We start from the raw sequence: 144,179 nt of genomic DNA on the forward strand, positions 1-144,179 counted from the left end.
GATCACCAGTGACATTATACAGAGGAGCTCTGTATATACTGCATAGTGTACAGGTTATACATTGATCACCAGTGACATTATACACAGGAGCTCTGTATATGGTGTCAGTGTACAGGTAATACAGTCATCACCAGTGACATTATACACAGGAGCTCTGTATATAGTGTCAGTGTACAGGTAATGCAGTCATCACCAGTGACATTATCCACAGGAGCTCTGTACATAGTATACAGTGTATAGTGTCAGTGTACAGGTAACACACTGACTCACCGGTGACGTCGCTACTTTAAGTCAATCATCTTCGCTTTTCTTCTTCATTCAGCGCAGACCACCATCATTTCTTCTAGCCTGGACTCGTCTCTGCAGAAAATAACACACAATTATCTAGAGCACCACTTTTAGCACATTCCTCACTTTTTCCCCAACTTCTACACTAAGCTGCTGAATACAGACGTGCACCCACCATTAATATATAATTATTATGCAATCCACCATTCCAAATATAAATTGCAATCCACCATGGTACCCCCACTAAATATAAATAGCCACTTCCCCCACCCAATAAATATATAAATCAATTAGCACCTGTACTCTTTCCCCCAATTCAATACCAGTCACACTCCTGCTTCCTCAACGCCCCACTCTGTACCTCCTGCTCCCCCGATTCATTATATTTTCATGCCCCCTTCCGTCCCAATTAATTATGTTATGTCCTCTCTCTCTCTCACCCCCACCCTCTATTCATTATCAACTGCTCTCCCCCACCCTCAATTCATCATTTGCTCTCCCCCACACTTGATACATCATTTACTCTCCCCCACCCTCAATTTAGCATTATTGTAACACACGGTGTAGTAAAGACAAAGTGCAACAAGAAGGGATGAGTGGAAGGGAGCCCAGACACTAAGGAAAGAGGGGGTGGAGACCTCCTAGGCTGATCTGATATCTTGCTGTCTTCCCTACCCCCCCTATATTGGTTTCTCACCAATCGTCGATCAGGAACCTATCTCCCTAGAGCTAGGCCCTGGCTAGGTTTGGGGGGGATGAGCATTAGTCAGTCCCCACTAACAACTAAAGACAGCAAGGAGAGACAGACATGGAGGAAGTAACTTAGCTTGAACCAACTTCAGAGAGATTACACACACGGCCTCTTAGCACCAAAGAGGAAGTAAGCAGACTGCAACAGCTCCAAGCCTTCACAAGGAGTCATGTGAATATCACCGGCACCTCCCTATAGCAAACAGTAAGTATTTAAACACCCAGGCCTGGGTGTTCAATTAGCCAGAGGGAGGTAGCTGAGTGGGTCCTAAAGTGAGACAGATCTAAGGTGTCTGTAATGGCAAATGAAAAGATCTCCTGCAACCAACTGCAGGACGACTGTCTGTCACATCTGACACACCCGTAACAATTATTCGCTTTCCCCACCCCCAATTGTTAAAACCCTCCTGTTAGTTTTTGCTATCTTGTGTTTTGCGGTCACGTGACCAGCTGCCTATATATTCCAGCTCCGCCCTTCTGGCTTTGCTGGACTTCAGTGTTTTTTGCCTGTCTCTCTAGCCAGGTGCTTCGGTGCCTTTCTCTGTTAGTTTGCTTGGTCCTCTGGGACTTCTAGTACTTTTTGTCAGTTTGTCTTTTTGCTCTGCAACAACTTCTGTTAGGAGGTGTCCCATTTTTGTCCCAGTCCTTAGTTCTTTTAGGGACCCCTCCCTTTATTCTATAGGTCTCCGTTCAGACTAGCCGAGGACAAAGGCGGGTCTGTTCACAAGGAACAGGCTGCCCGCTACATCGTAGGGATTCAGCTTAGTCTTACTGTAGGGACAGCTTTTCCCTTTCTTTCCTTAGTTTATGTTGCAGATCATAACAGTAAGTCCAGCCCAAAAAAAAAACTAAAAGGAAAGAAATTCGGGGATCAATATGGTTTCCGTCCAGGAGTTGGCTCAACGCCTGCAGGGATTGTCTCTGGAGGTGGCCGAGCTTCAGCAACACGTGAGTAGCTGTCCTGGAGCGCATTTTGTGGAACTGAAGGTAGGACTGCCTGATATTTTTTATGGTAAACAGCAAGATTTTTTTTCCTTTAAAAATGCTTGTTTGTTATATTTTCATTTGAGACCGAGGTCCTCTGGGAATGAATCACAGCGCATTGGTTTTATTATGTCACTTTTGCGCAAAGAACCACAGGGGTGGGCCTTTTCTCTCCAACCTAATGATCTGTGTTTAAGTTCTGTTGAGGAATTTTTTTCTGCTATGGGGCTATTATATGACGATCCTGATCGAATCTCATCTGCTGAATCAGAACTTAGACATTTAAATCAGGGGTCAGATGATGTTGAAATTTAATGCACACACTTCAGGAGATGGGCTTCAGAAGTTAAGTGGAAGGATTCGGCGCTGAAAAGTTTATTTCTTGTTGGTCTGAGTGAAAGGGTTTAGGATTTGCTAATTGCATTCCCTACACCTGAGGCTCTGCTGGAAGCTATGCAGTTAGCTGTTCGTGTGGACAGGAGAATAAGGTCCAGAGTCAATGATGTAAAAACTCCTGTAACTTCAGATCCTAGTTTCCAGAAAATCTGCTCTGACAGCGGAGAACCAATGGAGGTTGGGGCGATGTCACTCCGCTCTCAAGAAAGAGATCGGACATTCGCCGAAGGTTTATGTCTTTATTGTGGTAAAGCTGACCATTTGATTAAGTATTGTGAGCGTCGTTTAAGTAAAGAAAAAAAAAAGGTCAGTTACGCCCGTATAGCTTGTTTATGCTCTGCAGGAGTGCTCCTTTCTGGGTGTACTACTCTGCAGGGAGATTTGATTGAATTTCAGGTATTTGAGGATTGTGGTTCAACACTTAATGTGATTGATAAAGGGTTTTTGGAAAAACTTAAATTGAAATCCAAACCTTTGTCATCTCCTATTTCTGTGGTTGCAACTGATAACACTCCTTTGAAATGTATTACTCACAAAACTGCTGCATTTCCTCTCACTAACAATGGTGTTCACCAAGAAATTTTGGATTTGGTTGTTTTGGATAATTTGCCCTCTCCAGTTGTTCTAGGATTGCCTTGGTTAAAACTGCACAATCCTTTGTTGGACTGGTCTACTAATGTGATTAAGTCTTGGAGTCCGAAGTGCTATGATAAATGTTGTAATGGTCGCATTGAGGCTGTGGAAAAAGGGGAATTACCAGTACCTATTCAAGATTTTTGGAGGGTTTTTTCGGAGGAGGAGTCGCAAGTTTTACCTTCTCATAGGGATTATGATTGCGCCATTGAGTTTGTTCCAGGTGCTACTCTTCCCAAAAGTCGCTTATTTAATCTTACTATCCCTGAAAGAAAGGCCTTGGAGGAGTACATACAGACTAGTCTGGCTGCTGGTCACATTAGACCTTCTAAGTCGCCTGTGGCAGTCGGATTCTTCTTTGTTAAAAAAAAAGGACGGCGGTTTACGTCCATGTCTGGATTTTCGTGAAATTAATAAGATTACCGTACGCAATTCCTACCCATTGCTGTTAATTCCTGACTTGTTTAACCAGTTAGTGGGGGCCAAGTGGTTCTCAAAAATTGATCTCCGAGGGGCATACAATTTGTTACGTGTGAAGGAGGGTGATGAATGGAAAACTGCTTTTAACACTCCGGTAGGTCATTTTGAGAATCTGGTGATGCCCTTCGGTCTTACCAATGCACCTGCATTTTTTCAGAACCTTATTAATAACATCCTGAGACCTTTGTTTGGTAAGAATGTGGTTGTGTATTTGGTTGACATTCTGATTTATTCGCCAGATCTGGAGTCCCATTGGCAGAGTGTACGTGAAGTTTTGCAGTTATTGAGTGATAATTAACTCTTTGCTAAGCTGGAGAAATGTGAGTTCGCTGTGCAGAAAATTAGTTTTTTTGGGCTACATTGTCTCCAGCGAGGGCTTTGAGATGGACCCTGTGAAGGTTCAGGCTGTGCAGGAATGGCCTAGGCTTATTGGTTTGAAATCTATACAGAGATTTTTGGGTTTTGCCAATTATTACAGGAAATTCATTAAGAATTTTTCTGTAATTGTTAAACCTCTAACCGATCTCACCAGGAAAGGTGCGAATACGGCCCAGTGGACTACTGAAGCCATTGAAGCGTTTGAGTATCTCAAAGAGAGGTTCAGTTCTGCCCCTATCCTTATACAGCCTGATGAGCCCAAACCTTTTTTGGTCGAGGTCGATGCTTCATCAGTGGGGGTCGGAACAGTTTTGTCTCAGGAGAACAAGGGTGGAGTACATCCTTGTGCCTTCTTTTCGAAAAAATTTTTCGGAAACCGAACTGAATTATGATGTTGGAAATCGGGAGTTGCTGGCTATTAAACTTGCGTTTGAACACTGGCGTCATTTTTTGGAAGGCGCTAGATTTCCTATTCAGGTTTTCACAGATCATAAGAATTTGATCTATCTGGATGCTGCCAAGCGTTTGAATGCCCGTCAAGCTAGGTGGGCACTTTTTTTTCTCGGTTTCATTTTTCTGTTACCTATATCCCTGGTACTAAGAATGTTAAAGCCGATGCTTTATCTCGCAGCTTCTCTCCTACGGTCGGTGCCGAGGAGGATGAGAGCATTTTGCAGAAAGGAGTTGTGGTGGCGGCATTGGACTCCGATTTGGAGAATGGGATTCTGAATGCTCAAGATGATGCTCCATCTAACACTCCCCATGGGAGGTTGTTCGTGCCTAGAGCCTTTAGGAGAGATTTGTTTGTGGAGTGTCATGAGTCTCGGTTGGCAGGTCATCCAGGAGTTTCGGAGACTAAGAGACTTATCAGTCCCAGTTTTTGGTGGCCTGGATGACAGAAGGAAGTCATCAAGTGGGTGCGCCAGTGTACTGTGTGTGCCAGGTCAAAGGCTTCACATACTCCTGCTGCGGGGTTGCTTTGCCCTCTGGAGGTTCCTAGTGCACCTTGGACGCATCTCTCTATGGATTTTATTACTGATCTTCCTGTGTCTGAGGGTTTTACTGTCATCTGGGTGGTCGTAGACCGTTTTAGTAAGATGTGTCATTTGGTTCCATTCATTAAGTTGCCCTGCGCCAAGACACTCGCTAAGGCGTTTGTTAAGGAGATTGTCAAGCTCCATGGCGTTCCCACGGATATTGTTTCTGATAGAGGACCTTTGTTTGTGGCTCGCTTTTGGCGTGCTTTTTGTGACAGGTTGGGAGTTCATTTGTCATTTTCGTCTGGTTATCATCCTGAGTCTAATGGACAGACTGAAAGAAAGAACCAGGATGTTGAACAGTTTTTGCTTTGTTTTGTGGCGGACAATCAAGAGGTGTGGTCTGAGTTTCTGCCTCTCGCAGAATTTGCTCTTAACAATCATACATCCTCCTCTGCTGGGTGTTCTCCTTTTTTTTGTTGCACTGGGAGACATCCGTCTTTTGGTTCGTTCTCCAAATTGGGGTCGGCGGTGCCGGAGGAGGAGAATTTTTCCGGTGATTTGGAGAGAGTTTGGACTAATGTACATTGTAACCTGCAAGAGGCTAACAAGAAGTCCAAGAAGTATTTTGACAGGAAACATAAAGAGGTTTCGTTTACTGTGGGTGACATGGTTTGGTTGTCCTCGAAGAACTTGCGGTTGAGGATTCCCTCTAAAAAACTGGGTCCTAAGTTTGTGGGTCCATTTAAAGTGCTTCAGGTTGTTAACCCATCTGCTGTCAGGTTGGATGTTCCTACTTCCTGGAAGATTAATTCTGTGTTTCATGTTTCCTTGTGGAAAAAGGCTGACGTTTCTAATAGGGACGCCACTGTCACAGTTCCTCCTGTGGTGGAAGACGGTGAATATGAAATTTCTCGTATTTTGAATTCAAGATGGCATAGAGGGAAAGTACAGTATCTCGTCTCCTGGAAGGGTTTCGGTCCCGAAGACAACTCCTGGGTAAGGACGGATGATGTCTCTGCTCCTAGGCTTGTTAAAGCTTTCCACAGGAGGTTTCCTGATAGGCCTGGGCCTGGAGGATCCGGAGGATCCTCATAGAAGACGGGGTACTGTTTGAACCCTCCTGTTAGTTTTTGCTATCTTGTGTTTTGCGGTCACGTGACCAGCTGCCTATATATTCCAGCTCCGCCCTTCTGGCTTTGCTGGACTTCAGTGTTGTTTGACTGTCTCTCTAGCCAGATGCTTCGGTGCCTATCTCTGTCTAGTTTGCTTGGTCCTCTGGGACCTCTAGTACTTTTTGTCAGTTTGTCTTTTTGCTCTGCAACAACTTCTGTTAGGAGGTGTCCCATTTTTGTCCCAGTCCTTAGTTCTTTTAGGGACCCCTCCCTTTATTCTATAGGTCTCCGTTCAGACTAGCCGAGGACGAAGGCGGGTCTGTTCACAAGGAACAGGCTGCCCGCTACATCGTAGGGATTCAGCTTAGTCTTACTGTAGGGACAGCTTTTCCCTTTCTTTCCTTAGTTTATGTTGCAGATTATAACACCAATTCATCATCATTTACTGTCCCCCATCCCCCAGTGTCAATACATCATCATTTAACCCCCACCCTTAATGCATCATTATTTGCTCTCCCCACTCTGCCACCCTCAAGTCATCATCATTTGCTGTTCCCCAACCCCAGTCTCAATTCATAATCATTTGCTCTCCCCCACATACAGCATATCATCATTTACTCCCCCCCACCCTCAATTCATCATGATTTGCTTTCCCCACCCCCCACCTTCAATTCATCATTTGCTCTCCCCATCCCCACCTTCAATTAATCATTTGCTGTCCCCGTTCCCCACCCTTAATTCATCATTTGCTCTCCCCCACCCTCAATGCAGCATAATTTGCTCCTCCCCACACCCATTTAATTAATTTTATTAAAAAAACAGTTTTTCATACTTACCTCTCATACGATCCCCTGCAGCTCCACTTCTGGTATCCTGGCATACGTACATGCCAATGCCTATGTATCACATAAAAGGCGGAGGGAGCTCCCCTGGAGCTGCATGTCACGGGTGTATCAGAAGTGACAGTCGCCCTGCAGTTGGTTGCAGGAGATCTCTACGTTTGACATTACAGACACCTTCTTAGAGACTGTCTCTCTAAGACCCAGTGCCTACCTTCCTCTGGCTAATTAACACCCTGGCGTGGGTGTATAAATACCTGCTGTCTGCTGGAGGAAGGTGCCGGCGATACTCACATTACCCTTTGTGAAGGCTCGGAGTGCATTACTTCATCCTCTCTGGAGCTATGAGGATGGGTGTTAATCTCTATGAAGTCCACTAAAAGCTAAGTTATCTTCCCTTGTTTGTTACCCCTTGCTGTCTTTAGTAGTCAGTGGAGATTGACTAACGCTCATCCCCCTCCCTTCCCTAGCCAGGGCCCAACACCAGGGAAAGACAGGGCGAGGTTCGCATGCGGTGATTGGTGAAGAGCCAATACAGGGACGCTAGTGGAGACAGGATGATAGTAGATCAGTCTAGGAGGTCTCCACTTCCCCCTTTCCCTAGAGTCTGGGCTCCCTTTCCCTCTTCCCTTTTTGTTGCACTAAGTCATTCCTACACCTTGTGTGACACTGCGCTATCAATCTGTCTTGACGGCTTTGGAGCTCCAGGAAAGCTCCCCTACACCGAGATGTGCGCCGCTGATGGCAGTGCACGATACATTATTATACCATGGGGCCCAGTGAGCAGAAGCAAAAGAGGGGGGCCCTATACACTAGTAAGGGTTGTAATGCCCTGATGGCGGCCCTGCACAGGGTGGTGGTAGCATCTTCTCTTTCAAAATCGAGCAGTACATCTGTGAATCCATAATGCCATGATGCTCTTAAAGAACCATAGCTCACCGACACCAGCAGCACTCATGCAGCCCCAATAAACACAATGGCACCACCAGGTTTCACTATAGGTACCATGCATTTTTCTTTCTACTCCTCACCTTTGCGATGCCATACAGTTTTGTAGCCATGAGTTCCACAAACCTTTATCTTGGCTCAGAGTCCCAGTAGTCTCCATATTTTTTGTAGTATCGACGTCTCTGCCCCCTGACAGGCAGAGACACCATCCCACTCACCGCTGCGCTCCGTGCCCGGCATCCTCCGGAGCTCCTGCCTCTCTTGCTGTTGGCACATGCAGCTCCCCGGGCACTGTGCTTAGGGCGCTCGCGCGCTCCCTCCCTCTTAAAGGGGCCGCGCGCGCCGTCCTAAAAAGTCCCCGGCCAATGGCCGGAGGACTTCCCCTATAAAAGGCACCTCCTCCAATATGGATGTGCCCGTGCAAGGTTGTTGCTCTGTATGCTAAACTCTGCTTCAGCCCACAGGTCCTGCTGCCTGTCTGACTATCAGTCTAGTCCGTCTGACTATCAGTCCAGTCTGCCAGCCTGATTACCAGTCCAGCCCGACAGTCTGATTACAGCCCAGTCTGCTAGTCTGTCTATGGGCTTGGCCAGTCCGCTTATCCGGAGCCTTCACCTGCTACCTGTCTCCGCCTGCCAAGGACACTCTCCAGCCCGACGGTCTGCCTACGGTCAAACCCGCCAGTCTGTCTCTGGGCTAGGCTAGCCTGCCTACTTGGAGAACTTGCCTGTTACCTGGAGGCTCCTGCCTGCACCTGCCGTGTATACCTGACAGCCTACCTAGAGGCTCCTGCCTGTCACTTGCCGTGACCACCTGACAGCCTACCTAGAGGCTCCTGCCTGTCACTTGCCGTGACCACCTGACAGCCTACCTAGAGGCTCCTGCCTGTCACTTGCCGTGACCACCAGACAGCCTACTTAGAGGCTCCTGCTAGTTACCTGCCGTGCCTGCCAGCCCATCTGCCCGGATCTCCCGTCAGCCTGCCTGCCGTGCTCATCTGCTGTACCGGTCAGTCTCTGCCTTCTGACCCGTGGGAGTCACCTGCTCTCATACAAGGTCGGTCCCCAGAGTAGCACCTGGTCCTTCTGCTCGGTCCTTCCCTGGTCACGGAGTCGATTGAGCCACCGTACGGCCTTGGTCGGTCCGAGTTGATACCTAGTTACGCCCCTCTGGTCCCTCCTTGCACCGTAGCACAGAGGTTCCACCACCCGCATCCGTAACAGTTTGCACGGGCCATGGAACCTGGTGGCCCCCAGGCTCCTTTGCTTGCTGACCTGTACCAGGAAGTTTCCCGTCAGAGATCCCAACAGGAAACCATCCTGACCTACCTGCGGTCTGTCAACTCTCTCCTGGACACACTGTCTGTTCCACTGGTGTCCGCCTCAAGTCGAGCGATAACCGCTCCGGCAGCGCCGCTGCCTACCAATACCACGGCATCCAGCCCAGGACCCCGGCTTTCTGCGCCTCCTCGTTTTGAAGGTGACCCCGTCCTATGTCGGGGCTTTCTGAATCAGTGCACACTGCACTTTGAACTGCTGCCACATCAGTTTCCCTCCGACCGGGCCAAAGTGGCGTTCATCATGTCTCACCTCACCGGGGAAGCTTTGGCATGGCTAAACCCTCTATGGGAGAGAGGGGATTCCCTGGTGTCCGATCTTCCGGCTTTCCTCACTGCCTTCCGGAAGGTCTTCGATGAACCCGGAGGAAGGATTTCTACTGCCTCCTCATTGCTCCATCTCCGCCAAGAGAGTCTCACCGTGGGCCAGCATGCCATACAGTTCCGTACCCTCGCTTCTGAGCTTGCCTGGGGCAACGAGGCCCTGGTGTCCACCTTCTGGGAGGGTCTTTCCGGTCGGATTAAGGAAGAGTTAGCCAGCCGGGACATTCCTACCACCCTGGATGACCTGGTGTCACTGGCTACCTGGATTGACATCCGTTTCCTAGAACGTGCCAAGGAGACTACCAGGGAGAGAAGATTTCCCCATCTTGCTCCTGTTTTTCAGAAATCGGCTTCCCAAACAGCTACTCCCCGGGCACGCTCGCCCGAACCCATGCAGATCGACCAGACTAAGATGGTCAAGTCTCGCCAAGAAACACGCCGAGCCAAGCTGTTTCTACTGTGGTAGTAAGGAGCACCTGATCTGTTCCTGTCCGGTGAAGCCGGGAAACTCCAGTGTCTAGGACCGCTCGGAGAGGTCGTCCTAGGCAAGAGCAAATCCTCTCCGTTCTTGACTTTGTCCGTTTCTATCTCCTGTGGAGAGAACCGCTTCTTTGAAACTGCACATCTGGACTCTGGACCTGCTGGGAATCTCATTTCCCATTCCCTTGTATAGAAGTATAAGATTCCTACCAAATCTCTGGCTGAACCATTGGCAGTCGCTTCCGTGGACGGAAGACTCCTTCTGGTGACCATCTTGCTCACAGAGCCTGTAACCCTGCAGGTGGGAATGCTGCACTCAGAGAGGATCTCCTTCCATGTGCTCTCCAGACTCTCTCACCCTCTTTTGCTAGGTCTACCCTGGCTACAGAGACACAAACCCGTTCTGAACTGGCAATCCGGTGAGGTGCTCCGTGGGGGGCAGGATTGCCATAACACCTGCCTGGTCCTGGTTCGCCCGGCTCGACCTCCATCTACTCCGAGTAATTTACCGAGTCTACTGGCACCCTACTGGACCTATGCTGATGTCTTCGACAAAAAAGAGGCAGAGACACTGCCACCTCATAGGCCATTTACTGCCCTATCGACCTGATACCCGGTGCCACTCCACCCCGATGGCGTATCTATCCGTTGTCTTTGGCCGAAACCAGGGCCATGTCGGAGTACATCGAAGAAAATCTGGCTAGGGGATTCATCCGGAAATCATCCGGAAATCTATACCTGACAGCCTACCTAGAGGCTCCTGCCTGCACCTGCCGTGTATACCTGACAGCCTACCTAGAGGCTCCTGCCTGTCACTTGCCATGACCACCTGACAGCCTACCTAGACGCTCCTGCCTGTCACTTGCCGTGACCACCTGACAGCCTACCTAGAGGCTCCTGCCTGTCACTTGCCGTGACCACCTGACAGCCTACGTAGAGGTTCCTGCCTGTCACTTGCCGTGACCACCTGACAGACTACCTAGAGGCTCCTGCCTGTCACTTGCCGTGACCACCAGACAGCCTACCTAGAGGCTCCTGCTAGTTACCTGCCGTGCCTGCCAGCCCATCTGCCCGGATCTCCCGTCAGCCTGCCTGCCATGCTCATCTGCTGTACCGGTCAGTCTCTACCTTCTGACCCGTGGGAGTCACCTGCTCTAATACAAGGTCGGTCCCCAGAGTAGCACCTGGTCCCTCTGCTCGGTCCTTCCCTGGTCACGGAGTCGATTGAGCCGCCGTACGGCCTTGGTCGGTCCGAGTTGATACCTAGTTACGCCCCTCTGGTCCCTCCTTGCACCGCAGCACAGAGGTTCCACCACCCGGATCCGTAACATTTTTCACCATGGGCCCTGGCAAATCGTAGACTAGCTATTTGTACATGGTTTTTAGGAGAGGCTTCCTTCGTGGACACCCATTCTTGCCCTTTCTCTGTCGTGTTTGCCATATTGTCTCATGGTAAACACCAATCCCGGTTTTGCTTTCACTGCAGTGAACATGCATGTCGATTTTACCTTCTCATTAGAAGATGCTCCTGTTTAAGTTTTAACTTCCATGGTCAGCATGGACGTCTCTGTGAGATGGTTGCAGTTTCATCTTTATTACGTTTTTATATCACGCTTGCTACAGTATTCTGACTGATAAGTAAAGCTTTTCTGATCTTCTTGTAGCCTTCACCTTTTTTGTGTAAAGAAATTGTTTTCTTCCTCAGGTCTTGTGACATTTCTCTTCCATGTGGTGCCATTGCTGACAGCATAAAATGGGAAGGGGTTTTCTTTAAGTAAAGCCCTTTTATAGTCAACTGTCTGCTGGACATCTGTTTAATTATTAAATAGACTTCCCTATGGTTGAATTCTTGTTAATTAGAATCTTATAGTTTAAACTTTAGCTTTGCGCCTATGGTCTTGAATTAATTTGTTAGAAAAATTACTTTTTTGTGTGTGCAAAATAACAAATCTTATTTGTAATCAATGGCCCACATTTGTGGGAGTATTTTGTAGTAAGGTATCTCATAGATTCTGAAATGAAACTACAGATTTTCTGATTTCTGATTAATCTCTTAGGGTGTACTTTTTATCCTGAGCACTGTATATTTATTAATTTATGCCCATAAGGCTAATATTTAAATTTTGCACATGTTATGTGCACACCGCTAGGTTTAGATTGGGGAGAGACAGGTTTCATGAATTCTTGGAATCCTGTGGGAACTGTTAGGCTGTGTGCCCACGATGCGTTTTTTAAGCGTTTCCGCAGCGGCAAAAACGCTGCAGAAACGCTTAAAAAACGCATGGTAGAAGGCCTGCCATGTTCCACAATGATAATCCGCATGTGCTATGCACATGCTGCGGAAATTTCCGCTGCGGATTATCATTGCGGAAAAAAACGCAGCACTACCAATTATTTTGTGGAAGTGCTGCGTTTTCGCCTCCATTGACTTGCATTAGAACGCATGGAATCCGCTTCACTAGATAAGCACATGCGGAATACATGCGTTTCAATGTGCGAATGGTACCCAGGTCTAGAGAAGAGGAGATTCTCCTCCAGACCCGGGTACCATAGAAAACTGTAAAAAAAAAAGAATAAAATAAAAAATAAATATATACTTACCTTCTGGTGGCCCCCGATGCGCTCCTCCTCTCTTCGCGATGGACTGGAGGACCTGCGCTGACGTCATAGTCATGTGACGGGTCACGCGACGCTGACGTCGGCAGGTCCTTCAGTGTACCGCGATCTGCCGCCAGCCGGGACCGAGCGAAGCAAGACTCCGGGGGCCATCGGAAGGTAAGCATAGATTTATTTTTTATTTTTTGACATTCTCTCGGTCACACTATATAAATCCATGCTATTTGCATGGATTTATATAGTGTGACCAAGTTGTCAAGCACTTTCCAAGTGATGCTAAAATCGCTTGGAAAGCGCTTGTCAACCCGCATGCGGAAATGCATGTGAAGAACGCTTCACATCCGCATGTCCCTGGCAGGAAAAACGCATGTACAATCCGCATGTACAATCCGCATGCATTTTTTTCTGCCAGGGAGATGCAGAAATGCTCAGGAAAAATCCGGAGCATTTCTGCATCGTGGGCACATAGCCTAACTCAGGGCGACCATACGTTGCAGCTTTCTCAGTCATAAAGGGGTATTGACCCTCCGGCACAGACACACTTGACAAGAGTCCTCATAAACAGTAGAATTTAATGAAACAGCACGGCCAGTACAGATCAAGTCTCTTAAAGCAACAGGCTTCAATAACAGCAACAGTCTCTTTAGCAGCACACTTCTATGCACCCACAATAACAGGCTTTTCCTTCACAAAGGCACAGTAGTACACAGCATTCTTTATCCTGCAGAGAGATGGAGAGGGGGAGGGTTTGATGAGGGAAATGATCTCTGTGACACAATTCCTTCAAGTCCTTATCTTCCTGCCCAATTATAGACTTCTTGAACTAGCAGTGCAGGGTATCTGACCTTATCCCAGCTTGATTAGTTTGATGATAACTAAGAGAGATGGAACTAGTCAGGAGTCCAGTGGACGGCTGCGTCACTAGACGGGGTGCGGCCTCTCTCCATATAAGTGTATGGAGCGAGGCCACGCCCACTAGTCAGTCTCTGGCCGGGAGTATTCAATCATAACACATACGTACCAGACATTTCCGGCTCAGAAACCGGCGAATCCCTGTAGCATACAGTGCATGCTCTGGGAGTATTCATGAGTCTGCAGTCACACAGAGTGATTTCAGACTTTTCATTTTGGACCGGACAACTCCTTTAACAATAAGTATGCATTTACTGTGCTTTGTGAAAAATAATGTGATTGTTGGAATAATCCTTTCAGAAAAGTTGATCCCTCTAAAAATAAAAACCTTTGATAAAACTGCATCCAAATGAAAATAGAAAAGCTGAAAAAGACCAAAGGAGAAATATTTCAATAAAACAATATTTATGACCAGCAGGGGGCATGAAATCTCTTACTAGGCAGGCACACTAAAAACAAGGACAGATATAAAACATATATTGATATACATAAGTTTTATAAATAGGTATTCAAGCATTTCTTGATGTTTCTACTCTGCAAACAAAATATCGTAGTCAAAAATAGCCAGTCTTGCTGCACCTTAGGTTTAATTTACTCACTGGACACGAGCAAATGGGGATTCTCTTTTGGAGAGAAGAATCCATTTTCTAGGCAGTTAGTGAGTCGTCCAGGTCCAGGCGTAGTTCAATTGTTTGCATGCCTAATTACAGGGGAGTAGTAGTCACATCTGGCCCAGGACCTGAGGAGGCCCAAAGGCCACAATGCTGCATAAGCAGATATCAGTATTATACTGTAAATAGCGTTAGTAGGTGACCCTTTGATGTGGAGATCTATTTCTAAAATGCGACTTGCTTATGTTCTTAGATGACACTGCTACTTGTTAGCTTCTGGGCTCCACTTGCCAGTAGCTGCCCTATCCATCTGAGGCTGACAACCTGCTGCCCATATTCTGCAGCATGAGCACAAAGGTTGAACCTCCCTTTCTTGTGGCTGCCGTTCTCCACCACGCTGGGCTATCGGAATTCTTGCTCAGACTAAGCTGTGCACACTATCTCCGCACCCACATACCCTTTCGAGTGCAAATACAGTACAGACCAAAAGTTTGGACACACCTTCTCATTTAAATATTTTTCTGTATTTTCATGACTATGAAAATTGTACATTCACACTGAAGGCATCAAAACTATGAATTAACACATATGGAATTATATACTTAACAAAAAAGTGTGAAACAACTGAAAATATGTCTTATATTCTAGGTTCTTCAAAGTAGCCACCTTTTGCTTTGATGACTGCTTTGCACACTCTTGGCATTCTCTTGATGAGCTTCAAGAGGTAATCACCGGAAATAGTCTTCCAACAATCTTGAAGGAGTTCCCAGAGATGCTTAGCACTTGTTGGCCCTTTTGCCTTCACTCTGCGGTCCAGCTCACCCTAAACCATCTTGATTGGGTTCAGGTCTGGTGACTGTTGAGGCCTGGACATCTGGCGTAGCACCCTATCACTCTCCTTCTTGATCAAATAGCCCTTACACAGCCTGGAGGTGTGTTTGGGGTCATTGTCCTGTTGAAAAATAAATGATGGTCCAACTAAACGCAAACCGGATGGAATAGCATGCCGCTGCAAGATGCTGTGGTAGCCATGCTGGTTCAGAATGCCTTCAATTTTGAATAAATCCCCAACAGTGTCACCAGCAAAGCACCCCCACACCATCACACCTCCTCCTCCATGCTTCACAGTGGGAACCAGGCATGTAGAGTCCATCCATTCACCTTTTCTGCATCGCACAAAGACGCGGTAGTTGGAACCAAAGATCTCAAATTTGGACTCATCAGACCAAAGCACAGATTTCCACTGGTCTAATGTCCATTCCTTGTGTTCTTTAGCCCAAACAAGTCTCTTCTGCTTGTTGCCTGTCCTTAGCAGTGGTTTCCTAGCAGCTATTTTACCACGAAAGCCTGCTGCACAAAGTCTCCTCTTAACAGTTGTTATAGAGATATGTCTTCTGCTAGAACTCTGTGTGGCATTGACCTGGTCTCTAATCTGAGCTGCTGTTAACCTGCGATTTCTGAGGATGGTGACTCGGATAAACTTCTCCTCAGAAGCAGAGGTGACTCTTGGTCTTCCTTTCCTGGGGCGGTCCTCATGTGAGCCAATTTCTTTGTAGAGCTTGATGGTTTTTGCAACTGCACTTGGGGACACATTCAAAGTTTGCCCAATTTTTCAGACTGACTGACCTTCATTTCTTAAAGTAATGATGGCCACTCGTTTTTCTTTACTTAGCTGCTTTTTTCTTGCCATAATACAAATTCTGACAGTCTATTCAGTAGGACTATCAGCTGTGTATCCACCTGACTTCTGCACAACACAACTGATGGTCCCAACCCCATTTATAAGGCAAGTAATCCCACTTATTAAGCTTGACAGGGCACACCTGTGAAGTGAAAAACATTTCCGGTGACTACCTCTTGAAGCTCATCAAGAGAATGCCAAGAGTGTGCAAAGCAGTCATCAAAGCAAAAGGTGGCTACTTTGAAGAACCTAGAATATGACATATTTTCAGTTGTTTCACACTTTTTTGTTAAGTATATAATTCCACATGGGTTAATTCATAGTTTTGATGCCTTCAGTGTGAATGTACAATTTTCAAAGTCATGAAAATACAGAAAAATATTTAAATGAGAAGGTGTGTCCAAACTTTTGGTCTGTACTGTACATATATGCACTTTCTGTGATAGCCATGCTGACTACCTTCTGCTGTGCTATTCAAGTACATGGAAGCTGGGCGATTACATCATTATATATCATGTGTGTATAATACATACTAGGAACGAGGGCCTGATGAGCATTATGCAACCTAGTCACCATGTCCACTGTGCCCTTTCTGCATCACCAATAGAATAAAATGTAAAATGATGACATAAATATAGTCACCTCTTTCTGCAAAATAGGGGAGAGGGGACTCAAATTAATTTGTGGTTCTATGAAGGAGCCAATGGATCCATCTGAGGCTCTCATATTGTGGTATGTTGACCAACCCACCAAAGCAGCAGACCCTGAAGTTGAATTTGGGAAGATGAGGCATTCAGCCTACGTTGACTCCTTCATCCTTCCATATTGGTGATATGAATCTTTGTGGAACTATGCTACTTGAATGCCCCACTTCAGTAATGTAGATAGGGCCGAAACAACTTGAGGGCCAACTGCCCCTTGTCCCATCTATCCTACAAGCATTGCTGAATCCTCCTATTCAAAATGAGGGGTAAGATGATTTTGGTGGTGGACCTGGGGGAGAGGTGGGTGTTCTGAGAGAACATATAAAGTTGAAACTTGTGGCAGAGCACAGAGCCTTTGGGTCTCCACCTCGGCTCTTACTCTGGTAATCCACAAGCTGCATTAGACTAACAACATAGCAGAGAGTGGGGAGGGGGGCAGATATTGGGCTGATTCAGGAGTTCGGCAAGGTACTTGGCCCCAGAATCTTCATCATCAGAAGTAGTCTGGTGAGCAGGGATAGCTAGGGCACAGAGAGAGAATGAGTCCCTGGCTCCAGATAATCAGACAACAGAATCGTGACACTCGCTCAGCGGTTCCGCGTCTTATTTCTTCCACTACTCATGCCCTGGATCTACTGTTCGGGATCTCCCTAGTCCCACAAACTTAGTCCTGTTTAGGCCCATTACCTTTGGCTTTTACAAGCTCTGGGTCTCTCGTGATTTGTCCTATTCAAGGACTGCTCTCTGGAAGTTCTCTTTGTCTCATAGGTCATTTCAGGATCTTGCTACACCTGTCCTCAAGTCTCCTTTCCTTCTGTGGATCACCCCAACAGCAGCACTGCTCTCTTCACTCTCCAAACCCTATCTAGCTATAGGAAGCAGTCTCTTTCCCTAACACTAAGCTTCTTCCAGTATGGGCTAGTAATAAACATTGCCTCTATCTTATCTTACCCTAATGTCACTAATGTAAACTACAGTCAACTGTCTATCCCTATTCTACACACTATGTCCTACACTGTACATTATGCATTATGCACAGTATTTACAAAAGTTGCAAAAGACGCACAACACTATACACATTACACAATACAACACAATGCGACTGATGTCTTCGGGGCAGGAACGTGACAGCACAATCCCCCCATCCTTACATGTGGAGGACTTCAAGTGGTGCAACTTTATCTTGCTGAATGTGCCAGGCAAAGAGCTACAGGATGAAGCAGAACCCCATAACTCATTGTGGGAGCAGAGTTAGGTGACTTTATTTTTTTTTTTAAATTGACATACATGAGGCATGAAACTATAGAGGCACAAAGGGGGCATTACTATCATATCGAGCCAGGCACAAAAGGGATAGTATTAATATAAAGAGTCACAGAAGAGGGCATTATTATCATATAGAGTCAGGCACAAATTGGATGTTATTCATATACAGGGGCACAGAAGTGGGCATTGTTAATATTTGTAGGCTCAAAGAGGAAATTCTTCAAACATAACATAGTAACATAGTAACATAGTTTTTAAGGTTGAAGGAAGACTAAGTCTATCTAGTTCAACCCATAGCCTAACATGAATACAAACACATGGGCCATGCATACGGTGAACAAGTCTGTAGGACAGTGTTCACACCACCAAAAGACTGAAACACACAAGGACACAGTAAAACAAACGTATAAAAATACTCTGTTGTAAAAAAGTAACAGTAAACGGCAAGTGCTAGTAAAAAGGTGATAAAAAAAACAGGGTATTTAGTTGAAATTTTTTTTGCAAAAAATGTATACTAAGCCGCTCTACCAACGTCAAGGTAACCATGTAGCAAACACTAAGCTCCACATTGGGGGAAAAAAAATCCTTCCTGACTCCATACGGCAATCAGACTAGTTCCCTGGATCAACGCCCTATCAAGGAATCTAGTATATATAACCTGTAATATTATACTTTTCAAGAAAGGCATCCATGCCCTTCTTAAATTTTAATAGTGAATCACTCATTACAACATCATGCGGCAGAGAGTTCCATAGTCTCACTGCTCTTACAGTAAAGAATCCACGTCTGTGATTATGATTAAACCTTCTTTCCTCCAGACGTAGAAGATTCCCCCTTGTCCCCGTCTCAGTAGACAGGTCTTTGTACTGTCCCCTCATATACTTGTACATAGTAATAAGATCACCCCTAAGCCTTCGTTTTTCCACAGTAAATAACCCCAAGTGTAATAACCTGTCTTGGTATTGCAGACCCCCCAGTCCTCTAATAACCTTGGTCGCTGTTCTCTGCACCCGCTCTAGTTCAGCTATGTCTTTCTTATACATCGGAGACCAGAACTGTACACATTATTCTAAGTGTGGTTGCACTAATGACTTGTATAGAGGTAAAATGATGTTCTCCCCATGAGCATCTATGCCTCTTTTAATGCATCCCATTATTTTATTTGCCTTTGCAACAGCAGCCTGACACTGGCCACTAAACGTGAGCTTGTCGTCCACCAATACACCCAGGTCTTTTTCAGTGACAGTTTTGCCCAGTGTTTTACAATTAAGCATATAATTATACATTTTATTTCCTCTGCCCAAGTGCATTACCTTACATTTATCCCCATTAAAGCTCATTTGCCATTTATCAACCCAAGCTTCTAGTTTACATAGATCCTCTTGTAATATAAAATTGTCCTCCTCTGTATAGATTACCATGCAGAGTTTAGTGTCATCAGCAAATATTGAAATACTACTCTGTATGCCCCCTATGACTAGCCCAGGGGGATGGGGACGACTCGGTACCCGGGTCTTTGTCTGGCCTTTGGGGATGTCGCGGTGGTCGGCTCCCGGGCCCGTACCCTGGGGTCAGCTTTTAAAAGGGGATTGTTTGTTAATTTTATGAAAGTTCGTGATGCCACCTGTGGTTTCTGGTGAGAATCACCAGCGCTGCGCAGTCCACTGAGGCCGGTGATAAGGCAGCTCGATGGTATAGCTCCCCACAGGTGGAGCTAGGCCTCAGGGCAGCGTACGGAGAGGGGGATGCAGGACAGAGGGGGCCCAGCCGGCTCAGAGCAAGAATAGGAGCACACACGAAAGTCACTTCAGTACCTTTTACTGATGAAAATTCAGGCACGTCCCGGAGCACTGTAGGGTGAGGGGTGCACGTCCGGATTCTCCCCAGTGAGCGGGTGTAGGGCCTCCTGTTTCTTGCCTCTCTGTAGTAAGTTTCTGACCTGTCTGGAGCTAGGCCTAACTTGGTTTCTGTCCTGCACCTGCTGACTTGGTGATAGGGCCTTCTGTTGGAGATCACTCTCCCTATTCTCTGGGGTCTCCGTGATTCCTGACCCTGGTACGTATCAGCTTTTGGTGATCCTGGGACATGTAGTTCGCCAGGGGTTCCGGTTGTTTTCTACTGGTAATGAAGATCCACGTAGACTCTCGGACCTGGTGTCTGGTATATTCTTCGGGGTGAGCTGGTTAAGCTCCTCTGCCCCCTATGTTACTCACTTTCCACTCGCCTTCGGCCCCGCTCGGGCCTTCACTAAGCTACACACACTGCAGCCGGGACGCTGCTCTTCTTCGTCGTTCTCAGAGTGTCGGCACACTCCTAGCTCTCTATCCTGAGCTCTGTGAGTTCTAGTTTGGACTCACTCTACAGACTGTACTGAACTCTTTCTGCAGGAACTGCTAGGCTCTGGCTCGACTGCACTGACTCCTTCTGTGTCTGAGCAGGAACTCCCTAGCTGCTCTGCACTCTAGCAGGCTTTGAACTGAACTGCCTAGCTCCACCTTCCCTATTTATATCCCTAGTGGGCTCCCTCTGGTGGTCTGAGGTGGAAGGTGGAGGTGTGTGTGTGCTGTGGGGGCCTCTTGTGGAGAAATCCTTCTCTGCAACCCTCTAGGATCTGTGGTACCAAGCGCAGCTGGGCGCCACACCTACAAGGTCATTAATAAATATATTAAAAAGAAGTGGGCCCAATACTGACCCCTGTGGTACCCCACTGTTAACTGAGACCCAGTCTGAGTGTGTTCCATTAATAACCACCATTTGTTTCCTATCACTGAGCCAGTTCTTAACCCACATACATATATTTTCCCCTATCTCCATTGTTCTCATTTTATGTATCAACCTTTTGTGTGGAACCGTATCAAAATCTTTTGAAAAGTCCATATAAAAAACATCCACTGCATTTCCTTGGTCCAGTCCGGAACTTGCCTCCTCATAAAAGCTGACCATAGAGGCAAAAAAGGGTGCCCTATTAATATGCGGAGACACAGAAGGGGGTACTATTAATATATGGAGACACAGAAGGGGGCACTATTAATATATGGAGACACAGAAGGGGGCACAATTAATATATGGAGGCACAGAAGGGGGCACTATTAATATATGGAGACACAGAAGGGGGCACTATTAATATATGGAGGCACAGAAGGGGGCACTATTAATATATGGAGGCACAGAAGGGGGCACTATTAATATATGGAGGCACAGAAGTGGCACTATTAATATATGGAGGCACAGAAGGGGGCACTATTAATATATGGAGATGTAGCTCCCTGAGGATTCGGCTGCTACAGGGGTATTGCACCTCAACCCAGAGGTGTGATATTCCACTCCCGGGTAAGGATGGAGTGTGGAACTGAGCTCAGTTAGCTGCATGCACTACACACATCCCATTTCCGAGGAACAGACCGATGGTACTCCCACTAGAGAAATGTGCAGGTACGAGAGTGTCTGTTCCTGGCTGGAGTGGGAGGGGGGTGGAACATCCCAGTAGTGTAGGGGCAGATAGGGGGAGCAGCCTGGGTAAAGCTAGGAGCTCATTGGGTGCTGGTCACCTGAGCTCACACATAGAGGGAGTATATAAGGTGGGAACCATCTTAGATCAGGGTCAGTCTGTCAGAGTTTAGTCAGAGGAGCAGAGCAGAGAAGCTCAGCCAGAAGGGCTGACAGGGAGTTGTGGTTCCGGCTGGGCCCAGCTCCAAGGCCAAGAGAGAGAGAGGAGTCAGAAGGACCCAGAGAAAACAAGCAGGAACCCCAAGACCCCAGAATACAAACAACAGGGTGAAGGGTTGGCACCTAGGGTACCGGATCCCAAGCTGGCAGAGAGAAAAGCACACCTTAGCCAGAGACCGGAGGTCGTGGGCAGGATCTGCCACGACCCTCACCAAATCCACCAGGAAGGCAGACCAAGTATAGGGTCAGGGAACCCAGAGGAGGTGTACCCACCAAGAGACCCGAGGGAGCCGGACATAGGTGGATCCCTGGTGAGAACGGCCAGAAGAGAGGGAAAGTCAGACAGGAGCTCAGGACCACGCTCCAGAACTGCCTGGGGGTTAGCCGAGTCCAGGACCTGGTGGACGCAGCACGGCTCGGGTGGTCGCTTCAGGCCAGAGTGACCATAAGAACACCCGTAAGTAAAAACCCCTGAACTGCACAGCCCGACTCTGAGTCTCCTTGCTGCACCTTCACAACCACCATCCTCCACGGCTGACCCCCTGAGGCTATACCCCTCCCGTTGGGGGTTATACTACCTAAGCTGCACTCACATCATCAGCCTCAGTGGACTCTGCTGCAGCGGCGGCCGTATTGACCGCAAATCAACGGGTGGCGTAGTCGACACAAAAGAACATCTAGTAACATCATAAAGACTGCCACACACTGAGCTTGACACCCTGGGCACGGACCGGGTCACAGCCACTCGGAGACTACAACCCCCATCTGATCCGGCTCCGGGTATCCCCAACAGCACTGGCCCAGGGGGCGCGTCAACTTTGGCGTAGTCGGCAGGATTACGTGCCCGCAACAACCGGGTACTGCGTGCCTGAAGAAAAGTACACCGTTACCTCAAAAAGAAGTCTCCTGCCGGTTCCGGAGGGTCCCCGCCATCGGGCCCCATCACAGGTCGTTTCCCGCCGGTTGTCCGCCATTTGCAGCTTTTTCCCGCCATCCATGGAGTTTCCCGCCACTGGGAGACGATTCCCGCCATTTCCAAAGAATTCCCGCCTTGGAAGAGCGGACGCCATTATGGGCGTGCCAGAGGGTGGCAAAAGGCCACCTCCCATCGTGGGCCAGGTCGAAGAATGGCGCCAAAAGCGGAAACCGCGCCCACCAACAGAGACTGTGATGCTGGAAGTGTCCATCAGCGTGAGGGAACTGCCCCTGGAACTGACAATCACAAAGTTGCCCCGGGACCACCCTCAATGTGGGCGGAGACAGAACAAGAGAACAAAGATGGGTGTCGCCTGGAGCAGTCTGGAGAGAGCGCACCCGGAGACAAGACGTCTGGAAGAGAGTCCAGAGAGAGCCTACCCGGAGATGGAGGGAGAGTCAGGCAGCACCGACCCAGTGGTCAGGAGCCTGTTGCAGGTTGCCACTCCAGAAGGCCTGCTGGAGATCCTAGCACAGCTCCCCCGAGACCGGGAGTGTGCACAGACCGCGTTGGAGGGCCTCGCGCGGAGGATGGCCCGGGTGCAGCGGGAGACGTTGGCGGAGTGGAGCCGAGAGATGGCCCAGCAGACCGAAACCCGTCAGCGGAGCACGCCGCCCGAGACGGGGAGACAGACCGCCTCTGAGGATGGCGCAGGAGGAATGAAGGCAGGAGACGGCGCCGAGAAGGGAGCTGAACGGACGGAGGCAGGTAAAGGGGACGTCTCTACCCCGAGCCGGGAAACCGCGTGCCTGCCCCAGCTCCCCGTCGCAGAGCCCGGAATTCCCCCTGCCGTGCCCGTCGCTGCATCGTCACCGCCGCCGACTAGGCCTCAACCGGAAACCGCGGCCGCGACCCCTGTGACGTCACACGCCTCGACCTCGAGCGCGACCAAACAGGAAATACCATCGGCCTGGTCGCAAGGCCTAGTACCCCCGGGCGCCGCTATTCCAACAGCGCCCCCTACCTCCGTGGAGCCACCAGCCTGGTCGCAGGGCCGAGTAACCACGGGCGCCGCCGTTCTTACGGTGCCCTTTTCCTTTAGCGTGCCCCAAGCCTGGTCGCAAGGCCTGGTCGACCCGGGCGCCGCTACCATCAACGCGCCCTCAACATCTAGAGTGCCGCACCTGGGTGAAGACCTGTTCGCCCAGCATACGTGCCCGGATGGGCAGCCCTTTATATGGCCACCGGAGTTTCACCATCCCCGACTCCGGAAAGAGAGACCCCTAGACGAACCCCTGATTCCGGTTCCGAAGCCCGCAAGGAGGACCTCGCCCCCGCTGGAGGAGGCACAGTTCGAGTGGGACCCCACTGGAGAAGACCTCATGGGGTTCACCCAGGAGACTCGGGCGGCCGCAGCAGAGCGTGCAGAGTGCTGCCGGCAGCAGCTCGAGGTCTTCGAGAGGGAGCGGAGAGAGAGGCGGGTCCGGGAACAGCAAGCGCAGATAAGGAGCGCGGAGCAGAAGAGCCGGACCCGGAGGAACCCCCGTGCAGCCCACGGTCCCCGTGCCACCGGGACTGTAATTAAATTCCAACTGCAGCACGGTTGGGGTTTCATCAGGGATCATCACACCCCCGGCGACGTCTTTGTCACCCGCAGAGACGTAGAAAGCCATCTGCCGGAGGGACACAGAGGTCGTGACCTGTATGTAGGGGACGAGGTCACCTTCACCCGGCACAAGTGTGCCAAAGGACCCTACGCCCTCCATGTGCATCGCCTGACGGAGGAGGAGCTGCGGTGTGAGGAGGAGCAAGAGGGCCCGGACGGGTCTGAAACTGAAACCAACCAACAAGAAAGAGCAGGAGGACGCCGTCGTTGAGTACGGTAGAGAGAGACTGTACATAGTTACCCGTCAGGGTATAAGAACTGTTCTAGTTAAAATATAGTCCCCGTTGGGACCAGCAGATTGAACTGAAACCCGTGTGTCCCTATTCCCACTGACCGAGGACTGAGAGCGGTCATTCCTTTCCTAATACCTGGCCGAGGACTGAGAGCGGCCATATTTCCCTTGTATATAGTTGCGCTTCCTAAAGCGCCCCCTACCGGTTTTATAGGAAACTGTTTTCACCTTACCCGGTCACAAGTTGCACCGTGGCCGGAGGAACAAGAATGTTTCTAATGAGGAGTTTTATATGAAAAGTTTTACGATATATATATATTGTTTTATATGTTTATGATGTTTATGAAAAAAAAAAATTGTATGTTTTGATGTTTTGTTATCTTACAGCCCGAGGATGTGCTGTGGTTTACCAGGGGGGAATGTAGCACCCTGAGGATTCGGCTGCTACAGGGGTATTGCACCTCAACCCAGAGGTGTGATATTCCACTCCCGGGTAAGGATGGAGTGTGGAACTGAGCTCAGTTAGCTGCATGCACTACACACATCCCATTTCCGAGGAACAGACCGATGGTACTCCCACTAGAGAAATGTGCAGGTACGAGAGTGTCTGTTCCTGGCTGGAGTGGGAGGGGGGTGGAACATCCCAGTAGTGTAGGGGCAGATAGGGGGAGCAGCCTGGGTAAAGCTAGGAGCTCATTGGGTGCTGGTCACCTGAGCTCACACATAGAGGGAGTATATAAGGTGGGAACCATCTTAGATCAGGGTCAGTCTGTCAGAGTTTAGTCAGAGGAGCAGAGCAGAGAAGCTCAGCCAGAAGGGCTGACAGGGAGTTGTGGTTCCGGCTGGGCCCAGCTCCAAGGCCAAGAGAGAGAGAGGAGTCAGAAGGACCCAGAGAAAACAAGCAGGAACCCCAAGACCCCAGAATACAAACAACAGGGTGAAGGGTTGGCACCTAGGGTACCGGATCCCAAGCTGGCAGAGAGAAAAGCACACCTTAGCCAGAGACCGGAGGTCGTGGGCAGGATCTGCCACGACCCTCACCAAATCCACCAGGAAGGCAGACCAAGTATAGGGTCAGGGAACCCAGAGGAGGTGTACCCACCAAGAGACCCGAGGGAGCCGGACATAGGTGGATCCCTGGTGAGAACGGCCAGAAGAGAGGGAAAGTCAGACAGGAGCTCAGGACCACGCTCCAGAACTGCCTGGGGGTTAGCCGAGTCCAGGACCTGGTGGACGCAGCACGGCTCGGGTGGTCGCTTCAGGCCAGAGTGACCATAAGAACACCCGTAAGTAAAAACCCCTGAACTGCACAGCCCGACTCTGAGTCTCCTTGCTGCACCTTCACAACCACCATCCTCCACGGCTGACCCCCTGAGGCTATACCCCTCCCGTTGGGGGTTATACTACCTAAGCTGCACTCACATCATCAGCCTCAGTGGACTCTGCTGCAGCGGCGGCCGTATTGACCGCAAATCAACGGGTGGCGTAGTCGACACAAAAGAACATCTAGTAACATCATAAAGACTGCCACACACTGAGCTTGACACCCTGGGCACGGACCGGGTCACAGCCACTCGGAGACTACAACCCCCATCTGATCCGGCTCCGGGTATCCCCAACAGCACTGGCCCAGGGGGCGCGTCAGAGACACAGAAGGGGGCACTATTAATATATGGAAGCACAGAAGGGGGCAGTATTAATATGCGGAGACACAGAAGGGGGCACTATTAATAAATGTAGGTACATAAATGTCAGCATCATTATGGAATCCCATCAATTAGTTGATGGTGGTGGTGGAGAGGTGCTGGTCCAAAATTTGCCCTTGTACCTATAGAACTCTAGTTATGCGTCTAGTGGTGGGAACTAGCACCATGAAGGCAGGAAGACTGATTAATTTTTTTTTTGCAAATATACTTTGCTTATACAATGACAAAAAAACCTACTTAACTACCAAGTATCATGTACTGGTAGATTCTGCCAGGTCCAGATGGTGACATGAACAGACCCCTATGAAGATTACCGGCTCTATGATTACATCACCCCTAGAATTGTGTAATATTCAGTGCACTTGCCAAGAAAACAAACACAGAACAGACCGAATTGTAATGTACTACAGACCTGTAAACTTTACATATAGGACCCATCGCAGGATAAAACTTCTATTTCCAACCCATAAAGTGCTCCTTTGTAAAGCCCACTCTGTAATATTAAAGGCAGTATTAAGGGGGCTGGGGAGAATTTGTAAGGACCACTTTGCAAATTAAGTTTTGTTACCTACAAAGCGAAGGTTGTATACCTGAGTAATGCTAATGCCGAGCACAATACCTTATACAGTATGTGTGCACTTAGGACCCGCTGCCAAAAAGAAGTATTGAGTTGCTTAATTCTCCTTCTGCACTTGTGACTTGCAGGCGCGGAGCTTTTAGAGCCATGTCGCTTAGCAACTCCAAAAGCGGCTTTCAGAGGGAATATAATATCAAATAAGTCACAAAAATCCTCTCTAGACATTAAAACCAAGTACAACAGAAGGGTTAACCCGCAAATATGAGAAGGTGTAAGTCTTGCTCCTAATTACAGCTAATAACTGCTGGCACTTACAAAGCTGAGCAATTAATTGCAGACATGGCCATCCATAAAAACCTGTAGCTTTTCTGCACAACTGGCTGTTATTATAGTTTTCCAACACATCCTGAGACTTCATTATTCTTATATGTGAGCATTAAGAAATTGGAGCTACTCCTACATGCACTTAGTCTTGAGCGACCTGGCATTTATTTATTTTTGCACTTGGCTTTTCCCTCCCCTTCTTTGAAGAGCCATGACTTTTAAACTTTTGCTCCGACATAACCATATTATGGCTCGTTATTTTGTGGATACATACAATGACTCAAACACTTTTTATTGTAGATTTTTAGGGACACGAGATAATTAAAAAATTACATTTCAGTCATTTCAATATTTTTTTTCTTTATGGTATTTACTAGTGATGAACGAGCATGCTCGTTACTCGAGATTTACGAGCATGCTCGGGTGTTTCCCGAGTATCTTCAGCGTGTTCGGGTGTTATGTTTTAGTCACTCCATGCTCATGATTTGAGACTGTTTGACAGCTTTAATACATGTGAGGAATGCCTGTTTCTTAAGCATTCCTCACATGTATTAAAGCTGTCAAACAGTCGCAAATCATGCACACAGCGAGACTCAAACATAACACCCGAGCACGCTGAAGATATTGCCGAGCACCCAAGCATGCTCGCCAACAGGGTTAACAGAACATACTCGCTCATCACTAGTATTTACTGTACACGTTAATTGTGTAATTTCATAAATTGGACATTTATGGATGCAGTGATATTAAATATATTATTTTTTTTTATTTCATTACTTTTCTATTTGGGAAAATAAGGTGATTTGAACTTTCATATTTTTAAAACATTTTTAAAACTTTTTTTAAAGTTTCATTTATTTTTTTAGTCCCCCAAGAAGACTTTAACCTGCTAACATTTGACCATTTTTATAATATACTGCAATATTCTAGCATTGCTTTACATAGTAAAATGACAATCTCCTATGTAGCTCGGGTACAGTACAAAGATGGGGGTGATGGTTGTCTGCAGTAGGCCACAAACTGCCATTGTAACCTATCATCACCCCAACGATCGCAATTTGGCTGACCCAAACTGGAGTGACACAGATCACAACAATATAAATGTCGCCTTCAGAGATTGACAGCAACATCTAAATGAACACACAGCAGTGATCGGAGCTAGAGACAGATTCTGGCTCCTGAGCCTGCTCCATACACCCTCATACACCCACTGATTGTCACGGGTGTGTCAGATGTGACAGACAGTCGCCCTGCAGTTGGTTGCAAGAGATCTCTTTGTTTGGCATTACAGACACCTTCTTAGAATCTGTCTCACTCTAGGACCCAGCGGCCACCTCCCTCCTGCTCTAATTAACACCCTGGCTTGGGTGTTTAAATACTTTCAGTTTGCTTTAGGAAGGTGCTGGTGATATTCACATGTTTCCTGTGAAGGCTTGGTGCTATTGCAGTCTGTTTACTTTCTCCCTGGTGCTGAGATGATGTGTTGTAATCTCTCTGAAGTCGGCTCAACCTAAGTTGCTTTCCCCTGTTTTGTCCCCCTTGCTGTCTTTAGCTGTTTAGTGGGGACTGACTAGTGCTCATCCCCCCTTCCATATCCAGGGCCTAGTTCTAGGGAAATACAGAGTTTTAGGTTCCTGTGTGGCGATTGGTTAGGAACCAATATAGGAACGATAGGGGAGACAGGGTGATATCAGATCAGCCTAGGAGCTCTCCACTCCCCCTTTCCCTAGTGTCTGGGCTCCTTTCCCCTCATCCCTTTGTGTTAGACTTTGTCTTTCCTACACAGTACGTAACACTGATACATCCAATGTGAATAAGAGGTTAATGTAGAGAAATTAAGTTTTTTTTTTCATCTGAGACAATGGAAAGTCCCTAATCGTTAAAGGAGTGTGACAGTAGCAAGAGGTCTAAGATATCAACATAAAACCGTGGTAAATACTGATTCTTAAAGGGAACCTCCCAAAATGATTTTCCTACTGAAACCAGTGCTATGACTGTGTAGGTCCTAGTACAACAATAAAAATGATACCTGTCTTGTAGTATTCTGACGTGCCAGCCCCGAGAAATCAACCTTTAAAATCACATACAAATTTGCCTGCAAGTGCTCTCCGAATATATGGACATGCCTCTCAAAGCACTTCCAGGCTAATTTTCATTTGGCTTCAAAGCTTTATTTCTCGGTGCTGACACTTCTGATTACTACAAGACAGGTATCATTTTTATTGTTATGCTAGAAACTATACAGCCGAACCACTAGTTTCAATAGTAATTTAGTCCTGACACATCCTTTTAAGACAGGGCCATTCGATTCATACAATTATAAATGTCTAAAGAAAGAACATAGTATGTATCTTACAATCAAGCAGAGTTAGAATTAGTAGTGTCTTGCTTTTAAAAAGGAACTGAAACCACTTTGGACTTCTATTGCGGAGCATGTTTTAAAACTTTATAATAGCCTGTTCCTTGGAAATGTATGACTAAATTGACAACTGGGTGTTTTAATTTGGGTGTGTCCCAATACAGACAGAAATAATCTAAACAGTGTTGTATATAGTATCAGGCCACTTTGATAAAGTAATAGTAACAACTAATGGTAGAACATGCAACCCCGACACAGGGTTCAATTTAGAGCACAGTAAAGATGTGAACCAGGCCTAAGTTTATCTCTGGAAGCACAAACTATAGCGAGAACATGGGACCTTTGGATTGGCCAAAATGCTTATCATGGGAACACTCTCTTATCTATTGCAGATAACCTTAAAGGATCCAGTTGGATTAACACGTAAAGTGGGCCGCGCTGCTGGAGTATATCGATTTTTCAGAAATTATGATGAGAATAAAGTTTTTTATTCACAATCCGTTTCAATGCCATATCGGTGTCTTTATCAAGTGAAAAAAAACAAATGTTGTTTGTTTTTTACACTCGATAAAGATGCCGGTACGGCATTGAAACACGTTGTGAATAAAAAACCTTATTCTCATCATAATTTCTGAAAAATCTATTTAATCCAGCAGCGCAGCCCACTTTATGTGTTTATCCAACTTGATCCAATACTTACTCCACCAGGTGAGGGTAACCAGCACTCTCCTACTCTCCCTCCACATATGCGAATCCAGGGTAAGGCAGGCTGGGCATGTGCCCCAGGATTGGCTGACAGGGGGAGCCCGTCGAACCGCCTGATGCGGCTGTCCAAGATGTCTCCCTGGCAGCTGCATTTTGCCGCCCCCTGGACTGGGAGTTGGTTGTTCTCTAAGCTGGCTGCAACTTGATAGCCCGCTCAGAGAAGGTGCAGTGATCAATTGTACTCGCGTCTGAAAAAAGCAAGTACAATTGAAGCCCTGATTACTGGGTCAGGGTGACGTCAGCTGCGTGATCAGGTCATGTGATCACACTGCTGACTTCACTCGCCAGGGCCACAGAGGTGCAAACAACATTGGTGGTAAGTGCTCCACTGGATCTGAAGACACCAAATTGTAACGAGGGTGGGGATGATTTGAGGAAACAGTTTGGGAAGTGAGGAAGGGATGGGTACGGACACAATTGGGGAGCAGGAGAAATTTGAGGACACACTATGGTCAGCAAAGGGTAGATGGGGGCATGTATGAGGAAACAGTATGAGGAGGATGGGTGCAGACACAATATGGTGAGTGGGTGATGGGTGCAGACACAGTATGAGGAGCGAGGTGGGGGAATGTATGCAGACACAGAATGGGGAGGATGGGTGTGAACGCAGTATGGGGTGCAAAGGGGAGGAATATATGTGGACACAGTATGGAGAGCAAGGGAGGAGATGGACACAGTATGGTGAGTGGGGGGTTTGGTGCGGCAGACACAGTATGAGGAGCAAGGGGGGATGTATGCGGACACAGAATGGGGAGAATGGATGCGGACACATTATGGAGAATGAAGGGGGGATCTATGCGGATACAGTATGGGGAGTGAGGGAGGGGATGGGTGCGGACACAGTATGGAGAGCAAGAGTGGGAATGGGTGCAGACACGGTATGGTGAGTGGGGGATGGGTGCGAACACAGTATGAGGAGTGAGGGTAAAAATGTATGCGGGCACGGTATGGGGAGCGAGTGTGATGGGATGCGTATGGACACAGTATGGGGAGTTGGGGGATATGTGAGGAGGCAGTATGGAGAGTGAGGGGGTAAATATGTGAGAAGACAGTATGGTTAGCAGGAGGATGTGAAAAGAGACAGTATGAGGAGGGAGGGGGAAATGTGTGAGGAGACTATTGAGGGAAATAGTGTTAGGAGACAGTATGGAGGGAGAAAAGTGTGAGTGGGCACAGAATAGAGATGTGAGGGTTAGCATAGGGGACAGTGTAAGGGGGACAGTATGCCAAGTAGGGGGAGTGTGATGAGATGGCACAGTATAGAGACTGAAGTATAAAGACAGAAGTTCTTATTTGGCCCCCCAAAAAATAATTAACATTTGGTGGGGTCACAGAAGAGCTTATCTCGCAACTTTGCAACCTTTAAAAAGTAATTTTTCTCCTACTGAAGCCCTAGATTCCCCTTTCATTGCACCCATGAAGTATGATGGCAAAAAAGTGCCATCCATAAACAATATATAATTCCCCCACAGTGAATTCCTCTACAGTACCCTCCACATGAACAGTATGATGACTCTACTTTACCCTACCTTAACTCCCCTGGCAAAGTATGGTGACCCCAACACAGTATTATCCCCCAGCTGTGATCCCCACACAGCCCTCAATGCAGTATAATGTACTCTCACCTCTCCACACTGTATAATTGCCCGCACTATCCCTCCAAAAAGTATAATCATCTCCACAGAGCCCTCAACACAATATGATGGACCCCACACAAACCTTCACACTGTATAACTGCTTGCATACAGTATAATCACCCCACATAGCCCTCCATAAAGTATAAAGACTTCCATATAGCCCTCCAAATATAATAATGGCCCCCACATAGCTTTCATTATAGTATAATGGGCCTCACATAGCCCTCCATATAGTACACTGCGCCCCACATTGCCTTCCATATAGTATGATGCACCCCATAGTCCTCCACACAGTATAATGCACTCCCCATAGTCCCCCATACAGTATACTTCACTCCTCATAGTCCTCAATACAGTATAATGCACAGCCCACAGTCCTCCATACAGTATACTGCATTCTCCATAGTCCTCCATACAGTACACTGCATTCCCCATAGTCCTCCATACAGTATACTGCACTCCCCATTGTCCTCCATACAGTACACTGCACTCCCCATAATCCTCCATACATCACACTGCACTCTCTGTGGCGCCCCTGAGGGTTCGACCGCCACAGGAATGCTGCACTTCTCTGATGGAGTGTAGTGTTCCTCCTCTGAGGTAAACCCGGTGTGATGGTCGTGACCTAACCTTCTGCATCCAACACCACACTTCTCCGCCAGAGGGAGCTAGTATGCACTAGGTGTTGCTCCCCTGGTGACAGGGAGACTGGGGAACAGAAAGTGGTAGGAACCAGTTAGTGGGTGAGGGTGGAGGACTTACAAGTTAGTTACACTTTAAATTTGATATTTAATACAAAGCCATCTTTGATCTTGGTCCTTTTGCTAGTTCTCCCTAGTTAATTAGTTGGTCGTACTGTGCAGTCAAAATACTGTGTTTAATGTGACTTCCCTCCGGGAGCGCAGATCCTGTGTGGGCCTGCACCGGCAAGGGACACAGCCCTCGTACCCTGGCTTTGGGACGAGAGGTAGGTTGTAGACAAGGAATGTCTCAACCCGGCCAAGGACCAGGATCAAGAAGGCCCTGGGAACTTTAGTGTGTGGCTCCCCAGCAAATGGGTCCCGGGGAGGATGCAGACGGAGACGAGTACGCCACCTGTCCTCGCCTACCTGATCTATTCAGAGGGATTCCGGCTGCAAGAGGGGTACCGGCCCCCGACACCCGACCTTGTACTCTATGTCCTGGACGGGAAAGCCCGGTTAGGCCCAGAGGATCCCACCGGGTATCGGACGGAGAGGAATTGCCACCCGTGCCCTAGTTCTGAGAGGAGCTCAGAGGGAGACCCGGCCTATTTGCACACACACAGACAGGAAAGGAATCGGTCTGTAGTTCAGGAACACTCTGGTGTAGGGTCCCGACTGAATGCTGGACTTACTCGGAGGTTGTCGGACCCCCGTCCCTGGTGACCGCAGGACTCCGCAGGGAGCAGGGAGTCGCCTTCCTTCTGCCATCTCTGAAGTGAGTAAAGCCTTGGAAGTTCACCCCTATGGCCTCCGGACTGTTCATTACGCGCCATACCATGCGACGCGGTGCCCGTACTCCCCGCACTGCTACCCCCTCTCTTTCCTGTTTGCCTGCCCTGAGGCCTTGCTCCGCCTGTGGGGAGCAGCGAGAACTTTAGCCGCCATGACACCGGGCCTCAGCGGACTGCAGCGGCGCTGGTGACCCTTCACCAGGCACCACAGGTGGCGTAGTTGTTAAAATAAGCCACTCAACCCGGAAAAGCCCAAACCATCTCTTTCTAATGTGACGGCCCTGAGCACGGTTCGGGCCCAGGCCACGGCTGCATCCCATCTCTCCATCACAGGGCCCGACACCGAGTCCCCCCATCACCCAGGGTAAAACATGGGTTTCTCTGAGTAGAGGCGTCACACTCTCCATAGTCTTCCATACAGTACACTGCACTCCCCATAGTCCTCCACACAGTACACTGTACTCCCCATTGTCCTCCATACAGTATACTGCATTCTCCATAGTCCTCCATACAGTATACTGCCTTCCCCATAGTCCTCCATACAGTATACTGCACTCCCCAAAGTGCTCCATACAGTATACTGCACTCTCCATAGTCCTCCATACAGTACACTGCCCTCCCCATAGTCCTCCATACACTATTATGGCTACCATAATTTGAAAACACAAAAACAAACAAACAATACTCACCTCTCCTTGTTCCCTTGCTGCTCTGGTCTCTGCAGCAAGTGTTCTGAAGTGCCGTAAACCTCAGCGCAGCGAGCGCATCATTGCGACCACTGTGCTGAGACGTCAGACGCCGGGGAAGAATGATGGAGGAGGTAGCATAAATTGACGTACCTTCCTCCATCATTGCTTTCAACTGTATCAGCATCCAGGATGCCGACACAGTTGAACTTGTAATGACGGGTGGGCGGTGGGCCTGGTGCCGGCGCTGGCATTGGGCCCCCCTGACTCACAGACCCCATAGCGGACACGTGGTCTGCCGCCATTGGCACGCTGATACAGTTTTGTATAGCATAGCTACGGGTGTGCTCCTCTGAGTGCGGGTCCCGGGGCGACCCGCACCCTCTGCCCCATGCTACTGGTCCAGATGTCTTTCTGCAGAATTTCAGTTGCATCAAGAAATGTTATATTTAGATCTGTCATTCCTCTTTCTCCATAGTTGCCCAATTGATCATTGTTGGACTTCCCTTTGATGTGTCATGTGTTTCCCTATTTCTTTTTGCATCTGTGTTTTAATGTTCATTACTTACACTCCCATGTGCTCTCATAAATCCCACTTCCTCACAATATCTTTTGATAGTTCCCCAATCCTCACACTTCTGCTGTAATGCTTCATCTCATGGTTAGCACTGCAGCCTTGCAGCGCTGGGGTCCTGGGTTCAAATCCCACCAAGGACAACATCTGCAAGAAGTTTGTATGTTCTCCCCGTGTTTGTGTGAGTTTCCTCCGGGTTCTCCGGTTTCCTCCCACACTCCAAAGACATACTGATAGGGAATCTAGATTGTGAGCCCCAATGGGGACAGTGATGATAATGTATGTAAAGTGCTGTGGAATTAATGGCGCTATATAAGTGAGTAAAATAAATAACTCTTATATGGACTATCTTCTTCCAAGCTATCTCACACTAGAGCACGTCTTGTTTCATTCCCTTTCCATTTATTTCAATTAAATCCAAGGGCTGATACATTTTTAGGTTTTATAAAATGGTTTCACAAACCTTCTCAACTGGGATTATTAGGGCTCATTCAGGCATCAGTGATTTTTCTCGTACATAAAAGATGGTCTGAGTTTCACCAGTGTTTCTTATCAGAATGTCATCAGAGTTCGGTCGGTGTCACTTTTTACCATGAGAATTTGGTCAGAGTTTCAACAGTTTTTCTCGAATGTAAAAAAGTTTCTCCACCTTCTCATATCAAACAGTCCGTGAAAAACAGACAACAGACCGATGGCATCTGAGTGCTGTCTCATTTTTTCACGGACTCCATTGACTTACATTGGCGCGTTTCATTCTTCACTCAGATCAATATCTGACATGTCTATGTGCTTTTGTACAGACCTCTCATTCCGAGGAAAACATTTGAATATGTTAACTATCCCATAGACTATCAGAAATCCAAGTGCTATCTGTGAAAAACACGGATAGCATTCGTCAAGGAAAACTGATGTCTGAATAAGCCGTTTGGAGTATTTGCACATTGCAATATTGTCACTCTCACTGTCTGTACCTTTGGGGATAATTTTGGGGGGCTAAAAATTGTTTTAGCAATTGGGTTTCATTAAAAAATTTGTACAGTTTGGCTTTTACAAGCTCTTTGTTTCCCTGCACATTACTAGCTGCCCAAATGAGTTCACTGAGAATCCATCAGTGAGCTTGTTCTGATGGAGAGTTTGAAACTTTTTTGTGTCTCTTGCTGAGCCCCTTGCAGATGATTCATGACCACATCAAACTTCATCTAAACTTGTGTGAGCTTCTCTACTCCCCTCCTCCATGTAAGAGTAACAGTATTTGAGTAGGGATACTTGCTAGAGAAGAGCAGCGCTTCAAAGCTGCTTCTGAAAGAGCATGAACTAGGCAGATAAAACAGCCCTTTCAGCATGATTTTTTGAGAGAATGAAGGAAGCAAAATAAGGTCAAGGAATTAAGCTACAAAAAATGTGATCACAGATTTTTGGATTTAAAAAAAATCTGATTAATAAAAAGTGGGAATTCACTTTAAAACTACTGGACCATTATGTGTAGCAAAGCCACTAGACCACCAGGCTTTATTATGTAGAATTAAGCTACTACATTTTGTGATCTCTAGAAAATATAATATCCCATTTACTGACATGTACTTGATAATCATCCAACTGCTCACCCAGGGCCAGACATTGCTTCTACTGTATCACATGCGCCAACAGTCCTGATTTTGCCGCGACATTCTCATTAATTGAACTACGGGATGGATATTTTGGCTGATTTCTCTGTGAAAAACAGTTGAGCATCTATAGTAAACTCACTGTTACGCCCACCGGTGGTGAACGTGGATTTGTAAATCCACTGTGCCATGGACAGAACCTACCGTGGAGGGGCGTGACTAAGCAGCTACCTTGGTGTTCACTGGAGCCTCTAGTGGTGAGGTCAGGCTTCTGCAGCAGGTAGCTGCCTGGTACCACTCCACGGTGGTGTTTGGCAGTAGCTGCTGACCCCAGGGGTCAGGTGAGCTGACACTGATTAGGGCTCTGTTCAGACTCAGTAGATACAGTCCAGGATCACTGACACGGAGACTTGGATAGAAGAATGTTCAGCTACTGGCCACTCCGGGACCAGGGGACTTCTGGAGCAGGACTGGCCATACCAGGACCAGGGGACATTATTCAGGCAATGACTGCTCTTGGACCAGGGGACGATGTTTCAGGCACTAGCCACTCCAGGGGGCGAGGGTTCAGACACTGGCAACTCCTGGACCAGGGAACGAGGGTTCAGGCTCTGGTCACTCCGGGACCAGGGAACGAGGGTTCAGGCCCTAGCCGCTCCATGACCAGAGGACAAGGGTTCAGGCACTGGCCGCACCGGGACCAGGGGATGAGGTTAAGACACTGGCACTCTGGGACCAAGAGACAAGGGTACAGGCGCGGACCCTCCAGGACCGGAAGACGAGGTTCAGGCACTGGCCACTCGGGGACGAGGGACAGGACTGGCTACACCAGGACCAGGGGACAATGTTCAGGCAATGGCTACTTCAAGACCAGGGGACGAGGGTTCAGGCACTGGCCGCATCAGGATCAGGGGAATTCGGACACAAGACTGGCCACTCCAGGACCAGGGGACTACGGACTCAGAACTCTGGCCACACCAGGACCAGGGGACCTCACAACTCACTAGCAGTACTCCTTACTAACTAATGATTTAACACGTTGCTTGGCGACTCCCTAGGGGAGAGGGAGTCTTTCATACAAGATGCCTCCCAGCTATTTGCTGGGAGCCATCTTGTGGGTGTACGACTTATGCTAAATGCCTCTCAGCAACTTCCCCTTTAAGAATTGGGAAGCTTGCGCACGCGTGTACTAGATGCTGACGAGAGCTGTGGCGCACAGACAGGACTCAGGAAGCAGGACCGCGCCGAGAGGCGAGGCGGTGAGTAAGCGAGCGTCTTTGCATGGAGGGAGAAGGGGACACCATGGAAGGGCGCCGGCAGTGGCGTTACACTCACTTACCTTGAGTCTCATGGTAAAACTGCCCTGGTTGCCCATCAGCTTTTGCACAACCCTAAATCCAAAAAAGATGCAATGATTTGGAAATCTCTTGTAACCATATTTTATTCACAACAAAACATAGAACACAGATTAGAAGGTGAACGTTGAACATTTTTCCATTTCAGTTGAAAAAATTAACTCATTTAGAAATTGATGCAACACATCTCAGAAAAGTTGTGCCCGGGCTGTGTGTACTATTGTGGGCCATAGGCACAAGTGCAGCCCCATACCACCAGAAGTGTAAGAACTGTGTGCTGATAACAAGCTGGATGGTCCTTCTCCTCTTGAGTCCACAGGACACGGTGTCTGTGGCTTCGATAAGGAATTTGACATTTTGATTCATCTGACCACAGAATAGTTTTCCATTTTGCATCAGTCCATATTCAATGAGCTTTAGCGCTGAGTGGACGGCAGTGTTTCTACATTGTGCTGATATATGGCTTCTTCTTTGCATGATGTAGCTTTAACTTGCATTTGTAGATTGTACGGAGAGCTGAGCTCACAGACAATGATTTCTGGAAGTATTCCCGAGCCCATGCTGTAATTTGTATTACTGAATGGAGCCTGTTTTTAATGCCACCTGAGGGACCAATATTGACGGTCTGTTTTGTCGCTTGGGCACATTAATTTCTCCAGAATCTCTGAATCTTATAATATTATGCACTATAGATGATGGGATATTCGAAATCTTTACAGTTTTATGTTTAGAAACATTTTTCTGAAATTGTTCCACAATTTTGTGACACAGTTGTTCACAGATTGTTGAACCTCTGACCATCTTTGCTTCTGAGTGACTCTGCCTCTCTAACGTGCTCTTTCTATACACAGTCATGTGACTTAGTTGAAAATTGAACTTCCAGTTATCTTTCATCAGTACCACTTACTTTTTCAGCTGTTGTTAACCTTGCCCCAACTCTTTTGAGATGTGTTGCGGCTATGAAGTCAAATTCATTTTTTTCAAGTTAAATGGAAAAATATCTAAGTTTCATCTTCTGATCCGTGTGCTATGTTCTACTGTGAATAGAATATGGCTATAGAAGATTTCCAAATCACTGCATTCTTACTTTCTCTACCTTTTACACAGCGTCGAACCTTTTTTAAAATTGAGGTTGTACATTCGGCCTCCAGCAATGACATGTTGTCACATATGACAACGGAAGCATCAGGGGAGATGAGTATGGTGTTCTTTCCTTTATATAAAAATGTAGGTAAAGTTTTTTTTTTTTTATGTTTTGGACCTGAGTTCAGTGAAGAAGTAAAATTCTGGAAAATATCTATAACCAATCAGCAACAGAAATTGTATTGGAAATCTGCTGCAGAAAATTGACAATTCTGGTGCATCCTATGATTTGTTGAAAGCTAACAACCTAAGGTAATACACTTGAAATCTACATGTGGCAAGAATATCATGTAGTCGTAATTGTAAATTCCACATATACTGTTCCTTAATTTACACATTGCCTCCGTTTTACATTTCCCCTTGACATAGAACCTATAAGTGCAAAAGAGTGTTACCCCATTAACAAACCCCAGCAAATACTCTGTATCGGATATTTTTGTGTTGTTTTCTTGGAAACCTCATGTTTGACTACTCATAAACATTTTTCTCTTTCCACATGGTAATTATTCCTTCCTTAGCACTTCTTGGCTCAGCAGCTCAATAACCATCAACTAGCTAATGTATACAATTAGCTAACAGACACTGTCAGAGATAAAACGATCAGTTGGAATTAACCCACAATGGAACACAAAAAAAGCCCTTAAGAAAAAAAACCCCATAAAGATGTAAGAACTATGTGACTTCTAAATAATTATTATTTAGGACTTAGTAAACATAAAAAATATAACATGTGAAAAGAAACATTTGCTTATGATAAAAAGAACTAAGTAACCTACATAGAAAGAAAGATCCCTACAGCAAAGGTTAAAATGGGCTTCCTTTCTGCTGACTAATTGTGCCATTCACGATAGAAAGGTCTGATGATTGTTTTGCCCTCCAGGCGTGGTTAAGGATTTTGTGAATGAGACTACACACACATAGGGTAGTATAGTTGGGTGATTGAGAAATGGTAAGTATAATAGTGCTCATGTTTTTATGTTGCTTATGATAAAAAGAACTAAGTAATCTACACAGAAAGAAAGATCCCTACAGCAAAGGTTAAAATGGGCTTCCATTATGCTGACTAATTTTGTCACTAACGACAGAAAGGTCTCATGATTGTTTTGCCCTCCAGGCGTGATCAAGGATTTACGGAGGTTGTGAATGAGACAACACGCACATAGGGTAGTATAGTTGGGTGATTGAGAGGTGGGAAGTAATATAGTGCTCATCTTTTATGCTGTAAAGGGTACATCTCCCATAGAGGCACGTAAGACCCTGGTGCCGCGGCTCCGTGTGCAGGGGGATATGCAATCCTATTCAATTGGGTGAAATGGTAATATCCACGGTTAGATTGCTGCGCTCTTGAGTAAAGAGGATTCTTCTCACAAGGGTACAATATAGAATAAAAGTAGTTTATTGTTCTATCTGTTTCAAGGCTGTGCTAGCTTCTTTTTCAAGAAAAACTACATAAGGGAACTGACATACAAGCAGAATTTTATATATATTTGAAATTTGCACCAATGAACCAATGAAACACCCATTTTGAAAAAAATAGAAAATTGAAAAAAAAAAGAAAGGGGAACATTATGCAAGGGTATGTAGAAATAGTTACATACACTATATAAAAAGACACATATGCATGTTTTTCTCAATATCTGACATGGAATCAGAATAAACCTTTTCCATTTTAGGTCAATTAGGATTACCATAATTTTTAATATTTGCCAAATGCCAGAATAATGAGAGAGAGAGAATGTTTTAAGGCATTTTATTACTTACTGCAAAGTCAAAAGTTTACATACACTAAGATTGCTATGCCTTTAAACAATTCTGGACTGCCCATATGATGATGTCATGTGTTTGGAAGCTTCTGATAGGTTTTTTGGCAACATCTGAGTTAATTAGAGACACACCTGTGGATGTATTTTAATGCACACCTGAAACACACTGCTTCTTTGTGTAGCATCATGGGAAAGTCTAAAGAAATCAGCCAAGATATCAGGAAGAGAATTGTGGACTTGCACAAGTCTGGCTCATCCTTGGGTACAATTTCAAGATACCTGAAGGTGCCACGTTCATCTGTACAAACAATTATACGCAAGTACAAACAAGATGGGAATGTCCAGCCATCATACCACTCAGGAAGGAGATGGGTTCTGTGTCCCAGAGATGAACGTGCTTTGGTCCGACATGTGCATATCAACCCAAGGACAAAAGCAAAAGACCTTGTGAAGATGATGGTGGAAGCTGGTAAGATTGTGTCAATATCCACAGTGAAACGAGTACTGTACCAACATGGGCTGAAAAGCCACTCTGCCAGGAAGAAGCCATTACTCCAAAAGAAACATAAAAAAGCCAGATTAATGTTTGCAATTGCACGCAGGAACAAAGAGCTTAATTTTTGGAGACATGTTCTGTGGTCTGATGAAACTAAAATTTAACTTTTTGGGCATAATGACCATCGTTACATTTGGAGGAAAAAGGGAGAAGCTTGGAAGCCTAAGAAGACCATCCCAACTGTGAAACACGGGGGTGTCCGCATCATGTTGTGGGGTTGTTTAGCTGTAGGAGGGACTGGTGCCCTTCACAAAATAGATGGCATCATGAGAAAACAATATTATGTGGCAATACTGAAGCAGCATCTCAAGACATCAGCCAGGAAGTTAAAGCTTGGGCGGAAATGGGTCTTCCAAATGGACAATGACCCGAAGCATACTGCCAAAATGATAACAAAGTGGCTTAAGGATAACAAAGTCCATGTTTTGGAGTGGCCGTCATAAAGCCCTGATCTCAATCCTATTGAAAATTTATGGGCAAAGCTGAAAAGGCTGCGAGCAAGGCGACCTACAAACCTGGATCAGTTATACCAGTTTTGTCAGGAAGAATGGGCACAAATTCCAACCAACTATTGTGAGAAGCTTGTGGAAGGATATCCCAAACGGTTGACCCAAGTCATTCAGTTAAAGGGCAATGGTACCAAATACTAATGAAATGTATGGAAACTTTTGAGTATGAAATTTTTTCTGATTTCAAGTCAGATATTGAGAAAAACATGTATATGTGTCTTTTTATATAGTGTATGTAAACTTCTGGTTTCAACTGTATAAGGGAGTTAAAAACTGACATATAATATATCAAGATTTATGGAAGATTATGAAACAACATCCTTTGCAGGTTTGTGTCCCTCAATAGCAAAATGTATGGAACCTGGCCACGTCTGTCTCTTTCTTATGCCACGGCCCCACTATCAGTATTTGGTGCTTATTCGGTTAGTATCCACGTTTCTTGAGACTTATATTGGGCTGGGATGTAGCAGCGACACCTAGCCACACTAGTCATGCAACCAAAGTCACCATGTAGCCCTATCCTTATAGGATCTTTTCACCATTGACTGATGTGAAATAATACATTTTCTAGTGGCTCATTCATATAACCGTATTTTCGGTCCATGAAAAAGCGGACAGCACTTGGACCAATGTTATTCAACGGGACGGTGCAAATGAGCGATTTTTTTTCACTGACTGAAAACGCGTTTTTAAAAAACTCACAGCCTGCACGATTTTACTCCGGAAATCGGATGGAACTCGCCCATTTCAGTCTATGGGTGTGTAAAAAAAATCAGATGTCATAAGGAGCCACAGTAAAACATCGGATTTTTATGGATACGTTGCAATTCTTTAAAATTAGAAATTGTAAATGGTCTTGTAATTATTAATAGCTGCTGCTGTAAAAAAATTGCATATGGATGAAGAAGTAAGAAAAATATCGTATTCCTGCCAGCAGGAATTAAACATATTCTGGTATCCTATCCGATTTTTGATTGGATAACAGATAGATGATTCAAAAAATTGGGTGAAAATCAGAAAAAAATCACCCGGCCTTAGGCTATGTTCACACATGTTGGGTTTTTCAGCGTCACAAACCTGCAGCAAAACCTAATGTCTGGCAGGAAATCAGCTGCGTCAAAAGTGCAGGTTTTGCTGTGTTTTTTGCTGCATTTTTTTGTGCATTTTTTCAGCGTTTTTTTTCACTGTCCTTCTGTTTCTATTTATGCATGTACATAAAGTTCTGTGGAAAAAAAGAACCCCATTCTATTTTGCCATCAAAAAAGCTGAAAAAACGCTGATGCTAATTTTTCTGCGTTTTTTCTGCGTTTTACGGTGAAAAAAACATGAAAATACGCTGAAAGAAGTGACATGCTCTATTTTCCAAAAACCCAACCAAGGAACAAAATACACAGAAAAAAAAAACAACAAGATGTGTGAACAGAGAATTCTGTTTTCTCATAGACTTTGCTGGTACTGTAAAACGCAGCTGAAAATTTGCATAAAAATCTGCAGCAAAAAACGCTGAAAAACCCAATGCTTTTGAACATAGCCTTAGGCTGTGTGCCCACTATGCGTTTTTCAAGCGTTTTTGATGCGGATTTTCCGCAGCGTAAACGCTTGCAAAACGCTTGGTAATCCGTGCCCCATGATCCCCAATGAAAATCTGCATGTTCTGTGCCCATGCTGCGGAATTTTCCACAGCGGATTTTCCTTGCGGAAAAATCTGCAGCATGTTCATTATTTGTGCGTTTCTGCATGCGGATTTCAGGTCCCAATGCACTTGAAAAATGCAAGTCAAATCCGCATGTAAAAACGCTGCAAAAACGCGTCAATAAGGCGTGTAAAATCCGCAAGCGTTTTTGACTGCCAAGAACATGCAGAAACGCTGCAGAAATTTTCTGCTTCATTTCTGCATTGTGGGCACATAGGCTCAGGCTGGCTGCAGACGAATGTTTAATAAATCGGCCGAGTTTCATCCAGAAAACTCAGCCAAATTTCCTTTTGACTTTCATCCTTGTGTCCGTTTTTTATGTCTGTGTGACGTCCGTGTATGATCCGTTTTCTAATTTTTACATTTAATAATTTACATGATCAAATACCGTGTCCTAGGTTTATAATAGATATGCATCTGTAAAAATTGACATGAGCCCTTAGTCACAGTGGTCATCAAGAGCCATCAGAGTCCATTGGACCTTGTCACATTGGAGTGGTGCGGTATGTCCCTGTGTATATTGTTTATGGATACGGGATTTTCAAGATTGTGATTTATCTTGTGTCTATCTATATATAAATCATTCCTTCTAATCACTTAGCTTTGCTATTTATTATGTAAATTCTATCTCACAGCACTTTATGGGTTCTATCTAGTATTCATTGGTTTCATGATAGTTTCCATGCTCTTCAGTGTTACATTATTTATGTGCACTTTAGTATTTATTTAATATGTTGTCGCTGAACAATTATCATCATAACTTATATTAAATCTTCTTTGGTGTAATTGTGTCTACTGAGCTCTCTGTATATTCATCTTATTGTGGTGGGGCATATAATTGTAACCGTGGTTTGAATTTAAGTCTTAGATATACCCTTCCCCCTTCTGAGCTGTATTTTATATTTTTTAATATGTCCTTGTCTTTTTGTTGTTTTATATGTAATCTATTACTAAATAAAGTGATTATTCAAATTATTTGCTCTTTCCCGCTTTTGACTACTCCTTTTGGGTTTTCTTCTATTGGATCTTGGCCTTTGGTAAGTCTCATTACAGTCTTAGGCCACGGCCCCACTATCAGTCTTTGGTCAGTATTTTTCCTCAGGAGTGGGAGGCAAAACCAGGAGTTGGTGATAAATGCAGAATTGGTGACTTGTTTCTATTATACCTTTTCTCTGATTGTTCCTCACCTGATTTTGGCTCCCACTCCTGAGAAAAAATACTGACCGAATACTGACCGAATACTGATAGTGGGACCGTGGCTTTAGATTTGATGACATCACTTTGATTACTTTATGTGCAAAAATGAAAACTTCTATAACTGGAAACATTATTCCTTCCTTTCGGAACAAATGACATAAGTTGTGACCTTGTAATGATATTTACCGATGCCAAAGAGAGCATGCCTTCTATGATGTTAAAAAAAGAAATGAAAGGAAATAGCCCACTAGATGTGCCCCCCGCGAGCATTTATCAATTCTTAATCATTCTGCCGTGTATGTACAAACAGCTGGCAATTTAGTCTAATTACCAGCAATACCAGTCTCTTCAATTAACGCTCTAAATTTATCTCTGCTGCTGAAATGGGGCCCGTGGTAAATGTCAACAAGTGCGGAATGATTGAATCTCTTCCTCTCCAATCAAGTTTTCATTGTCTGACATCTCCTGAGATATTTTGGTGGTCTTGAGGCGATGTAGCAGCAGAAGGAATCAAGACAAATTTTCTTTTTTCGCTGAATAGTTTTACAATTGTAATCAGTAATAATTTGATAGTCTCTCTCCTTCCGGGTATCAGCCTTATCCTGGATTCTCAGAATTTTTAGATGTCTTCTGATGTCTCATTCTTAACCCAATCCTCTTAGGAAGGACTGAAATTCGTTCTGTTAGGGATAATAATAATATTAATATACTTAAAGGGGTTTTTCCCACGAACGAAAGTTGATTTTAATCAATAGATCTTGGAATAATAATAAGTTCCACAATTGGATGTGTGTAAATAAAATGTTCCTGTGCTGAGATAATCTTATTAATGTGTCCCTGCTGTGTACTGTGTAATGGCTGTGTCTGCCCGTGTACGGAGTATATCAATAGAAGTAATAGAACTTACATAAAACATCACTTTACTGGATGTATTCATGTTTACTAAAGATGATATTTTGGTAATAGTTTTCAATTACATAATGTCAACATATTCTGCAAAGCATTTCAATTAGGGAATTCAAAAAAAAAAATCTACAAAATAATCGAATATAATTCTTCATAGCTAAAATTCAGTGGTGGCCGCACAGGATATCTTAACCTATTGGCTCAAATGCTGGTGGCCAGGGGGTGACAACAAGCCATTTTATCCTGGCTAGGATATGTAGATACGAGAATATTGCAAAGAACTGAAACTTTTACCAATGAGAAGTAAAGTCATCCAGTGACTATGTCTAAGGGCTCATACTCATCTGCGAGAAAAACGAACGTGTGAAATCCAATAAAATGTCGGATTGCACTCTGACCAAAGGTATTCTATGAGTCCCTGCTCATCTGCGATTTTTTTCTCAGCTCGGATCGAGATCGGACTGAGAAAAAAATTGCGGCATGTTGCAATTTGCTTCGTATATCAGACGAAACTCGCCAATGAAAGTCAATGGATGTGAGCAAAAAAATCACAGGGCATTCGGACCATGCGAATGCCGTCCAGTTTTTACACAGTCATCTCCTTGAAAACCCAACAATTCATCAGCCGCATACTGTAAAATCACAGCGGGACCCAACATTATAGAATAGAGAGAAGTTGTGCTCAAACTGTGCTTACATACCCCGGCAGAATTTTTCCTTTCTTGGCCTTGTTTCAGAGAATATGAATGATAAAAAAAACTTTTTCTCCACTCATGGTTATTGGTTGGATGAAGCCATTTATTGTCAAACTACTGTGTTTTCTCTTTTTAAATCTCAATGACAACCAAAAACATCCAAATGACCCTGATCAAAACTTCACATACCCCAGTTCTTAATACCGTGTATTGCCCCCTCTAACATCAATGACAGCTTGAAGTCTTTTGTGGTAGTTGTGGATGAGGTTCTTTATTTTCTCAGATGGTAAAGCTGCCCATTCTTCTTGCAAAAAGCCTCCAGTTCCTGATCTCCCCAGAGTGGCTCAATGATATTGAGGTCAGAAGACTGAGATGACCACTCCAGAACCTTCACTTTGTTCTGCTATAGCCAATGACAGGTCGACTTGGATCGTTTTCATGTTGGAACGTCCAAGTACGTCCCATGCGCAGCTGATGAGTGCAAATTTGCCTCCAGTATTTGCTGATAACGTGCTGCATTCATCTTTCCTTCAACTTTTACCAAGTTTCCTGTGCCTTTGTAGCTCACACATCCCCAAAACATCAGCGATCCACCCCCGTGCTTTACTGTAGGAATGGTGTTCCTTTCATCATAGGCCTTCTTGACCTCTCTACAAATGTTTATGGTTGTGGCCAAAAAGTTACATTTTGGTCTCATCACTCCAAATTACCTTGTTCCAGAAGTTTTGAGGCTTGTCTGTGTGCTGTTTGGCGTATTGTAGGCGAGATACTTTGTGGCATTTGCACAGTAATGGCTTTCTTCTGGCGACTCGACCATGCAGCCCATTTTTCTTCATGTGCCTCCTTATTGTACATCTTGAAACAGCCACACTGCTAGTTTACAGAGTCCTGAATTTCAGCTGATGTTATTTGTGGGTTTTTCTTTGCATCCCGAACAATTTTCCTGGCAGTTGTGGCCGAAATCTTTGTTGGTCTACCGGATCGTGGTTTGGTTTTTACAGAGCCCCTGATTTTCCATTTGTTAATCACAGTTTGAATGCTGCTGACTGCCATTATCAATTCCTTGAATATTTTTTTGTATCCCTTTCCTGTGTTATACAGTTCAACTACCTTTTCCAGTAGATCCGTTGACAATTCTTTTGCTTTCCCCCTGACTCACAATCCACAAACGTCAGTGGCTGGATGAAAGATGCAAGAGTCTGTCTGGATCCCAGGAACTCACTCAGCTTTTATGCACACACACTGGTTACAAGCAAAAAGGTCACAGGTGAGGATGTTACCTTTAGTAGCCATTCAAACCCATTTGTGTCAAATTCTGTGCATGTTATCAGGCCAAAATCACCAGGGTATGTAAACTTTTGATCAGAGTCATTTGGATGTTTTTGGTTGTCATTAAGATTTAAAAAGAGAAAACACAGTAGTTTGACAATAAATGGCTTCACCCAACCAATAACCATGAGTGGAGAAAAAGTTTTTTGGTTATCATTCATATTCTCTGAAACAAGGCCAAGAAAGGAAACATTTTGCCGGGGTATGTAAACTTTTGAGCACAACTGTATACACACATAGACTAGATAGATAGAAAGATGTCAGACATATATAATTAGTGCAGTGACTGAGTACCTTACTGAACATGTATTTTAGCAATAAAATAATACATATCTGAAAAAAATGGCGTGGCGTCCCCCATAATTTTATTAACCAGCTAAGGGAAAACGGACAGCAGAAGATGTTTATAGCCTGGGAAGGGGGTAATACCCATGGAGATTCCCAGGCTATTAATATCAGCTCACAGCTGTATACTCAGCCTTTACGGGTTATTAAAATGGGGGACCCCCCAAAAAAATGACGTGGGGTTTCCCTATTTTAACAACCAGCAAAGGCTAGGTAGACAGTTGGGGACTGATATTAATAGCCTAGGAAGGAGCCATGGATATTGGCCCCCTCCCAGACTACAAACATCAGCTCTCAGCCGCCCTAGAAATGGTGCATCCATAGTCCATCGCTTTGTAATCGGATCTCAATCGCATGACAATTGGATGTAAATCGGATGCTGGGTGTGAAAAATCGCATTGTCTTCGCGTGAAAATCGCATGACACTTGCATGTGACTAGTTCAATTTTTCGGTCCAGATATCGGAACTTTTTTTTTTCCACACATATGGGTATAAGCCGTAAGGCCACTGCCCCACTATCAGTGTTTGGTCAGTATTTTTATCAGGAGTGGGAGACAAAACCAGGAGTGGGTGATAAATGCAGAATTGGTGACTTTTTTCTATTATACCTTTTCTCTGATTGTTCCTCACCTGGTTTTCACTCCCACTCCAGAGAAAAAATACTGACTGAATACTGACCAAATACTGATAATGGGGTTGTGGCCTTAATATTATTATTTTACTTGGGGGAAACAGGGACTTGTCCAAGTAGCAGACAACCCCTTTAAAGATGCTGTTGAGCAGTGCGGGTTTTTTTTTGTGTGTTTTTTCATTATAGGCTTCACCAGAGAGTCTGAAGATATGCAAGTAATAAATACAGCTGTGTTTTTAAGTGCAGCATCCCACAGACAAAAAAAAAAACACATTAAAAAATGATGTGTCAAATCTTCACCAAAAATGTATCCAAAAAGGGGGAAAACGCAGCCAACCCCTCCCCCCCAGGAATAATCAGAGCAGATTGCTGTTGTGTATTTTGGTTCAGACACCGGCAGAAAAAAATACAGAGGAAAAAAAACACACAGCATTTTCACACACTTGGAAACATGGCAGAACACTTATAGGTTTTATGGAGTGGCTGATGGTTGAGACCCTGTTCACACTGGGTCTGTCGTGAGCGGCACCAACTGCTCCCAATAGACGTTGAAAAATCTGATGTAATTAGTGCTGATCTGTACCGTGTCTGGATTGTGAAATGTGCCGCCAGATGCCATATCCCAGGTATCTGCGTAACATGGCGACGTATGGCGGCCAAACATAGTGGGACATAGAGAATGAAAAATCTGTAGGCTCATATTGTGGCAGAAATGCTCTCCTAATTACCAGACTGAGGGCCCAGGGAAGGGCTCCTAATTTAGTTCTGGATGAAACTTCTGTGCTTCTGACATTTGGCCCAGGCCAGGTCCTCCGTCATAAATTTTGTGTGACCCTGGAGCAGCTGTTCCTGCCTGCTGTCTTGCCCTGCATTCTGATCAGCCCCCTTCAAAAAATAGAAACTACTAAAAGGGCAACAACCTGCAAATCCTTAGAAATTAAAATTATTCTTCCTTGGAACAATGAAGGGCTATTGATCAAAGCTTTTACCCCAGAAAAATGTTGTAAAAAGCTTTAAAAAATTGTGCCATTTTTTGTGCAAAAATTGTGTGACTTTTGGCATTTTTACACCCGTTTCAATCAGCTCCGCCACAATAGATGACGCCGGGGAAGAGTCAGGGCTGGATGGAGGAGGGTCCACGCCTGCCCTTTAAATTCACCAAAAGTGACAGCGTTTTTTAACACTTGAAATCTTACGCGCATTCCTGGAGCGGAGAATGGAGGCGCGCGCCACAGAGAGCATGTGCCGAATTCATTACGTAGTGGGTGCCTCTTAATGAGATTGGGCCATCGTACTACAGCGAGTCCTTCATTAAGTGATTCTTCACACATCACTGAGTTTTCTTGTGTCCAAAAAACGATCCAAGTATCATCAACGTTTTTCATCAGACTGTCATCAGAGTTTGGTCAGAGTTTCATCAGTTTTTCTAGGATGAATAAAAAACTGATGGAAGTTTCTCCACCTTCTCCTGTCAAACAGTCCGGGAAAACGGACCGCACATGGAGTGCGAGTGCTGTCACAATCATCAGAGAGTTTGATCCAACCCTCAGATCAATATCGGACATGTCTCTGTGGTTTTGTGAGGACCGCTCGGTCTGAGGGAAAAAATCGCACATGTGATCTACCCCATAGACTATCAGTGCAAACTGTAAAAAACACGAAGAGCACTTGTACGAGAAAAGCTGATGTCTGAATGAGCCTTGATTGGCGCATGTAACCTCAGTTTAAGGACTGTATCCTTTGGATAGGTGATAACTTATTTTCACGGCCGACCCCTTTAAGTAGGCCCGTCACCACATTTCACAGTAGATTATTAAAGCTATCTCTTAGGCCTGATGAGGCTGGTGTGCTTACTTTGAAAATAAAGTCTATGCTTGAGATCCTTTATGATAATTTTCCCTGTTCTGACATTAGAACTGGATAATACAGCCAGTATGACATTGATTTTCAAAGTAAATATAGCAGCCTCATCAGGTGTAAGAGATGTATTTACTATCGGGAAATTCCTGCAAAATATATAACATCCAGTGCAGACAGAAGCAGAACTGGGGCCAAGCGAATGCTGTACACGTTTCCAGGTGGAAGAACAGAGGAACAGCAGCATGCCGAGGTTACATGAGATGCTACGGGATTGTTTATTCGCGGGACATCTCTGGGACACAGATCTGGGAAATGTAATTTAAAAAAAAACTTTTTTTTTAGCAAGTTTTCATAACTTTGCATAAAACAAGAACATCAGTTTCCTTGGGAAAATCTTTTATTTAGTGTCAACTGCCAAGAATAAGTCTTCATCCAGAGTGGGCAGGAAGCCTGCAGCCGCAGGAGCGGCACTCCCCTGTGTACGGCCAGAACATGGGACCAGCATCAAGGAGCACAGCACACAGGACCACGATCCGCTCACTACGATCCCGCACAACATTGTGCCTTACGTCACTCTGCTCGCTGTCATGTTATTGGCCAAGAGAGCACTCATGTCGTTTCCCTATTGGCTCTCCTAACGATCCATCAAAATTAGTAGGCGGGGTTTGTATAGTGTTTGCCCGCCTCGTCTTCGGATTGGTGGAGCCTAGCAGTTACGTCACGGGTGCTGTGTTAGCCCCTCCCACACAGCGTTGTGTGTGGCCAGTGCTGAGGACAGTGATGGAGATTACCGGGGGGAGGTTGCTGACCGGCTGCACCGTTATCCCTCTGTGAGGCGGGAGATCGCGGCCGGGAACGGCAGCTGCCTGCACGGTGCGTGCTGAATGTACTGCATGGGAACATTGACAAAGTGGTCGCCCGGGCGCCCTCCATCCACAGCAAGGTCGCCTGTACGGTACTAATCCCCCGGGGACTCGCAGGGGAGGGGGGTTGGTTGTTATCGCTGCTGTGTTAGGCCTGTGGCCAGTGACCTGTGTGTGCATGCTGTCATCTGCCGGACTGCTGCAGGCACGGGCGACCACCGGCCACTGGGTTCTGGGGTCACTGATCTGTAGCCATTGTTATTATCATGGACGATGTGTACTAGTGGCTCCCGATCGTCAGCAATCAGATGTGTAACGACTATAGCATGGGGGGTGGGGGTGGGAGGTCTGGTCTGTGCAATATGGAGGGGGGGGGTCTGGTCTGTGCAATATGGAGGGGGGGGGTCTGGTCTGTGCAATATGGAGGGGGGGGGTCTGGTCTGTGCAAGATGGAGGGGGGGGGGTCTGGTCTGTGCAAGATGGAGGGGGGGGGGTCTGGTCTGTGCAAGATGGAGGGGGGGGGTCTGGTCTGTGCAATATGGAGGGGGGGGGTCTGGTCTGTGCAAGATGGAGGGGGGGGGTCTGGTCTGTGCAAGATGGAGGGGGGGGGGTCTGGTCTGTGCAATATGGAGGGGGGGGGTCTGGTCTGTGCAATATGGAGGGGGGGGGTCTGGTCTGTGCAATATGGAGGGGGGGGGTCTGGTCTGTGCAAGATGGAGGGGGGGGGTCTGGTCTGTGCAAGATGGAGGGGGGGGGTCTGGTCTGTGCAATATGGAGGGGGGGGGTCTGGTCTGTGCAAGATGGAGGGGGGGGGTCTGGTCTGTGCAAGATGGAGGGGGGGGGTCTGGTCTGTGCAAGATGGAGGGGGGGGGTCTGGTCTGTGCAAGATGGAGGGGGGGGGGTCTGGTCTGTGCAAGATGGAGGGGGGGGGTCTGGTCTGTGCAATATGGAGGGGGGGGGGTCTGGTCTGTGCAATATGGAGGGGGGGGGGTCTGGTCTGTGCAATATGGAGGGGGGGGGGTCTGGTCTGTGCAATATGGGGGGGGGGGGTCTGGTCTGTGCAATATGGGGGGGGGGTCTGGTCTGTGCAATATGGAGGGGGGGTCTGGTCTGTGCAATATGGAGGGGGGGGGGTCTGGTCTGTGCAATATGGAGGGGGGGGGGTCTGGTCTGTGCAATATGGAGGGGGGGGGTCTGGTCTGTGCAATATGGAGGGGGGGGGGTCTGGTCTGTGCAATATGGAGGGGGGGGGTCTGGTCTGTGCAATATGGAGGGGGGGGGGTCTGGTCTGTGCAATATGGAGGGGGGGGGTCTGGTCTGTGCAATATGGAGGGGGGGGGTCTGGTCTGTGCAATATGGAGGGGGGGGGGTCTGGTCTGTGCAATATGGAGGGGGGGGGGTCTGGTCTGTGCAATATGGAGGGGGGGGGTCTGGTCTGTGCAATATGGAGGGGGGGGTCTGGTCTGTGCAATATGGAGGGGGTGGTCTGGTCTGTGCAATATGGAGGGGGGGGTCTGGTCTGTGCAATATGGAGGGGGGGGTCTGGTCTGTGCAATATGGAGGGGGGGGGTCTGGTCTGTGCAATTTGTAACTAATCAAATCAGTATTGATCTGAATTGGGGTGTGAAAGGTCACTAGATCTGACTGAAATCCGTTTCATTTGACAGAAAACTGATCAGCTGATTTTTTTTTTTTTTTGATCACCAGAATTGTAGGGTTTGTGGGACAGATGACTGATTATTGGTTGAGGAACGTTCTCAGTGCAGTGTAGTTGGTCTTTTAGAGAATAAGTTTTTATTTTCGCATGATTAAAAAGAGGAAGAGAAGAAAGTTAATTAAAAAATCTGTGTGATCGATCTGATTGGTCGGGATTCTGTGCCGGCCGCACACATTAGATGGCTGTTGCAGGAATGATGGCTTTGCCACTTCTTGCCTATCTTGCCACACTCCGCCATACACAGGAGCGGACCTGTGGTCTCTGAGAGCTGCTGCCGGACTCACCCAGCGATTTTATCTCAGGTAGAACAAAATGATCAGCAGATCGAAATTGGACATGTCGGCTCGTCATCTCCGACAATCAACCGTTCGCGGCTCCAGTGCACTTAGACTCAGTTGAGCCGATCGTTATCAAAGGCTTCAGTTCACTTTAAACTAATGCAGCATTTAAAGATGGTTTCCAGAAATAAGTCTGAGTCTTTGTGATGTTTGCAGATCTGTACAATCAGAACTATATAAATCAACATTTGTTTGTGTAAACCCTACGTTAAGCACTAGTTGCTTTGATGGCCAACGGTGGCACAGTAATACTCTGATGTGGAGTTTGGAGAGGGTCCACTTAAAAAAAACTCAAGAAAAAGCAGTGTTAATATGCCCTAATGCCGCATGGAAAATGGGTTTCTGTAAAAATCTGATAAGTCATTGTAATAATTCCAGGTGTGTCTTCAGGTTCAGATATTTGACCAGTTTCTGTCCAAAGTGTGTGTGTAAAGCCAGCCATACACATTAGATGACCATTGGCCAAACTATGCTTCTGCTGATCATTTGGCCGACAGCCATCTCGGCCAACTCTCCCATACACAGGATCGCTCGTTCGGCCGAGTGCTCCTGTGATCTCTAGAAATTCCTAGACGTCTGTTGACACGTCGGCCGGCGTCTTTTATCCGGGAGAACAATGTGATCGGCAGTCCGAAATTGAACATGTGCAAATGACGTCTCTCCCGACCATCAGTTATCTGGCGCCCCCATACACATGGGTGAACCTGCCAATGTTGGCCGACATAGGTCTAATGTGTATGGGGGCCTTTAACAGTTAGTTGGTCTGTCTCATTTGCTAGAAAACTGATCTGATGTGTGTAAAAATCTACAAGACAATGAAAATATTTGTCAGGTGCGGCCGACAGTCCAATGTGTATGGTGCTCCGGCCAACTGTGCATGTCCGATTTTCAGTCTGCCGATCAGCGACTCTCTCATAGAGAACACAGAAGCGATCCGCCAAGCGAGCGCTCCTGTGTATGGGAGATTCGACTGAGATGACTATCGGCCAAAGCATCGTCCATCCGACAGCCATCTAATGTGTATGGAGGCCTTTAGACCAATTTATAACCTGTAAGATAGGTCTGATTGGTCGGCGATCTGTGCATGTAAATGCAGCTTAAACAACATCTGAAGGATATCTAATAAATAATAATAATCTAACAGACCGCTTCATTAAAGCAAATGGAAAACCTAACAGATAAGTTAAAACAAATGACAACATTAAAGTGCATTTACACCGCCGATCGATGAATATTTACAGATCGGTGGTTATTACCCGGGATACACAGGCAGACCGCGCTTCAGATATGCACGAGTGACTGTTTAGTGCACATAGGCTGCTAAAGTTCTCAGTCGCGCGCAGCTTTGCTTGTTCATTGGGTGACCGGCCGCCTGTTTACACTGCACGATTATTGGAAGTGAGCGTAACTGCAGTGTAAATGGAGCTTAATTTGGATTAATTCCATTATCTGGAAGATCGGTCCGATTGGTCCAAAATCTGTGTGTTTAAAGTACACCAATTGTTGTGCTGACTGATGTAGCACTTAAAGGGGGTTTCCACATCAAGACCTAATCTGACCTCTGAAATCATTATTGACAAGTCATTCTATCAGTGAGCCGATGCCCAGAATTAGGAAAGCCGGACACCGCTCTCCTTACCCAAACTCAACAGTTCAGGTCAAGAGACCAATGGCCACTCCGCATGTGGACCTTGAGTGTTGGACAAGTCAAACCGACCTGACGCTCAGTTTCTACACCGATTTCTGACCAGTCGGTACCATTTTACAGATGGTGAAATTGATCGGGGATAAGAGACGACTTTCCGATTCCTGGGGGTCAGCCTGTGCCCTCCGGCTGATCTTCTGTGCTCCCATTAGAATGAATGGCTTGGCGGTGTGCATTAGCTGCCTGCTATTTATTTGCACTAATCTGATCTGTAATTTGGTGCCATTTTTTTTGCACATGAACCCAGAGGTCTGTGTGACCTGTAGCCCTTGTGTGCACTGTCACGTAATCGAGCACGGGGTCTGCGTGCTGTATGATCGTACCCTGACTGACAGACTTCAATCAGATCAGCTAGTAGTCTTCACTCGCCAGTTTAGATTGTATTTGGTCTGATTGGAAAGAAACTGGTCAGACAACTGATTTAAATAAAAAGAAAGAGGGGGAAAAAAAGTGAATTTCTCTCTCCAAGATAACGCCAGCTATTGTAAATGTTCAGTCGTATTGATTGTCTTCGTACGTTAGGAGAGGCGGTCGATCTCTGCCTCCATGGCCTCTTCTCTGTTTTTGTGAAGGGCATTTGCTGGGAGCGTGAAAAGCTGGAGCTGAGTGTGAATAGGGAGCAGACAGCACATTGTTCTGCTCATTCATAGTCTGGTGAGGAATGAGCCTTGGTGTGATCTCACGCCTCTGTGCACAATTGAGCAGATCTGGCTGCAGCGCTCCTCTCTCGGTGCTGTTTCCTCTCTCGGTGCTGTGTCCTCCGGAATTCCTGACCATATGTGGAGCCTGCAGTTCTCCATAGTCCTCCAGCTGTCCCATCAGTCTGTGGCCCATAACAAGCTGGGATTTGGAAGGATGAAGTCTGGTCCAGTCCATGTGATTATTTTTTGATGGGAGGGGGGCTAGGACTGTCCAGCAGTCCAAGTGTTAAAGCAGGACCAGGCTTGGTTTGGGATTCTGGGCTCTGCGTCGCCTCGTGCGGAGCAGGCTGCAGTGTTTCCGAGCGGATGTGGCGGAGCAGGTGCACGGATCCCTTGGTGGGGTATCACTGACGCTCCAGCCTCACAGGGCAGGGGCACGGAGAATCGTACACCGCAGATAAATCTGCCAAAATGCAATCTGTCATTGAGCAGAAGTCGGAGGCACGCCATAAATATTTCATTTAAAATCCATTACGTCCCTGTTTCCAGCGAGTAAAGTCAGACTGGTTATGGCTAATGCATCCTAGAGTTTTCTGCCCCGACGTCTCCACTGCTCGTCCTGCAGTTATTGGGCGCGGGCTACACTGAAAAATATTGTAGCAACAGTTTTTCTTTTTAATACAGGTATGCAAACCTGAAAGTTCACATAAAGCCAGTAGAAAAGCAGGGTCTTGTTGCCCTCACCCCCAACTTTAAAATATACAATATATTCAGGAACTGGCCGGATTCTCATCCTCTGTGAATTGCAGTCTATTCTGAGTGGATAGGTCCTCTTCAGCATTCTGCCAGCACTCTAGGTGCTGGGGTTACCTTTACCTCATTTTACAGCATGCATTACACCTACCATTGTCCAATAGCTTGCATGCTCTGAACTGAAATCTCACATTTCTGTTATACCTCTATGCATACTCAACAATAATGAGGCTGGAAAATTCAGGACATTTAAGCCCCTTTTCTATGAACAATCCCCCCAAGATACTCATTCATGGTTTTACAAAGTTTGAGAATTCTCTTCAGTTAACCATGGTTATCTCTAAAGAAACACGTGCAGCCATCATTGCACTGCACAAAAATGGCCTAACAGGGAAGAGTATCGCAGCTACAAAGATTGCACCTCAGTCAACAATCTATCGCATCATCAAGAACTTCAAGGAGAGAGCTTCCATTGTTGTCAAAAAGGCTCCAGGGCGCCCAAGAAAGACCAGCAAGCGCCAGGACCGTATCTTAAAACTGTTTCAGCTGCAGGATCGGACTACCAGCAGTGCCGAGCTTGCTCAGGAATGGCAGCAGGCTGTTGTGAGTGCTTCTGCACGCACTGTGAGGCGGAGACTCTTTGAGCAAGGGCTGGTTTCAAGGAGGGCAGCAAAGAAGCCACTTCTCACCAGAAAAAACATCAGGGACCGACTGATATTCTGCAAAAGGTACAGGGAGTGGACTGCTGAGGACTGGGGCAAAGTCATTTTCTCTGATGAATCCCCTTTTCGATTGTTTGGGACATCTGGAAAACAGCTTATTCGGAGAAGAAGAGGTGAGCGCTACCACCAGTCTTGTCTCATGCCAACTGTAAAGCATCCTGAAACCATTCATGTGTGGGGTTGCTTCTCAGCCAAGGGAATCTGCTCACTCACAGTGTTGCCTAAAAACACAGCCATGAATAAAGAATGGTACCAGAATGTCCTCCAAGAGCAACTTCTCCCAACCGTCCAAGAGCAGTTTGGCGCCCAACAATGCCTTTTCCAGCATGATGGAGCACCTTGCCATAAAGCAAAGGTGATAACTAAATGGCTCATGGAACAAAACATAGAGGTTTTGGGTCCATGGCCTGGAAACTCCCCAGATCTTAATCCCATTGAGAACTTGTGGTCAATCATCAAGAGACGGGTGGACAAACAAAAACCAACAAATTCTGGCAAAATGCAAGCATTGATTATGCAAGAATGGACTGCTATCAGTCAGGATTTGGTCCAAAAGTTGATTGAGAGCATGCCAGGGAGAATTACAGAGGTCTTGAAGAAGAAGGGGCAACACTGCAAATATTGACTTGCTGCATTAACTCATTCTAACTATCAATATAACCTAATGGTACTCATAATATGATTGCAATTATATTTCTGTATGTGATATAAACATCAGACAAACACTAATAAAAACCAGAGGCCAGCAGATCATGTGAAAATATAATTTTGTTGTCATTCTCAAAACTTTTGGCCATGACTGTAGATCCAGAGTGTCATGGGTGTATCAGGTTTGACAGAGAGTTGTTCTGGATCTGGTTGTAGAAGGTTGCTGCGCTTGGCTCTGCAGACACCTTCTTGATCTTTTCATCCTCCTTCTCTCACTAGGACCCAGTGGTGATCTCCACCTTCTGCTGCTAATTAACATACCCTTGCTTGATATTTAAAAACCTTCAGTGTCTCCTGAGAGATGCCGGTGATTAGAAGTATTTTCCTCTGTTCAGGCCTGGAGTTCTAGCAGTTGGCTAGTTTCTTCTTGGAGTTCATTGGTGGATTGTTGTCGTGATTGTTGATCTCTCTGGTGTCTTTTCAAAGCTAAGTGTATCCCCTTGTTTGTCTACCTTGTTGTCTTTAGTTTGTAGTGGGGCCTGACCAGTGCTCACCTCTCCCCCTCCCTATCTAGGGTCTAGCTCTAGGGTCAGTCAGGTTTCCTGCTCGGCGATGGGTGCGGAACCTATTTAGGGACGATAGGGGAGTCAGGGTCTCCACTCTCCATTTCTATAGTGTTTGGGCTTCCCCCATCCTTTTCCCATCGTCATACGCTGGGTACTTCCCATACCTAGCATGACATTGAGCCCCATTCTCAGGGATTCCCAGTGGTCGAACCTCAAGTAATCTAACTTGATTTTAGGAATAACCCTTTAAACAAGCGTTGATAGATGTACATATAGTCAATGGACACTCATTTAATGGACTGTTCATCCAATGTTATGGAGGCAGAAAATAATACAGCGTCTGTGTTGTCGGCAGGACCTTCCCTGTTTAGTCTGTGTGATGTGCTGCCGACACTGGATCGCGTTATGCGGCATAAAAATGGTCAATCAGCCAATGAGCAAACGTTTTGCTTGTTCTCCCACTGATTGGCAACATGTTAAGATAAGAGGGATGGTGCCGGATCATTACCCTACCCCACATTTGCTAAAAATCCGATTCTGTAACTGCGCCTCATTTTTTAATTTTTGTTTTCCTTTTGTAAATCTGTTAATTGCTTTTCAGAATACACAGAATTCATCCATTCATTTATTTTTCTCCCCACAATGACTTTTTGTGGGAACTGCTTTCCCTTTAGTGGAGTAGAGGGGCCTCCGAGGCTCCGCTGGCTGGAGAATTCCTAATTGTAGAGAGGTTATTATGTCCCTGGTGCGATGCCCTGTGAAGTGCGGAGCAGCCATCAATTATTTCTGCCGCTCCGTGTTACATTTATCCTGCCAGTCTGGGAAGATTGCAAATCGTGCTAATCAAATTGTGTCCGGTTCTCATTCTATGGAGAGTACAGGAATGGCCACAGACGTTATATGGCTTGTACGCAGGAAATCCGATTTCTTTCTTTTCCTGTTACAGGAAAAAAAATGTAGTCGTATAATAAAAAAATAGTTTTTTAAGGTTCTTTAAAGTTTTCATGATCTGTCAGCTGCCATTCAATAGCAAAGGGAACGTGTGATCAGAAAGGAACCTATTTACTTTAAATCAGATTTTTGTAAAAAAAATAAATAAATAAATAAATTAAATAAAAAATTTACTTTTTTCCCCCCCATATCAATATCTTAATGAAAAATAAAAGTTAGAAATCTTGCAATTTTCTCACTGACCTCTGAGGCAGTTTTAGATCTCAACTTGTTCTTAAAGGAAATCAAAATGTAAATTAGCAGCAATGAACAGACTCCATCTTCCATCTTCCAAAGCACCTTTGCACATGCACATTAGATGCATTGATGCATCTAATGTGCATGTGCAAAGGTGCTTTGGAAGGGAGGAGGAGGGTGAGCTATGACATCACCCAATGTCATTGGTGGACCCTGAGTTGTCCGTTGTGTATAGAGGTGTTACCTATCAGTGTAATCCTGCCTCTGATGATAATGAGCCTGCTGAAAACTCTTCCTGAAACTGCAGGAATCTAAAATATCTCCAGTGACCCAGTATGGACACTACATTTTTTTTTTTTTTTTTTACTTTTTTATTTAGTAAAAATCATGATATAAAAAAACTTTGCTAACTTTCTTAAAAAAAAAAAACAAAAAAAAGAAATTACATGTAACATAAAAATCAGATTTATACAATAGGTCGTCTTCTAATGACACAATCCCTTTAATCCCATAGGATGTAAATCTTCCGTAGGCTGTGGTCACACGTTGCATTTTTTTAATGCTTTTTTTATGCAAATTTTCTGTTGTGTTTTACAGTAACAGCAAAGTCAATGAGATTTCAGAAACTTCATGCACGCAGCTTGAGTTGTCCTCAGTATTTTGAGCAAAACCTTGCGTTTTTGCCAAATGCAGCATGTCTCTTCTTTCAGCGTCTTATCAGCATTTTTCACCCATTGAAAGTAATGGGTAGTAGAAAAAGCACTGAAAAAACGCAGGTATCAGGTTTTTCTGCATTTTTGGTGGCAAAAGCTGAGGAAGTTGAATTAGGTTATTTTTTTGACACTAAACTTTTAGTATGAACAGTAACAAAACCGCAGCAAAATCTCAGGAAAACCTGCTTTTTTTGAGGCCGTAACTTCACTTCCAAGAGAGTAGGTTTTGCTGCAGAAAAACCCCCCACAACAACATGAACATAGCCTTACGGTTCCCACCCAATGATGGTAAGCAGAGATCATGGAAACTTTGAGAACTTGTTTTCCATATCAATCAAACTTTTTATTATAGAAATGTATTTGCTGAAACTGGGTCATGTCTGACTTTTGTCTTTTTCCATTATATTTATTTTATGTTTTTAATCACTGAAACAAGTTGGGAATGGTTTTCAGGTTTCATACTTTTCATTGAGTTTTCTACTGTAAAAATTAAGATTGAAAATCGGATGGAAGATGATTGCATATTGGATGCAAGGGATTGGCTGTCTGATTGTCTGACAGCTGCAGTCCACTCATCTGCAATCGGCAGTATACAGGCTGATCGGTGGTCGCATACAGAGCTGTATACACCGGCCGACAAACGTTCTGTGTGCACAAAACAATATTAAATATGATTATGACATCGCCTATAGTGATCAGAGGTCCCGGTGTTATCCGCTGTGTATAGGGGTGTTACCTGTCACTGTCGTCCTGCCTCTGATGATAGTGAAGCTTCTGTTATGAACAGGAAATGAGTGTAAAATACCCTAGTGGTCAGTGTAGAAATTACAAGATTTACATTTTTTTATTTTTTAAATTCAGATCACTGTAGAAAAGAAAAGAAAAAAAAAAAATTGCTTTCAACACAAACATGATTTTAACCAGTAGGATATTTTCTGTTAAAACATTCCCTTTAAATATCGTCACACCCGACGAGTGAGTGTTGTGCTTATTCGGCAGTAGTTTGCTGCCTGTTTCGTTGTGCTGATTATTGAGTGTTCTTGTGAATGGTGGTAAGATTGTGGATTAGGTAAAACATGATTGGTTAGGCCTTCTTCACATGTCTGTCTTTAAACACGTATATGTGAAAAAATGGCACCTTTTGGATCAGTGTGTTATCAGTGTAAGGCCCGTGTGTCTGTTTTTACCATCATGGTGTCATCAGTGTTTTTCATGGATGGATAAGCGACAAGGCTCCTCCTATGCTTTGTAATGTTAGTCACTGACTGTACTGATACCATCCATGCGCTCTGTGTGTGTTTATCTCTGACCCATAGACTTGTATTGGCTTTTGTCATCTGTGATACCGGAGAAAATCAGACATGAGTTTTATACTGTCCATGAAAACTGCGGACATGTGAACAGCCCCATAGACTATAACGGGTGTGTATTGTATCCGTAAATAAAAACTGATAGAAGATGTAAATGCAACATTGACGTCTGAATGAGGCCCAAGTAGCTTTGTCCTTTGGAAACATTACAGATGCACAGAGTTCTTTTTTGCACCAATGCTGAGAAAGTCCTTGCACTTTTTTCCTTCAGGTTTCTTGTTCTTTCGAACTTTGTTTGGTCTTAGTTCATGGCTTTCTTCACAAGAATTGCCATCACGTCTTGTACCTTCTGAATGTCTTGGATCTTTTCCTTTAGGGCGGCCAGTGTGCCGGACCTTGGCAGCGGGAATAGCCGACTTCTTACTCTTTGGTGGGTTTTCTGGAGATACCTAGGCTGTCATCCGAAAATGTCATCTGTAATTTTAGTGTCTGCCTACAAGGTCTTCTGCAGTAATCACAGGCTTGGGGACGGATTTCCTATTGGCCGTTCTCCAGCTGTGTTAATGTGGATGCTATAAATGAATGTAATTGATCCCTCTGTCTCCAGTCTATGGCCAATGTCTGCCTGGACTACAACTGAAATGCTACAGGTTTTGTAATCATTAGTTTATTTTTTCATTTACGTTTTTGCAGCTGTCCCATTTAATCCAATGGAACTTGACAAAATCAATGCAGAAACCTCATTCACATGTATGAAACTAAATTTCACAAATACTCTTGCTGTTTGCTCCTCAAAGCAAAAAAGCGCAGCAGATTTTACAGTTAGTGTGCATGAGATTTTAATAAGTTTCTTTCATACGCTGTAAAAAAATATATATCCAGAGCGTGAATTGACAAGTGACGTCGGTGTGAAATGCCAGCATGTCCATATACGCTGTGGTACTAGGGCATTGCAAAGGGGGAAATATGGGCTTATAAAGGGAACCTGACTCTTGCAATAAATGTACTTTTTTGGTGTAAATGTAACTGTTTTCCTAAATCTGCCATTTTTCTTTTTGTTTCTGCACCTTTCCATTCCTGAGAATACGGTGCCTTCTTCACTGTATGTAAAGCTAGTAGTCTTCTTGAGGACCACACCCACTTGGCTTACAAGACTAGGTTTGCATATATAGAAGAGGGGGACGCGTATCGAGAATGGAGAGATGCATGTATATAAAAAATAAGTCCGATACTTGAAAATCCGAGGCCATTTAGAGCCAACTGTGTCACATCATCATTTTTTATTTATTTATTTTTCTGATACATTGCAATTCTGTAACATAGGAAACTGTAATGGTCCTGTAAATGGTTAGTAGCTGCTGAAAAAAGAAACAGATGGTATATGGACTGCACATGGATAATTGAGAAAAAATAGTCCCACTTTCTTGTGTGAACTTACCCCGATACAACCCTCCTGTCCTCACAGTGCTAAGATATGATTGTATGACTGGAGCTGCAGCGCTACATTTGGGCTGAACATTCAACTAGCGGACAGCTATTCTTCATGACTCCCCATTCTGCATGCGTTTTATATGTGAAGACTGGATAAAGCGGCTGCCAGGCGCCTCTTCTCTTCCCTGAGAACAAAAGGATTGGACATGTTAAATTTCAACAGCCCAATCCTTAGCCTTCCCAAACCCTGATATTTACCATAGGTGGAAGTGTTGGGAGGTCCACACACACATTAAATGGTTTGTCAGTCAATCCAAAATCAGAAGTTTCTACCCACATTATTCCATTGCATACAGCTAGCTTAAAGAGTAACCGTTGTTTTTATTTTTTACATAAATCAGTAGTATATATGAAAATAAACTTTTGTAATATATCAGAGAAATCTGCTGCTTTCTCCTTCTGGACTGATCATTCACAAAATTCTCAATTCACAAGTAAAATGTCTTCAGTGAATACAGATTTTCCCATCACTGAGATAAGAGATGACTGTTAGTGCTCATATTGTTCTATGGAGATCTGTAACAGTCGTTTCAGGAGATTTTGCTGTAGGATGTCTGACTTTCTCTGGCTCCTCCCTTTTCTTCCATAGAACCTTAAAAGCACCAAAAGCCATCTTCTATCTCCGTAATGGAAAAACCATGAAGTGAGAATGAATGATCATGGGAGAAGGAAGCAGATTTCTCTGAGATTTATTACACAGTTGCTTATTTTCATGTGTACTATTGCTTTATGAAAAAAAAAAAACCTAAGACTTATACGTTAAGATTTTGCACATTTATAAATTCCATTGCTATTGAACGATTTCAGTTATTAGATAAATGTCGTAAGAAGTAAAGCGCTCGCCTTATACATTTCTAAGACAAGTCCAGATGAATGTACAGAGCCCATAAATAATGCATGCGAAACTTGGAAGCACATGCTGAATAATATATAGATATTGATGGAGTAATAGCCGGCCTCTGGGCATGCTGGGTGATGTAGTTCAATGATGACACGATGAGGGAGGTGACTCTTTCAATCAGACATCGGTGGAGTGTCCATTCTTTATTCAGCTGGAGACTTATGAATGAAACTTTAGTACTTAATTGTGGAGCCCATCATGTTCCCAGAATCTTATTGTAGATTCCTTTTTTTTTTTTTTTTCCCCCATATACAGTAAGTAAAACACAGATGCCACATTGATGGTAAAACTGAACACATGGAACCAAAAATGGTTTCAACTTGAATTCGTTTTATTTTGTATGCAAAAAACACGACCCTCTGAATGGCCTAACTGGGAGAACCGGAATTGGCGAAGTGGTGGGATTCAATCCTGTCCTTGTCGAGAAATACTCTCCTCCATGGAGTGGTAAAATCAATCAAGCTGCAAGTTTTTGCTTCCCTCATCTGAGAAGAGCATAATGTAGGGACAGAGACCCTGATTCCAGTGATGTATCACTTATTTGGCTCCTTGCTGTAGTTTTGATAAAATCACAGTTTTTTTCTGCTGCAGATATAGTAGTTTTTTGACTGCTGAGCTGGGTATTATAGCTCCACCCACATCACTGATTGGCTGCTTTCTGTGTACACTGTGCATAGGCAGAAAGCTGCCGGGGTTACAAAGCTCATGAATATGGAGGACTACCTGGCAGCAGGTTTACTAATCCTCTAGTGATCTGCTGACAACACATGATTTTATCAAAACTACAGCAAGCAGCCCAATAAGATGCATCTCTGGAATCATTTGTTTCTGTCATGCTGCTCCCAGATTAGGTAACAAAAACCTAATGACTGAGCCGATTTTTTTTCTTTTTTAGTGCTCCTTTGCAACTGAAACAAAAACAAACTCTTGTCTTCTAACTTTTATTCTCATGTTTTTTATTGTTTTTTATTTTTTATTTCCAGTCTCTGAAGTGATTGTAAAGTGTTATCGCTCTGTGTTCTGATAGAACAGGTGTGCACCATTGAATCAAGCCCATAATTTGTAGTCCTTTCGTGACGTTATCACCATGGTAACCGGCGGTTATCAGAACATCGTCTATGCACCTGCCTGACCTGCGCTTCCTGTGTGCTCATTGCTGATATACCGAGTTGTGCTGTCACCACTGGCCGGTGTCTGCCGGAGACTTACTATTAAATGTACAATATAATTTTCATGTAAGTGATTTATCCAAAATCCATTGTTTTTCTATTGTTACTTCCTGTGAGGTACTGAAGCACCAGAGGGAAGCCAATGCCAGAACTGATCCCATAGTTTTCTATGGGGTAATGGTTGCCTCTGGTGCCAAAGTATATTGGAAGCACAAAATTTTGCCTCCCATGTAAATGATCACTCTGAAAGTGCCACTTCGTCTTGAAGCGGTGCCGTGAGTGACTGTTTGGAGCTGCTTATGCAGAGCAGCAGGTAACATGGGTTTGTATAGTAAAGTGAAATTTGCCATCTCAGTTGCTGCCCATGCAGAGCGAATCAGCCGATGACGAGCTCATCTTGACTGCTGCACTCTGCATAAGCAGTGACTGAGACGACTGAAGAAGAGCGCTGCTCCACATTATTCAGTAATGTCTTCATTCATTGCTAGAAGAGCTGCTTTTATGTATTTACACTATCTAATCCGAAATAGGGATAGGTTTAGAGTAGACCTAATGTTTAGGGATGGGGTTAGGAATAGGGCTAGAGTTTTTCGTTGCATAAATAATTCACAAATGTAATATATATATATATAATTTTTTAAACTGTAATTTCAGCAAAAAGCGGAAAAAAAACCCCAATTCTTACATTTTTATTCAAGATTGTTTGTTTTTGTTTTAACATACTTACATGATTCTCCAGGTCTGTATGATTATGGCAATACCAATTAGTGAGAAAATTCAGAAATTGGTAAGAAAATAAAAATTTTCTGAGACCTGTAGCATTTTATTTTTCTGACAATGCAACTGTAAGAAGACTTGTTTTTAAGCTGTACTTTGATGACTTTCTATTGCAGTTTTAGGGGAAGTGCAGTGATTAAAAAAAAAATAAAACTTTTGAATCTGTTAATCTGCAGGTTAATGGCATTATTAACCTGCACATAGCTGAGCACTGCGGGGAGAAAATGAGCTTTTTTCCCCCCCAGCAGCGTTCCGTTTTCAGTCACTGGGGCGGCCCCGATGCTGGTTCTGTCACTGCTCTGAGTATACAGTTCGGCGGCTGTAACCGCGCCCCTGGTCGTGACTGACACTGGCTCTGCATTGTGTCCGGCTGTCAGTTAGGGCTGGTTATCAGAGCGATGAATGAACCGGCACAGACACCGCCACCGTGACTGAAATCGGAACAATGCCCGGGGGATTAAAGTTAATTTTCTCCCGGCAGCGTTAGGCTAAGTGCAGGCGCCGGGCAGGTTAGTAACACTATTAACCTGTAGATTGACCCCATATCTGCAAGTTAATAGCGGGTTTTTTTTCTGCCGACAGGTGCAATTTAAACTGAATATCTACAGTGTTGCAATCATAGGGGCCTCCATCAGGCTGATGGGTACCCAAAACAGTGCAACACCAGGATCACCGGCCTTAAAGATTGACCTCCGTGATCGGCAGGGCTGTGGAGTCGGTAAGCCAAACCTCCGACTCCTCAATTTCCATGACACTGACTCCACAACTCCTACTCCCTCATACATGGCTCATGTTTAAGTGATAAATTTACTGCAGCACAGATTCATCTCAGCTAAAAGTCTAGACCCATAGATCAGGGATAGGACAGACATTTATAGGACATTTCATAACTTTCCCAAATTCTTCTGAAAAAATATTCCCCACAAACTGCATTGAATTACTGTACCCAATTTATTATATATTGTTAGTCGGTGCTTCTCATTCCGACTCCACGACTCCAACTCCACAGCCCTGGTGATCAGAAGGGTCCTTGGTAGCCCAGCTGCTTCCTTTAGAAATGTGCACTGCTAAATCCCCTTCCATTCTTCTCCTTGATGCTCAGGTGATGGCCTTTTTCCCAGGCCAGTTGGGGACCCCTGCAGATCACATGTGGCTCCTGTATCTATCGGACATCTATAACACATACAGGTCACTGGGACGCTGCATCATTTTAGAATTCCTGAATTCTAGATTTCTAGAAACCATCTCGAACCCATTTAGTTGACACAACGCCTAGTGAATTCCTCTTTAAGGAAAAGCCTTTGTAGAATTCAGCTTCTGAAGGGCATGGTCTCGTAAGCTTCGCTAAGTACAGTAGTTATTAGCAGTTTTTTTTTTTTTTTCCCCTCTACTATTTGGCGATGACTTGATTGGAATTAGTTGAGCTTTTTTTTTTTAATCCCAATAAAGCCATTTGTGTATAACTACTCGGTATCAAAGACAGCTGGCATAGAAGTGTACCCAGTGAGCGTGTAGCCCCTGTCTTCTGGAGACCCCCTTGTGAACCATCTGGTTCTGTAGAAGTTCACTACAAGTGTCTTCAAGAAAAGGATTAACACGTCAGCGTCTTTTCCTAATACTTTAATCTGGTTGGTGTTCGGCGGAGGAGAATGCGCACGTAACCAGGCATGGGCTCCTTCCAAACCATAAACTACTCTGCTAACCTACAGGAGGAGGGCGTAAATGCTTAATTTCTGGACAAGCGAACAGTACATCCTCCATGATTATAGTGTATTTTATAGGAAAAATCTTTGTGGGATTCACTGGTTTTCACATTACAGGAATTGTTTTGGGGTCCACTTTTTTTTTTTTTTAGAAGTGGGAAAACTCATTTAACAAGGAAAAATGTATTTCAGAAGTAAACGGACAGATGGTACTCATGCTCCCCTCCTCTGTTCCTGTGATGTCACGTTGACAGCTCACAGCACCGCTGCAGCTAATCACTGAGCTCAAAAGCAAAGAAAGTGTAAAGTGTATTTGCACATTCACACAGCGGCCATTAAACAGACAAAACCCAAGATAAAAACAGAATGAGCTAATACGCTTTAGTGAATAAATAGTAATAATACATGTAGATAATGTGGGGGACTTGGTTTAACACTATGTTGATCAAAAGATCATAGAGGCCATCTTAGTATCTAGTATTAAAACCTTGCCTTGTGTCAACAAACCTCAATATCGATGGGGGCAGAGCCACTGAGCTCAATGATTAGCTGCAGCGGTGATGTGAGCTGTTGATGTGACGTCACTACTAAATTCAGACCACTGAGATTGAAGCAGCAGCTAGGAGGGATGGTGACTACGATCTGTCTTTATTTTACATTACAGTAATTGTTTTGGGTCAACTTCTCTAACAGTGTCTGTTGGCACATCCTAGTGATATCCCATTACTTTCGTAGTTTGGAAAAACCCTTTAAAGAAATATTGCACCTATCATGGTTTTTACATGCTCTGTTGGTCTGTGCGGAGACAAGAAGCATTGATGTAACTGTTCCACAAGCTGCTGAACTGCTGCGTCTTGTGATGGGCTGCAGTGGTCAGGTGACTTAAGCAATGTATTATGATGATGCGCTGCTTAGACACCTGACAATCATAGGTCTGGTGTAATCACCGCTTCGTGTCTCTGTGCAGATCAGAGATTGAGATCTAAAGCGTTTCCTAGACATGGACCCAAAATGTCAATGTTTTGTTCACGGAGCCACTTAGTCATCACTTTTGCTTTGTGATATTGTCTCAATCATGCTGGAAAATGTATTGTTAATCACCAAATTGCTCCTTAGGCCCCTTCACACATCCGCTTTAAAAAAAAAAAAGAAGTATACATGAAATGGTCCGATTTTGCTATCCGTATGGTTTTTTGTTGGCCGTCCGTGTGACATGTACCGGAATAGAATGCGGAATAAAAGTTAAAGATGTACAAAGATATAGATAGATATGGGGTAAATAGATGATTAGATAAACAGATATTCATGAGATATATGATTAGTGCCGTGCGCGTGTAACTTACTGTACATGTTTTAATCTAACTAAAAAAATTGATGTGGGTTCCCTACCATTTTTGGTAACCAGCAAAGGTAAAGCAGATAGCTGAGAGCTGATATGCTGGAAAGGCCCAAGGTTATTGGGCCCTTCCCAGCCTAAAAATACCAGCCCGCAGATGCCCCAGATGAGATGCTCCAATTCTGGCGCTTTGCCCTGGTGCATTGGCGAGCGGGAACACAGCTGCCATCAAGCCCTGGGATTAGTTATGGAGAAGGTATCTATCAGACACCCCCATTACTAACCCAGTAATCAAAAAAACCCACAATACTTTATTTAAATAAACTCTCCTACGCTTTCCCTCGTTCACCACTTTATTCTTTGCAAACATCTGCTTCTGGGTCACACTGAGCGAGACCTGGTGATTCTGAAGAGCGGTGTCGTCAGTAACATACTGCTCATCAGAGTCTGCAGCTGACATCATGGATAGTAGGGCGGTCTAATAACCAGTGGGGTTTAGCATTGTGGGAACTGCACTCAATCCACAAGGTAACTTTATTATTAAGCTTATTTTGCTTTTGCATGTGAAGCTTGGGGATATGTTCATTGCCATTCAGGGGCATCTACTACACCAGGACTTCTCAAACTGTAATGAGCTTCAGGACACAAATGAAAGATACATTTTCGATTTTGACTCTGAACCTGTCAGATGATTTATGCGGTCTGTGGTTCGGGCTGAATGAATTATCCCACTGATTTCCATTTAAAGTGAATCGGTCAGCAGACTTTTGATATGTAATCCGAGCACAGCATAATGTAGAGGCACAGTCTAATTCCAGCAATCTATCACTTGCTGAGCTGTGCTGCTGTTTCAATACAATCAGTGTCTTATCAGCAGGAGATTATCATTACAGGACAAGGGGTCTCGTGCTTCCTAGTCAACTGCTCGGTGTAACCCTGCCCACACCACTGATTGTATACAGAAAGCTGCCAATCAGTGATGTGGGTGGGGTTATAGAGAGCTCAGCATTCAGAGAACCGTTGGTTCTGCAGCAGAAAAAAGTGATTGCATCAAAATGATAGCAAGCAGACCAGAAAGTGACACATTGCTGGAATCAGGCTATCTGCCCCTACATCATGCCGATCTCAAATGACATAGCAAAAACCTGGTGCCAGATTCCCTTTTAAAGTAGAATATGACTGTCGATTTTTATAAATTTTCAGAGCGTTTCCTGCTCTTGGTCCAATGCTTCACTGGTATATTGTAGACTCCCTCCATTATTCAGATATATATATATTCGATGAAGCTTGCTGATTCACCAACTGCATGTTCCCCCTCACCCCAGACACGGACTGAAGTAATGATTTCTGTATAGATCCATAAACTACTTCTGAGATTTAGCCAAAATCTATTCTAGCCGTGGAAACACTTTGGTTAGAGGACGGCACTTTCAATTTAACCAGACAATTGCTTCTGTGTTGATCAAGTTCACATTAGTTACTTACAGTACTTTTTTTTTCTCTCCTATAGTTGCTAAGCCATGCCGCTGGTCAAGAGAAACATCGAACCCAGGCACCTCTGCCGGGGAACCGTGCCGGATGGGATCACCAGTGAGCTGGAATGCGTGACCAATAATACACTTGCCGCCATCATCCGACAACTAAGCAGCCTAAGTACGGACCGTACATTGCAATATGTCATAATTATCGCAGTTGATCTAAATAAAGCGGACCTGTCACTAGATTTCATAATACACTGTGTATACATTAACTAGATATTAGTTCTCATGTGCTCACTTTGAAGATGTATGTAAAAATTACTTTAAAATCATAATCATTTGATAGTTTACACAATAGTGTAATGTAATTTCACTGTAATGAGTGAAATGGCTCAGGAGTCCAAATTTATTTAGTATCTTGCCACCCAGCCTGATTGACTGCTCCTCAGTGTCCCTCCTCCCTGCTGAGATCTCACACTGCTCACTATAAGCTGCAGTTGTCAGGCTGGGTTCTTGGAGACTATTTAATTCATTAGTTGGACTCCTAAACTATTATAACAATTATAGCTATTTTGACATGGATTTACATAGCAAAAATCCCAGTCTCATCAGGTCTTAGAGATCTGTTTTAATGTATGCAATTTGTATTGTGAAATCTAGTGACAGATGCACTTTAACTACCGTATATACTCTAGTATAAGCTGAGGTACCTAAATTTACAAAAAAAAAACTGGGAAAACTTATTGATTATATGATTGAGTATAAGCCTAGGGTGGGAAATGCAGCAGCTATTGGTAAATTTCGCCATCCTGGTATGCATGGCCCCCTCATCCGCAATCCTGGTATGTATGGCACCCCTCATCTCCTCAATCCTGGTATGTATGGTACCCCTCATCCCCTCAATCCTGGTATGTATGGTACCCCTCATCCCCCCTCAATCCTGGTATGTATGGTACCCCTCATCCCCCCTCAATCCTGGTATGTATGGTACTCCTCATCCCCCCTTAATCCTGGCATGTATGGTACCCCTCATCCCCCCCTCAATCCTGGCATGTATGGTACCCCTCATCCCCCCCCTCAATCCTGGCATGTATGGTACCCCTCATCCCCCCCTCAATCCTGGCATGTATGGTACCCCTCATCCCCCCCCTCAATCCTGGTATGTATGGTACCCCTCACCCCCCCCCCCCTCAATCCTGGTATGTATGGTACCCCTCACCCCCCCCCCCCCAATCCTGGTATGTATGGCACCTCTCACCCCCCCCTCACCCCCCCCCCAATCCTGGTATGTATGGCACCCCTCACCCCCCCCACCCCCAATCCTGGTATGTATGGCACCTCTCACCCCCCCCAATCCTGGTATGTATGGCACCCCCCCATCTCCCCCCAATCTTCCTGGTATGTATGGCCCCATCACTTCACACATAAAATGAACACTTATACTCACCCTCCATCTGCTCCAGCACTGTGTCCTGTTCCCCTGCAGCAGCTCATGTCAGCATCTGAGCAGCGCATGGCATCATAGCCATGCGTTCTCAGACGCTCATGTAAGTCTCCCCCCCCCCGAGTCGGTAAGCTGTAGGAACACCCCTCTTAAAGGGTGGTCCACTAATTGTGGTTGTGAAATAAAAGAAAGAGGCATGAATATTGTCTGTAAACAGTCTGATCAGGTGTAAATTAATGTTAGGTGAGGGGTAGACCTTCTCGATTAGCAAACAGATCGGATGTAGTATTTGGGGAGGTGTAGACCTCGTCTATGAGCAGTCGGAACGGGTGTAATGTTTGGGGAGGGGCAGACCTGGTCTATGAGCAGCCAGATGGGGTGTAATGTTTGGGGAGGGGCAGACCTGGTCTATGAGCAGTCAGATGGGGTGTACTGTTTGGGGAGGTGTAGACCTCGTCTATGAGCAGCCAGATGGGGTGTAATGTTTGGGGAGGAGTGGACCTCGTCTGAGCAGTCAGATGGGGTGTAATGTTTGGGGAGGGGCAGACCTGGTCTATGAGCAGTCAGATGGGGTGTAATGTTTGGGGAGGGGCAAACCTGGTCTGTGAGCAGTCAGATCGGGTGTACTGTTTGGGGAGGTGTAGACCTCGTCTATGAGCAGTCAGATGGGGTGTACTGTTAGACGAGGTCTACACCTCCCCAAACAGTACACCCCATCTGACTGCTCATAGACCAGGTCTGCCCGTCCCCAAACATTACACCCCATCTGACTGCTCATAGACTAGGTCTACACCTCCCCAATTAGCAGCCAGATGGGGTGTAATGTTTGGGGAGGGGCAGACCTGGTCTATGAGCAGTCAGATGGGGTGTAATGTTTGGGGAGGTGTAGACCTCTTCTATGAGCAGTCAGATGGGGTGTAATGTTTGGGGAGGGGCAGACCTGGTCTATGAGCAGTCAGATGGGGTGTAATGTTTGGGGGGGGGGCAGACCCAGTCTATGAGCAGTCAGATCGGGTGTACTGTTTGGGGAGGTGTAGACCTCTTCTATGAGCAGTCAGATCGGGTGTAATGTTTGGGGAAGAGTGGACCTCGTCTGAGCAGTCAGATCGTCTTTCCTTGCCAGCGCGTGTTGACGTATTTTCTCTCTCTCGGCAGGCAAACATGCAGAAGACATATTTGGCGAGTTGTTTAATGAGGCGAATACTTTCTACATCAGAGCAAATTCTCTTCAAGACAGAATTGATCGGCTCGCTGTCAAAGTCACCCAGCTGGATTCAACAGTGGAAGAGGGTGGGTGACGGCACAGAAGCCGCTCTATTGGAAGTGCATTACACAAATGCTATTAATTACCCGGCAGCAGCTGCCTCCTAGCAGGGGATCGCCGCCGTCTTCCTAGGACGCCCAGCCTGCCGTTCCTATATCAAATGTTAATTGGCTGACAACATATTGTAACTTGCCGTAGCTCTAGAATTGGTATGAAAACTTGATCAGACTAATTCGGAGCAGCCAAGCTTCCTCCCCCCACGCGCTGCACTCTCAGGAACTGCATTTATGGCACTTCCATCTTTCAGTTTGTCTCTCCCACATCGTTGTGGTTCATATAAATGCAGAATGTTGGAAGTTTTGCACATAGACAACACTGTTCCCTTCCAGCCTGGGGCTTGCACATGTTATTTATGATGTAATGATTTGCATTGTGTCTCTTTAAATCCCTGCTGTGCTCTGTTTTAAAGGGCATGTCCACCTCCGAGCAGTTATATTTGTAGAATTTACATAAAGTTCGAATCCAGTTGTAAATGATGCATTACTTTACATAATATTGTACTGATCCCGAGGTACAGCTTAGAAATAATTCACAACTTTACTGCTCGGCATTGGAAACGGTCAGCAATAGGCACATAAATGTTTTATAGCATTGTGTCCAACTCTTGAGACCCCCACTGATCCTGAGAACAGGGGTCCCAGAATGTAACGGAAGCAGCTTGACAACCGCTGTATTCACTTTTATGGTGGATTGCCGTTTTACCAGTCACATAGAAGTGAATGGAGCAGGGATCATGCATGGCAATTACTGCTCCTTTAATAAAAGTCACTTTGGGACCCCCATTTTAAGGACCTCTGGGAGTCCAAAGGGTCGGACGCCTGGTGATTATACTCTTATTTCTTACACTGTGGTAGTTGACATATATGTATTTGGTGGGAAGACCTCTAAGCTCAATAGCAGCAGTAGTTCTCTGCAGCTTCTTCTCTAGTGCCCTCCTAATAAGTACAGTTATGAAAATAACGTAACATTTTATTTTATACTCCATTTACATTTTAAGGGCTTCTCCAGAGCCCCCTGTAATCATTACCATCATGGTTAAAAAGCAAGAGTTATATTATTAGTCTATTTAATTTTTGGGGCTTCTTCTCTATTGCCCCCCCTAATCAGTACAGACATGGAAATAATAAGTTTTTTATAGGTTGACATTTTAGGGGCTACTTGTCTGGGTCCCACTTAATTAGTACAGAGTAATGAATGATTAACACCTTTGGATCTTCGGTTGATGGTTGAGTTCTTTTTTGGTAGCATTGAACATTCTGCCCAAAACAGTGATAAAGTATCTGCCGTGTTGAATGCAATGATGGAGACGAAGGGGGTTTTATTCTTTAATTAGGAAGTGTGGAGCTCGTTGAAAAGTAAATATTAATGGAGAGAACCAGGGCTGAGCCTGTGAGAAGGTAGAACAATATGTATGGTCTGTGCGTTGTTGTACCCTGCGGGTGATCCTGGAAGGTATTGGCTGTGAAATCTGTGTCCGATAGAAGCAATTCATGAGTGCGGATCATAGATTAGCAGCGGGGTAGACTAGCATCTGCGGAAAGGAAGGTGAGTACGATTTCTGGAGAGGCTTCAAGCTGTGAAATGGAATTAGTAGGTGAAAGAAGCCCCACTGGCAAGTCTGCCTCACTCACTATATACAAAGGCCAGACGGATGTTACTGATAGGAAGCGGAGAAGGAAACAATCGCATATAGAATGAGTAAGGTGGCGACGGTACAAGACCATGTGCAGTCATTGGCGTTGCACTCCGAGGGTTTGAAAGGCTGCGACACCATGGATTTGAATATTGCCTAATCCCCAGAATAGGACTGAATCAAATTTTATGAGAGACTGGTAATTATTTATTATACTTGTATAGCGTCATCATATTCCGCAGTGCCTACAGTCATCATAACTGTCCCCATCGGAGCTCACAATCTAGATTCCCTATCAGGATGTCTTTGGAGTGTGGGAGGAAACCGGAGAACCCGGAGGAAACTCACACAAACACTGGGAGAACATACAAACTCCTTGCAGATGTTGTCCTTGGTGGGATTTGAACACAGGACCCCAGTGCCTCACAGCAACAGTGCTAACCACTGAGCCACTGTATTCAGATATTTTGCTTCTATTTTAAATGCAGTCGTTTTAGGCGACACATGATTGGATGAAGGTTTTCTACCCATGTATCAATGCTACTTCCTGTAGCTATATGATTCTTTTGTCGGAAGGTGTGGATACAATTAACCACGTCCCACCTTGCACCTTTGTAGTGGGAACTATGTAACTACCATAAGTCACCATACTTAAACTGTGTAGTAATGACGCAGGTTCTGGAGCCGTGCTCACACCAGCTGTATTATACCGCTGCAGTGGTCAGGATTAGAGACTGCTCTGATCCCAGCTGGTTAACCCTTAGATTGCACTCTTGATTATGTCATATAAGTGGTTAAATAGAGGGAGGTATTTTTGCCAATCGCCCCACTTGTATCTAAACAGATTTACAGTAACGGATATGGTACACTGCAGTATTAAAGTATTGCAGTGTATTAAATGTGCGAGGATGGAATTTAAAAAGACCTGTTTTTTTTTTTTGTTAAATTAACTATACTTGGTATTGACCCATCTTTAGTAACCTGTTCAACAAAATAAACGCTGGAAATAAAGTGTACGATGTTTGTGAAAGGTGGTTTTCCAGATCATCAATATTAAATCGGTGGGGGTCCGACACGTGGCGACCCCTCTGATCAGCTATTTGCAGTGGCTGGATGTATACCGTGTATGGGGGGGGGGGGGGGGGGAGACTGTCATTCTCGGCTACCTGCCTGCCGGTAGTGGTGCGCTCCTGAATGACTGACAGTCTGGATCGGCAGCATGGTTGCACCGCCGTCCCGGACTCCTCAATTCTCCCATGCTGGTAGCAGAAGTGTTTTTGCCTCTGCAGCATCGGAAGAGCACAGGGGCACTGAAGCTGCTTTTCAATCCGGCCAACCTCAGAGCAGCACTTACAAGCTCTACAGCAAAGAGCCACCTATGTTAGACTGCTACGTGGTGGACATTCACTTTAAGAAAAGCATAGACCTTTGTTAGCTGGCTATTGTGGGTCTGTAGTGCTTATAGACACTTGCCCCGTGCCTGGATGTCTGGTTTCTCCTTAGGTAGTTGACACTAGAGGAGCGTGTCGGCTGTGTCCTCTTCCTCGCCCGTAGGGACATACCCTTGGAGCAGCTATGATATTTCTTTAATTAATCTTTGCTCTTGTTTTTTTTATAATTCTAGTTTCTCTACAAGATATCAACATGCGAAAGGCTTTCAAGAGTTCAACCATCCAAGATCAGCAAGTGGTCTCCAAAAACAGCATTCCCCATCCAATCACTGACCTCTACAACACCTGCGACAAGCCACCGCCCCTCAATATCCTCTCCCCATACAGGTACGCGACATTGTCACCTATGGAGAAGTGATGTCTGACTGACGCCAGCGATGGCTACAAGTCCTCAGATATGGGCTTCTAGAATAGGGACAGCGATTCCTGAATGGAAAAATCATTCTAGCAGAAACCTCTTGTATTTCTGTATGTCGCCAGCTCCCCTGGGAGTCTTGTAATTAACGTCCTTTTTTTTCACTTTTGTGCTGTCAGGGATGACAGAAAGGACGGCTTGAAGTTTTACACCGATCCTTCCTATTTCTTTGACCTTTGGAAGGAGAAGATGTTGCAAGACACAGAAGATAAAAGGAAAGAGAAAAGACGACAGAAGGTAGAGATGGTCAGAACGCGGATGGATGGTTTTCTCCCCACGGATTTATTGTTTTGTGTGTTTTCCAGAAAGCTAAAGGACATAATAGGGAGTCAAGCATTAAGTGCACACATTACAGTAATGAGGCAGCCGAAGGCACCTTCTGTGACTGTACCCCAGACTGGCTGTCATATAGGGCCATAGACAATGAGCTGGTTCTAAGGGCATAAAAGGCATAACAAGTGACCGAGGGGCCCATAGCAAAACTTGGAATGGCGTGGTGTGTCTGCCCACCCAACGTATGAGGCTCCAGCGTAGACATGGTGTACCCCCCCTGCAGTGAGACACCAGCACAGGTGTGGTACGCGCGCCCACCCAGCATGAGGCACCAGCACAGGTGTGGTACGCGCACCCACCCAGCATGAGGCACCAGCACAGGTGTGGTACGCGCACCCACCCAGCATGAGGCACCAGCACAGGTGTGGTACGCGCACCCGCACAGGTGTGGTACGCGCACCGTAAGAGTAACCATGGGGCAGTGTATTCATTCTATACATTTACCATTTATGTGCTGTACTGACTGACTATTAACATTATTAATTCAGTTTTATTTGACCCCATTTAATTTTCTTGTCTCAGGAACAGAAGCGCGTGGACGGCACGACTCGCGAAGTGAAAAAGGTCAGGAAAGCCAGGAACAGACGTCAGGAGTGGAACATTATGGCCTATGACAAAGAGCTCAGGCCTGACAACAGGCTGTCTCCAAACGTATACCAAGCAGCGTCCTCCGAGGGATCCATGTCCCCAGACACTAGGTCTGTCTGTAACTCTGTCATATCTCCGCCGTATCTTAGCATTGCACTGTGCTGTTTTAAATGACTGCTATCTAATGACTGGTCCCATCAATTGGATCACTTTTTTATGTGATTTGATTGATTATATATAATTTTGTATTTTTTATTTATTTTTTATGTTGCTTATTTAGATATACATTTTTTGTATTAACTTTAGGATTTCTTGAATCTGCAATTTGTTTGCACATATGCTTGCTCGCGATCAATATTCCTGCTGTTTAATTTTTCATCCCACATCAGCTCCCTATAGCGGTAACATCATGTCAACAGTGCATTTCACCACTCTATCCCGTCATCGAGCTCAGTGACTGGCTGGCTAGAGCACGAATGTCACCACTCTATCCCGTCATCGACCTCAGTGACTGGCTGGCTAGAGCACTGATGTCACCACTCTATCCAGTCTTCGAGCTCAGTGACTGGCTGGCTAGAGCACGAATGTCACCACTCTATCCCGTCATCGACCTCAGTGACTGGCTGGCTAGAGCACTAATGTCACCACTCTATCCCGTCATCGACCTCAGTGACTGGCTGGCTAGAGCACTGATGTCACCACTCTATCCAGTCTTCGAGCTCAGTGACTGGCTGGCTAGAGCACTGATGTCACCACTCTATCCCGTCATCGAGCTCAGTGACTGGCTGGCTAGAGCACTGATGTCACCACTCTATCCCGTCATCGAGCTCAGTGACTGGCTGGCTAGAGCACTGATGTCACCACTCTATCCCGTCATCGAGCTCAGTGACTGGCTGGCTAGAGCACTGATGTCACCACTCTATCCCGTCATCGAGCTCAGTGACTGGCTGGCTGGAGCACTGATGTCACCACTCTATCCCGTCATCGACCTCAGTGACTGGCTGGCTAGAGCACTGATGTCACCACTCTATTCCGTCATCGACCTCAGTGACTGGCTGGCTAGAGCACTGATGTCACCACTCTATCCCGTCATCGAGCTCAGTGACTGGCTGGCTACAGCACTGATGTCACCACTCTATCCCGTCATCGAGCTCAGTGACTGGCTGGCTAGAGCACTGATGTCACCACTCTATCCAGTCATCGACCTCAGTGACTGGCTGGCTAGAGCACTGATGTCACCACTCTGTCCGGTCATCGAGCTTAGTGACTGGCTGGCTAGAGCACTGATGTCACCACTCTGTCCGATCATCGAGCTCAGTGACTGTCTGGCTACAGCACTGATGTCACCACTCTGTCCATTTATTGCGCTCAGTGGTGCATGCATGGAGCTCAGCGTAACGTGATGTTGACATGATGTCCCTGGTCTAGTCACAACCGTCGGGAGTGGAGCAGTGGTAGGAATACCTGATTGACCGCTTTACTGAAATGAGAACTCCCTTAATACTTGATAATCCATGTAACCAAATTATATGGCAGAAAATTATTTTGCTCTTATCAGCTTTTAGAGAATTGGCAGCACACGTGGACTTCTGCCCCCATAGCAAGTATTTAGTGCACATCTCTGCCATGTTGTATGCTCCTGGCTATCTGCTTGCTGATATTTGTGCGCCCTGATCAGGACAGGCTTTCATTCATGGGCGCTAGATTTAAATTACAAGACTTTATTTTAAATAATTAGCAGTCAACAAGTGAGCATAGTCTGTAGCTAAAGTGCAAGCACCTCCAGATCACCATGCCTGTGATACGCACCGAAGGATTGACTATCTGGTGGCATCATGGTGGTTCAGGCTCCTCCAGAGAAACTCAATGTGAACATTTACTGGAGACAAAATAGGAGAAGGGTTAGTTGCATTTATTTCATTGCATTGGACTTCTGCCTGTAGTGTGGTGGCGCTAGTGGAGTTTGCATGGTTTGCACAAATAAGGAAATATATATACACTGCTCAAAAAATAATAAAGGGAACACTCAAATAACACATCATAGATCTGAATGAATGAAATATTCTCATTGAATACTTTGTTCTGTACAAAGTTGAATGTGCTGACAACAAAATCACACAAAAATCATCAATGGAAATTAAATTTATTAACCAATGGAGGCCTGGATTTGTAATCACCCCCAAAATTAAAGTGGAAAAACACACTACAGGCTGATCCAACTTTGATATAATGTCCTTAAAACAAGTCAAAATGAGGCTCAGTATTGTGTGTGTAGCCTCCACGTGCCTGTATGACCTCCCTACAACGCCTGGGCATGCTCCTGATGAGGTTGCGGATGGTCTCCTGTGGGATCTCCTCCCAGACCTGGACTAAAGCATCCGCCAACTCCTGGACAGTCTGTGGTGCAACGTGATGTTGGTGGATGGAGCGAGACATGATGTCCCAGATGTGCTCAATCGGATTCAGGTCTGGGGAACGGGCGGGCCAGTCCATAGCTTCAATGCCTTCATCTTGCAGGAACTGCTGACACACTCCATCCACATGAGGTCTAGCATTGTCCTGCATTAGGAGGAACCCAGGACCAACCGCACCAGCATATGGTCTCACAAGGGGTCTGAGGATCTCCTCTCGATACCTAATGGCAGTCAGGCTACCTCTGGCGACCACATAGAGGGCTGTGCGGCCCTCCAAAGAAATGCCACCCCACACCATTACTGACCCACTGCCAAACCGGTCATGCTGAAGGATGTTGCAGGCAGCAGATCGCTTTCCACGGCGTTTCCAGACTGTCACGTCTGTCACATGTGATCAGTGTGAACCTGCTTTCATCTGTGAAGAGCACAGGGTGCCAGTGGCGACTTTGCCAATCCTGTTGCTCTGTGGCAAATGCCAAGCGTCCTGCACGATGTTGGGCTGTGAGCACAACCCCCATCTGTGGACGTCGGGCCCTCATACCATCCGCATGGAGTCGGTTTCTAACCGTTTGTGCAGACACATGCTCATTTGTGGCCTGCTGGAGGTCATTTTGCAGGACTCTGGCAGTGTTCCTCCTTGCACAAAGGCGGAGGTAGCGGTCCTGCTGCTGGGTTGTTGCCCTCCACGTCTCCTGGTGTACTGGCCTGTCTCCTGGTAGCGCCTCCAGCCTCTGGACACTACGCTGACAGACACAGTAAACTGTCTTGCCACAGCTCGCATTGATGTGCCATTCTGGATGAGCTGCTCTACCTGAGCAACTTCTGTGGGTTGTAGAGTCCGTCTCATGCTACCACGAGTGTGAAAGCACAACCAACATTCAAAAGTGACCAAAACATCAGCCAGAAAGCATTGGTACTGAGATGTGGTCTGTGTCCCCACCTGCAGAACCACTCCTTTATTGAGGGTGTCTTGATAATTGCCAATAATTTCCATCTATTGTCTATTCCATTTGCACAACAGCATGTGAAATTGATTGTCAATCAGTGTTGCTTCCTAAGTGGACAGTTTGATTTCACAGAAGTTTGATTTACTTGGAGTTATATTCTGTTGTTTAAATGTTCCCTTTATTTTTTTGAGCAATGTGTATGTACTGTATATGTATATACTGTACAGACCAAAAGTTTAGACACACCTCATTTAAAGATTTTTCTGTATTTTCATGAGTTTGAAAATTGTACATTCACACTGAAGGCATCAAAACTATGAATTAACACATGTGGAATTATATACTTAACAAAAAAGTGTGAAACAACTGAAAATATATCTTATATTCTAGGTTCTTCAAAGTAGCCACCTTTTGCTTTGATGACTGCTTTGCACACTCTTGGCATTCTCTTGATGAGCTTCAAGAGGTAGTCACCTTAAATGGTTTTCACTTGCCCTGTCAGGTTTAATAAGTGGGATTTCTTGCCTTATAAATGGGGTTGGGACCATCAGTTGTGTTGTGCAGAAGTCAAGTGGATACACAGCTGATAGTCCTACTGAATAGGCTGTTAGCTGCTTTTTTCTTGCCATAATACAAATTCTAAGTAAAGAAAAACGAGTGGCCATCATTACTTTAAGAAATGAAGGTCAGTCAGTGCGAAAAATTGGGCAAACTTTGAAAGTGTCCCCAAGTGCAGTTGCAAAAACCATCAAGCGCTACAAAGAAACTGGCTCACATGAGGACCGCCCCAGGAAAGGAAGACCAAGAGTCACCTCTGCTTCTGAGGATAAGTTTATCCGAGTCTCCAGCCTCAGAAATCGCAGGTTAACAGCAGCTCAGATTAGAGACCAGGTCAATGCCACACAGAGTTCTAGCAGCAGACACATCTCTACAACAACTATTAAGAGGAGACTTTGTGCAGCAGGCCTTCATGGTAAAATAGCTGCTAGGAAACCACTGCTAAGGACAGGCAACAAGCAGAAGAGACTTGTTTGGGCTAAAGAACACAAGGAATGGACATTAGACCAGTGGAAATCTGTGCTTTGGTCTGATGAGTCCAAATTTGAGATCTTTGGTTCCAACCACCGTGTCTTTGTGCGACGCAGAAAAGGTGAACGGATGGACTCTACATGCCTGGTTCCCACCGTGAAACATGGAGTAGGAGGTGTGATGGTGTGGGGGTGCTTTGCTGGTGACACTGTTGGGGATTTATTCAAAATTGAAGGCATGCTGAACCAGCATGGCTACCACAGCATCTTGCAGCAGCATGCTATTCCATCCGGTTTGCATTTAGTTGGACCATCATTTATTTTTCAACAGGACAATGACCCCAAACACACCTCCAGGCTGTGTAAGGGCTATTTGACCAAGAGGGAGAGTGATGGGGTGCTACACCAGATGACCTGGCCTCCACATTCACCAGACCTGAACCCAATCGAGATGGTTTGGGGTGAGCTGGACCGCAGAGTGAAGACAAAAAGGCCAACAAGTGCTAAGCATCTCTGGGAACTCCTTCAAGATTGTTGGAAGACCATTTCCGGTGATTACCTCTTGAAGCTCATCAAGAGAATGCCAAGAGTGTGCAAAGCAGTCATCAAAGCAAAAGGTGGCTACTTTGAAGAACCTAGAATATGACATATTTTCAGTTGCTTCATATATATATATATATATATATATATATATATATATATATATCATTAAAGTAGTCCCTTATCCGCAGATTAATAGACAGTGGCCCACATGTTGTTAATTAGTTTTTGTTGAAAACGGATCTCCATAAAATTGCAGTTTGCACTGCAACTTGTAAGTGTTACAATTTGTGTAAATATTTACTTTTTATTACATCATACGCATGAAAATTTGAACGTTTTCAGTTAGCCTAGTTTTTAATAAATGGAACATTTCTCCATGATTTCTGACTTTGTATGGACCAGTTTGTCAAAAACGGAGTGGACTCCACATCTTTTTAGGCATTTATTGAGACTGGAGTCAGAAAATGTCAAATTTTTTGGCAAATCTGTGTTTTTTGCTTTTTTTTTTTTTTAAATATTTTCTGACTTTAAAACTGTCCAGAATGCACCAAATGTATTAAGAGGCACGCACATTTTAATATATTTGGCCCAATTTACTCCGTCTTTTTTTTATTTTTTATTTAGACTGGTGTCCAACAATCCGCCTCATCTTTATTGTAAGGTTGCAATGCAGTGCGTTATTTATTTTATTTTGGACTTTTAATAAAACTGCCCCAGAGTGAGAATAATTTTGGGTACTTTTACGATAAAATACTAACATGTGGCTCTATTCCACCATTAATATTGCTTAAAGGGAATCTGTCAGTAAACCTTTCACTAAAAAGCAAGAGGTAGGGTAAAACCTCTCCAATGCCCACTTCATCGCTCTACTACACAACGTCCCCTTGGTTCTCTACTGTCCATCAAGAAGTAGGGGCAGCATTTTTGGGAAGAAGCAAAGAGAAGCCATAGACTGCAAGTGCACCAATGTGCCCACCTGTGCACTTGCAAACCGAATTTGAATAAATGAATGAATGAATAAATGCCGAATTTTGGGATGATGTAGGAAATTGGTATCACTGGATAGTTCACCCTATGCAATGCTGCGTTATCTCTGGTTTCTTAGTGATGGTCTTAGTCACAGAATGGGCAAGACCTCTCTCCTAAAGCTGCCCATACACTATACAGGGTGGGCCATTTATATGGATACACCTAAATTAAATGGGAATGGTTGGTGATACCAACTTCCTGTTTGTGGCACATTAGTATATGGGAGGGGGAAAACTTTTCCAGATGGGTGGTGACCATGGTGGCCATTTTGAAGTCAGCCATTTTGGATCCAACTTTATTTTTTTCAATGGGAAGAGGGTCATGTGACACATCAGACTTATTGAGAATTTCGTAAGAAACACAATGGTGTGCTTGGTTTTAACTTAACTTTATTTTTTCAGGAGTTTTTTATAAGTTTATGACCACTTATAAAATGTGTTCAAAGTGCTGCCCATTGTGTTGGATTGTCAATGCAACCCTCTTCTCCCACTCTTGACACACTGATAGCAACACAGCAGAAGAAATGCTAGCACAGGCTTCCAGTATCCGTTGTTTCAGATGCTGCACATCTCGTATCTTCACAACATAGACAATTACCTTCAGATGACCCCAACGATAAAAGTCTAAGGAGGTCAGATCGGGAGACCTTGGTGGCCATTCACCTGGCCCACGACGACCAATCCACTTTCCAGGAAACTGTTCATGTAGGAATGCTCGGACCTGACACCCATAATGTGGTGGTGCACCATCTTGTTGGAAAAACTCAGTTTCCTCAGTTTTCCCCCTCCCATATACTAATGTGCCACAAACAGGAAGTTGATATCACCAACCATTCCCATTTTATTTAGGTGTATCCATATAAATGGCCCACCCTGTAGATTTCAGACTGCTAAAAAGAGGCCAATTTATCCATTTCCTACCGACAATTGATGTCGCTTCATGACACAAACTAGCAGAAACTACAACTAAAGGCAAACATCAGTAGAGACTTCATTATCCTTTTTCTTTTGTGTCAGGCGTGTGACAATATTTGGAAAGATACTCTTATTAAATGAGAATTTTTGCACCCCATGAATAAAATCCCACCCAGGTCATAGATCAAGGCAGGGGTCAATTGGTGAATGACCGCCTCTAGAGACCAAACATGAACTATAAAGTTGCAATTTGGTATATATACCGTAAGCGGAGATTGTTCGCTCGTTTAGTGATTTGACCGACAAAAATACTAAATGGGTATGGCAGTCAGTGATTGGATGATGGTGTTCTGCGATAATGGCTCAGTAGTAGTTTGGAGCATTGGAACGAGGACATATCTGATTCACATCATTCATCGCTGTTATTGCAAATGCTGCTGTTCATATAAAAGTGAGAAATTTATTATCGAACATTTTACCACAAAATTTGTGTGTTCCAAATAATTAGCACTTATGGGATTTGGAAATTGAGCACAATTGCGCTCCGTGCACGGTGTTCACACAGACAGAAGATCCATGTGACCATCGCTATTCAACCATTTTATTCCCGATTCTCGTCCTGTACAAACACTTGTCTGACATCGTTTTAAACGAACCCCAAGTTACTTAGAGCTGTTGTCTGATATCTCCAGTGTATGGCGGCTTAAGTCACAGTAGATAGAACGGTTTTCTCTAGAGCTCGTGCCAACAAAAGCTGACTATGTATGACAGACAACTAGTGTCGTTTTCTTTTTTTCCTCCCTTTCCTCCTGTCATGCTGCGGTAACGGCGGACCCCTTAGGAAATATCAGACTTTACCTATGGGAATGCTTCCGCAAACATGACATACGCTGAAACTTAGGGCTACAGACGACCATGATTAAATCCACTATCTGTATAAGCTTCATCAGTTCTATCCTCCGTGATGGCATGTTACGGAGTTTACTAAATGAATTAATTTCACTAATGGGCTGACAGCGTGATGTTATATTTCCCATATAAAGCTAAATGACTACGTGTTGTGATTTTTTTTTTTTTTTTTTACCCTTCTAGCATGAAAATGTCATTGTTCATATCCCTAGCTAGTGGCATCTAATTTTTTTATTTTCTGTCCTCAGGTCTCATGTATCGGATTTGACGGAATACTCCTTTCCTGCAACCCCAAACCACTCCATTCACCAACATGCCATGACCCCAACTTACGTCGGATCAGGAGAGTCGCTGCATCATGTAGGCATCAATCAAGTTCACGAACATGATTACAGATCCTCCACTGGCACGCTAAGGCATGGAACACTGAGTAGACCACAACAACCGCCGCCACCACCACCACCGACTATGGATGGGCCTCATCCACCTCCCCTAACTTCTACTGAGTGCAGGTAATGCTCCTTTTTGAAACCAATCTGATTAAAAGCTGCTGTTCAGCATTTTTTTTTTTTGCCTGGATAGTAGAGTGTGGCAAAAACATTCACAGAACCTTAGTCAATCGGACACATCGGCATTTTGGACCAGCACTCTACAAACCTCTTGCCGGCATCCCTAGCATCTGTTCTGATTAGTGGGCCCACCACAACGTCGTTGTCGTAGTGCGACACACCCCAATGTCGCTCCAGGCCTACTAATCGGAACATGCACCGGGATGCCAACAGGTAGAAGGTGGTTTGCAGAATTCTGATTGCTATCACCTACCGATATGGCTGCCGGTTCATGGTCTTGCTAATCTTTTTGCTCAACTCTGCCAAATATTGATGCAAAGGCTATTGTTACATTATAATGTAGAGGCTCTTGTGTGCCTCTGTTCTTGTTTGATGTACTTTTTTTAAGTTGTCAGCTATATTAATCCCTGTTTCCATTATACAGTGTACATCTCCCATGATGAACTATGCTTTGTGGAGGGAGGCATACTCAATACTTTATCGGGAAGTGTGTGTAAATTTGATGACTTGTTAAAGGAGTTGTCCGAGATTAGAAAAACATGGCAGCTTTCCTTCAGAAACCGCTCCACACCTGTTTATGGGTTGTCTGGTATTGCAACTTGGCCCCATTGAAGTGAATGGCGCCGAGCTGCCGTACCACAACTCATGGTCAATGGTGGGGCTGTATCTGAAATAAAGACCTCTTTTTCTGAACCTGGATGCTCCTTTTATGACCATGCAACTGTACAAAAACTATTCAGCCATTATCAAGAAGCAACCAATTTACTCACATTTTTCTATAATCTTTTTAAAGCCATTGCAATTGTTGGAAAGTGGCTGCTTCTCAGACAAATTTCATGTGACCCCTACCATGCGTTCTATCTGGGTAGATTAGCGATCTAAAACTGCTGTCCTTTGTCTTTCACTGCAAAATCTCAGTACACCCTTTATGATGCATATTCAGCTTGTCTTCCCTTCCTCCTGCTGGTGATGGGTTTCTCCCTGTCAGTCCTTTTAAGCTGAAGGCAGGGAGAGCAGTATGAAGCTGCATGCCATACGATACAATGGAGATTGTGCACACAACACTCCCCAGATAATATAGATACTGAGTAAGAAGAGGTTTATAACTTTGTTCGTAACCCCTGTACCTTGCATCAATTCTCGTATATAAGCTGCATGGTATGTACTTTATTGTACTGTATCAATCATTTCCAGAAATATTTGTAGTGGCGTTTCATGCAGAATTGCAGCTTAATGACAGCACATGTTTATCTGCAGATTTGTTTGATTTTTATGGCTTACATTAACAATTTACTTCTAAATAGAAGGGTTACTTTTGGTTTCAAAATAAAAACACAATATTTAAGGCTAAACCATATCAGAGAAATAGGAGATACCAGGCTAATGATCTGAAATATTTTCTTAGACGGGTTCTGCCGGCCCAGATGATGGAATATTATCCTGCTGGATCACCACCCCCAGCCCCACCAGTCATTCCTTCAGCTCAGACTGCTTTTGTTAGTCCACTTCAGCACCCAGTCCCTGGATCTCCTGGATTATCTGGGTCTCCATATGCACCTTCTCCACCTCCTGGTGGCTTCAGCATTTCTGCTGTTACGGGGCCTCCTCCAGCACCTCCAGGGCCACCATCATCCGTTCTATCTCTCTCTTCATCTCCGATGCACTTCGCCAAAGTGTTAGAAGCAAAACGTCTCGATGGTGCCCAGCTCCTTGGCCTCACCAGTGATGCCCGCAGTGATCTCCTCTCTGCTATTAGGATGGGTGAGTAAACATCCTGCCAATGAAAGAGCATGTTTTGTCAGTCTTGCTGTACTTTTCCTGGGGCCGCCAACTTGTGTTTTTGGATTTTTGCAGGCAGAATATGGGTGCTAAAACACTTTTTATTATAGCCTTGGAGAAAACGTTTCAGTGTACTGGAGCTTCTTCTGGGGTTACCCTTTTTATTTGAGAAAACAATGGGTGGCCACAGACAAAGGATTTTACTAAATTATTATTAAAAATGCTGCGAAGTGTTCCTGATAGCCGCTAAAGGAGCTGACCTTCCAGGAAAAGTCAGGTCCGAATTTCTGGATGGTGGGATCCAGTCATGCAGAGCAAAATCCAACAATCCTCCACATCCCTCTTCAACATGAAAGTGAGATCTCGCTCTTTGAACTAAACCAGCGCTGCTCCATCATTTACTGAGCTGGTTCTGATTAATGACCTCATTAGAGCGGTTTCTGTTTGGTAGCAGCTTAGTATAAGATGTAGCAGTGCTGGTTTAGTTAAAAAAAAGCGAGATGTCACTTTAACGTTGAAGTGGGCCATGGAGGATTGTGGTATCCCGCTTTCCATGCCGAGATCCCACAACCCAGAAGTTTGAACTGAACTTTTGCTAGCAATCGGACAGCGGGATTTAACACGCGCCAGCCGGAAGCCCCAGTCACGTGATCGGGAGGTGCCGATGGGTTGGCATCACAGCCGGGGGTCTGCAGAAGACCCCTGTGTGTCTGTAATTGTGAATCTCCTGTGAACACCGGCCTGTGGCTGATGTTCATATGAGATCATGATGTTTATTATACATAGCGGGGCTGAAGCACTGCTATGTGTAGCACAGACAATCGCAGCTTCAAGTCCCCTAAGGAAACTATTAAAAACAGTAAGAAGTGGGGGAAAAAAAGTTTTAAAAAATATGAAAAAAAACCCACAAGTTCAACTCACCCCACTTTTTGCTCCATTGAAAATAAAGTAAAAAAAATAAAATGCACATATTGGGTATCGCTGCGTTCAGATCAAAATATAAAGTAAATTAATCCGATATGTAAACAGCATAACGAGAAAGAGAAATCAGAACGTTAGAATTTATTTTTTGGGGGGCTGCCGCAACATTGCAATAAAATATAGTCTATCAAAACATTGTATCTACCCCCACATGGTATCGATGGAAACGTGAGCTCGGGGTGCAAAAAATAAAAATAAGCGATCACCCAGCCCCACATCCTGAAAAATGAAACTCTACAGGTCTCGGAAAATGGCGACAAACACACAAACTTTTTTTCATACAATTTTTTTTTTTCACTACTTAAATAAAAAAAAATAAAAAAAAACTATTAATGTTTGGTATCTGCGTACTCGTACTGACCTGGAGAATCAGATTACCAGGTCAGTTTTGCCATATAGGGAACATAGTTTTTTTGCGTTTCTTATTAACTATTTTGGAATTGCACTTTTTTTTTTTTTTTTTTAAATTTTACCACATTTGGAATATGTTCCCGCTTTCCCGTGCACTAGATGGTAAAATGCATGGTGTCGTTCAAAAGTACAAGCCCTCATACGTCTATACTGACGGAAAATTAAAAAAAAAAAAGTTAATCCTCTTAGAAGAAGGGTAAGAAAAAAAAGCAGAAAATGGCCTGGTGGTGAAGGGGTTAAATAGGGCAGCGGCACACTGGTGATACATACTCTTTAAGGCTCTGTTCACATGTTTAGGAACTAGGTTCTGCCCGTTATATATTATTTTAACCCCATACCTACATAGAACACTCAAATCACTAATTTTTTAATGGAGAAACACCAGAAAATGTCCCTTTTTGTTAGTAACAGAATTAACTGGAAGAGGTAAAACCTGAATACATTAAGGCGCTGGTCTGTCGGCACTATTGGTCCTGATAGAGGTGTAGAGAGGTTTAAACATGAATGAGAAAATGTTGTGCTAGAGGAATTTAATGTGGATGTATAACTATACAGCAGAAAACTAAAAAGCCAAAACACTAGCGCAATCCAATTTAATGCTGGGTTTTCATGTGCCTCCAATGATGTGAAAATGGTCCTGAGTAGTCATCAAACTTTTTAACCAGTTTCTACTGCAAAACTGGTGGGACTGATCCAAAAAAAGAACGTAGCATGCGGCGCTTTCGGATTCAGCTCCTTGAAGAGTCCGGTGCTACAGCTCATAGGCCAGATGAATAGGAGCATTCCTACAGAATAATATAGGGTCAGATCTCACATCACTTTCCTTCTGCCATATTTGTAGAATGCTAGAAGGAAATAAAACCCAGAAGTTAGAACTGGGCCTAAATAGATGTTTTGAGAAATAATTCTGAACTTTACAGGAAAGAGACGTTGCTTCCCAACTTTCTTGTGCAAAAAGCAACTCTATTCTTCATGGGATTGCTGCCGAGGCACTTTTACATGACTTGAGATAAGTAAACCTTTTGTGGAAGCAAAAATAGGGATACAAGAAATACTCGAAAGGGTTGTCCGGTCTTCACAGACTTATCAGGTCACTCTGTGACTGCAGACTTAAGAATCCTTACTGCGTGCGTACCGCACATTATCGGGATACATTGGTATTGCCGGCAAGGGAGGGCAGTATGCATACTTCTGGCCACATTCCAACTAGACTTGTCCAGCCTTGCTCAGTTTACTTTTATTGCACAAGGAATGTCTAGTTGGCATGTGATCACACGTATGCAAATACAGGAGAATCCTGACACGCTGCGTGCTGTGAGGATTCATTAATCTGCAGTCACATAGAATAACTGCAGACTTGTGCCCCAAGGATGGACAACCCCTTTAAGTTTTTATTATCTGGAAGTAACAGCATTTTGGTAAGCACTATCTCTGCTGCAGATTTTCATTCCTTTTTTTCCTTTGCCTGCATATAACTACCAACCGTAGCTTGCAGTCACCACACAGAGAAGCCGTACTCTCCGCTGAGCAGCCTTGATTGTTAGTATGACTGTCAGGATGGCGCTGATTTGTGTAGTGAAAGTACTTCCCGATCTCACTGTTAGGTTTATTTCTTCTATGCAGGAATCCAGCTGAAAAAAGTACAAGAGCAGCGTGAACAAGAAGCCAAGCGAGAACCGGTTGGAAATGATGTGGCAACAATCCTGTCCAGACGGATCGCCGTGGAGTACAGCGACTCCGAGGATGATTCAGAGCTTGATGAAAATGACTGGTCCGACTGATCTCATCGCCTGCTCCCCGGATCGGGGTGTCTGTCGGAGCTCGCTATCCAGTTGTCGGGCTTGAATCCAGTTGATCTTATAGTATTCCTCCAGCTGATATGTCTGCATGGAAAAAGCGAAGGTCCATGGCAAGCATGAATAATGTTACGAATCTATCTAGTCTGTATGTGACATAGGTAACAAGGACTCGGTATGCCTTAGCGAACTGCACAAAGGTGTAAATGTATTGGGCATTATAGGAATTTGTAGTCAATTGTTTATTATTTGTAAGCATAATCTCCCACAGCGGAAACTCAGGGACACATTCTGATAGTACAGGAGTAATGCAGGAGTCACAGGTGGCTTTTCTGTAGATCCGGCTCCAGTATTTTACAGGTAAGCTCGAAGTGTGGTGATCACAAGAGTGGAAAGAGGATCCATTCTGCAAAAACCTTACATTGGTGATTAATTTACCGCAGAGTACACTAATGCACAATGTGACAAGCACTAGGGCACAATAATGGCTGCTGAGCTGACGATCGGTCAGCCATCCTGATTCAGTCAAGTCTAAAGTTTCAAGCAACTTTGCAAACATGGTTGGATTTCTTTTATTTTTCCCATTATATACAGTAATCTCAAGGTTGTATGTGGGGTGTTGAAGCTTGATCTTTCAAGGGGATGGCATACAAGCAACATTTATCACATGAACACTAGATAGGTGATAGGTGTATGCCTCCTGGGGGTCCCACAGGGCTTTAAATGGAACAGTAGTCATGCATGTGTCACACCACTCTGTGGGACTCATGGAGATAGCCGTGCTCTTTGTCAGTTCCATATGCTTTGAATGCAGTGGCATGGCATGTGGACACATACTCAATCACTATTCTCATCTGTGGAGGTGGGATCTCCAGCAATCCAACCCCTATGACCTATCCTTTCGAAAGATGATAGGTTTTGATTCCTGGGACATCCCTGAATCAGACCTGCTTGTAGGAAAACATCTAGAACTCTTATTACCATGGAGTGAAGACAAAAACGTGTGGGGTAGTCTGGGCGGTGCCAGTGGATATCAGGTGTCCGGACACAGGTTGGAAGAAAGGTTTTATTGCAACAATGCGTTTCGCAGTTGATCCATCTCCTTCAGGTACATCATGTACCTGAAGGAGCTGGATCAATTACGAAATGAACTGTTTCAATAAAACCTGTCTCCGGACACCTTATATCCACTGGCAGCGCTTGGAATATCCTGCAAGTTTTTGTCTTCACCCTGTAGTCTCTCTTCAGTTCCTACAGTCATGGTTCCAGGAACCAGCAGTCGGAGCTACAGCCGCCCATAGTGGATCTATCTAAACCTTTCACAGTGTTGTGCCTGCTGTGCACAAACTATCCAGGTGAGCAGTGCACATTTACTCATTGAACACCCAGATCTGTTGCGCCACACATGAGAGTTCTTACATGTAGAGCTCTTATTCCAGCAGTTATTCTGCACTACTCGCTTCCGCACTGGGAGCGGCAGGTATCGTGCACCTGTCTTATGTGACCCGGCAGATATCTGTGTAGACCGAAGTCAGATTGATTTTTTTTTTTTTTTTGTAATTTTTATTATTTGTTTTTTTTCTTGACACCAATGACAGTTCAGTTTACATGTTAACCCTTTCACTATGAATTGCCTATATATTGAGGCTGATTACGTAATCCTGTCTAATATAGAGACAGTGTAAACTTTAGACTAGACAGTTTATCAGTGTCTCAAGCTGGTGATACATTTTGTGCATCTTTAGGCACATTTCTCTTACTTTCCACCAGCTCTCTATTGGGCCTAGTTTATTTCAAGATTTTGGGTCAAGATTTTGGTGCACATTGTTGCATTTTAGGCCTTGCCCAGTCCAGCTAAGTCCTAACCCTTTCCCATTAAGCCACACTCACTTGTGGTTTTGACTGGTACTATAGCCGACAAAACCATTCAATAAGAGTGGCTCAGTTTACAGAAGTCCTATATTCTCAAATTGTCTACAATCCCTTCAAAGGGGTTGTACGGGACAATAAATTTTTGTTTTTACTATGTGCCTAAGAACTAACGCAAGTAGTTGCTACATACCTGCCCGTTGTGCCCACCGCCGATCCCTGCCAGCTTCGAGGGCTCACAGACCACTCCTTCCGGTGATTCAGTGGCTTCCGCTGACGTCATGTCTACAGGGGAGCAGTTTCTCTTCTGCTCTGTTGACGGTGCGTGACTGCCGATGTAATTCGAATTGACAGCCAGCTCCCCGCTGCCTTATTGTGGGGAGCCCACTGATAATCCGCATGATGTCGACAGAGCAGCCCGGAAAAGGAAGAGCTGCTCTGTTGACTTGGAGCAGCTGAATTACCGGCAGAAGCGGTCAATGACAGCGCTGAGATTGGACCAGGCAGGTAGTTGACTGTTAAAAACTACCATAGTAAAAAAAAAAAAAAAAAAAAGTAAACTGGTCTTTGACAACCCCCTTTAACAATAATGTTTTAAACCCTTTAAAAGTCATCATACATGTATTGTTTTCAGTATTCTACAGGTTTTTTTTTTTTTTTTAATCTTAAAAGCTGTGAAATGGTAAAACTGTTGGATAATTATGTTAAGAGAATGAATGTCATCAGAAACTGACCTATTGTTTAAATTAGGGTGCATGTATTCTTTAAAAAAAAAATGTCTGTTTTTTTTTTTTTCCAAATCACCATATGTATTTAAAATAAAGTTGAAATCTTGCAATTTTCACACTCTTAAGCTAATTCTTAGATCCATGAAGACTGGCATTTTTCAAACCAGGTTTAGTTAATTTGGCACATCTTACTCCAGCGTACTGCTCATCAAGAGGTATGTGTGTCTTAATTTGGCGCTTTTAAAGGCCATGCACTACTGCAAGTCCAATCAGACTGTAGTACATTTCTATTCTAATTTACTCTACTCTTCTGGTGCAAATTATGATTTTCCCAGCCACGCTCTGTCACACCCCTCCGGCTAGGGACAGGCTTAGGCCACGGCCCCACTATCAGTATTTGGTCAGTATTCGGTCAGTATTTTTTCTCAGTAGTGGGAGCCAAAACCAGGTGAGGAACAATCAGAGAAAAGGTATAATAGAAACAAGTCACCAATTCTACATCTATCACCCACTCCTGGTTTTGGGTCCAACCCCTGAGAAAAAATACTGACCGAATACTGATAGTGGGGCCATGGCCTACAGCTACAAGTTGTGCAAAAATGTGACTCGTTACAGTTTTGCTCCACAATTCTAGTGAAAACTGATATATCGGGGCCTTGCTTCCTTTTTTTTTTTTATAGAAGACTTTTCAGCAGCCCCATTATCATCGCAGGCAGGATTACAATGACAGGTAAACATTTATAAACCGCTGATAACACAGGATCCACCAATCACAATAGGCGATGCCACAGCTGACCCTTCTCCCTCTCCCTTCACAGTGACCTTTGCACATGATCATTAGATGCTTCCATACAAAAGACGCGGTCTTAGCCAGTCTATTGGTGCTAATGTACGTGTGGATTACCAAAAAAAAATACGAGTTAGAGTAGCTCCAGGAACCAGCGTGAAAATTGAAAGATTTCTAAAAAAACAAACAAAAAATAACACGCAAACCAGATTTATACAATGGGTAATTTTTTTTGACACATTCCCTTTAAAGTTTGAGTGCAGAATACTGTGGTCATACTTGCTGTAGGTAAGATCTTTTTTTGCTTTTTGTAACACTAATTTTCTGTTGTATAGAATAGATTATAATTTAATATTTTGTTAATATAATCCGTTAACAGTAATTTCAGTCCGTGTAATTGCTACTGAAAGTAAGTTTCCCACACAGAATGCCTGTATGTTGTCTGTAATTTGCGAAATGTCGCCCCCTTCACTGTCTCACTGCGCTGTTCTTGCGCTCGGTATTGCAGCTCTGTCCCATGCACTTCAATGGGAAGAATCTGTAATACCAGATGCCGCAGATAATAAAGGTATGGAGCGGTGCCTGGTAATGAAGAGGACATGGCACTCGCTGGAGTGTACTGCAGCCGATTCAAGAGCTGATTGGCAGGGGTGTCAAGAGTCAACCCGCCTACAAATGATATATTGATGATCTTTCTGGGGTCACAAAGTTTAAAGGACTGCATAGCGCAAAGAGATAAATATTTTCTAGAGTTCAATGACTAGAATTTCAGGGCCCTACACATTCCCCATAGCGCTGCTGGCAGCAGAATTTATTGAGCAAAGGGCTTTCTTAGTTGCCTTGCAAAAATTAACCAAAGCAAATTTTCTAAAGTGGAACCACTAAAGTTGGGTTCCAGTAGTCTGGCCCTAACTTCGGTCTTTAATCACACCAGTCCCTCTGTTCATTTCGTTCCAAAACTACAGGCATGAAAATTGGCACCGATGTTTTTCCAAAATTCTCCCACTGAGAAAACAGTAACTCTGATGTATGCGTAATTTGGAATTCCTGGCAAGAAAACATTCAAAGTGGCTCCAGTGGCCAAACCCCCATATATGTTACACTAAAGCTGGCCAAACCTGCCAATATCAACCAGATCATCTGACAGTCCAATGTGTATGGGGTCTCCTCATGATGTCGGGGGGAGAGAAGGGGCCGGTGTGTCAGAAGTCTGATCCTGCAGAAATGCAGCCATGTTTTCTTATTTTGGGTCTGTGATTATTAGTCAACCAGTAGGCTTCGTCCTGGTGAATATTGCAGCCTCTACTCAGCTAAAATGACTTTTTTATTGAAATGTCCTAGAAAAATATGCACAATTAGCATTACTCATATGATGGCTCAAGTCACTACTGATTCCTGCCATGGTTTTACAATGTATAAAAGGGCTAATTTTTACTGTATTTAGTAAGTACTAAGCGACTAGTATAAAACTGTAAATTATTGTTATGATAGGTATACATTGAGAATAAATGTGTTTCTTAGTCAAAGACTACCAGTATTCCATGTTCTACGTTTATACTCTAAAGCTGTATTTGCACGTGTTGATTGCGGCCATTAAACAACCGCCAATTGGTTAGATACAAGCTCATCTACAGTGGTTTGATGGCCTGTTTAGACTGGTTGACAGCATGTCCATGCGCCCTAAATGATGAAACTAGCACACAGGCATAACTGAGAGGCAGAATTTCAACTCCGGGCCGGCAAGCCATTGGACAATGGCATGGATGAATGCATGCTTGGAAAGGAAGTTCCAGTACCTACAGTACTGGTAGAATGCTGATGAAGATGAACCACCCGCTTAAAAAGACTGGTTGGCAAACTATAGTCAGATGCACTTCCTGGGCTCTAGTAAGTGCATCAAAAGCAGTTTAGCCCTGTACACTCTCCTCCCCGACTCCTCACCAAATCGCTATATGTAAAATACATCCAGAAGATGTATACATGTTCTGCATGTATTGTAAATATCTATAGGTGGTCCCTTCTTTTTACGTGTGTGTGTGTGTGTGTGTATGTGTATATATTTATTTTGTGTATTAAATATATTTACATGTGGGTTTTTTCCCCCCTATCTTCTGGTCTTCACCTATTATGAAGCTGTGACTTTTTTTTTTCCTTTTTTGACTTCTGTGAAACAGCTGCTCTTTCCTTGTACACTCCGGGCAGGTTAGTTCACACTTGTCGGTGAAGCTGTGACTATCGGACACTTCATCATTCTGTGAACCCCTGGAAGATGTTGGCCCTATGGCCAGACTGCAGCCGCTGCCATCTCGTGCAGGAGAACAGAATCACTCGCCCTGGGTATATGAAATGATCACTAATGGACGGCGGTGCATTGTGGATACACACTGAACGAACACATGGTAGCTTCAATATCTGCAACAAATTGTGCAGTTTTTGTTGTGTATTTCATTATGGAAATGCTGCGGATTTGCAGGAAATTTCACCGTTTGCGTTGCATAAATCCACAGGCTGCAAATTGGAAATCTAGACTTGGGTCAATTTACACTGGATTTTTCCATCATTGTGTGGATGACATTTGGTAACATTGCGTACACATTGCTGCTTCTGTAATTTTCTCTATGTAAAATCTTCAGCATAAATCTTCCATTCATATATACCCTAATGCTATACACTACAAAGTTAAGGCCACTATACACATTAGACTAAAGTCGTCCGAACCTACTGATATCGGAGTGATTGGCCGACCGGGTCTGATTTGAGATTTCTTGCTGCCTGAGGTGAAAAATAACCTCATCCCGCAGTGCAATAAACCTGCAGTACATAAAGGGATTTTCCTATGAACGAAAGTTGATTTTCATCAATAGATCTTGGAATAATAATAATTTCCACAATTGGATGGGTTTGAATAAAATGTCCCTGTGCTGAGATAATCTTATAAATGTGCCCTGCTGTGTACTGTGTAATGTCTGTGTCAGACCGTGTATGGAACTTGGTCTGATCATACCACATCTCCTGGGCTGGGGAGGAAGCAAGAGAGGATACAGACATTACAGCAGGGGATCACAGCTGATTCTTTTTGTGAGGTAAAACATTTTACTGCTTGTTTTTAAATAATGTTTTACTTCAAATAATGGTAGGCAATTAGCAAGACACCCCCCTATAAAGGAGTGGTTCTGCAAGGTGGTGACCATAGACCATTTCTCTGTTCTCATTCTGTTTGGCTGTTTTGGTCAATTTTGTCATTACTCTCACCCCTAGAGGTACAGTAGCATGAGGCAATGTCTACAACCCACAGAAGTTGCTCAGGTAGTGCAGCTCCTCCAGGATAACAGATCAATGCGAGCTGTAGCAAAAAGAGTAGCTGTGTCTGTCAGCACAGTGGCCAGAGCATGGAGCAGATACCAGGAGACAGGCCAGTACACCAGAAGATGTGGAGGGGGTCGTAGGAGAACAACAACCCAGCAGCAGGACCTGAGGAGCAGTGCCAGAGCCCTGCAAAATTACCTCCAGCAGGCCACGAACATTCATGTGTCTGCTCAGACTGTCAGAAACAGACTTCATGAGGGTGGTATGAAGGCCTGATGTCCACAAGTGGGTGTTGTGCTTACAGCCCAATACCATGCAGGGTGATTGGCATTTGCCAGAGAATGATTGGCTGATTTGACATTAGCACCCTGTGCTCTTCACGGATGAGAGCAGGTTCACACTGAGCACATGTGACAGGGTCTGGAGATGCCATGGAGAAAGTTCTGCTGCCTGCAACATCCTCCAGCATGACCGGTTTGTTAGTGGGTCAGTAATGGTGTGGGGAGGCATTTCTTTGGAGGTCTGCAAAGCCCTCCATGTGCTAGCTAGAGGTAGCCTGACTGCCATTAAGTACCGGGATGAGATACTCAGACCCATTGTAAGACCAAATGCAGGTGCAGTGGGCCCAGGGTTTCTTCTGATGCGTGACAATGCCAGACCTCATGTGGCTGAAGTGTGTCAAGAGTACCTGCATGATGAATTCATTGATGCTTTGGACTGGCCCGCCCGTTCCCCAGACCTGAATCCAATCGAGAACATCTGTGACATCATGTCTCATTCCATCCACCAATGCCACGTTGCACCACAGACTGTCCAGAAGTTGATTGATGCTTTAATCCAGGTCTGGGAGGAGATCCCTAAGGAGAACTTCCGCCGCCTCATCAGGAGCATGCCCAGGCATTGTAGGGAGGTCATACAGGCACGTGGAGGCCACACACAATACCGAGCCTCATTTCCTTGTCTTGAGGCATTTCCACTGAAGTTGGATCCGACTGTTATTTGATTTTCAACTTTGATTTTGAGTATCATTCCAAATCCAGACCTCCATGGAATATTAATTTTGATTTGCATTGATCATTTTTATGTTTTATTGTTCTCAATGCATTCTACTATGTAATGAATAAAGATTTGCAACTGGAATATTTTATTCTGTGATATCGAGGATGTGGAACGTTAGTGTTCCCTTTATTTTTTCGAGCAGTGCGGTTTTATTTTTTTAAAACATTTTTTACTTTTGCATTCTCCTTAGGGAACTTTATCAGTGATCAGAATGGTTTTCTTATCACTGATGCTATACACGGCAATACTACAATATTACAGTATATAGGATAAATCGTCTCTTATGTGGCACAGGTGAGCCAAAATAGCAAATATAATGTAGTAACCTTTAACTTGTCAGATGGCACAATACTTTATTAACATGGACAGCTGTGTGAGCAGCCTCTTCTTACCTCAGCCCCCGTAGTATCTCCGCTATTAGATTAGATATAGAGGGTGAACAGCAGTGTGAGCAGCCTATAGTGTGAGCAGCCTCAGCACATTTGGTATCTCATATTAGATCAGAAAGACAAGGTGGGAACTCCAGGGTTGCACTGCTGAGGTAAAAAGAGGCTGTTCATACTGCTGTACACCCTGTCTTTCTGAACTTACCTCAGCACCCCTGGTATCTCCAGTAGAAGATCAGAAAGGCAGAATGGACAGCAGTGTGAGCAGCTTTGTCTTACCTCAGCACCCCTAGTACCTCCAGTATAAGATGAGGCTGCTTACACTGCTGTCTATCCTGTCTGGACCACCATTTCTTACGTAAGCACCCCTAGTGTTTTCAATATTAAATTAGAAAGACCTGGTATAGGCACCAGGGGTGCTGAGGTAAGAAGAGGCTGCTCATACTGCTGTCCACCCAGTGTCTGATCTAATACTGGAGATACCAGGGGGTGCCGAGGTAAGAAGAGGCTGCTCACACGGCTGTCCACTCTTTCTGAATGCTGAGTTACTACTTTGGCCTGGAGATGACCTATATCACATACTGTCATGCTAAGTTCAGGTCACAGCAATGAAGCGTCCGACTGCAGATGCTCACAGGCACCTGTACCATTAACATTTTAGGACAAGTTTGGCTACGTTTGCACTACTGTATTTTTAGTCCCATTGTGGTTTGTGGAAAAAACTGGCAGTGCTCAGACCAATGTTTTTCAATAGGACTTTTCAGATGATGTTTACTTTTACAGACTGAATATTTGCATTCGTTTTTTTACATATTTTGGATGACACTTGCCTATTTGAGTATATGGATGTGCAAAAAAAAAAAATGGATCCCATATGGATCAGCCATATAGCATCTGATTTTTTTTACGGATACATTGCAAATCCTTCACATTCTGAAAATGATGAAAATCAGAAGGATATTTTTTATACGATTGTGTGAACTTAGCATTTCTCTCAGTGTAAACTAATGACTGTAATTTTAATGTGATCGAAATGTGATTATCTCCCTATACAAAATGAGTGTGATTTGCTAAGTAAAAGTATTTAAGAATTTATTTATGAGTCTGACATTTTTATTTTATGGATTTATTTTTTCTATTTTTGTAGAGCCCTTCCAGAGCGGAGGCAATGCTGTGTTATAGACACCTGAAAGTGTGGCACCACCACCAAAGTCCAAACTGCTTATGACCATTTTTGTCTGTCGCCAGGAAGCAAATTGTAAATTGCAATCTTTTTCTGTTTGGAAGTGCTGGTCAGTTTTTTGATATTCATAGAAATAATGGCATGAGTATATGTAAGAAATGATGGAAGGGTATAAACAGGAATGACACAAGTAGGAGATACAGGACATTGGGCAGGACGCTTGGGAGTACGGTAACCAGAAATGAGATTAGGAGCTCGGGATAATGGGAACAGGGCTGAAGGCAGACTTGGGGAAGTTTAGAATCAGATTTTGGACTTTTTAATGTGGACCAGAAAAACATGACAACTGAGACTTTGTGTCTAGACACAGGAGTCGGACTTGGTCAGACTACAGCAGACGAGTCCAAGGACACTGGCATTAAAAATGCATCAATGAAGTAATGTTTCATAGGTTTAAATCTTAGTTTTGGGTCATTGCGCCAATCCACTTACTGAACCATTATAAAAAGCAAATATCTAACACTATTTTGATAGTCATTCAGATTTTTAACACGAACATTTTTTTTTTCCTTTTTAGAGTCTCGATTTATTCTTTACAAAGTTTTATTGCCCATAGCAGCCAGAGTCCATTGCTTACCCTTCTAATGAAAAATGACTATTTTAAGCTTAAATCCCATAACATATTAATTAGACCGCTTACCTTAAAGAGGTATTATACTTATAAATTCCAGACTAAACTACACATTTGGAGTGATCAGTTGTCACCTTTTGGTCTTTCCCTCTTAACGCCTTTATTCCATCCCTGTCCTGCATATAATGCCAATGACCTACTTTGGGCAACTGAATAATTTATCTGCTTCCTGGCGACTAGCCGTCTGCCATTCTCCTTTGGGTTTTGATGGAGCTGCCACTTAAATCTGCGCTTTGTGACTTACTCTGGGCAGACAATGGGAGACTTTGACAAAATGCCATTTGTGGCAGATATTTTGCCATGTAAGGTAGCAGTAATCAATGAAGGTGTTCTCCAGTTAGGAATATTCCTTATTTTCTGCTGAATTTTCTTGTGATCTTAAGTGGCCGATGAAGAGGTTTGCCTCACAATGGATATGACCGTGCTATCCTGCTTTTCTTAACCACTGTCATTTGTGGTTTTCATATTAAATTGTAGATGGGCTTTGGAATGTGCTTAAAGGGGTTTCTCGGGCACAAAATAAAAAATAAAAAAAACAATCTGTCTCAGTAATGAGTCCCCAAAACCCCCTGTTACTTTTTATCTTCCTTTTTTAGCTTCCCCCTTCCCTGCCCAGGAGATGTGGTATGATCAGACCATGTTCGTGTACGGTCAGACACAGCCATTACACAGCACACAGCAGGGGAACCTTTATAAGATTATCTCAGCACAGGAACATTATATTTAACCACATCCAATTGTGGAACGCATTATTATTCAAAGATCTATTGATTAAAATGAAGTTTTGTTCATGGGAAAATCCCTTTAAACTTGTGAGCAATGTATATGGTGTTCATATCTAATGAGTTATGAATTTTCTTGATTTTAGAAGTGGTAGTTATATTCCAAAGAACTTGAAAGTAAACTGCAAGATCGTTCTTTTTCTGTAAAACTAGGTTAAGGCTTTCCTGTAGAAATGTATTTCCATCCTCAGGAGTATAGCGGAGCTGAGATTAAGCCGTCATACCTATGCTCTGCATTTAAATACATCAGCAGATCCCACAAGAATTGGCCTGGTTTTAAAACTAGTTGTAGGAAAAAAAAAATACAAGTTATAAAATAAAAATAAAAGTAGGTATGAAACCTGATCGCATATACACAATGCTTCCCAGACCTGTGATCCTACTGGAGGGTCTGCTTGTGTGTATGAAGAATCAAAGGTGGTGTCTTATTAGAACGTCTTATCAAATACTATATTATTATATTCAGGTTTCTTGAGGGGTCTCAAAACCAAGAGTTTCACCTAAAGAGCTAGAGCTGAAACTTGCTACAAAGAAGACCTCTAACTTTAGAGGACACATCACATCTGGGTGTTCATGTCAATGAAAACTGTGAAATTCCCAACTTTTAATCTTGCAAAAAAGGGATTCTCCAATGTGCACAATGTTTTTTAAAGGGAATGTTTAATCAGAAAATCACTTACTGTTTAAATCACATTTATATATTGCATGTATTGCTTAAAACATTTTAATAAGGTTTTATTTTTTTTGTTTATTATGAGATATATATATATATATATATATATATATATATATATATATATATATATATATATATATATATATATATATATATATTTAAAAAAAAATCTTACCATTTTCCCACTGAGCCCTATCTTAAAATTTTGAGTTTATCAAATTCAACACGGACTATTACTTTTGTCATTATAACCTTCAAGGGGGCACACAAGGGCACATTATTGCTTTTGGGGGTATTATTTCTATGTGGGGACACAAAAGGGGCGTATTACTGTGTGGAGCTTTAACAGGAGAATACTACTGTTTAGGGACACTGGGAAGATCACTCGGTAGGGCACAATAGAGGTGTCTTTCATTTTTGTGACAATGTATTTCATATTTTTCCAGGATGTTTTCTGTGTGGCAATAGTGTGGCGGACTATGCCATAGTGCCTGCTGCAATCACCCACAAAATGGAGGCTGACGAAAACAAGGTCAAATAGAGTCCAAACTTTTATATTTTAAACTCGCTTCATTGAACTGAATGGCTATGTTGGAGGAATTTCTACCATTTTTTTGGCTTTCAGATGGAATCTCAGACAGAATGCTGAGCGGGAACCAGAATGTGATGTGAACGCTGTCTAAGGCTGAGTTCACACGATGCATTTTTAATGCGTTTCCACGGCGTTTTTGCAGTTGTGTAAACGCCGCAGAAACGCATTAAAAAAGCATGGTAGAAGGGCAGCAATGTTCCCCAATTGAAATCCGCATGTGCTGTGCCCATGATGCGGATTTTTCCGCAGCGTAAACGCTACGCTCAAAAATCCGCAGCATGTCAATTAATTTTGCGTAAACGCGGCGTTTTCGCCGCCATTGACTTGCATTAGAACGCGCCAATTCCGCAAGACTGCATTTGTACTTGCGCTATTGGCGCGTTCTAATGTGCGGATGGTACCCGGGTGTAGAGGAGAGGTGAGTCTCATCCACACCCAGGTACCATTAAAAAAGCTGTAAACAAAGAATAAAATAAAAAATAAATGTATACTTACCTTCTGTCGGCCCGCGCAGCGCTCCTGCTTGCTTCCCGGCACTTGCAGTGAGTTGAAGGACCTGCGCTGACGTCAGAGTCATGTGACGGGTCACGTGACGCTGATGTCGGCAGGTCTTTCAATTCAAAGTTGCCAGGCGAGGGAGAACGGATTGAGCAGGACAGCGCGGGCCATCGGAGGTAAGTATATACACTCTCTCGGGTCACACTATATAAATCCATGCTGGTTGCATGGATTTATACAGTGTGACCTAGTTGTCAAGCACTTTCCAAGTGATGCTATCGCCTGGAAAGCGCTTGTCAATCTGCATGCGGAAACGCATGTGGATCCGCATGTATTCTGCAGGAAAAACGCATGCACAATCTGCATGCGTTTTTTCTGCCAGGGAGATGCAGAAATGCTGCAGAAATTTTCTGCTTCATTTCTGCATCGTGTGCACATACCCTAATACATTTGTGTCCACGAGGCCATAATCTCTAATCTGTTGCATTTTGGGTTACTGCAGTGTGGAATAAGTTCACATTACATATCAGTTTTCTCAGATATAGAACAGCACTGCACTAGCACAATTTATCAGTGGAGTATTTTATAGACATTATATATATATATATATATATATATATATATATATATATATATATATATATATATATATATATATATATATATATAGTATTTTGTAAAGCACGTGCTAGCCATGGTCTGCAGTGAAATAGTGACACCTAGAGGCCTGATCACAAATAAAAGATGCAAAGAAGCATTTTTTTATTGTAGATTTAGCAAAATTATGCATTGAACTATTATAGTAATAAGGATCAACCATAGCATTGATAGTAGTAGTAGTAGAAGATACTGGAGATAAGGAGATAAGCAAGAGAAAGACTCAATAGATCTATCTATGTTATTAGCTGCTAAATATAAAACTTATTTATTATGTTTGCTTATATAGCAGTAACATATTCCACAGCGCTTTACAGACATTACCATCACAGTATGCCTTCAGAGTAAGGGAGGAAACGTACACAAACATGGGGAGGACATACAACTCCTTGCAGATTTTGTCCTTGATGGGATTTGAACACAGGACTCCAGCGCAGCACAATTATATAATAATTATACAATAAATCATATACCACTGTTACTGCTGTACTAGGACAAAATATTACCTACATACAAAAACACTATACAAAGAGCAAAATTGCCAAAATTATCACTATACAAGTCAAAAAAATACTGCTACATCATGACCATTACATATTGAATAAATATGACCATAACTCTATAGAACAAACACTGTACAAAGACCAATATTACCAACAATATTACCATACATCTACCACTTCATAAGGACTGAACTGCACCAAAGAAAAAAGAAAAAATCAACAGCACATTATTAAAAAGACCAATATTAGTGTACCCCTATATAGTGACACAGTGGTAAATACCAGTCCGTTTAACCATATAAGATTAAAATACAAGTATATACAGTATAGTGACTTACAGCTGATGTTCTTTCTGATTTGAGTCTATCACTTTTCTTGTCATCCATCTGGCCCTGACCGCCATGACGACATCTTCCAGCCACGACTCGTCTGCAGAGTTTATAAGAAAGATACAATTGATTTCTCATGTTTACAGCACCGTGCCAACCTACAAAAACTCCACATCCTGCTTGCACCTGTGGCATGGAACAGTGACCAAAAAACTTCAAAAACTATATTATTAACCCCTTCACGACCTTAAACGTATCCATACGTCCAGGTTGTAGGTACTTACCGACTTTGGACGTATGGATACTGTGACGAATGGCACCAGAGAGATCCCTCAGAATCCTACCGCTGCCACCACTTGTGAAGGATCCACACCTAGCCACCCATCTGACGTCACAATTACGTCAGACGGAACAAGTGATACGGATCTGTCCTTTGCACCAACATGACTTTCCACACCCCCTCGAGGATGCGTAAGGTCAGACTGGTACAGTTCTGCACAGACACCCCCTGTCCACACGGGTACAGGAAGGCACCGCGAGGGAGAAGAGGTGGCCCACTCAGTCACTGACGTGGCACCACACTTGCTCACACCCCTGACAGGCTGAGAAGCCCCTTCACTAGCTCCAGTGAAGCAGAACCTTGTCGGCCTGGTAGAGCTGCCACCAGTTTCTATTAGATATAAGTCCCTGGTTCGTTAACGGAATTATATCGGGCCAGAAACCCATCCCGGTAGCATGAGGATTAAGCCAAACAACGGACGTGTGGGTTCGTGGATAGAGATAAAAGAGCAGCCCAAGGTTAAATTATATATTTAATCACCTTAAGAGCACACTAGACATTACACTATATACATATGGGTTATACATACATAATGGTCAGAGATGTAAACACAATAGTAGTGGTACAAAAGTTTAAGCAGATATTAAGAGTCAGTTACCAGTCAGATGAAAGGCCTGGCTTTCGGGGAGGGGCTGCCATATGGGAGGCTTGTGGTCCCCTTTGTTGCAGGAATTCTCCCACATGACGTGTCGTCATGACGTCCTAGGGAAAAAGACTTGGAGCTAGGGCTGCTGGAGCTCTTAACCCCTCTGGGTCACTCCCCCTCCTGCCCCCTGGCTGGACCTAAATCTCCACCCCTGGCCTCTCAGCTAAAAACTCCCAAAACTAAAATGGGCTATACTTCCTTAATGGACGGTCCTAGGGAGCCGGTTCTGGTGTCATCGGATCCAGCCAGGCCCCTGCTACGCGTGGAGACCAAACACCATGGCCCTAGAAGTTTCCGAAAGGCTGTGCCGTGTATGTCCCTATCCCTGCACGCTAGACTGTTCTGGAAGCTAGGGTGACACTCTTCATGTTCGGGTGGTTCCAAAAATCTATTTGGTGTATCACTGGGATGTATTGTATTCCCATAACTCGGTAATGAATTATACTTGCCTGACACAAAGGATATGCCGCATGGCTGGGATCCACAGGGGGCTTTCCTGTAGTAGCTCCACAGCTGCTGGTGGGGTTTTTTGTCCCTCAGCCCCTCCCTTCTGCTTGCTGCAAAAGTGTCCAGTTACAGCTGTACACTGTAGATCTTTATAATCCCCCGCCAAACAAGGCACAATGATTGACATGGGATTATATCTTCAGTATTCTTCACAGATACGTCCAGGCGATTTTGCGCTCACAGAGGCACTCGATCGCCTCAAGGTGTCAGCTAATTCTGTCAGCTGACACCTGGCACTCCGTGCCAGGAGCCAGGAGTAATCCCTCACCGCTCCAGGCACTTTAACCCCCTAAATACTGCGATCAAAATCGATCGCAGAGTTTAGAGAGCCAAGCACAGGGAGGAAACCCCTCTGCCCTTGGATTGGCGCCCCTGCGACGTTATGGAAAAAAAAATAAATAAAAAAAGTACAGATATTTGGTATCTCCATGTCCGGAACGACATGACCTATAAAACTGTCCCACTAGTTAACCCCTTTAGTGAAGAACGTAAAAAAAATAAAAAAACGAGGCAAAAAATTATGCTTTATCTTCATACTGCCGAACAAAAAGTGCAATAAATCTCAAAAAAAGATGAATGTAAATAAAAATGGTACTGCTGAAAACTTCATCTTGTCCCACAAAAAACAAGCTGCCATACAGCTCCATTAGCCGAAAAATAAAAAAGTTACAGCTCTCAGAATAAAGTGATGCAAAAATAATTATTTATTCTATAAAATAGTTTTTGTGTAAAAGCGCCAAAAAATAAAAAACAATATAAATGTGGTATCGCTTTAATCGTACTGACCCGAAGAATAAAGCTGCCTTATGAATTTTACCACACAGTGAACGGTATAAGAAAAAAAAGAAAAAGAAAAGAATTCCTGAATTGTTAGTTTTTGTTCATTCTCCTTCCCAAAAATCGGAATAGAAAGGTATCAAAAAATGTAATGTGCCCAAAAATGGTACCAATAAAAACGTAACTCGTCCCACAAAAAACCCTCAAATGACTCTGTCGGCTGACATATGGAAAAATGATAGCTCTCAAAATATGGCGATGCAAAAACTAGTTTTTGCAACAACAAAAAAGCGTCTTTTAGTGTGTGACAGCTAAACCCAATATAAATCTGGTATCGTTGTAATTACACCGGCCCAAAGAATAAAGTCGTCTAATCACTTATACCGCACGAGGAACGGCGTAAAAGATAAATAAAACCAATTCTTCACCTACTGTTGATTTGTTCATTCTGCCTCCCAAACAGCGCAGTAAGGCTCGGCCCACACTTATCCTGTGCTGAACGCTTACACTGGAGTTTCTGTGTAAATCTCTGAAATACGTGATTCACGTGATTCCCCGGTGGAAGATTTCCTACAATGAGGCAGATTGGGGCACTGTGGACGCCGTCTGGACTGTGATCCGGTGGTGTCTGTATTTTTAGGCATGCATAAAATTGCCGTCGGCCACAGTTTTGTGCATCACTGAAAAAAAAGGACACTGCTGAACAGAGGCTAGACTGAGTCCAAAGTAACTCTGCTGCCTCATTATAGTGAATGAATCCCTCGGGGGTTTCATCTGAATCAAGTCACTCTCAGATTTAGATGGAAACCTCGACGTAAGTGCTCGGCATAGAGCGAAGGATAAGTGTGATCCAAAATGTTATGTAAAATGTTCCCAACAAAAGCTTCAAATCAATCCTCAAAAAAACAAAACAACTCAGGTCCGTCATCTGATTTCAAAAATATAGGAAGCTTCCATGTTACTGGTAGTACGAAGGCTCTGGAAAAGCTAAATGGCTCCTCGCCCTCCAAAAGAAATCCCCTCCCTTCTGAGCCCCATTGTGCCTAAACTGCAGTTAGCACCCACATGTTTGGCATTTCTGTAGCAATGAGAGCCCTCCTAATTTACAGTACATGTCTCCAGAAGCACAAGCTGGGCAATAACGTACTGTTTACTACAATGTACTGGTCACTACAACGGCAGTTTGCAATTTTCACTTAGCAACATCCACTGCTGCTTGTTTCTGGAAAACACCCATGGAGTCAAAATAGTCACTACACCTGTAGATAAATTCCCAAAAGGGTATAATTTCCAAAGTGCGGTCACTTGAGGGGGGATTCTTCTCTTCTAGCACTTAGGGTCTCTGTATATGAAGTCTGCAAACTATTCTAGAAAAATTTGCGTTCCAGGAGGCAAATAGCACTCCGTCCTTCCTGAGTCTCGCAAATTATGGTGCCATTTTTACCCATTTCACAGTGTGAAAATGTAAAATCTGCGGCTAAAACAAAATTTTGGTGGTAAAAATGTAATTATTTTTCTTCATTCTTCACTGCCCAATGTTATAAAATTCTGTTACACACCCGAAGTGTCAATATGATCACTGCACCCATAAATAAATTCATTGAGAGGTGTAGTTTGTAAAATAGGGTCACTTATGGGGGTTTCTGCTATCCTGCCACCTCAGGGGCACTCCCAGTGGGTCATGGCACTTGCATAAAATCTGTACTATAATATGGCGCTCCTTCAATTCTGAGCTTTGCACTGTGCCTGAAAAGCATTTTTCGATTACATCTAGGGTATTGGCGCACTCTGGAAAAAATGGACCTAGTTTGTTGTAAAAAAAAATTCTCCTATTAGCCCTCAGAAAAATTAAAAACTTACGGCTAAAACAACATTTTAGTGGTAAAAATTTTATTCATTCTATTTTTTACCACCAAATTGTATAAAAGAACTTCCTAACAAGAAAAAAATTTGTTTCCAAGATTGTGCTTATGTAAAGTAGACAAGTGGGAAATGTTATTTATTAACTATTTTGTGTGCCATAACTCTCTGATTTAAGGGCATAAGAATTCAAAGTTTTAAAATTGCAAAATTTTCACAATTTTCTCAAAATTTTCATTTTTTTCACAAATGAACGTAAGTATTATCGAAGAATTTTTACCACTATCATAAAGTACAATATGTCACGAAAAAATATTCTCAGAATCAGTTGGATCCGTTGAAGCGTTCCAGATTCCAGAGTTATTACCTAATAAAGTGACAGTGGTCAAAATTGTAAAATTTTGCCTGGTCATATATACAGTATAATGGCCCACCACTGTCCCCTACCATATGGCGGTAATATCAGTGTTGGTCTTTGTATAGAGACCTGTTTTCAGTAACAGCGCGGTCATCTGCTAAGTTTCTCTATACCCACTATTAGGCTACACCACCGTAGTTTTAATCATGGTTACCTGGTTAGGGGCCCACTCAGATATTCCCCCCTTTCCCACCCCGGCTGAACTAAACCTCTAGCTACGCCTCTGCAATAAAGATTATACTTCTCCAATTCACCATTAACTCTAGCCTCTCTCCCCTCTTCTCATGCGTATAAACACACCTGGTGCAGCCTAATGAATAGTTCCTGCATTATATTTGACATTTTTCAAAAATTTTTGCTATTACAATATTACATTTTGTTGCAAAGAAAATGGTTCAATTGTATGTAGCTGAAAGAAAGGTAAGATGACATGGAGCTTTGTAAAGTCTGAAAAAATTTACCACTGATTTGGTAGAATCCGATGCAGAAATCCAAGGCTGATACCCTGAATTCTGCAACAGTTTGAAATTCAGCGTTCAACATTGGAATTAATCACATTCACTGGGGCTAATCCGTGTGTGGTTCCTCACCTTCGTCTAATAGATTACTCCACATGCACACTTTTGCCCAATTCGTTATTGCATTTGTGCCTTTTTTTGTCTGGTTTTTGTTGTTTTCGCCTGTTTTCCATTTGCGTTTTATTTTTATTTTAATTTCCACCTTTTTTTAAAATCTGTTTCATGTGTTCACCTGTTTTTTTCCAATTTTTTTTTTAGAGTAATTTTATGTACATCTGATTTTTTTGCGCAAATTTGGGGAACGTTTTATAGGACATGCGACTTTTTGCACTATAAAGTCATAAAAAGTTTAAAGACAAAAATAAAGAGTAGTTTTGATTTTACGCAAAATTCATGAACCTCATGCTCCATTTTGAAGAATTTGGCACAAAAAACTTCAATAAATATGACAAGACAAAATAAGAAAAGGGACTTAAGAAAATGCAAATGATGAATCGGGCCCTTACGGTCAACTATTGAAGCAGGTTTCAAATCCACAGCTGTAGGAATGGCAATGTGTATTTCCACAATGAAGGGGATCATATCCAACTAGTATTTCTACAATTGTTTGACTAATAAGGTAAATAACTAAAGCACCACTCCAGCATTATTTTTATTGCAGTGCTGGTGTGGTGCAACTAATCCAAGGTCCCTGCTCCTAGTATTGTGCTCTTCTCCCGCCATCTTCAGCTTTTCCCGGAGACCCTCCAGTCCAGAGCCGCCATCTTGTGACCACAACTTCTGACCGACAGTCAGAGGTAACGGTCACAAGCTCTCAATGTAAGTTTATGAGAGCCAGAACAAGGCAAACACTGGAGCGTTCCAGCAGGTTACAAACTGCTGGAGACCGACCGGACTGGTGCTAATAACGCCCCCTGAGGAAGTGTTGACGAAACGCGCGTCGGGGTTGAGGGACGCATGCATGCCACACACAGAGCTTGTCTATTATTGCAGGTAATTTATGACAATTGTTGGATATTCACATGTAACTGAATTTGGGAGTGCTACATTCCACTTGAGCCTTACTATTTACACATTGATTTAGAGACCGGTTTCTCATTTCATATCGATATTATTTGCACTCTGCACTTTACTCCTTTCAGGACATGAATCTTATCCTATGTGGTCATTTCTTTACCCAATGAATTATGTAATTTGGTGAATAATTGGATTGGTAATTTGCTGAATTTTGCTATTTTAGCATATTTATTATAATTAGGAACCTTCCTAACTAGACATAATTTGTTTGGTGGAGTGACAACTGTTAATAGGGCATAGCTCTCTGCTGTCCCTCACAATTGAGGTACTTTGCTTAGTGTATTTTAATGTTGTTAGATAACAATAATCTTTGTATTATTAAAATATTGTATTTTTAATGACAACTGTGGTGGTCATATTTTGATTACCCCACCTTGTAATTAGGAATGGGGTGTCATTTTCTGATTAGAGTGTATTGATTATGACCGTATTTAATTTTGGATCTATTGATTTATTTGACGCTAATAAAAGATGAAGACTGTGGCTGGTAAGTATTAGACTAAGTGCAGGTACTTAGCACCACTCCAGTGCTGCAATAAAAAAAAAAACGTTGGAGTGGTGATTTAAACCTATTTTTAAAATATAACCTACAGTCCTGCTCATCATTATTGGCACCCATGAAGTTTAAGTACATAATGTGGAATATCTCCTGAAAAAAATGAATCAATTTTGTATAGAGCCCTCGTGTTAACTACAAACGAACAAATGATAAACAATAATTTAAAACCAAAAGCAATGGGAGGGAAAAATAGAAAACCTAAAGCTTGCTGTGTCACTGGTATTGGCACCCTTTACATTAATTTAGTATGGAAACACATTTTGACTCGCCTGTGGTAAATCATAAAAAAGATTCTCCTGTGATTAATTGTCGCTGCCCATGTGACATGAATTAGCCAATGAATGATGACTTCAGTGTTTTAAAAAGCCATATGGTAGATCCTGTTCCTTTGTCACAATGGTGAAGACAAAGGAGCTGTCTGAGGACATCAGAACTGCAATTATTAGCAAACACAAAACTTACAAAAGGTATAAGGCCATCTAGAAAGACCTTGGTATCCCAGTTTCAACAGTGCGCAATGTTATGAAGAAGTTTGCCAAGCATGGAACCGTCAAGAACCTGGACGTGGGGGAAAGAGGAAAATTGACAAGAGATGTCTTTGAAGATTGGTGCGAAGGTGGAAAAAACACCACTTTAAACATCCAAAGACTCGAAGGCCAACCTGGAACAGTCTGGGGTCATGGTTTCAACAAGTATCATATGCCGCACACTAAACCAAGCAGAGCTTTATGGGCGAAGGCCAAGGAAGAAACCATTGCTGAAGAAAAGACATAAAAAGAAGCGACTGATCTTTGCCAAAGAGTACCTTGACAAACTACAATCCTGAGAAAATGTTCTGTGGACAGATGAAACAAAAATAGATCTTTTTGGCAATGCAAAGCAACAGTTTGATTAGAGTCGACGCAATGAAGCTTATAAGGAAAAGAACACCTTACCAACAGTTAAGAATGGTGGAGTATCCATAATGCTGTGGGGTTGCTTTGCTGCGTCTAGTACTGGAGGCCTTGCCCGCATCACAGGAATCATGAAACCAGAGAATTGTCAAGAGATTTTAGAGCGTAATGTCCTACCCAGTGTAAGAAAACTTGTTTTGAGTCGAAGATCATGGGTCCTCCACCAAGACAATGACCTAAAGCACACATCCAAAAGTATACAGGAATGGTTGAAAAAGAAAAAATGGACTGTTTTAAAATGGCCAGCAATGAATCCTGACCTTAATCCCATTGAAAATTTTTGGGGTGAGCTGAAATCTGCCATTAGGAAAAAGAACCCTGAAAACATTCAAGAGCTTGAAGAAACTGAAAAGGAAGAGTGTGAGAAAATTCCAGCTGAGAAGTGATAGAAGCTTATAGAAACGTTTTGAGGCTGTCATCAATGCCAAAGGGTGTGCAACCAAGTATTAATAGGGGTGCCTTTATTGCTGCACATGCTGTTTATTCTATTTCCTCTTTGAAATTGCAACATGGAAGTTGAAAAACAATGTTTTATTGTTGTATTACTTTGGACCAGTAATTAAAAAAACCTGAGGATATAACTTTGGTACATTTCCATTTATTTTTGAAGATATTGTACAGTCTATGAAACAAATGAAGGGGTGCCAATAATGGTGACCAGCACTGTACATGGCAAGGTGAATGCATACAAGTGCGGCCGGCACAGCTTTAGTCACCGCTCAGTGCATAGTAAGCAGCGACGGTAACCATGCCCCGACACTGACTGACAGCTGGCTCTGTACTGACGCACTGTTGAGTCGACTGTTAGTTAGTGCTGCTGCATGGGTCCAGCTGCTGCTCACTATGCACTGAGTGGTGACTGAAGCCGCGCCGGCCGTACCTCTATGACTGAAAGCCAGAGGCTGCTGGGAAGAATAAGGTTAATTTCCTCCTGGTAGCTGAGCTTTCAGTGCGGCGGCCATATGACTTCAGCACGCTATTAATCGGCAGATTAACCTCATATCTGAATGTTAATAGTGTTTTGGGACATGACACATTCCATTTAAATAAAAAAAAAAGAGACGGAGAACAAGCAGCAAGTGAGAAAGTATTCATGCCCCGTGAACTTTTCCACATTTTTTCACATTACCCCCACAAACTTAAATGTATTTTATTGGGATTTTACATGATATACCAATACAAAATAGCAAGCATTTGTGAAGTATGAAGGAAATGATCCATGGTTTTCTGTAATTATTTTAAACATATAAATCTGAAAATGACGTGCATTTGTATTCAGCCCCCCTGAGTCAATACTTTGTAGGACCACCTTTCGCTGCAATTACTTCTGCAAGTCTTTTGCAGTATGTCTCTATCAGCGTTGCAGATCTAGAGGATGAAATTTCTGCCCATTCTTCTCAGTGAAATTGGATGGAGGGCGTCTGAGAACACAATTTTCAAGACTAACCACAGATTCTCAATGGGATTTAGGTCTGGGCTGTGACTGGACCATTCACACACATTAATATGCTTTGATCTAAACCATTCCATTGTAGCTCTGGCAGTATGTTTAGGGTTGTTGTCCTTCTGGAAGGTGAACATACGCCCCAGTTTTCAAGCCTTTTGCAGCTTCTAACAGGTTTTCCGCCAGGATTTCCTTTTATTTAGCTCCATCCATCTTCCCATCAACTCTAACCACCTGTCCCTGCTGAAGAAAAGCATCTCCAAAGCTTGATGTTGTCACCACAATGTTTGACTGTGGGGATGGTGTTTTTATGGTAATGTACAGTGTTAGTGTTCTGCCACACATAGCATTTTCCATTTAGTCCAAAAAGTTCTACTTTGGTCTTATCTGACCAGAGCACTCTTCTTCTTGGGCTATATTTTTTCATAACCTAACCCTGATTTACTCTTCTCCACAACTTTATCAATGACCTATCTGATGTATTTCTTGGTTTTCATGATGCTGTTTGATCCCTAATGCTCTCAAACAAACCTCTGAGGCCTTCACAGAACAACTGTAGTTATACTGAGAACAAATTTCACACACGTGGACTTAATTTACTAATTATGTAACTTCTTTTATTTAGGGGTATCAGACTAAAGGGGGCTGAATACAAATTCACATCACAATTTTTAAATTTATATTTTTAAAGTATTTATAAAACTATGTACCATCTTGTTTACATGTTACAAATACTTGCTACATTGTGTTGGTATATCACATAAAATCCCAATAAAATACACTTAAGCTTGTGGGTGTAAAGTGATAAAACGTGGAAAATTTCACAAAGTATGAATATTTTTCCAACGCACTGTGTACAGTACAGACCAAAAGTTTGGACACACCTCATTTAAAGATTTTTCTGTATTTTCATGACTATGAAAATTGTACATTCACACTGAAGGCATCAAAACTATGAATTAACACATGTGGAATTATATACTTAACAAAAAGGTGTGAAACAACTGAAAATATGTCTTATATTCTAAGTTCTTCAAAGTAGCCACCTTTTGCTTAGATGACTGCTTTGCACACTCTTGGCATTCTCTTGATGAGCTTCAAGAGGTAGTCACCGGAAATGGTTTTCACTTCACAGGTGTGCCCTGTCAAGTTTAATAAGTGGGATTTCTTGCCTTATAAATGGGGTTGGAACCATCAGTTGTGTTGTGCAGAAGTCCTACTGAATAGACTGTTAGAATTTGTATTATGGCAAGAAAAAAGCAGCTAAATAAAGAAAAATGAGAGGCCATCATTACTTTAAGAAATGAAGGTCAGTCAGTGCGAAAAATTGGGAAAACTTTGAAAGTATCCCCAAGTTGCAAAAACCATCAAGCGCTACAAAGAAACTGGCTAACATGAGGACCGCCCCAGGAAAGGAAGACCAAGAGTCACCTCTGCTTCTGAGGATAAGTTTATCCGAGTCACTAGCCTCAGAAATTGCAGGTTAACAGCAGCTCAGATTAGAGACCAGGTCAATGCCACACAGAGTTCTAGCAGCAGACACATCTCTACAACAACTGTTAAGAGGAGACTTTGTGCAGCAGGCCTTCATGGCAAAATAGCTGCTAGGAAACCACTGCTAAGGACAGGCAACAAGCAGAAGAGACTTGTTTGGGCTAAAGAACACAAGGAATGGACATTAGACCAGTGGAAATCTGTGCTTTGGTTTGAGGAGTCCAAATTTGAGATCTTTGGTTCCAACCACCGTGTCTTTGTGCGACGCAGAAAAGGTGAACGGATGGACTCTACATGCCTCGTTCACACTGTGAAGCATGGAGGAGCAGGTGTTATGGTGTGGGGGTGCTTTGCTGGTGACACTGTTGGGGATTTATTCAAAATTGAAGGCATACTGAACCAGCATGGCTACCACAGCATCTTGCAGCGGCATGCTATTCCATCCGGTTTGCGTTTAGTTGGACCATCATTTATTTTTCAACAGGACAATGACCCCAAACACACCTCCAGGCTGTGTAAAGGCTATTTGACCAAGAAGGAGAGTGATGGGGTGCTACGCCAGATGACCTGGCCTACACAGTCACCAGACCTGAACCCAATCGAGATGGTTTGGGGTGAGCTGGACTGCAGAGTGAAGGCAAAAGGGCCAACAAGTGCTAAGCATCTCTGGGAACTCCTTCAAGATTGTTGGAAGACCATTTCCAGTGACTACCTCTTGAATCATAGAATCATAGAATCATAGAATGGTAGAGTTGGAAGGGACCTCCTGGGTCATCTGGTCCAACCCCCTGCTCAAAGCAGGATTCACTAGATCATCTCAGACAGATGTCTGTCCAGCCTCTGTTTGAAGACGTCCATTGAAGGGGAACTCACCACCTCTCGTGGCAGCCTGTTCCACTCATTAATCACCCTAACTGTCAAAAAGTTTTTTCTAATATCTAATCTGTGTCTCCTCCCATTTAGTTTCATCCCATTGCTTCTAGTCTTTCCTTGTGCAAATGAGAATAAAGATGATCCTTCTACAATGTGACAGCCCTTGACATATTTGTAGACAGCTATTAAGTCTCCTCTCAGTCTTCTTTTTTGCAAGCTAAACATTCCCAAATCCTGCAACCGTTCCTCATAGGACATGGTTTGCAGACCAGTCACCATTCTGGTCGCTCTTCTCTGAACTTGCTCCAGTTTGTCTATGTCTTTTTTAAAATGTGGTGCCCAAAACTGTACACAGTATTCCAGATGAGGTCTGACCAAAGAGGAGTAAAGACCGATAATGACTTCACGTGATCTAGACTGTATGCTTCTGTTAATACATCCCAGAATTGTATTTGCCTTTTTTGCTGCTGCATCACACTGTTGACTCATGTTCAGTCTATGATCTATTAGTATACCTAAGTCTTTTTCACATGTACTGTTGCTTAGCTCTATTCCTCCCATTCTGTATATGCTTTTTTCATTTTTATTGCCCAGATGTAGTACTTTGCATTTTTCCCTGTTAAAAACCATTCTGTTGGTTGCTGCCCACTGCTCCAGTTTATTTAGGTCTTTTTGAATCCTCTCTCTCTCTTCTCTAGTATTAGCTATCCCTCCTAGCTTTGTGTCATCAGCAAATTTAATCAGTTTACCCTCAATTCCTTCATCTAAATCATTGATAAAGATGTTGAACAATACAGGTCCCAGGACGGAGCCCTGTGGTACCCCACTTGAGACATTCATCCAGCTGGATGTGAAGCCATTTACAACCACCCTTTGAGTCCGATCACTAAGCCAGTTATGAATCCACCTAACAGTTGCCTGGTCCATTGCATACTTGGTCATTTTTTCAATAAGGATGGTGTGAGATACTTTGTCAAATGCTTTGCTGAAGTCCAGATATACTATATCTACAGCATTTCCCTGATCCACCCAGTCAGTGATTCTGTCATAGAAGGAAATTAAGTTAGTCTGACATGACTTGTTAGTTACAAACCCATGCTGACTCTGGTTAATCACTTCATTCTTATCCATGTACTTACATACATGTTGTTTAATAATTTGTTCAAAGATCTTTCCTGGTATAGAAGTCAGACTCACCGGCCTATAGTTCCCTGGGTCCACCTTCTTCCCCTTTTTGAAGATAGGAACAACATTTGCTCTTCTCCAGTCTTCTGGGACTTCTCCTGTTCTCCAAGAATTTTCAAAGATTATGGAGAGTGGTTCTAAAATTTCTTCTACGATCTCCTTCAGTACTCTGGGGTGTAATTCATCTGGACCTGGAGACTTGAACTCATTTATGTTAGCTAAAAATTCCCTCACAATCTTTCTGTTTACAGATAACTTGGATTCCTCTATTCCTTTAAAAGGACAGTGAAGATCAGTTGATGTTACATTTTGTTTCTGAGAGAAAACAGATGCAAAATAGGAATTAAAAAGTTCGGCCTTCTCAACATCCTCTCTTACCATTTCTCCATTTTCATACTGTAAAAATCCTATAGCATCTTTGACTTTTCTTTTACTTTTGACATACCCCCAAAATCCTTTTTTATTGCTTTTGACATCTCTTGCAAGCCTTAATTCATTGTCAGCTTTAGCTAACCTGATACGTGCCCTGTAGGATCTGCAGACTGCATTATAATCTTCTTTAGATATGCCTCCCTCTTTCCATTTAATAAACATTTCTTTCTTTCTTTTTAGCATGTGTTTAAGTTCTGTGTTCATCCATCCTGGTTTCCTTAAATGCTTCCCATTCTTCCTACTTTTCGGGATTGTTAACGATTGTGCTTTGAGAATCTCATTTTTAAAAATTTCCCATCCTTCCTGGACATTTTTGTCCTTAAGGACATCCAGCCATTGGATCCCTCCTATTCTCCTTCTGAGTCTCTTAAAATCTGCCTTTCTAAAATCTAACCTTGAAGTTTGAGTCTTCACATGTCTTCCTCCTCTAGTTATCCAAAATTCTATAATAGCATGATCGCTGCCTCCTAGGGTCCCAGCCACCTTTACCTCCTCAACCATTTCCTCCCTGTTTATAAGGATTAGATCCAAAGTAGCAGATCCCCTTGTTTTCTCCCCTACCTTTTGGAAGATAAAGTTGTCAGCAAGAGAGGATAAGAATTTGCTTGACCTGTTAGTTTTACTTGAGAGAGATTCCCAACAAATGTCTGGATAGTTGAAATCTCCCATGACCACTACGTCATATTTTTTGGAGAACTTGGTCATTTGATACATAAAGAGTTCATCCATATCTTCAGCTTGCCCAGGTGGCCTGTAGTAAATGCCTACAATGGTGTCCTTTCCGTTGTTCTCTCCTTGTATTCTTACCCAAACAGTTTCCACAGAACTCCCAGTCTCTGAAGCTTCAATCTCTGTGCAGATATACGCTTTTCTAACATACAATGCAACACCTCCTCCTCGTTTATCAAGTCTGTTTCTTGCAAATAAGTTGTATCCTTTTAGCCTTTTATTCCAATCATGTGTATCGTCCCACCAAGTTTCAGTGATTCCAATGACATCATATTCCTTTTCCTGCGTTAGTAGTTCCAATTCTCCTTGTTTGTTGCCCATGCTTTGTGCATTTGTATAAAAACATTTTAGTTTGTGATTGGTTTCTCTTCCTCCCATATTTTTATTATTTAAATTGTTTTGTCTTTGTTCTTCCTTTCCACTTCCAGTAGCAGAGATCTCAATAGTATTTGTCAGTTGTATGGCTTTTTCTGGCCTTTTGCTTCCCTTCCCACATTGTTCTAGTTTAAAGCTCTTCTGATGAGTGTAGCAAGGCGACTTCCAAATACATGTTTTCCAGTCTTCGTAAGGTGCACCCCATCTCTAGCAAGTAGTCCATCGTATAGGTAATTCATTCCGTGATCCAGAAATCCAAATCCTTGTTGACGGCACCATCGACGTAGCCAGTTGTTCACCTGTAGAATCTTATTCCACCTCATTGTTCCATGGCCATCCACTGGGAGGATGGATGAGAAGACCACCTGCGCTCCCAATTCTTTCACTTTCTTGCCTAAGTCTTCAAAGTCACTGCAGATGGTTTCCAGGTCCTTTCTTGCGGTGTCATTTGTCCCCACATGTATTAGCAGGAATGGGTAGTGATCTGTAGGTCTGAAGAGTCTTGATATCCTGTCAGACACATCTTTAATTTTTGCTCCTGGAAGACAGCACATTTCTCTTGAGGTTATGTCTGGTCTGCAGATAGCGGCCTCTGTTCCTCTTAACAGGGAATCCCCCATGACCACCACTCTCCGTTTTTTCTTCACAACATTCTTCTTTCTCCATCTAGGAGGATTCTGAGGGCTTACAAGGTTATTCATTGCTGGCAAAGTGTTATTTTGCTGTATTTCTTCATGGTTCTCCTGCGTGAGAGCCTGGTACTGGTTCCTGAGCAGTATGGGTGCTGACTGCCTCTCGATCCTCCTGCTTCTGTGGGTCACATGCTTCCATTCCTCTGTTTCGTCAGGTGCAGTTCGAATTTCTTCTCTTTCTGAATCATGAAGAGATAATTCTGCTCTGTCTAAGAACTCTTCACCTTCCTTAATGATTTTCAAGGTAGTTAACCTCTCTTCTAGATTTCGCAACTTTTCCTCCAACAGGGACACAAGCTTGCATTTCTGGCATGTGAAGTTTGGCTTTTCCACTGGCAAGTCTGTGAACATGTAGCAGGATATGCAGTTCACCAAATGGCTCCTGGACTCTTCCATGTTCTTATTGTTAATGTTCTGAAAACAGTGAAAAAAGCTTAAAAAAAAAAGCTTCAAAATGCTTGAAGCTCATCAAGAGAATGCCAAGAGTGTGCAAAGCAGTCATAAAAGCAAAAGGTGGCTACTTTGAAGAACCTAGAATATAAGACACTTTTTTGTTAAGTATATAATTCCACATGTGTTAATTTATAGTTTTGATGCCTTCAGTATGAATGTACAATTTTCATACATGAAAATACAGAAAAATCTTTAAATGAGAAGGTGTGTCCAAACTTTTGGTCTGTACTGTATATGTGTGTGCATACATATAGATGTACCAGACATATATTTATACACACAACTATACAGTAATAATGATGTTGCCATGCTTCTGGATTTGTTTCCTTGATTCTGTGGTTGTCGTCACTTACCGCTGAGCCAAAACACATACACCTTTTCTTTGGGTGTTTTAGTTCTGTTATCTTTGTTTCTGTCGGTTTTGGGTAATAAGTGTTTTTAATTTACTCTGTTTGTCTGTCCTATCACCTTTTGGGTGCAGCTTTAAATACCTTTCCCTACTGGTGTTTCCTGCTGTTGATAGCCTTTGTTGGATTCATTCACTGTGCTTTAGTTTGTTTTGGTTGCAGTTGTTTTGTGTGTGATTCCTTTCTCCTTAGGGAACTGCATCTCTTGCGATCCTAGGAACTGCTAAGAACATTAGAGGGTATGCCGTCATCTAGTGGGGGCGCCATTGCGTTATCTTAGGGTGCCAACTTGCGCTGTCAGGCAGGGACAGACCAGGCTTTTTCTAGTCTGAACAGGGACATGTCAGATTCAGGCGTTTGTCTCCTTAGTTTGTACATTACCCGTATGAATGTGCTTTGGCAGTCATAACAGGTGTAATGTAAATCTAATAGGATTGCAAGTTATCTGCAAAGTAACAATTCATACACAACAATTATAAAAAAATGCAGCAACAAGAACAGTTGGTATCATTTCAGGAAATAATTAATTATACCATTTGATACCCGCTGCTGGTTGCGGCAACATTATTTTACATAATATCTGTAGGGTTATATGAGGTTATGGAAAATGCACTTGAAGCAATTATGGCCCGTTGGTTTGATGGGGATCCCCCTGAGAGTCTATGGTTATTTAGAACTGTAAAGCTATTGAGCGATAAAGGGATTATCTCGCTGCTGTGAGATTCATGGCAAAGCCATTTCCTGTTAATGGCTGAGCAGCAATATCAGACACGGTTACCATTTATCTGAGGTTAGCCATCAGCTGAAGGATGCACAGTAATAACATTTTTCATGGCTTCTCCTCGTGTTTGAGTACTTTATAAATGTCAATGCATTTTACTTTAATAAAAACACAATATATTCTTTCATATCACACAGAGATGTACCAGATTGTTATAAAGTACTAGCGTAAATAGTGAGAAACAACCAACCTCGTATAGATTTTTCATTTATTCCAAAAAACTAAGAGGTGTATTTGCATGTATTAACAAATATATGCCCAAGTTTCTTGAATATGGCTAAGGATTTCAATATCTCAGGATACAAATTCAACACATTATTGCCACATGCAAGTACAACTCTCCACAGACTGCAATTAATATGACAACCACTGGGTGGCCACATATGGGCACATACAGCATGGACAACCCGTGAAGGAGTATCAGGAAATTAGGTTTTATTTTTCAAGCTGGTAATAGTGCACTATGTATTTCAGGATACGCTGAGCCAGGAGAAAAAGAGATGAAGAACACATCCGTATCTATTAAAATATTTTTGCCATTGTAAAGTAAGTTTTACTTTCAAGAACCACTTTTTGTAGGATTGTGCAAGTGTAGCTGTGGCGCCCCTGCGGGTCCGGTTGCCATAGAGGTACTGCATTTCAGCCAGAGGTGTGTTACCCCACTCTCAGGTAAGGAGGGAGCACTACCCGGGACCCACACACTCACATCCAACACTACATCACTCCATTAGGGAAGGTCCAGATTGCTCCTAAGGGAGAGCACAGACCCGGTCCCTGTTTGGAAGGTGGAACAAAGTAGAGGAGGTGGGTGGAGGAAGTAGTTTAGGGGAGCACTGACGGAAGGACTGAAGGTAGAGGGGACCACATAGAGTGACGTGGGTCACATGACAGAGAGTATAAAAGGAAGGGTAGAAAGATCTAGAGAGTTCCAGTTCTGGTTCCAGTCCAGTCTTGGGTCCAGAGCCAGTAAGTGAGGACCATTGAGGAGTGAGGGCCCAGTCAGAGGAGCCCAGTAGGAGAGTGAGGAGAGAGGACCAGAACAGTGAGAAGGGCTCCAGAGAGAGAGAGAGGATCTTAGGGGCACGGGAAGTGTGGAGTCCACACGTGCGCCCAAGTTCACGCCGACCGTGAAGAGATCAGGCTGCAGTAGGGGACCGGCCCCAGACTAGTGGAGGACTACAAGACTCAGCTAGCAAACCGGAGGTTGCGGTATCTCTATGTGCCGTAGCCAAAAACCACACACAGGTGGCCATATAGGACCAAGGGGACAGAAAGGACGTCGCCCAACAAGGCCCACGGCCACTGGCTCGGGACACTGTGTGTGAGGCACAGGGCAGGAGGGCGAGAGCCAGCACAGAGAGAGACGATCCGGGAAAGGTACATAAGAGGGGGGTCCCAATCAATTGCACCCAAGTTATCTGAGAGTTGGCTGGATCACTTCCCCGGAGGACACAGGACTCGGTGGGCTGTTATAACCTGCTGGCAGTTGTAATCTGGAACACCATAAAAAACTGTGAGTAAACACTTGAAGACTGCAACCCGCTGTGTCCTAGACTTAGTTGCTGCGTCACCTGCCTTGCACTACAACACTAACATCCAAAAATCTCCTATTTAACTGCCCTGGGGCCTAGCTCTACCCGTGGAGAGCTAAACCATCTCTGCTGCATCACCAACAGCTCCAGTGGATCTGAACAGCAGCGGCGGCCACCTATAGCAGCATACCACAGGTGGTGTCACGAAAGATTATTTCCCCATTTGACTTTTCTTATTGACCGCCCTGGGCCACGGACCAGGTCACTGCCGCCGTGACTACCCCAATAGAACAGACCGGCCTGGCTTTCGAGTACCCCACGACCCCAGGGGGGGCGCGTCAACTTTGCCGTCACGAACAGGATGTACCGACCCGTTAGACCGGGTCTCGTGCGCCCCGAGACTGTGTTTGCGACTAACTAGTGGCGTCCACCCAGAAAGAACAGGCGCCATGTGTATGTCTAAGGAAGATAAGCAACATCCCATCATGGACCGGGCTAGAAGATGGCACGAAGAGCCATGCCCACTCGTTGCAGCAACGGCCATATCAATAGACTTGTCCATCAGTCAAAGGAACCCGCCACCTGGTGTGGCCGACAGCGAGATGAAAAAGATCTGCCCACGAAAGGGGAGAGGGAAGAAGAAGTCCTGGGAGAAGGACAGACACACTGGTTGCTGTGGAGAAGTCACCATAAACCCGGTACGCGTGATGGCGAAAGAAGGTGGAAAGGCTCTGGTGCGAGGAGTGGACATGGAAGACTTCCCCAGCTACCCGGAGGGAGCTTTGGAGCAGATGTCCCAAGGAGTCCCGAAGTTTCTGCAGGCCGAAATACAAGAGCTGGGTCAGCAGATGAGGCAGGTCCAGATGGAAGGACGCGCTGCTGGAGAAGATCTCCCGGCAGTGGACAGAGTTACGGCCTGCTTCTTCAACTCCAGCCCCGGTAGCTGAAGGCACTCTAATTGGGCCCCTAGATCCCCCAACAGTCCCTACACCCGGCTGGGTGAAATGCAACATTGAATGGGACTGGTCGACGCAAGAGGAGGGTAAGCTGGCGATTCCATTAATACCTGTGCCAACTCCCCAGGCCGTCTGCACAGGCAGAGTAGAGTGCAAGTGGGAGAACCCGGGAGGGGAACTGATGGGATTCCCTAGGGAGGCCCAAGTAGGAGAAACCCAGGAGGAAACTAAAAAGAGAGGAGTTCTGCCGGCAACAAATTCAGAAGTGGGAGGCGGAGGAAAAGGAGCAGCAGACCCGATGATAGGCCATGGAGGAGCGGAATATGAGAGCCAAGGCCCAGGCTCGCAAGGCCAAACCCACCGACCGGTGTCAGAGTGCTGGGCATGGTTGTAAAGTTCAATCTGGACAAGGGCTGGGGTTTCATCCAGGATCCCACTAGAGCCCAGGACGTATTTGTGACCAGGAGGGATGTAGAGTTGTACCTCCAGCAAGGTAATCCAGACCGCGACCTATATCCCGGTGACTGAGTCACTTACACCCGGCATCGAGGAGAGAGGGGGTGGTACACGCTAGGTGTGCAAAAGGCGAGCGCGGAGGACATGCCCCTGACTTCTGGTGTTGCTGATCCTGGACGTCCACAAGCAGCAGCTTCTGCTCCGGCTGCAGCTAAGTACCTGGATCTGCCATCTAGTAATAGACAATCAGGTGAACTCCCTGGTCAGGGAGAAAGAGCTCACTCTCAGCTTTTGCCGTGGAAGCAGTCACAAATTCCACCCCGGAAGTGGCAGGAGCCATAAAGCTGATAAGTCACTGAGCGAACTACACTGTGTTCCAAATTATTATGCAAATAATATTTTCTCAGATTTTCCCAAATTACCTATATGAATTGCAGTCATTGTAATTTTCCAGTCAAATAACTATTAGAGTACAATTGAAAGGTTTTTGTACAAACTGCCTATGATAACAGTATATTTAAAAAAAAAATAAAAAAACTCAAACTGCACTCAAAATGCATGTTCCAAATTATTATGCACAGCAGAGTTTTCAACCTTTTCATTTTAATAAAGAACAAAAAAATGGTCATTTTTGAAATTATAAGCATTAGCAGGTTATTACAAACTGAAATCAAACAGTTTTCAACTCAAAACTTTATTCTAGGTGATGTTACATTTGCACATAGGACCGCTTGTTCGAAAGGAGCTTCTGAACTCTCTTGTCCATTGAATTTGTCAGGTTTTGGATGGTTTCTGCTTCATTTGTTTTGCATGAGGACAGAATACCCTCCCAGAGCTGTTGCTTAGATGTGAACTGCCTCCCGCCATCATAGACACTCCTTTTGATGATGCTCCAGAGGTTCTCAATGGGGTTGAGGTCAGGGGAGCATGGGTGCCACACCATAAGTTTATCCCCTTTTATGCCCATAGCAGCCAGAGATGCAGATGTGTTATGTGCAGCATGAGACGGGGCATTATCATGCATGAAAATGATCTTGCTGCGGAATTCACGGTTCTTCTTCTTGAACCATGGAAGGAAGTGCTGTTTGAGAAACTCAACATACATTATGGAGTTCATCTTTACCCCTTCAGGAATCCTAAAAGGGCCGACAATCTCTCTCCCCATGATTCCAGCCCAAAACATTACTCCACCTCCTCCTTGTTAGCGCCGTAGCCGTGTTTGCATGGGGTGTCCATCAACCAGCCATCCTCCACTCCATCCATCTGGACCATCGAGATCATTTCATGATTGGAAGGTGGAACTAAGTAGAGGACGTGGGTGGAGGAAGTAGTTCAGGGGAGCACTGAAGGAAGGACTGAAGGTAGAGGGGACCACATAGAGTGACATGTGTCACATGACAGAGAGTATAAAAGGAAGGGTAGAAAGATCTAAAGAGCTCCAGTTCCAGTTCCAGTTCCAGTCCAGTCCTGGGTCCAGAGCCAGTAAGTGAGGACTGTTGAGGAGTGAGGGCCCAGTCAAAGGGGCCCAGTAGGAGAGTGAGGAGAGAGGACCGGAGCAGTGAGAAGGGCTCCAGAGAGAGAAAGGATCTTAGGGGCACGGGAAGTGCGGAGTCCACCTATGCGCCCGAGTTCACGCCGACCGTGAAGAGATCAGGTTGCAGTAGGGGACCGGTCCCAGACTAGTGGAGGACTACAAGACTCAGCTAGCAAACCGGAGGTTGCGGTATCTCTATGTGCCATAGCCAAAAACCACACACATATCGGTGAAAAGGTTGCCATATAGGACCAAGGGGACAGATAGGACGTCGCCCGACAAGGCCTGCGGTCACTGGTTCGGGACACTGTATATATCGGGCTGCACTGGGATGACATCCATGTGCAGTCTGATGTTTCACTCGCACCCTTAGACTTGTATGGGTGTGAGTGAATCGAGTCTCGCTGCAAATCGCAGCATGTTGCGATTGTTCTCTCATGCCAAATCGGCATGACAAAATAATCGCTGATCTGAGCTGATCCATAGAATAACACTGAGCCGAGTGCTATGCGATGTTTTATCGCATAGCACTTTGCCATGTTATAGAGTAGTGTGACTCCGGCCTTATGGGAATATACTGCAGTACCAGACATCACCCATTAGTAGACATGGTGCTGTTGTCCCTTCTCTCATTCCAGACAACTCTAAAGAGACTAAATAGAGTAGAGCAGGAGGAGCTGAGAAATATATGTACTGTATTTATGACAAAAGATACTAGAAGTATAACTTGTATTTTATTAATTTATATCTCTGCTCTTTCTCTGCTTACGAGTCCAGTGTTCTACTTAATGACTGACAGTTATATCAGTATGCTGTCATACACGGAAGGCTGTCAGTCACTAAGTAGGACCACTTACTAGACCCTCAAGCAGAGAAAGAGCAGGACTTTAAATAAATAAAACATATCAATATTTTTATACAATCCTATATATAAGAGCTGGGTAAAGCGTGGCCCGCAAATTTCTCTTCTCCAGGGTGACCCCCAAGCCTAGGCATTTTCTCTCCCTTCTGACTCTTAGTCGCTTCAGACAGTTGAGGATTTTTTTCAGGCTCTGGGTCATATATATGATGACCCCGACCGCGTCTCTCTGGCCGAGTCTAAATTACGTTGGCTTCAGCAGGGAGACCGGCCAGCAGAGGAGCATTGCTCTGAGTTCCGTAGGTGGTCTATGGATACTAAGTGGAATTACCCCGCGCTATGTAGTCAGTTCTGTCAGGGTCTTTCTGTGAGAGTAAAGGATGCCTTTGTCCTGTATGACACCCCGGGTTTCCCTGGAGGCAGCCATGTCTCTGGCTACCAGTTTGGACCATCTACATTAGAGACATAAAGAGACGCCTCAATTTTCGTTCTGTCCGTGGTCAAGGGAAAATAAGGCTGATTCAACCGAGGAACCTATTATGCAGTTGAGTGGGGAAAACTTGTTTTACCGGTCCTCCTGCAGTTCGGTTCAAAGAGGGAGTATGCTTTTTCAGAGAAGTGAAGGGTCATTTTATGGGCATTTATCCATCCATATATAACCGTAAACAGTCTCCGGAAAACTAAGGAGCCCGAGATGCAAGGAGGTTAGCAACCCGGGTGTACATATTTCCTCTGTGGGCAGGTCGCAATTCTTTTTACCTGCCGAGATTAATTTTGGCAAAAGTAAGGTGGTTATTTCAGTCTTTTTGGCTGGGTTTAACCTGACTGATGCTTGGTTCATCCAGGACCAGGGTCTCAATCCACATAAATTGTCTAGATCTATACCATAATCGCCATAGACTCTACACCCTTGAGCCCAGGGTATTTTATTCAGGTTGTTCGAGGGATATGTCTGCAGGTAGAGGCCATGAACGTGGAATGAATTGTTATGTTCTAGAGGGCTTGCCCTCTCCTGTGGTTCTTGGACTACCTTGGCTTACGTTGCACAATCCCATAGTGGACTGGCAGACTCTGGAGGTAGTAAGGTGGAGCGAGTACTGTCCAGGACACTACTTGGGCACCCGTTTAGTCAGGGTTGATACCTGGTCTCTGCCGGAATACCTGTTTGAATTTGTGGATGTGTTCTTGGAACAGGGGTGTCAACAACTCCCTTCTCATTGTCCTTATGATTGCGCCGTTAATCTAATTGTTGGGGCCGAATTGCTTAAGAGCAAGTTATATAATATTTCAGGTCCGGAGAAGCAGGCCATGAAGGACTGTATCGCAGAAAGTCTGGCTAAGGGTCATATCAGACCTGCCACATCTTCTGTTGCAGCAGGTTTTTTATTTTTTAAGAAAAAGACTGGGTTACGCCCCTGACTAGATTTCCGTGAACGAAATCGGATCACGGTCCGGGATTTATATCCTCTCCTCATTTCGGACTTCTTTAACCAGATCGTCGGGGCAAAACGGTTTTCTAAACTGGACCTCAGGAGGGCATATAATCTCATCCGTATAAAGGAGGAGAATGAGTGTAAGACTGCTTTTAATACACCTGAGGGACACTATGAAAACCTTGTTATGCCATTTGGGTTGACTAGCGACCGCCGTCTTTCAGCACATTGTAAATGACGTTTTTTGTCATATAGCAGGTAGATTTGCAGTAGTCTATCTTGATGACATATTGGTTCATTCGCCAGACCTCGAGTCACATCAGATACATGTCAGGCAGGTCTTACAAATACTCAGGGACAATAAATGATATGTATATTATATATGTGAAATGTTTTCAGTTCAGGAGATTCCTTTTATGGGTTATTACATATCGTGAACCGTTTGTTGCCTGGATCGGGCGAAAGTTTTGGTTGTACTGGATTGGGATCATCTTGTAGACTTGAAAGCTTGACAATGGTTTTTAGGGTTGGCCAATTACTACCGTAAGTTGAACAAGAACTTTTCGGTAGTGGCCAAACCTCTGACGAATATGACCAGGAAAGGGACAAACTTTTCTAAATGGTCCAGTCCAGCCAGTGAGGCATTTGATACTTTAAAGAAATCTTTTGCTTCTATGCCGATTCTTATACAGCCTGACATCACTCAGCCATTCATTGTAGAGGTGGATATGTCAGAAGTGGTGGTTGGGGCTGTATTGTCGCAGGGTTCATCTCCAAGTAAATGGCGTCCGTGTGCATACTTTTCAAAGAAACTGTCGTTTGCCAAGAAAAAGTATGACATTGATAATTGGGAACTCTTGGCAATAATGTGGGCTTTTGAGTAACATAGTAACATAGTTTTTACGGTTGAAGGAAGACTAAGTCCATCTAGTTCAACCCATAGCCTAACATGTTGATCCAGAGGAAGGCAAAAAAAACCATGTGGCAACACTAAGCTCCACATTGGGGAAAAAAATTCCTTCCTGACTCCATACGACAATCATACTAGTTCCCTGGATCAATGCCCTATCAAGAAATCTAGGTGGAGATATTTTTTGGTGGGGGCAGTTCATCCGGACAGGCAAGATGGTCATTATTCTTCACCAGATTCAATATTTTTGTGACCTATAGGCAGGGGGATAATAACATTAAAGCAGATGCCTTATCTAGTTATTTTCCTGGGGCAGGAGGTAATTGTGAACCGGTTTCTATATTACAGAAAGGGGTAGTTATTATTGCAACTATATGTTCTGATCTGGAGAGGGAGGTCATAGAGGCTCAGGACTGTCCCTCAGGTAAACTGTTTGTTCCTGTGAACCTCCGTCTTAAAATTTTAAGTGTACATCATGACGCGGTCTTGGCCAAACATCCTGGTAGTAAAGCTACCACATATCTTCTTAATCGTCGTTTTTGGTGGTTTGGGTTGCACCAGGATGTTTGGGAGTATGTAGCTCCCTGCAATACTTGTGCGCGTTCTAAGACCCCACATACTTGTCCATCTGGAGCTCTTCAACCTTTGGCGATTCGCTGTTGACCATGGACTCATTTGTCCATAGATTTCATCACTGATCTCCCCATATCTGCAGGTAATACTGTGATATTGGTGGTGGTGGTGTGGCGCCTTGCTGCGCATGGTGCCACAGAACCCAGAAGGGTGCACGGACGGATTTCTCCACAAGAGGCCCTCACTACATGCAAACACATCCACCTTCTACCTCATACCAGCAGAGGGAGCCCGTTAGGGATATATAAAGGGAAGGTGGAGCCAGGCAGCTCAGTTAGTGAGTCTACAGAGAGTTTAGAGTGTGCTCAGGATGTAGCAGCACGCAGACTGCTGTGTGAGGCAAGCTAGGCCTCCAGCAGCCCTGAAGCCTAGTGAGGGCCCTGAGCGTGGCCGAAGGCGAGAGGAAGGAAGGAGTGATAAAGGGGGCAGAGGAGCATAGTAAGCTCACCCCGATATATATACCCGACACCGGGTCCGAGCCTATAGGGACCCTTTACACCCAGTAGGGACAACCGGAACCCCTGGAGAACTACAGGTCCCAGGAACACCAAGCTGAACTCATATACAGGACTAGGAGTCACGAAGGCCCCAGCGTCCAGGGAGAGTGATTGCCAAAAGAAAGTCCTACTACCAAGTCAGCAGGTGAAGGAGAGATCTAGCATACAAGCCAGGCCTAGCTCCAGGCAGGTCAGGAGCTTACACAGAGGCAGACACGGATCAGGAGGCCTTATACCCGCTCCCTGGGGAGAAGTCCAAAAGTGCCCCCTTCACTTCTAGTACCCTGGACCGTATCTACCAGCTGTATCAGTAAAGGTAACAAAGCAAAACCCCCTGTCTCTGTCCGTTACTCCTGCTGCGTTCTCTACCTGCACAACAACGCCCAGCGCACCCACCATCTATCTATTTACACTGCCCTGAGGCCCTCTCCACCTGTGGGGAGCTGTACCATCTTTAGCTGCCTTGTCACCTGCCTCAGAGGACTGCTGCAGCGCTGGTGACCAGACACCACAGGTGGCGTCACAAATTTCTCTGAACTTTATTAGTAATCGCTACCCCTTTTGGGCACTGTCCGCCCTGGACCAGCCACCGTGATATATAAATACTGTCCCCCAAACAGTAAGGCCCCCGGGGGCGCGACAGTGGACAGATTCAGCAAGATGACTTACTTCATTGCACTGCCTGATTTACCTAATTCCAAGACTTTGGCGCTAATTTTTATTAAAGAAATCGTGAAGTTACATAGGATTCAATCTGATATTGTTTCCGACCGAGGGGTGCAATTTATTTCCAAATTTTGGATAGCATTTTGTGCTCGCTTAGGGGTTCATCTTTCATTTTCATCCACAGTCTAATGGGCAAACTGAACATGTGAACCAGAATCTTGAAACATATCTTAGGTGTTTTGTGTCTGAGAATCAGGAGGATTGGGCTTTTTATTTACCTCTAGCTGTGAATAACCGCTGTCATGAATCTACTGGCAAGTCCCCATTCTTTGGGGCATACGGCTTTCATCCTCAATTTTGCTCCTTCAATAGGAATCGTTATTCAGGAGTACCTGAGGAGGAACGGTTTTCTTCGTCTACTACATCAGTGTGGCAAGGTGTTCTTGATAATTTGAAGAAGATGGAGTCCAAATGTAAGAGTATTGCTGATCAGAGACTTTTGGCGGGTCAAGACCTGTGTGTTGGTGATTTGGTCTGGTGGTCTTCGGAGAAAATTAAGTTGAAGGTTCCTTCTTGGAAACTGGGACCCAGGTTCATCGGTCCCTATAAGACTGTGCAGTCGTCAATCTAGTAGCGTTTCGCCTCGCTTTGCCACACATTTTTAAGATTCATAATGTGTTTCACCAATCCTCAAAAACGACTTCCTCTGAACTATCCCCACCCCCACCTTTCCCAGTCATTGTTGATAGGAATCTGGAATTCCAAATAGCAAAGATTGTAATTCTCTCTTGGTATGCCGGTCTTTTCAGTATCTGGTACACTGGAAGGGTTATGATCCTGAGGAGAGAATGTGGGTACCAGCATCTGACATTCATGTGATCAGGTTGATCCGGTCTTTTCAGGCTGCACATCCAGATAATACTCAATACTAAACAGTGCAGGTTTTCTTTGGCATTGCAAGGGTTAATCAGTTCAGTTGATCTCCTGGAGCTCTCCATCACGGATTGTCTCACCTGTTCAGTGTTAGCCACTCCCCTCTGCTACATATATGTTTGCCACTGTCATTTGGGAATTGCCAGTGATTGTTCATTCTGCCTGGTTTGGAGTTGGCATTTGGTCAGGAGCATAGCAAGGCACGTGACCCCGGCGTCTCCGCCTTCCGGGGTAATCCAGGGGAACGGAATAAACTAATAGACTAGGGTACTGACGCGCCCCCTGGGACATATTCCTTTTTGAGGGGAATACCCGGCACCGGATCAGATGGGGGGTTGTAGTCTCCGAGCGGCTGTGACCCGGTCCCGTGCCCAGGGCGTCAAGCTCAGTGTGATGTGGCAGTTTTACAGATGTTACTAAAGTTCTTTTGTGTCGACTACGCCACCCGTTGTAATGCGGTCACTGTGGCCGCCGCTGCAGCAGGGTCCGCTGAGGCTGATGGTGGATGCGCAGCTTGGTGGGATAACCCCCAACGGGAGGGGTATAGCCTCAGAGGGGACAGGCGCAGAGGATGGGGGTTGTGGTGGTGCGATGCAGCCGGCAATGAAGACAGACTCGGGTTGTGCAGTTAAGGGTGTTTACTTACTGCTGATGTTGTACTGGTCACTCCAGCTGCTAGTGACCACCCGAGCCGTGCTGCGTCCACCAGGTCCTGGATCCGGCCAACCCCCAAACAAGTCCAGAGCGTGGCCCTGAGCTCTCCCTCTGTCCTTTCTTCAGCCGTCCCCACCAGTGATTCACCTAGGTCCAGCTCCCTCGGGCCTTCTTTTGGGACACCCTTGGCCCTGGGTTCCCTGACCCTTCATGAGGTGTGCCTTCGGGGTGAATGTGGTGGGTGACCGTGACAGACACTGCCCACGGTCTCCGGTCTCTGGCTGGGGAATGTCTTTGCCCCCACCAGCTTGGGTTCCGGTACCCTCTTGCTGACTCCTCACCCGGTGCTCTAATTTGGGTTCTTGGGTCCCTTCAGTCTTCCCCCTCTGGGTCTTTCTCTGCTCCACTCTCTCTCTCTCCAGGGCTGCTGTTTCCTTCTCTCTCCTCTCCAACTGACTTGTTCTCAGCGTCTGACCCTGATCTAAGTTGGTGCCCTCCTTATATATCCCTCTATGTGTGAGCTCAGGTGACCAGCACCCAATGAGCTCCTATCACTACCCAGACTGCTCCCCCTATCTGCCCCTACACTACATGGGATGTACCACCCCCCTCCCACTCCAGCCAGGAACAGGCTCGGTTGTACCTGCACATTTCTAAGTGGGAGTACCGTCGGCCTGCTCCTCTGGAATGGGATGTATGTAGTGCATGCAGTCTATCTGAGCTCAGTTCCACACTCCATCCTTACCCGGGAGTGGAATATCACACCTCTGGGTTGAGGTGCAATACCCCTGTAGCAGCCGAATCCTCAGGGTGCTACATTCCCCCCCGGTAAATCACAGCACGTCCTCGGGCTGTAAGACATAAAACACCAAAACATACAAAATTTTTATATGAACATATAAAACATATAAACATTATATATATATAAAACTTTTTATATAAACATTCTCGTAGACTTCTCTTGTCTCTGGTTCCTCCTCCGGACACTGTGCAACGTGTGTCCGGGAAAAGTGCGACAGTCTCTTTGAAAAATCTGGTTTTCTTATAAAACCGGTAGGGGGCGCTTTAGGACGCGCAACTATATACAGGGAAGTTGGAAGTTGGCCGCTCTCAGTCCTCGGCCAGTTAGAGGAAAGGGAATGGCTGCTCACAGTCCTCAGCCTGTAGGATGAAGGGGTTAACGGGTACACAGTTCACTGGTCCCAACGGGGACTATTTTAGCAGCAACAGTTTCAGTTTCTATATACCCCGATTGGGTAACTATTTACAGCTCCTGCTCTGCCGCACTCAACGGCGTCTTCCTCCTGCTCTTTCTTGATATGATGTTTCTTCAGACCCGTCCGGGTCCTCTGGCTCCTCCTCCCCGTACCGCAACTCCTCCTCCGTCAAGCGGTGTACGTGGAGGGCGTAAGGTCCTTTGGCACACTTGTGCCGGGTGAAAGTGACCTCGTCTCCGACGTAGAGGTCACGGCCTTTGTGACCTTCCGGCAGGTGGGACTCGACGTCTCTGCGGGTCACAAAAACGTCACCGCGGTTGTTACGGTCCCGAATAAAGCCCCACCCATGCTGCGGGTTGAACTTTATCACTGTCCCGATGGTGCGGGGACAATGCGCTGCACGGGGGTTCCTCCTAGTCCGGCTCTTCTGCTCCGCGCTCTGGATTTGGGCCTGTTGTTCTCTGACCCGCCTCTCCTCCCGTTCTCTCTTAAACTCTGCCAGCTGTTGACGGCAACACTCTGTACGTTCAGCTGCGGCTGCCCGAGTTTCTCCGGTGAACCCCATCAAATCTTCTCCCGTGGGGTCCCACACGAATTGGGCTTCTGCTAGAGGAGGCGAGACCCGAGCCACGGGCTTCGGAGCCGGAATTAGGGGCTCACACAAGGGCCCTCGTCTCTGTTGCCGCTCCAGCTCAGGGTACCCTTCGGGCCAGATGAAGGGCCGCCCGTCCGGCCATGTGAGCTGGCCGAAGAGGTCCTCCCGCAGGTGTGGCACCCTAGGTATTGCGGGCGCGGGCGCGGTGGTGGTGGCGCCCGGGTTGCCCAGGCCTTGCGGCCAGGCCTGGGGCACCTGGAAGGTGAAGGGCACCGTTAGGACGGCGGCGCCCTGGGCTACCTGGCCTTGCGGCCAGGCCGGAGGCTCCGCGGAGGTAGGGGGCGCTGTTGGTGGTGCGGCGCCCGGGGGTACTAGGCCTTGCGACCAGGCTGGTGGTAATTCCTGCTTTGTCACGCTCCGGGTCGGTGCGTGTGACGTCACAGGGGTCGCGGCGGCGGCTTCCGGTCGGGGCCTAGTCCATGGCGGTGACCTGGCGGCTACGGGCACAGCAGGGGGACTTTCGGGCTCTGCGACGGGGAGCTGGGGCAGGTGAGCGGTGTCACGGCTTGGGGTATAGGCGTCCCCTTTACCTGCCTCCATGCGTTCGGCTCCCTCCTCGGCGCCGTCTCCGGCCTTGGGTCCTCCCGCGCCATCCTCAGAGGCGGTCTGCTTCCTCTTCCAGGGTAGCGTGCTCCGCTGACTGGTCTCTGGTTGCTGGGCCATCTCCCGGCTCCACTCCGCCAGTATCTCACGCTGTACCCGGGCCATCCTCCTCGCGAGGCCCTCCAGGGCAGTTTGTGCACACTCCCGGTCTCGGGGGAGCTGCGCTAGGATCTCCGCTAGACCTAGCGGGGTTGTGGACTCTAGCAGGCTCCTGACCATCGGGTCGGTGCTGCTCTGCTCGGCTTCCGGCAGGCTCCTGGCCAGCGGGCCGGTGCTGCTCTGCCCTCCTTCCTCGGTCTCTAGCAGACTCCTGGCCAGCGGGCCGGTGCTGTTCTGCTTTCTCTCCATCTCCGGGTGAGCTCCTCCGCTACTCCTCGTTAGACCTCTTGCCTCCGGGTGCGCTCGCTCCAGACTGCTCCAAGCGACACCCATCTTTTCTCTTCTCTTTCGTCTCCTCCCACTTCGAGGGCGGTCCCGGGGCAACTCGGTGACTGTCAGCTCCAGGGGTAGTTCTTTCACGCTGACAGACACCTCCAGCATCACAGTCTCTGTTGGTGGGGGCGGTTTCCACTTTTGGCGCCATTTTCTGTCCCGGCCCACGATGGGAGGTGGCCTCTTGCCCTCCTTTGGCACGCCCATAATGGCGTCCGCTGCTCTTCCAAGGCGGGAAATCTGCGGTTTTGGCGGGAATCGCTTCCCAGTGGCGGGAAACTCGGCAGATGGCGGGAACAAGCTGGAAATGGCGGACAATCGGCGGGAAACGACTGGTGATGGAGTCCGATGGCGTGGACCCTCCGGAACCGGCGGGAGACTTCTTTCTGAGGTAAACTTGCACTTTTCTTCAGGCACGCAGTACCCGGGTGTTGCGGGCACGTAATCCTGCCGACTACGCCAAAGTTGACGCGCCCCCTGGGACATATTCCTTTTTGAGGGGAATACCCGGCACCGGATCAGATGGGGGGTTGTAGTCTCCGAGCGGCTGTGACCCGGTCCCGTGCCCAGGGCGTCAAGCTCAGTGTGATGTGGCAGTTTTACAGATGTTACTAAAGTTCTTTTGTGTCGACTACGCCACCCGTTGTAATGCGGTCACTGTGGCCGCCGCTGCAGCAGGGTCCGCTGAGGCTGATGGTGGATGCGCAGCTTGGTGGGATAACCCCCAACGGGAGGGGTATAGCCTCAGAGGGGACAGGCGCAGAGGATGGGGGTTGTGGTGGTGCGATGCAGCCGGCAATGAAGACAGACTCGGGTTGTGCAGTTAAGGGTGTTTACTTACTGCTGATGTTGTACTGGTCACTCCAGCTGCTAGTGACCACCCGAGCCGTGCTGCGTCCACCAGGTCCTGGATCCGGCCAACCCCCAAACAAGTCCAGAGCGTGGCCCTGAGCTCTCCCTCTGTCCTTTCTTCAGCCGTCCCCACCAGTGATTCACCTAGGTCCAGCTCCCTCGGGCCTTCTTTTGGGACACCCTTGGCCCTGGGTTCCCTGACCCTTCATGAGGTGTGCCTTCGGGGTGAATGTGGTGGGTGACCGTGACAGACACTGCCCACGGTCTCCGGTCTCTGGCTGGGGAATGTCTTTGCCCCCACCAGCTTGGGTTCCGGTACCCTCTTGCTGACTCCTCACCCGGTGCTCTAATTTGGGTTCTTGGGTCCCTTCAGTCTTCCCCCTCTGGGTCTTTCTCTGCTCCACTCTCTCTCTCTCCAGGGCTGCTGTTTCCTTCTCTCTCCTCTCCAACTGACTTGTTCTCAGCGTCTGACCCTGATCTAAGTTGGTGCCCTCCTTATATATCCCTCTATGTGTGAGCTCAGGTGACCAGCACCCAATGAGCTCCTATCACTACCCAGACTGCTCCCCCTATCTGCCCCTACACTACATGGGATGTACCACCCCCCTCCCACTCCAGCCAGGAACAGGCTCGGTTGTACCTGCACATTTCTAAGTGGGAGTACCGTCGGCCTGCTCCTCTGGAATGGGATGTATGTAGTGCATGCAGTCTATCTGAGCTCAGTTCCACACTCCATCCTTACCCGGGAGTGGAATATCACACCTCTGGGTTGAGGTGCAATACCCCTGTAGCAGCCGAATCCTCAGGGTGCTACAGTACCACCTAGCATGAGGAATAGGGAAGGAGCCCCTTTCCCCTAGAAATCCTACAACAGTACTGTGACAGTATTTAGGAGGCCACGTGGGAGCTCACGCTGTATTTTGGAGGCAATGTGGGGGCTCACGCTGTGTTTAGGAGGCTATGTGGGGGCTCATGCTGTATATAGGGGGATGTCAGCATACTTAATTCTGCCCAATATTAAGTGATAATATAAATGTAAATTAATAATTAGAATTGTAATTAACATGCTAATATTGGGCAGAATTTATTTCAGCTTACTGTTTTGGCACCTCAGCAACAGTCACGACAGTCTCTCATGTGGCCCCTCAGGAAAAATAATGGCCCACCCCTGCTATATATCAATCAATCTGCTCAACTTCTCCTGCTCCATGTTATGGATTTCCATTAGGTTACCTAGTGGATTCTCATCTTGACTTCCCTTGAATTACATAAAAAAACTGGTGAAGACATACTGTATTTATTATGATTTGTTCCAATGCTGGGGATTGTTCGCCATCTTGATACCCCCTGCCTCTCGGCACACCATTAGTGCCTGCAGTGGATCTTTTTGACACTCCAGTCTCCACAAGGACATGAGATGCTAGATTTGTCTTCCATGTGCTGCAGCCTTTGTTCCTGAGTACAGTTATTCTACAGCTTGACAAATAACAAAGCCAGATAGTTAGATCATTGAGTCACTGATTTTTATTTGTTTTTCATATTAGAAATGGCTTTGCTACTTTTTAGCCGACAACTGCTGGCTTGAATGGATTGTGTCTTTGGTCAATAGTATACCTATCTATGGTACAGTTCACCTTGCCATGTGGGGGAAATGTTTAGTGTTATTGTCAAAAGACGCTGCAGTATTTTATATGGTGCATATTAAAATGAATAAATCATATGAAAAGCTGGGTCTAGGCCATGTTGGCTAATGGTCCCTCTAGAACAGGGGTGGGCAATTAAATTTCCCAAGGGGCCGCATGAGACTGTGACTGTTGCAGGGAAGACATCCCTGCTGCAGTGTGTGTGAACTTGGTCAAGAACTCCAGGAAACGTCTGACCTCTGTAATTGCAAACAAAGGTTTCTGTACCAAATATTAAGTTCTGTTTTTCTATTCTATCAAATACTTATTTCATGCAATAAAATGCAAATTAATTATGTAAAAATCAAACAATGTGATTTTCTGGATTTTATTTTTACGATTCGGTCTCTCACAGGTGAAGTGTACCTACGATAAAAATTACAGACCTCTCCATTCATTGTAGGTGGGAAAACTTGCAAAATCGTCAGTGTATCAAATACTTATTTTCTCCACAGTAAATACCACCAAGAGTCCATACATTCACATCATTGGGCTGTCAGTGTCATACAGGACGGGTCCTTCAGAGAGAGATGCTTGTTGTAACCACTTATAGAGATGAGGATTCTGAACACATGACTCCTTATATTAATTAGGAATTACCTAAAAATGTTTAATAAAATAGGTTTTACAAACTGGAGTGTCAGTAAGAAGGTTTCCATAGGATCATCTACTTAAGTTAAATTTGAATTATTAAGCACCATCCCGGTGTTCCAAAATCCCTATGACAACACTTCCTGTCTCGTGTTATGGGGTCACTAGTGTGATCACTAGTAGAAATGTTGAACTTAATGCCTTGTAAGTTTTGCCTAACAACTGTCTACACCATTTAGTAATTAAGGAGGCACCGTAACCCTAATTACATTTTATAGATATGTTTATTTTTTTCGTTTCTTAGTAAACCCATCATAAACAGCAGAAGAATAAAGCCTGCAGGGGGCGCTCATGTTCCTATTATATGGCTGTTACAAGGATTTTAACCCCTTCACCCCGGGGGATTTTCCAGTTTATTCGTTTTTGATTTTTCCTCCCTTTCTTCCATAACTTTTTTATTTTTCTGTACACATAGACATATGAGGGCTTGTTTTTTTGCAAGGCAAGTTGTACTTTTGAATGACACCACTCACGCTACCACATAATGTATTGGAAAACAGGGAAAAGAATTCCAAGTGCCTTGAAATTCCAAAAAAAGTGCAATTCCACAATTGTATTTTTTTTCATTTATTTATCATGTTCACTATATGGTAAAATTGACTTAATAAAATGATTCTTCAGGTCAGTATGAGTACGCAGATACCAAACATGTCATTTTTTTTTTATTCAAGAGGTGAAAAGCAATTCTGAAAATTGTAAAAAAAAGAAAAAATGTATGCTTTTAGCGCCATTTTCCGAGACCCATAATGTTTTAATTTTTTTGGGATATAGGTTTGTGCGATGGCTTATTTTTTGTACCCTGAGCGGACCTTTTTACTCATACCATGTTGGGACAGATACAATGTTTTGATCTCCTTTTATTGCATTGCCAAAAAACTTAATTCTGGCGTTTTGATTTTTTTCTCGTTACGCCATTTAGTGATTGGATTAATTTACTTTATATTTTGATAGATTGGGCTTTTACGAACGCAGCGATACCAAATATGTGTATTTTTTAAAAAAATATATTTTGTTGTAGATGCTGGGGGCCCCCAAGAATGTGGGTAGCCTTGAGCAATTGCCCAGAGTCTCTCCCCCCCCCCAACGCTGGCCCTGCCCACAGGTTAGGATTCGTTGGTACGACTCCTCAATAGCAGTTCCAAAGTCCAGTCCACAAGAGTCATAGACTCCATCCTGTAGAAATGCATCTTTCTGTGTCCGTAGGAAAGGATCCGTTCCAATATGGCAACTAACTTGGCTTTAGTGTTGAGCGAGTATGTTCTGTCCGAGTATGCTCGGGACGAGCTCAGAGTATTTATAGCTGCTCGGTGATAAGGTTGAATCCCTCCCGTGTGCATGATTTGCAACTGTTTGACAGCTTTATTACATGTGAGGAATGTGTAAGAAATAGACATTCCTCCCATGTAATAAAACTGTCAAACAGTTGCAAATCATGCACACGGGAGCGATTAAACCATATCACCGAGCAGCTGTAAATACTCGGAGCTTGGCCCGAGCATACTCGCCGAAAGGGTTAATAGAACATACTCGCTCAACACTACTTGGCTTCCTGTACTACAGATGCTTAGTAGCTACGATGCTCTATGTATTCTCTTCCTCTTGCTTCCCTTTACTTTTGCCTTCCGTTACCTCTCAGTTAAAACTCCACACAATCCTGATAGCTTCCTGGTCCAGGCCTCAGTTCTTTATCTTTCCTTTCACTTCTTTTAGGCTATCTGTCTGCAGTTTGGCTTCCCTCTACTTCTTTCTTCTCCTCAGAATCTTACTATCTGGGTCTTTAGTCTCCTGCTTTCCACACAAGCACCAATTAACATGCTTATCTGCCAACTATCAGACCTTAGGTCTGGTGCTCCAGGATATTAGAACCTATCTGCCTTTCTACCAGGAAGTCATGTGCTGTGTCCACATGTAGCTCCTCCCATTCTGGGCTAGTCCCAACTACGACCTACCTTATGCTGGGCAGAAGACAACCTCATCACATGACAGTACAGATTACTAAATGTGCAAAATAACAAAATGCATTATTTCAGCACAGATTCTTCAAGGGGTGTGCACAGCACCTCCACCTCCGTACATATGGAGGCAGCTCATCGTGTGAGCCATCGCCATAATACTCCTTCTTGACTTCTGTCTTATATATACAGCAGATATCGAGAGAAGTGGGCGTACACAGGGTCGCCCCATGTCACGGTCCCTGTAGCGGTCGTGTGGTCTGCAGTAGTACCCTAGTGATTGTCACTCTACCAAATTCTGCCTAGGCTCTTCATTCCATCAGTGTATTTGATGCAAGAAAGCACTCCAAAAAGAAGCATGGACGGTTCACCGCCATGAATTTAGATTGTGAGCCCTTTCCAATACGTTACAAAGTAAGCCAATAACCACTTGTCACATATCATTTATAGCAGCGTTCTCCTGATACTTTGCAGAGGGGTCTTTTGGGCTTCTCTAGGCTTCCATTACCATGGTGGGATTGTACTCACTTTTTAGCTATTTCTATGACTGCACCATTTATAAGGAGGTCATCTTAAATGAGAATATTACAACCTAATCTAAATCATAGGTCTCACAGTCTCACGAAATCCATAAAAGTCACAGAAAAGGCTTGATGATCCTATAATGTGTATTGCTGCTGCGGTGTGCCAGTAATCCATTCATGTGCCTGACATCAAATTATATGTTCAGCATCCAGTTAAAAGCATGTCATTTCTCCAGCAAGCAACTGAATCGGGTGCAATTTATCATATGCAATTTGTCGTAGTGACACGGTGTAAATACGGCGCCGGCTCGCAGAAAACACCATTATTCTACTGTTTACAAGCAGAGTAACTGTTACTCACAACAACCCATTATAGAAAAGACAGAGCTGGAAGTCACGTGCCACAGAGATACCGGCTCTTCCCTGCTGTGTTTATTCAACCTACATTAAAGAGGGTTACAGAACATCTCTCCGTAAAACAGAAAAACTCCATTAAACCCTTTATCACCAAGCTATTTTGGACTTTTCTATTGTCCCTTTAAATGCCTTAAATGGCTTTTTGACTATTTTTTTTTCTTACTTACAATATATTCGTTTACCGATATACACCACCTTGGTTACCCTAATTTATCACACGCGGGTATAACTAGAATTTTTGATAACTCAGTCTATTTAGCATTAAAGAGTAACAGTTGTTTAAAATTTTATTTCATGAATCAATATAAAACATAAAAAACGATTTGTAATATTTCTTATCAGATAAATCTGCTTCTTTCTCATCCTGGATTGAGCTTTCGCTATCAATTCATGGGTAAAATCTATATTCAGTAAAAAAAAACTGATTTTCCCATTACTGAGATAGAAGATGACACTTGGTGCTTTTAAAATTCTATGGCGAGAGGAGGGAGGAGCTAGAGGCAGACACAGACATTCTGTTGCAAGTTCTCCATAGAACTTTATGAGCACCAATTATCATATCCTATCTCACTAATGGGAGTAACTGTATTCACTGAATACAGATTTTAGCCCTGAATTGAGAATGAATGATCAGACCAGAGGAGAAAGAAGGGCATACCTCTGATCAGATATGTTTTTTATTTTCACGTGTACTATTGAGCTGTAAAAAAAATGGTGGTTACTCTTATATACTCAGGAAAGACAGATAAAGCATTGAGGATAGTGGCTAATATCTGTGCTGATTAATTTCCTACTCTATCTGAAAGCAGTCAAGAGTTCTGTGTCTCTGATATAGAGCTCTAATGGCTCGTTCAGACTAGCGTATTTTTAATTAATATGCTGTTTGTGTGCTAAACGGATGGCACACAGACCAATGCAAGTGAGACAGGGTAGTTCAGTGGAAAATTCTTATATGTCGACCATATGTTGCCTGTAAAAAAAAATCACAGAATATACAGTGGGGAAAATAAGTATTTGATACACTGCCGATTTTGCAAGTTTTCCCACCTACGATGAATGGAGAGTCTATAATTTTTATCGTAGCTATACTTCAACTGTGAGAGACAGAATCTAACAAAAAGTCCAGAAAATCACATTGTTTGATTTTTACATAATTAATTTGCATTTTATTGCATGAAATAAGTATTTGATACAATAGAAAAACAGAACTTAATATTTAGTACAGAAACCTTTGTTTACAATTACAGAGGTGAGACGTTTCCTGTAGTTCTTGACCAAGTTTGCACACACTATAGCAGGGATTTTGGCCCACTCCTCCATACAGATCTTCTCCAGATCTTTCAGGTTTCGGGGCTGTCACAGGGCAACATTGAGTTTCAGCTCCCTCCAAAGATTTTCTATTGGGTTCAGGTCTGGAGACTGGCTAGGCCACTTCAGGACCTTGAAATGCTTCTGACGCGCCCCCAGGGCCGTGGGGTACTCGGCAGCCGGGCCTCTGCGTGTGCCGGTGGGGGAGTATCACGGTGGCTGGCCCTGTCCGTGACCCAGGGCGGTCAGTGCAAAAGGGGGGAATACTTTTTTATGGGGTTTTTGGGATTGTTCGTGACGCCACCTGTGGTATACGGCTAAAGGGAGCCACGGCTGCGGAGCAGTCCTCTGGAGCTGGTGTTACAGCAGCAGGGGTGGTGTGGCTCTCCACAGGTAGAGCAAGCTCCAGGGCAGTGTAGGAAAATGGTGGTTGCGCTGGGCGTTGTTGTGCTGAGAGGGAACGATGGCGCAGATTAAAGAATGGACGGAGGCAGTGCGATGCAGTCATCCGAGTTTTTACTCACAGGTATTATGACCGTTCCACTGGTGCACTGTACAGGTGCTAGCCTCTGTAGCGCCCCGAGGGTTCGGCCACTACAGAGGTATTGCATCTGATCCAGATGTGCGATATCTCACTTCCAGGTAAGGATGGAGTGTGAATCAGGACCCCGACACCTGCATGCATTACACCACATTTCCCGGGGGCAGGGCGACCGATATGCTCCAAGTAGAGCACGACAGTCCCTGTCCCTGGCTGGAGTGGGGGAAGGGAACACCGAGGAAGGGGGAACCCTGTAGTGCATAGGAGGGAGAGGGCAGTTCCTGGGTGCACCTAGAGGGAGGTATAAAAAGTGGGCACCATCTTAGTTCTGAGTGAAGTCAGTCAGTTCAGTAGTTGGGAGAGAAGGAGGCTGGGAGCAGAGGCTCTGCATGGGCTCTGCTCCGCAGGCAGGCCGGAGAGGGCGGCCGGAGGCTGGAGGAAGGAGAAGGAAGGAGAAGGAAGGAAGAGGAGCGGAGGAGGCTCCAGGAACAAGGAATGAAGGGACCCCAGGGGTGTGGACCGGCGAGTCGCCACCGCACGCCCGAATCTACCTGAGTAGAAGGGTCAGGCCAAAGGGGGAGTCCAGTCCCCGAAACTAGTGGAGGCGGGGAACTACCCTCAGCTAGAAACCGGAGGCTGTGACATTTCATGTGGCGCAGCCCCTCGCTACACCTGCTAGGAAGGCACCACATAGGGTCAGGGAAACTGGCGCCAAGGTTTACCAGAGAAGGCCCGAGGCAGCCGGACAGAAGCGAGGTCACTGGCGGGGTATGACAGGCCAGAGAAAGGACACACAAAGGGGGTCCTGTGAAACGCTCCAAAGTTATCTGGGAGTAGGCCGAGCCCCTCACCTGGTGAGCACAGTGCGACGTGGGACGTTATGAACAGCTGTAGTAACGTGGATAAAGAACTGTGAGTAAATACCCTGGACTGCATTACAGGACTCTGTGTCGTTACTGCTGCTCCCGCACACCATCACCCCCAACTTCCACACTTGCTGCCCTGAGGCTATACTCCTCCCGTGGGGAGTTATACTACCCTCGGCTGCACCCACAACACCAGCCTCAGCGGTCTGCCCTGCAGCGGCGGTTCACTTTGACCGCAATCCACGGGTGGCGTAGTCGGACATTTAATATCACAAAACCCTATAAATAGACTGCCATTTGGGTTGACCACCCTGAGCCACGGGACCAGGTCCCCGCCACACAAGGACTACAACCCCCAGCATCCGCAACGGGTCCGGTTCCGGGTATCCCCACACACACGCGGCCCAGGGGGTGCGTCAACTTCCACGTCGCGCTG

General features: G+C 44.7%; 1 protein-coding gene across 5 annotated transcripts; it reads left to right on the forward strand.

Annotated features, from left to right (window-relative positions):
* The first annotated feature begins 50,614 nt into the window (after positions 1-50,614).
* WASF3 (WASP family member 3) lies at positions 50,615-95,829 on the forward strand. Of its 5 annotated transcripts, XM_073662462.1 has the most exons (10): positions 50,615-50,760; positions 64,427-64,678; positions 69,939-70,081; positions 72,506-72,640; positions 75,932-76,085; positions 76,293-76,410; positions 77,029-77,204; positions 85,127-85,390; positions 86,853-87,208; positions 90,242-95,829. In XM_073662462.1, exons 3-10 carry the CDS (start codon positions 69,949-69,951, stop codon positions 90,397-90,399), a joined length of 1,494 nt encoding a protein of 497 aa, XP_073518563.1. In that variant the 5' UTR covers positions 50,615-50,760; positions 64,427-64,678; positions 69,939-69,948; the 3' UTR covers positions 90,400-95,829. The 5 variants fall into 5 exon arrangements, with proteins under 5 accessions (XP_073518563.1, XP_073518562.1, XP_073518561.1 ...); XM_073662461.1 differs by lacking the exon at positions 64,427-64,678 and having other exon boundaries at positions 50,615-50,842; XM_073662460.1 differs by lacking the exon at positions 64,427-64,678 and having other exon boundaries at positions 50,615-50,830.
* Positions 95,830-144,179: the final 48,350 nt, after the last annotated feature.

The sequence above is a fragment of the Phyllobates terribilis genome, unplaced genomic scaffold (genome assembly GCF_046119375.1).
Source record: "Phyllobates terribilis strain yellow unplaced genomic scaffold, ASM4611937v1 Scaffold_2__4_contigs__length_985480577, whole genome shotgun sequence".
NCBI classification, from domain to species: Eukaryota; Metazoa; Chordata; class Amphibia; order Anura; family Dendrobatidae; genus Phyllobates; species Phyllobates terribilis.

Excerpts from the sequence above, each read along its gene's own strand:
- WASF3 (XM_073662461.1), top strand. The coding sequence starts at position 69,949 with ATGCCGCTGGTCAAGAGAAACATCGAACCCAGGCACCTCTGCCGGGGA. Across the intron at positions 76,086-76,292 it reads AATATCCTCTCCCCATACAG|GGATGACAGAAAGGACGGCT; the intron begins GTACGCGACATT and ends TTGTGCTGTCAG. Across the intron at positions 76,411-77,028 it reads AAGAGAAAAGACGACAGAAG|GAACAGAAGCGCGTGGACGG; the intron begins GTAGAGATGGTC and ends TTCTTGTCTCAG.